General features: G+C 44.3%; 2 protein-coding genes across 7 annotated transcripts; one reads left to right on the forward strand and one right to left on the reverse strand.

Annotated features, from left to right (window-relative positions):
- Window positions 1-11883: 11883 nt before the first annotated feature.
- AIG1 (androgen induced 1) lies at window positions 11884-16662 on the reverse strand. 4 transcript variants are annotated; one of them, XM_044271734.1, is made up of 4 exons: window positions 16439-16662; window positions 15041-15146; window positions 14275-14426; window positions 11884-14164 (listed from the first exon to the last, which is right to left on the reverse strand). In XM_044271734.1, exon 4 carries the CDS (start codon window positions 13594-13596, stop codon window positions 12880-12882), a length of 717 nt encoding a protein of 238 aa, XP_044127669.1. In that variant the 5' UTR covers window positions 13597-14164; window positions 14275-14426; window positions 15041-15146; window positions 16439-16662; the 3' UTR covers window positions 11884-12879. The 4 variants fall into 4 exon arrangements, with proteins under 4 accessions (XP_044127669.1, XP_044127670.1, XP_044127667.1 ...); XM_044271735.1 differs by lacking the exon at window positions 14275-14426; XM_044271732.1 differs by having other exon boundaries at window positions 14275-15146.
- A 14821-nt stretch (window positions 16663-31483) lies between these two features.
- CCDC9B (coiled-coil domain containing 9B) lies at window positions 31484-85489 on the forward strand. 3 transcript variants are annotated; one of them, XM_044272321.1, is made up of 14 exons: window positions 31484-31567; window positions 34601-34643; window positions 37730-37843; window positions 41738-41842; window positions 45120-45233; window positions 46693-46827; window positions 53193-53267; window positions 54457-54638; window positions 59664-59722; window positions 63713-63763; window positions 65619-65715; window positions 79025-79073; window positions 83446-83477; window positions 85404-85489. In XM_044272321.1, the coding sequence occupies exons 2-13, from the start codon at window positions 34602-34604 to the stop codon at window positions 83452-83454; spliced, it is 1032 nt and encodes a 343-aa protein (XP_044128256.1). In that variant the 5' UTR covers window positions 31484-31567; window position 34601; the 3' UTR covers window positions 83455-83477; window positions 85404-85489. The 3 variants fall into 3 exon arrangements, with proteins under 3 accessions (XP_044128256.1, XP_044128254.1, XP_044128255.1); XM_044272319.1 differs by lacking the exons at window positions 83446-83477; window positions 85404-85489 and adding an exon at window positions 80472-81358; XM_044272320.1 differs by lacking the exons at window positions 34601-34643; window positions 83446-83477; window positions 85404-85489 and adding an exon at window positions 80472-81359 and having other exon boundaries at window positions 31498-31567.
- The last annotated feature ends 58690 nt before the right edge of the window (window positions 85490-144179 follow it).

The following is a 144179-nucleotide window of genomic DNA, read 5'->3' on the forward strand; positions in this document are numbered from 1 at the left end:
TTATTCAGATAATGCAGCATGTACCCCCCAAGGTGATCCTGCCTATGACTGTCTGTCAGATGGCCTGTCATCGATCACTTTGGGGCCAAATTTGTACAGGCCTATGTACCTGGAAGGGAGGTCGCGGTTGATGAGTCTCTCGTTGCGTTCAAGGGGAGACTCATTTTCCGCCAGTATGTGCCCTCCAAGCGGGCGAGGTATGGCGTGAAGCTATACAAAATTTGTGAGAGTACCTCAGGGTACACTTACAAATTTTGTATATACGAGGGGCGAGATTCCCGGATTCAACCCCCAGAATGTCCCCCCACTCTGGGTGTTACCGGGAAACTTGTGTGGGACCTTATGTACCCACTGCTAGATAAGGGTTATCACCTTTACTTTTATACTAGTATCCCCTTGTTCCAGTCCCTCGCTGCCAGATCCACGTCCGCTTGTGGGACAGTGCGGAAAAATCAACGCTGCCTCCCTACCCTCCCCCTCCAGGTACCTATCCCCAGGGGTGCGACCCGTGCCCTTACCACTGGAAACCTGTTGCTGGTCAGGTATAAGGACAAGAGGGATGTCCTTATGCTGTCCACAATCTACGGTAACAGCACCACCCCAGTCTCTGTGCGAGGTACCGCGGCAACGGTCCTCAAGCCCGATTGTATAGTCGACTAAAATCGTTATATGGGAGGAGTTGATCTCTCTGATCAAGTCCTCACGCCATATAACGCCATGCGCAAAACCCGGGCATGGTACAAAAAAGTTGCGGTCTACTTGGTGTAGGTTGCCATGTACAACTCTTTTGTGCTGTTCCGGAGCGCTGGCAGCACAGGGACATTCCTCCAATTCTATGAGGCAGTCCTCAAAGGCCCTGATCTTTTCGGACCAGGAAAGAACAGGCCGGAGTACCTCGGGAACTGGAGGCGCCCGGATCGTCCCTGGCCAACACTGGCCCCCATACTGGAAAGAAGGGACGAACCCAAAAAAGGTGCAGAGTGTGTCACAGGAGGGGGATACGGAAGGACATCACTACTCTATGTGACACGTGCCCCGATCATCCGGGCCACTGCATTATTGGTTGCTTCAGGGAGCACCACACTTCCATGGAGTACTAAATTTATATCCCAATTTAGCACTGACATCGGATTAAAAAAAACTGGTTCTCAGACTTGAGACACCCCAATTTTTTTAAAAAACGTAAATAATTTATTAAAAGTATACAAATTAGGTATCGCCACGTCCGTAAGAATCTCCTCTATAAAAATACCCCATGACCCAACCCCCCAGATTAACACGGTCCCAAAAAAAAAACGGTGCAAAAAAAGATTTTTTTTTGTCACCTTACATAACAAAAAGTTTAATAGCAAGTCATATAGCCCCCAAAATAGTGCCAATAAAATCGTCCTCTCATCCCGCAAAAAATTAGCCCCCACATAAGATAATCGTCAAAAAAAATAAAAAATAAATCACTCTTAGACTTTAGAGATACAAAAAAAATTGGGGGTATCAAAAAGGATAATATAGTCTAAAACCTAAATAAGACTTATTAGGTATCGCCGCATCCATAAGAATCTCCTCTATACCCCATGACCTAACCCCCCAGATCAACACGGTCAAAAAAATAAATAACAACGGTACCAAAATAAATAAAAACTGTCAAAAAAATAAAAACGGTACCAAAACCGCTATTTTTGACACTTTTCCATTTCAATCCGTTTTTTCCAGTAACAAAGCAAGGGTTAACAACCAAACAAAAGTTAATATTTATTACCCTGATACTGAGTTTACAGAAACGCCACATTTGCTGTATCAGTAAAAGGGAGGCCGCAAAAGGAAAGGACCGACATGGTTTCTGGAAGGCCGATTTTGATGGCCTTTTTTATTGACATCATATCCCTTTTGAAGCCCCCCTGATGCACCCCTAGAGTAAAAACTCCATAAAAGGGACCCCATCTAAGAAACTACACCCCTCAAGGTATTCAAAACTGATTTTACAAACTTTTTTAACCCTTTAGGTGTTCCTAACAGTTAATGGCAAATGGAGATGAAATTTCAGAATTTAAATTTTTGGTAACCTTGCCTCACAAAAATGTAATATAGAGCAACCAAAAATCATATGTACCCTAAAAATAGTCCCCCAAAAAAGCCACCGTATCCCGTAGTTTCCAAAATGAGGTCACTTTTAGGGAGTTTCTACTCCAGGGATGCATCAGGGGGGTTGAAACAGGACACCTGTAAATAAACCGGTCCATAAAAATCAGCCCTCCAAAAACCACACGGCGCTCTGTTCCCTCTACGCTCCGCCGTGTGGCCGTACAGTAGTACACTCCTTCAACTCCTACTTCTCCTCTCAACTGACTAAGGCCTCATACACACGATTTTTCGGGTCCGCATCCGAGCTGCAGTTTTTGCGGCTCGGGTCCAGACCCATTCACTTCAACGGAGCCACAAAAGATGCGGACAGCACTCCTTGTGCTGTCCGCATCCTTTGCTCTGTTCCATGGCCCCGCAAAAAAAATATAGCATGTCCTATTCTTGTCCGTTTTGCAGACAAGAATAGGCATTTCTACAATGGGCCGCCCGTTCCGTTCCGCAAATTGCAGAAGGCACACGGGCGGCTTCCGTTTTTTGCGGATCTGCGGACCGCAAAAAACGGAACCGTCGTGTGCATGAGGCCTAACTAGGCCTGAACTGCACTATATATACTGTGGTGCTACCCCCATCTAGTGGTGAGATGTATGTGATGCACCCAACAGCCTGGTAAAATGGGATTTCACCCGATAGTACAATGCAGCATGATATTACAGAAGACAACAAAAAGCTTTTGCAGTTCCCACATAAGCTAGAGGGACGCTGCAGATATAGTGTGGGCATGGCAGCATCGGTAGGCCACAGAGTGGCAAGGTGACATAGTGTGGAGGTGGGTGGCAATACTAGTACTCGCTGAAGATGGTGGGTGAAAGAAGAAGCACTTGGCATCAGATGTTTGGCATCAGGCGGGTAACAGGATCAGAATAGTAGCTAATCCAGGTAGCCAGAAGAAAACGGTCTTGTTTGTCAAATTGTTGGTGTGGCACCATGGATTATCTAGTCTGATGCTTCAGGCATTGGTGTGTGGAAATCCCGGCTGATCCACGCCTGATTCATCTTGATGCAGTGTCCCACTATGTGCTATATGTGGGCACTTTAAACTCTTGCTAAATGTCATATCAAATGTATTGTGGTATCATGCTGTAATTCCCTTTAAAAAGGCTGGCAGTATCATTTACCTTTTTTTCGCTCCTAGGTGGTGTGGGAACCACTTAGATATATAGCTGGGGGGGGGGGTGTAAAGTTAGTGTGCCCAATGTTAATGAAGAGATGAGGAAGTTAATGGAGGAGGTGGAAATTTTTTATTTCCACCGAAATAATTCACAAAAGATTTTACCGCATATCAGTGCAGCGCTTAACACAGAATACAAGATTTTTTTCGGAAGTGAACGGGACATAGCGGAGGAAGTAGGTCCGGGCTGGAAGAGCGAGACGCAGACTTCGTGCGGTATCTGTGCTGCAAAAAAATCCCCGTAGTGTCCAGTGAGCAATACCGTAGATAGATGAGGGCTGGCGTGAATTATTTTGCATTTTTGTGCAGGGTTAGTGCATAGTGTATTCCCCTGTATTGGTGCGTCGCTCTTATGGACGTCGTCACATAAGTGCGCAGTGTGTGAGACGTAAATACAAAATTTCAACACAACGTAATTCAGTCCATGTCTAAAAGATTTTACGCATTTGGATTCCGTGAGGGGTATGGTGAGTTCATGTGAGATTTTATTTTTTGACACAAGTTACTGGAATATGAGACTTTGTAAGAAAAAACAAAACCCAAAAAAAATATATATAAATTTCCGCTAACTTGTGCCCAAAAAATTTCTAAATGGAGCCTTACAGGGGGGTGATCAATGACAGGGAAGTGATCAGGGAGTGTATATGGGGTGATCACCCCCCTGTCATTGATCACCCCCCTGTAAGGCTCCATTCAGACGTCCGTATGCGTTTTGCGGATCCGATCCATGTATCCGTGGATCCGTAAAACACATACAGACATCTGAATGGAGCCTTACAGGGGGGGTGATCAATGACAGGGGGGTGATCAGGGAGACTATATGGGGTGATCAGGGGTTAATAAGGGGTTAATAAGTGACAGGGGGGGGTGTAGTGTGGTGCTTGGTGCTACTTTACAGAGCTACCTGTGTCCTCTGGTGGTCGATCCAAGCAAAAGGGACCACCAGAGGACCAGGTAGCAGGTATATTAGACGCTGTTATCAAAACAGCATCTAATATACCTGTTAGGGATTAAAAAATAAATAAATCGTATCTCCAGCCTGCCAGCGAACGATCGCCGCTGGCAAGCTGTAGATCCACTCGCTTACCTTCCGATCCTGTGAACGCGCGCGCCTGTGTGCACGCGTTCACAGGAAGTCTCGCGAGATGACGCATAGATGCGTGACTCTGCCTGGGACAGCTGCCTCCGGCCCGCGATCCTGCGTTAGGCGGTCCGGAGGCGGTTAATGTTCGCCCTGTAGGTAAAATTTCCTAGAAATGGCCCTGTCCTTAGGCTACAGATACAGTTGAAAGTTGTGGCCTGGGCCAATTCTGGTTTTCTGCTGTCTGAGGTAAATACTGAAATGGTCCCCCCACAACCCCTGGCCAAATTCTCAATTCAACCCCTCCCCACCAGCCCTACTGCTAAAAGCACTTTGAATTGGACATTGCATACAGCACCACATCCCTCCTACATCCAGTGAGGTCTCCTCTTCTGTAGAAGTTCTCTTTCCTCAACTCCTCCATTCAGGGCAGACCGCCATGATGACTTCTTTCAGCCACATCTCTCCTCTGCTTAGTTTGTAGAGTCTGAGATGCCAGTGTCCTGCTGCAGGAGGTAATAATGCATTAATTAAGCTGGGAGCAGCAGATACCTATGTACCCGGCCCGCAACCATGAGGAAGGCTGGGGCGGCCGCTGGGCATTGGCCCACCAGGAATCATCCCAGTAGGTTCTATGGCCATTCCACCCCCATATGACAGTCTAGTTCTAAAAAAGCTAGAACCAGACTGTACCTCACATGGAACCAGAAATCTCCCCAGTCATTGCTCTGCTAGATTTATTACAAACTGGCAGCTCAGAGGCGTGTCCTTTTGGGGGCATGTTCTTTCTGCTAGAGCTTTCTCCCTATCACAGCTCAGGGGTGTGTCCTTTCTATTGCAGCTCTCTCCCTATCACAGCTTAAGGGTGTGTACTTTCTGCTGCAGATCCCTCCCTATTACAGCTCAGTGGGCGTGTCCTCACCCTTTCTGTAACTCTCAAAGCTTCTGACAGCAAATATGGCTAGTGGCAGTTCAAGGATGGACCACCTTTGTGATGTTATGGAGGAGGATAGAGAAATAAGGATAAGAAAATGACTAAAGTATTCGGATCCAGGTTTCAAAGATATAGAATATTTTTGGTGGGACAACCCCTTTAACAGGGGGTACATAAAGGGATCACTCAGTGAGGACAAGCACGTTCTAGTCTTCGTCCGGTACAACTACATTCAAAGTGTTTGTCATGAAATTGACATTTTCTTCTTGTGTCTGTTATAGTGGATGGCGGTCTGATCACTGTAGGGGGTGTAATAGCATGCTGTGTGCACACCCTGTCCCCCACCTTACCTGAGCCTCTGCCGCCTCGTCACTCGCCAGAGCCTCTCCCGCCTCGTCACTCGCCAGAGCCTCTGCCGCCTCGTCACTTGCCAGAGCCTCTGCCGCCTCGTCACTTGCCAGAGCCTCTGCCGCCTCGTCACTTGCCAGAGCCTCTGCCGCCTCGTCACTCGCCAGAGCCTCTGCCGCCTCGTCACTCGCCAGAGCCACTGCAGGCTCCTCACTCACCTGAGCCTCTGCCGCCTCGTCACTTGCCTGAGGCTCTGCCGCCTCGTCACTTACCCGACCCACTGCAGGCTCGTCACTCACCCGAACCTCTGCAGCCTCGTCACTCACCCGAGCCACTGCAGGCTCGTCACTCACCCGAGCCACTGCAGGCTCGTCACTCACCCGAGCCACTGCAGGCTCGTCACTCACCAGAGCCACTGCAGGCTCGTCACTCACCAGAGCCACTGCAGCCTCGTCACTCACCCGAACCTCTGCAGCCTCGTCACTCACCCGAGCCACTGCAGGCTCGTCACTCACCCGAGCCTCTGCAGCCTCGTCACTCACCCGAGCCTCTGCCGCCTCGTCACTCACCCGAGCCTCTGCCGCCTCGTCACTCACCCGAGCCTCTGCCGCCTCGTCACTCACCCGAGCCTCTGCCGCCTCGTCATTCACCAGAGCCTCTGCCGCCTCGTCACTCACCAGAGCCTCTGCAGCCTCGTCACTTACCTGAGCTACTGCAGGCTCGTCACTCACCAGAGCCTCTGCCGCCTCGTCACTTACCTGAGCCACTGTGCCTCGTCACTCACCTGAGCCTCTGTGCCTCGTCACTCACCTGAGCCTCTGTGCCTCGTCACTTACCTGAGCCACTGTGCCTCGTCACTTACCTGAGCCACTGTGCCTCGTCACTTACCTGAGCCACTGTGCCTCGTCACTCACCTGAGCCTCTGTGCCTCGTCACTCACCTGAGCCTCTGTGCCTCGTCACTTACCTGAGCCACTGTGCCTCGTCACTTACCTGAGCCACTGTGCCTCGTCACTTACCTGACCCACTGCAGGCTTGTCACTTAACAAAACAGTCTCAGCAAACTGCACTCTGCTGAAACCACTGCAGCTTTCTGGATTTCATTTATCTCACCCAGCTGAGGTATCTGGATGAAATATACACCCCTTCCAGAACTTTACCGTACACCTTACCACAATAGGCATCGAACAGCATCTCAACTAGCCTATATTCATATAAAAAAACGGGTAAATTATTTAACAACCCACTCTATTTATTGTTATAGTGGCATCAGGTGGCTGAATTGACTTGTTGGCACACGGACAGTATCATCTTACATCGTGGACTTGCCTTCTCGAAGTAACTGCAGGGGCCCCATGATCAATCATCTTGGAACGTCTTGCTGATAATATCGGCGGGTAGCTGCACGTGGTCCAGCAGAACGTATTTTACCGGTGGGCCCATGGCACCCCAATCTGACACTGTTTAACATAGCTAACCATGCCCACTTTCCAACCTATTTTCTCAAAACTGGAATAATTGCTGTAAAAATTTTGCAAATGTTTTTGTGTAAATAAGGCCAAAAAGTCGCACAGCTCAAATCTGCCACTTTTTGAAGCCAGAATTCTGGAGCGTAGAGCTTAATAACTTCCCCCATGGACACCATCAGAACAAATAACAAGAACGGAGAGAAATAATTCAGAAATGTGCAGCTTTATATCACAGGATACGTCCATCTGGGCCATATTCACCACTATCTTTAGGAGAATGTTCTAGGTCAGACCATCGTGCACAGCAGATGACCACAAAGTATTGAACATTTTTTCTCTCTCTTTATTATGACACAGGGCAATAAAATTTACAATAATATGCAAATTTCTAGATAACTTTTATATAACAAATAATTTAACATTTAACGATTACAGTGTTTAGTATATGTTAGAAAAGAGAAGTGGCGCACTGGGCTGGTACTGACACAGGAGGTGCTCTCAGTAAAAAGGATATCACCCTTCCTTTAAATAGAAAATCAATAATAAAAAGATACTGGGCACTCTTTAACTAATGGAACCTAATAGTTTAATAAAATACATCATATACACTTTAATACATTAAGCATAAAAATACGTATAATAACGAAAAAAAATATATATAATAATAAAATAGGTTCCTTCACCTATTGGTACCAATAAGAATGTGTGTTGGTAAAATAGAATGAATGGCCTCTAGGTATTTGGGGTGTAGATCACTCCTTGAGGTATGTGTCCTTAGGACGAATGGCTTTATATAAAACCGCAAGAACAAGTGGTCGCAATCAGAATTGATGCAGTGATTATATTGAGCGGCGTCCCGCTGTTACTCACTGTTAAATTCCTGCGTTAAGCTCCCCTGTTGTAAAAAGTCCTTTGAATCAGGGATTTCGCCGACAGTCCGCGGTTCCCCTGCTGTTTCTCTAGCGTCGCTCCGTAGATGAAAGAGCCGGCGCTTAGATGTTGTCACAGCCTCCTTTTCTCGCGCTGCACTCGTTGTGCTGGTGAGCGTGTTTAGATGTTAAAATCCGTTCCCAGAGAGTGCGCGTCAAGACTGTGGTTGCAGCAGCAGAGGTTCCAATAATGGCGGTATAATAGTCCTCGATGTCCAAATGTAACGGGGGTCCTGGCACCAAACGCGTTTCGGGGTCTATTGTTACCCCTTCCTCAGTGGTAATGCCTCCCCCTTCTGAATCTCCTTATAAAGTCTTTACTGATTAGATGACACTCATCAGCTGGGTGGGTTGGTTTCTTTTTTCAAAACCTGGTATGGCCCCAAAAACCATCTATTTGTCAAGATAATATATATCTTCGCCTTCAGTCCTTTATTCGCATGTATATTCTTATGTTTGAACTTTGTGACACACTTACTGTGCTACTTGCTGGCTAAAAGATATTTAATTAGCATCAAACAGACTCCCAAGTCTGCGCAAGTTTATTTCATCCTGTACGCTTCTATATGGTATTTTCCTTTTACCGCAATCTCATCTGCGATATTCATGCGGTTTTTGGAAAGGATATACCAAATAAGTTCCATTCACATATACATCAAAATTATTATAAAATATTTATATGAGAATAAAAATAAAAAACTATTTTTAATATATATCTAAAAGTTCATAAGAGAATAAAACAGACAAGAAAAAACAGTGTCTTTCTAGATACAGTATTTTTGTTAACCTTCATTACATCCTTAAGATGTCATTTTTTGTTTATTTTTATTTTTATTAAAAGATTTTTTCTCAAATCTTCTCCAATTCACTTTTTCTTTACATCTATTAATTTGGTGTATTCATAGTTGTTTGTGGAGGTAGGGGCAATCTATTTCTCATATTACTCATATATGTGTTATTATTAACGTAATCAAATTTAAAGGATGGTATTGTGGATCCACAGAGCGCACACGTGATGTGTCGGATAGTGAGACCGAATGACCGGTGGAGGTCCGCCGCGGGGGACCTCCACCGGTCATTCGGTCTCACTATCCGACACATCACGTGTGCGCTCTGTGGATCCACAATACCATCCTTTAAATTTGATTACGTTAATAATAACACATATATGAGTAATATGAGAAATAGATTGCCCCTACCTCCACAAACAACTATGAATACACCAAATTAATAGATGTAAAGAAAAAGTGAATTGGAGAAGATTTGAGAAAAAATCTTTTAATAAAAATAAAAATAAACAAAAAATGACATCTTAAGGATGTAATGAAGGTTAACAAAAATACTGTATCTAGAAAGACACTGTTTTTTCTTGTCTGTTTTATTCTCTTATGAACTTTTAGATATATATTAAAAATAGTTTTTTATTTTTATTCTCATATAAATATTTTATAATAATTTTGATGTATATGTGAATGGAACTTATTTGGTATATCCTTTCCAAAAACCGCATGAATATCGCAGATGAGATTGCGGTAAAAGGAAAATACCATATAGAAGCGTACAGGATGAAATAAACTTGCGCAGACTTGGGAGTCTGTTTGATGCTAATTAAATATCTTTTAGCCAGCAAGTAGCACAGTAAGTGTGTCACAAAGTTCAAACATAAGAATATACATGCGAATAAAGGACTGAAGGCGAAGATATATATTATCTTGACAAATAGATGGTTTTTGGGGCCATACCAGGTTTTGAAAAAAGAAACCAACCCACCCAGCTGATGAGTGTCATCTAATCAGTAAAGACTTTATAAGGAGATTCAGAAGGGGGAGGCATTACCACTGAGGAAGGGGTAACAATAGACCCCGAAACGCGTTTGGTGCCAGGACCCCCGTTACATTTGGACATCGAGGACTATTATACCGCCATTATTGGAACCTCTGCTGCTGCAACCACAGTCTTGACGCGCACTCTCTGGGAACGGATTTTAACATCTAAACACGCTCATCAGCACAACGAGTGCAGCGCGAGAAAAGGAGGCTGTGACAACATCTAAGCGCCGGCTCTTTCATCTACGGAGCGACGCTAGAGAAACAGCAGGGGAACCGCGGACTGTCGGCGAAATCCCTGATTCAAAGGACTTTTTACAACAGGGGAGCTTAACGCAGGAATTTAACAGTGAGTAACAGCGGGACGCCGCTCAATATAATCACTGCATCAATTCTGATTGCGACCACTTGTTCTTGCGGTTTTATATAAAGCCATTCGTCCTAAGGACACATACCTCAAGGAGTGATCTACACCCCAAATACCTAGAGGCCATTCATTCTATTTTACCAACACACATTCTTATTGGTACCAATAGGTGAAGGAACCTATTTTATTATTATATATATTTTTTTTCGTTATTATACGTATTTTTATGCTTAATGTATTAAAGTGTATATGATGTATTTTATTAAACTATTAGGTTCCATTAGTTAAAGAGTGCCCAGTATCTTTTTATTAGTGTTTAGTATATGTATTCGGCATATCCAGTAGCGATAAAGTAGTTAAAGGGGTTGACCTATCTTCACCAATATCTGAGCAGCGGGGGTTCGAAGAGTAGGTGGCTCTCCGTGCGGGTGCTGCTTCCTCTTCATTTCATTGTGCATCGTCTCCTGTAGAGGGGCATAGTGTCATTACAAGTACTCCCTCCATTCACTTGTAATTACACAGACGACGTGAAGAGGAAGCAGCACTCGCATGGAGCGCCACCTACTCAAACAGCTGGCACCTCCGCCAATCAGAGACTTGATATTGGCAGGACAATCCATTTAACATTAAAAACTGAAATTCTCCTTTCTAAGGTCTCTTCTTTCTAAGGGGGAAACTAATGAGACAATGGCTCACTTTCCCAGGTGAGTCCTCTTCATTCAGGCCACCAGAGGTGTAGATGAGGACCTCGCTGCTGATGGCCTCCAGCTGATAGGGTCCAGATTGATCATTCAATACACACATTTCCGAAGAACACTCCCCAGTTATCTTTATTTTACACCCGTCGATAAACATCTGATGCAAATAACACAATTCAATGTTATATCAACTACCAGAACATAAAAGAGTTCAAGATCACATCTGCTCTGGCCCTTAAATCTCCTTCTTTTAAAGGGGTTGTTGGGGTTCAGAGCTGAACCCAGACATACCCATAATTTCACCCAGGCAGCCCCCCCTGACTTGAGCATCGGAGCAGTTCATGCTCCGATGCTCTCCCTTGCCCTGCGCAGGATAGCGCAGGGCAAGGGCTCTTTTATTTACTATAACACACTGCCAGGCGGAGCTTCTGTCCAGTAGTGTGTTCGGTGACGTCACCGACTCCGATGGGCGGGCTTTAGCGCTGCCCTAGCTGTTTTACTGGCTAGGGCAGCGCTAAATCCCGCCCATCAGAGAGCCCCGATACGTCACCGGAACTCCACAAAATGCCTTTGCCCTTTGTGATTCAGCGCAGGGCAAAGGAGAGCATCGGAGCATGAAATGTTCCGATGCTCTTGTCAGGGGGCTGCCGGGGTGAAATTCTGGGTATGTCAGAGTTCAGCGCTAAACCCGGACAACCCCTTTAACCTTCCATCCTAGGGCCTTCACACTCCTACACTGGCCTTGACATAATTACAGCTTGAGTAATGAAAAGGACATATGTACATGACTGATATTTTGCACATTCACAACTTAACCCTCTCCTTACTTTCACAGAAGTAATGAGTTTCTCCATCAGCAAATCGCTTACAGTAGAAAGGGCATAGCAACAAGATAAAAAAAAACAGGAGAGGATGGGAACCGAGGTAAGTACAAATCCACTGGTGGTGCTTTAAGTAGTTTATTTAAAGTTGTTTTAGGTAACGCATTTCGGGACCGCACCGGCCCCTTCGTCAGACCAATACTACATTGTCACAGCCAGGTAAGTACTTGGCATTTAAACTGCAGGGAGGGGATATGCAAATAAAAGGGAAACACCCCAAATAATAAATACAAAGCAAATAAGTGAGTGAATAAATAAATACATAAAATGTACAATTGCCAAATGGTAAAAATAATAATAACAATGTTACTTTGATGCAGTGTTAGGACCAAAAAAATATTAATGGATGCTTGCTTATAAAAACTCAGGAAAATGTAGTACAAAAATGACATGTCTAAAATATCTAGCGAACTGATCACATAAAAGCACATGGGGTATAAGAACGGTATATTTGCATAAACCTAAAAAGGAAACTAATTATGGTATTTATTCTATAATATACTGACAATATGGCCTGTCATACAAAAGAATGGCCACTAGAGGTCAGGGAAGTCCAGTAGGGAAGAAGGGATTAATGATAAACGAAATGCCTTTGATAAGGGCTGCAGACAGTCCTCCCTAATAACAAGGATATAAAAGCACAAGATAAACTTTCTATTTATCATGTTTGTACTACTAGGGCTAGCTATGGATGGATATTTGGCCTGGATATATTCCCTTCCCAAATCTCAAGGCTTATTGGAATGTTGGCTCTTGAATAGAGGGCGACTTCCAGTAGGAGGCGCTGGCGAGAAGTCTCTTTTTCTTTGCACACTACTAGGTCAAAAGAGACGGCACAATTCTGGACACTCGGTAGCATATCGTAATGGTACAATGAATTACGGAACACCACAGTATGTTCTAATTCTCCATTCTGGAACACCATGTCACCCGCTTTGTGTCACTCCATGGATCTCATCCGCACTGTGATTGTGGCAGAGACCTGACTGTGCCGTAGGGTGGATGAAATATGTGAATGAGGAGAATGTTCTAGAGTTGTATCAGTCAGCCTTGATCCTTTTCTCCGTGGCTTCCATTGATTTATCCAGGTCCCAAATGTAACTGTTCAGCTTTTCGCCCAGAACATAGTAGATGTTAATGATAACAGTGACTAGAAAGAAGAAACCGATTTTGGCTAGAGGGACGATGTTTTCCAGAAGAGGGTACACCCATACCCCTGTCACATGATGAACCCAGCACACCCACAAAATATAACAAATGGAGAAGCCGCAAACTGTGGCCATGCCGGTATTTCGGCTTGGATACTGGTGATTTGTGGTCCTCATTTCGAGTAATAAGAAAGGCAGGACGGTGGTGTGCATTCCATGATTTAGCCAGGGGGGGATGAAATTATCTAGTAGCTTTGGATACACCAGTTCCCTGTCATATACGTAGAGGACCCAGAACATCGTCACCACAAAAACTCCTACGGGGAACGCCAAGACGGCCATCATCCAGTCACGGAGGGAGATGAGCTTCTTCAGCTGCCGCTCTTGCTCCTGATTGTCACTGCCTTTCGTTAGAAGACAGGACAGGTCAGACAGGACACAAATGCCAAAGAAGACAGCCTGGATTACCAAGTCAATGAAGGTGAGAAATTTCCAGCTGCCCCCATAGGTCTGGTGAGCGGGCATCTCTATGGCCTTGTAGTGGCACAGCACGGACAGGTATGAAAGCAGGATAGCCACCCGCAGCACCTGGCATGGTATTAGCGCCATGACAGGCAACAGTACCCCGGGACTAGTGGAGGTCACCAGCGGCCACACAGTCCTCCCGTTCAGTGAATGTCACTTCTTACCACCTCCTTCATTTAGTATCTTAGGAATGGAACAAATGGAAGGGGACACTAAGCAACATCACAGGCGGAGGAAGAACGGGGGGGGGGGAGCTGAGGATATGGTGACTGTACAAGTACTGGAAGATTTCTGATCTTCTGGATGGTGAATTTCTAGAACATGGATCTGGTGTCAGTGGACATATCACTGAGATTTCTCCATCCACCAGACACAAGAAGAGGCTTCTAGTGATGACATTTAACAGCCGGAGACATCTTCTCTCCACATTCACAATCTACAGATTTTATTCTAACGCTATGTGGACGCCTCACCCACATCTCATCTTCTTACAGTTTGGCTGATAGTTTACTACCAGACACTTCCTGCATCCATTTGGCCTCGTCTGGAATAAGAAATAACCAGTCCCTGAAGATACTTGACCACCTGTCCTATAACCGTCTGTCTGGTCCTCACTTTAGTGAATTGCTGGAAGCTCTGTCTAGTCCGGCCCCTGCAGGATAGAAGAAGTATGGTTAGTATTAGAGAAGTGTACAGGACGGAGACACGTGGGGCACAAATTATAAGTAGATTTTATGCTCTGCAAAATAAACTGGTCTGCACCTTGATAAGTGATGTCTCTACTAATGTCTGACTTCTTGTCTCTCATATCACAGGTCCTCAGGACGATGATACAGTTGAATACTGCGGAGGGGCACAAGAACCAATGGCTCCCAGTCGCACATTTCACTTTCACAGGACACTGGGCCTGAAGCCTATGAGATAGTAGAATGGCGGAGGTGACCACAAAGCCATGGCCTCATGCAGGGGGCATCATGACCTTATTAGAACCAGGCATCTCCGGTTAAAGATGGCAGCATGGAATGAGACTCAGCAGAGTATTAGTTTCCTTTTTTTTTTTACTTGGCAACTTCAGGGGCATACATGGAACTAGAGTGGGCATTATTATTACTGGGTGCAAAGTAGGAGGGCATTATTATTGCTGGGGCACTATAAGTAGCATTTTTAATACTAAGGCCACTACAGGGGCATTACTATTAGTGGGGGCATTTTAGAGCAGAATTATTATTAATGGAGGCATTATTTCTCGGGCACAAAAGCAATCAGTATAGGGGCATTATTAATACTGAGGGTATTATATTGATATTAACATTACTGGTAGCATTATTTTTACTAGGGACACTATACAGAGCATTATTACTGGAGGCTTTTTTTCTGCAGCATAGTATTGGAGGCATTGGGGAACACAGCGGGCACAATATTGGGGGTAAATACATTGGATAGCACTGTCTCTTTGTAGGTGGTGCACATCCCTAATAACCTCTTCTGCCAAAAGGTCTGAGATATCGGTGCTGTAAAGGGACGGCACCTTTTTGTTTTCTTGCAGTAATCTGTGAGTATTTTATATTGAATCCACCACCAGTCTGCACACACAAAGCGACATTTCAGGCTTAAATTGGTTGCCCTTCTTCAAGCTGTGGGATACATAGTGAGAAATTACATTTTAATCAGATTCCAGAAAATTATAAACAGAAAAGTATAAATTAACAGAGATACGGTATATAACAGAGTATAAATGTACCATATTTTTCACTCTATAAGACACTTTTTTTTTTCTCCCCAAATTGGGGAGAAAATGTCAGTGCATCTTTTGGAGCAAATACTAATGAGCGCCTCCATTATGACAGCACTCATTAGTGCAGTAGGATTGGGGAGCGGTGAATACAGTGCCCCCTGTGCGGACTTTGTGCTCCCCACTTCCTGGTCTCTGGCTGCTGCACACTGCGCTGTGACTTGGGCACAGCCTGAAAACGCCGGCGCTCTGTGAACTCACGTTGTGCGATGTCGGGTCACAGCACAGCGCGACAGGAAGAACGCTGGATCTCGGGAGTAGGAGAGGTGAGTTCATTTTTTGGGGGGTCTATTCTGAGGTCTGATTAACATGGGAGGTGTGATCTGAGGTTTGATCAGGGGTCTTATTAATATGGAGGTCTGACTTGGGCTCTTATTAACATTGGGGGCTCTTATTAACATGGGGGTCTGAGCTAAGGTCATATTAACATTGGGGGTCTATTCTGAGGTCTGATTAACATGGGAGGTGTGATCTGAGGTTTGATCAGGGGTTTAATTAACATGGAGGTCTGACTTGGGGTCTTATTAACATTGGGGGCTCTTATTAACATGGGGGTCTGAGCTGAGGTCTGAATGGGGGTCTTATTTACATTAGGGGACTGATCTGAGGTCTGATTAATATTGAGAGTCTAATGAAAATTATTATTATTTTCCTAGGTGCATCTTATGAGGCAAAAAAAATGCAGTAATCAGTTCATAGAAATATACACCATATAATATCCGTATTAGAAATAATAATTAAGAAAGCAATTCCCGGCACAGTTCTACCACATCACAGGACCTCTGTGTATTATGTTTACCACATGACTGTCTAATATTACCTCCATAGCTGTAGAGCAGGTCCCCAAATGATGAACACCACATATTACATAGACACCATGGTGCCTCCAAGTAGATTAGGTGTATCACATCCTATTATTGTCACATTATGCGGCTGCTTGACATAATTCTGACACACGGTGTCACCATATGCACAAGACACCACTCTATTAGCGATATCATTTATCACAACATCAGTCTGGATAATGAGCAGTGAATGCGGATGCACAGCGTCGTCACGGGGCTCCGAACACTAGGAAATCAATGAACAGACACTGAGAACCTTGTAGTCTATGGCAGAGAGTAAATCCCTTACCTGGGGTCTGGCCGGTCAGTGTCTATCTGCCAGGAGCTCAATACTGCCTTGTGCTTTCAGGCAGGAATCAGTGGTGGAGGGGGTCTGTGCGGAGTGAGGTGGTGCCCAGAAACAGGAAGTGACAATGCCACCATCTTTATTGTGGTCATGTATGAAGGTATCAAAAGGAGCATGTGCAGCAGCCATCTTGTAAAGCACATGCAGTGAACATCACATAGAGGGGCAATAAGAAAGAATACAAAAATATTTATGTGAAAGAAAATTATATGTAAAGTTATGTAATATATGGTTTAGTAATCAATATATCAGTGTGTAAGATGGGTGCGATAACCATGATTTATTTTCAGTCGGTGAGGAATGCGTGCCTTAATAAATGCCAAGATGCTTATTCTGGATATATATAGATAGGAAGAAAAACAGAATTCATGCACTATATATATATCGTATATATCCTACGTGAGTATTTACGTGAGCACTGTGCCCCCTTCACAGATTAAGCCTAGATATGTCCCCCCTCACAGAAATATGCCCAGATATGTGCCCCCTCACAGTAATATGGAGAAGTGAAGATAAATACAGAGGACGGCATTTAGAAAAAGTGGGACAACTAAAGTATATTACAAAAAATGGTCATTATCACCGCCCTTACACATTACAAAAATAAAAAAAGAATGACAGTTACACTTTAAACTTTGCTGGCCGCACTTACAGTTTTTTGCCACCAGGTGTCCCCCTTGCTCTTCAGTTGTATTGTGTGGATTTATGACAGTGTATATCATTTTATTGGATCCCTAATAAAGTTATATACTTTTACATGATTTCTTCCCAGCATGATTGCTAAGTTAAATGTTTTATCGTAGTTAGTACAGCTTAAAAAATACATTTTGGTCATTGCTTAGTATCATGACTATGACATAGACTATGATTTAATTTACACCATGTATGGGGTAGACTGGGAACTTGAAGTGGCCTTGGAAAAGGCCACATACAAAATTGCGGGTAATGGTCACAAGAGAGATGTGGGGACGCAGCAAAAATAGAAAAGCTGGGAAATTATACAGATAGAGAAGCAACGATGCTTAATGGTAAAGGCTACCAGAAATAACCTGAAATAAATGGAAAGAAAAACAGAAATGGTTGTTCTGTTTGATATGCAGAAAGGGTATGGATTTATTAAAGATTTTGAAACGGAGGAGATATTTGCACACCAATATTCTGTGAGATCGGATCAGAGAATCCTTGTGGTTGCTGGGCTGCGGCCATAAAACAGATTGGTAAAACCATGAAAATGACCAGTAGGAACCTGAGAACTGAGAAGAACGAGAGACGACATCCCCACAAGATGGGAAGTCCGGTGAGACAATTTGAAAGGACGTTCTGACCCACGTTGGTTTGGCTCGGGAAGATGTTGGGATTGGGAGATGTAATTTGTTTTGTTTATATTGTTTAATAACTAATTGCTGCTATATATATATATATATATATATATATATATATATATAATATTGAAATATATATATATATAAATTATTGAAATGCTATATATATATATATATATGTACAGCAGGCTGGTTTTCCAGCCTGCATTTGTGGGAGGGGCATAGGGTACTTAACCTTCCCTCGCTGCTCCGTCAGACGTCGGCATCGCGTGGTGCGCATTCTCGTGTTCGGTGACGTCATCCGGGTGCGACTTCCGGTTCCGGCCTTCCCTGTGCAGACGAGCAGCGGCGGCGTCCTTCATCTCCTCTGGTAAGCTACTTGGGCCCAGTTTCGTACTGCCGCCCGTCGGTACGTCCGGCCGGCCGGCCCCAGTCTCATGACCCCCTCCCCCTCCGGTTCACCTCGCTCACCGGAGGGCCCGCTTTTTCAAACATTTTGTTCCTCATCTCTGCGCGGTGTACCCATCCTGCAGCCCCCTGCTGTTTTCCGCCCGGTCCCTCCCACGTCAGGCTCGAGTGCGCCATCCTCGGTTCAAATGGCCACCGCAGCCGGGCGTCGGGGGGGCCGCGGGCAGCAGCGGGGGTTTTGTCGCCGTCCCCGCAGCAGGGCCTGCCCTAGCAACCAGCAGAAACTGGGGTCATGTTGCCTTTTCCCATCATGGATGGTTTGTTGCACATGACGCAATCTGACCTGGCGGCAGCGTGCTGCAGGGACGCGCACCGGCAACACCAGCTCCTCCTCCTGGCCCGGGGCGGCCTACAGGGGGCGCTGTGCGGTCCAATACTGCACAGGGACTGTGGAAACGGGCGCCTATTGCTTCCACCCTGCACGCTTTTCAATTTGCACATCTTTTTGCCAGGAACAACTCCCCTGACGGGCCAGGCAGTCTCCGGCAGGGTCAGTGACCACCGGAGCACGCCATCACTCCTCAGAGGTGCACCCCGGTTTCCGGTGTCGGAGCTGTGGTAGGGGGAGCTTGCCCAGGACGGATCAGCAGGGCAAGTCAGGCCCCCCTTCCTGGCTCCTGGCACGCTGCACGGCACAGGCCTGTTTTTCCACCCTCACCAGCGCTCCCCCCCACCCGTCCATTGCTCCTGGCAAAAATAAAATAAAAAATAAAATAAATTAATAAATAAATTCTTCGTTTTCTGTCACCCTGTTCCGTCAAGGTCCTCTTCGTGTCCTGTCACCTGATCCGTTCAGGTTCTCTTCACGTCCTGTCACCTGATCCGTTCAGGTTCTCTTCACGTCCTGTCACCTGATTCGTTCAGGTTCTCTTCGTGTCCTGTCACCTGATTCGTTCAGGTTCTCTTCGTGTCCTGTCACCTGATTCGTTCAGGTTCTCTTCGTGCCCTGTCACCTGATTCGTTCAGGTTCTCTTCGTGTCCCGTCACCTGATCCGTTCAGGTTCTCTTCGTGTCCTGTCACCTGATCCGGTCGGGTTCTCTTCATGTCCTGTCGCCTGAGCCATTCAGGTTCACCCCGTTGTCCCGCCTCCAGATACGTTCTTGTTCTCTCTCGTGTCCTGTCTCCATGTTTCTCAGGTTCTGTTCGGGTCCTGTCACCTGATACGTTCAGGTTCGTTTCATGTCCTGCCACCTGATGCGTTCAGGTTTGTTTTTCGTGTCCTGCCACCTGACACGTTCAGGTTCGTTTCGTGTCCTGCCACCTGACACGTTCAGGTTCGTTTCGTGTCCTACCACCTGACACGTTCAGGTTCGTTTCGTGTCCTGCCACCTGACACGTTCAGGTTCGTTTCATGTCCTGCCGCCTGTTACGTTCAGGGCCGTTCGTGCCTTCTCACCTGACACTTCAGGTTCATTTCATGTCCTGTCACCTTTTGAGGTTCAGTTTTTCTCGTGTCCTGTCACCTGTTTTTCCAGCTTCCTCTTCATGTTCTGTTACCCTTCATGTCCGGGCACCCGATACGGTCAGATTTCGTCATGTCCCCTTGCTTGTTAGGCTCAGTTTTTGTCTCCTTCACGATCCGCACGGATGTTCAGGGCCGGTCACCTGACTCTCCCACTGTCACTCAATGTTGTTCAGTCGTCCCGTCAGGTCCTTCACCTGTCCTTGTCCATCCACGTCAACTCCCTCCCCACTGTCCTGTCACGCTTTTCGGCTTCAACCTGCCATCACGGTCAGTTCAGGCTCTTCACCTCTCTCATTCGGGTCCCGTTGGCTCTCCGTCGCCGTCATGCGCGGGTCATGTCGCCTCGCTGGCGGCCACCTGGTAAAATTCCACGTTGACACCCAGCCGAGGCCTCGTCACCAGGGGCATCTCGGCTTTCGGTCTCGTTTTCGGGACCCAGCAACCAGCTCCCGGGATACCCCGGGGTCTTCAGTCCGATTTTTCGGCACAATCCATCACTCTCGTTAACTCCTGGCCCGCTCAGGTTGTCATTTTTCTTCCCTCATGCAGGTCTCGTTCTTCCTGATCATCATCTGCGTAAGTTCCGTTTTCAGAAATGTTGTTCGGCGTACCTCTTCACGCAGGTACCTGTTAAATTCTGCCTCACTTACACGTCCCAGGTTGCGGTTGCGAGGTCTCACCCTCTTCGTGAATTTTCCCGGGCTTTTGATTGCTCCCAGGTCCCCCTTTTTTCCACCCCAATTCCTCTTGACTCCAGGTAAGAAAAAATAAAAAATAAAAATAATAATAATTTTCCGTGGGGTTATTTGCATGGGTTTTGTCATTTCAATTGAGATCCTCCCAACAGGGTCCAGCTCTAACGAGGGCCATCCTTCCCGATACCATGTCCCACGTGTCTGACATTGAAGACTCGATGTCTATCCCGGAGTCGGCAATCTCCGAGGCAGTCAGCCGTGCTTCATACAGGCACTGGACCATCCCCAAGTTGATCACCGAACTCAAAAAGAAGGGGATCCGTTACTCCGCATCAGCTCGAAAGGCAGAGCTATACCGTCTGCTCTTTCCTGAAACGCCCAGGGCCATTGAACCACCCAGAGCTTCCGAAGACCTGGTCTCCATGTCGACCATCCAGCTATCATTGACCCAGCTCCACGCAACCATAAACAATCTGGCATCCTCGATTTCGGACATCGACGCACGACTCCAGGTCATCGAGAACAAGGATTCCGCATCTCCTCCCCCGGCGGAGCCCGAAGCCATTCCTTCCACTTCCCGGACCAACCCACCAGGTACAAGTCTTGGCACTCCCGACATCGCCCCCGCTTTCTTTGTACCAGAGAATATCAGGCGGGACATCCTAGCAGGAAAGGACATCAACTTGGCCGCTATCCTGATCTCGACCCACGACACAGTCGAAAATCGGACAATTGCCTGCGGAGACGTATCGGTGGTGCTGAGATCTAAAGACGTCCGACTTAACAGGAAACTCACCATTCCCGAGTTCATGCTGACCTTCAGTCTGTACCGTGACATCGTGTGCTCCGTTCATCCCCATCGCAGGGAAGAATTAGATACCTACCTATACCGGATCACCGAGCTAGGTTACAAGTACGGCGGGTCTGCTTTCTACGAGTATCACCGGTCGTTTTCCGCAAAAGCTGCAGCAGCGTTCCTCCAGTACCAGCATGTCACCAACTGGGCCGTCCTGGATATGGAACTCTTTTGCAGGCATTTTGCCGGCCAGAAAGCCCCGGCTTGTGCCAGCTGCCAGTCTGTCCTCCATGCTTCCGACTGGTGCCCCCACATCTCCAATCCAACTTCTGCCAGACCAACGACCAGCTCCAGTGCGCCAAGGTTCAACCCCCTTACGGACAAACTCGGGCGACCTATCACCTTTTTAGGGAAGAACCAAGTTTGCAACAATTTTAATCTGGGGTTCTGCAGTTATGACAAATGTAAAGCATTACACATCTGCTCTATTTGCTTTAGGGCCCATCCGCAGTCCTCCTGTTCCCAGCGCACAGCCAAGCGCTCATGACTAGGCGGGGTCAACATTGACCTATTACTCTCCCTCCTCCAACGGCACCACGATCCCAGTTTCGTCCTGTTCCTCAAGCAGGGTTTCTCCGAAGGTTTCCACACAGGGTTAGTCACCCTCCCACAGGTCACCCATGAATGCCCCAACCTTCTGTCTTCTCTCACGGACCCCGTGGCAGTGGACGAGTTGTTGGAGGCCGAATTGCAGAAGGGCTTCATGATCGGGCCGTTCGCTCAGTCTCCCTTCCTGGTGTATCGGGTCAGCCCCATAGGTCTGGTCACCAAAAAAACCTCAAATAAAAAGAGATTAATATACGACCTGTCTGCTCCTCATGCATCCAGCACCCCCAGCCTAAATTCCCTGGTCCCTTCAGACGAATTTTCAATGCAATACTCCTCCTTGGATGAGGCCATAGAGCTCATCTTACAGGTCGGGGCAGGAGCCTGGTTGTCAAAGGCTGACATTTCTGATGCCTTCAAGCTGCTGCCAATCCTGCCTCACCTGTGGAGGTTCTATGGCATCAAATGGAGGGGTAAGTATTATTTCGCCACCCGCTTGACGTTCGGGTCAAAGAGCAGCCCCTGGCTCTTTGACCAGTTCGCCCAAGCTCTCCACTGGATCCTGGTGAATCACGTCCACTGTCCAAGGGTGATCCATTACTTGGATGATTTCTTGCTCATCGAGCAGGCGGTGCACGCCCCGGACAGGCTGGACAGCCTACTCAATCTGTTCAGCCGCCTGAACGTCCCCGTGGCTTCGGCAAAGGTCGAGGGACCGTCCAGGGTGATCACCTTCCTAGGAATCACCCTGGACACCGTCAAGATGGAGGCCAGCCTTCCCCTGGACAAATTAGTCAGACTCAGGGACTCTGTGGCCAGGCTCGTGGGTACCCGCACGGTGTCAAAATTGGAGCTCCAATCTTTGTTGGGGTCCTTCAATTTTGCCGCCAGGATCATGCCCCAGGGCAGATCCTTCACCTCTGGCCTGCTCAGACTCCTCCCAACAGCCTCGGATCAGCATGCCCTCGTCCACCTCGGACGCGATGCATTGGCGGACCTGGCCATGTGGTCAGTCTTTTTGTCCAGCTGGAATGGCATCTCCCTCTTTGTTCCTCAGTGGAACGATGCCTCCCCCTTGGTGTTTTCTGACGCTGCTGCTTCCCTCGGTTTCGGAGCCATCTGCGGGGACCAATGGTTTGCGGGTCCTTGGCCCACGCGGGTCTCTTCTGACCAGGAGGCTGCCAAGTCCTCCCCCTTACTCGAGGTATACCCCATCGTAGCGGCTGCTCACGTCTGGGGGCAGTCATGGAGGGACAAGCCGGTGTGCTGCATGACAGACAACCAAGCAGTGGTCGACATCCTCGCCAGGGGCAGATCCAGCTCCCCCAAGGTCATGCGTCTAGTTCGCAAGCTCACCTGGCTGTCCTTACAACACAACTTCCGTATCATCTGCAGGCACATCGAAGGCAAGAAAAACACCGCAGCCGATGCCCTGTCCCGCCTAAACTTTAGTTTGTTTTTTCAGATCATGCCGGGAGCACGGAAAGTCGGGATCACCCCCCCGGGGTTCGAAGACTTGATAATGGACTAGATAAGTACGTCTCCGCAGCCCATGGTCTCATCCGCAAGTCACTCTCAGCCAACACTGCCCGGAACTATTTAACGGGGTGGAACACCTTCAGACGGTTCTCACTTCTTCACCCCAGGGGGGACAGGGACAAAGTCTCCTTCGTCCTGGCCTTCCTGGCTTACTGCCACAAGGAGCTACGACTATCCCACAATACCATCAGACTCTACCTGGCAGGGATCCAGCATCACCACATGGTCAGTCACCCCAGTCACGCCTCCTTTTTTTCCTCGCAGGCGGTCAAGGCGGTCCTGAGGGGCATCCAGAAGCTCTCTCCTCCATCCGCTCCCACCAGGCAACCGGTCACAGGGGACATTTTCCCAAAAATTTCGGCCGCCCTAGATGGTAGTCCCTTTGGCCCTTTCAAAAGCCTGGTCCTCAAAGCTGCCCTCTATCTCAGCTTCTACGGGTTCCTCAGGCCTGGGGAGTTCTGCTGCACCTCGGCACGGAACTTAGGGCCAGCCATCGGTCAGCTCCACCGCAGTCTCGACCATTTCATTTTCTTCCTTCCTTCCTCCAAGACCTCCCAAGTCGGTCCGCCAGTGCAGATCGAGTATTTTAATTCATTCAACCCTTGGTGTCCCGTGACCGTTTTCAACCAGCTGCTCTCCGCTCTACGTGACAGAACTCCTGACAGCCCCTTACTGCCTTTTCCCGTGCTCTCACTGACTTCTGCGCAGTTCATAAACACATCCGTTCCTTAGCCTCGGGGCTAGGTTTTCACGCGGCCTCAATATCCGGGCACTCTTTCCGAATCGGAGCCGCATCCGCTGCTTCCAAACACGGCGTGCCCGCTCACGTCATACGGAAGATGGGACGGTGGCAGTCTTCGTGCTTTTCCCGTTACGTCCCCCATCCACGGGCCGAGATCGCCAGGGCCTTCTCCAGTCTGGTTCTGTAAATTCTCCTCCAATAAACTGCCTAAATTCCTGTTTTGCCCCCTTTTTCTGGCTCACCCGCGTTACATGGCTAAAGGCACACCACTAGCCAAGTTAGGTTCCATCTCCAGTTCTCCACCTTCGGCCAGCGCTCCCCCGGAGCCTTGACCACAAGTACAGCAGGCTGGTTTTCCAGCCTGCATTTGTGGGAGGGGCATAGGGTACTTAACCTTCCCTCGCTGCTCCGTCAGACGTCGGCATCGCGTGGTGCCCCACCCTACCCTCCCTCATCTCCAGTCTTGCTCCAAGCTCAGACTCCCTGGGTTAGCCCCCTTTTTCTGGCTCACCCGCGTTACATGGCTAAAGGCACACCACTAGCCAAGTTAGGTTCCATCTCCAGTTCTCCACCTTCGGCCAGCGCTCCCCCGGAGCCTTGACCACAAATATATATATATTATTGAAATTGTATCTTCAAAATGCGTTCAGTGTTACTATGGCAGCCAGGACGCTATTAATGGCAGCCATGGTAAAGTGTAGTGGGGAGCGGGGGAGCAGTATACTTACCGTCCGTGCTGCTCCCGGGGCGCTCCAGAATGACGTCAGAGCGCCCCATGCGCATGGATGACGTGATCCATGCGATCACGTCATCCATGGGCGTGGGGCGCCCTGACGTCACTCTGAAGCGCCCCGGGAGCCGCACGGACGGTAAGTATGCTGCTCCCCCGCTCCCCACTACACTTTACCATGGCTGCCAGGACTTTAGCGTCCTGGCAGCCATGGTAACCATTCAGAAATAGCTAAACGTCGGATCCGGTAATGCGCCAAAACGACGTTTAGCTTAAGGCCGGATCCGGATTAATGCCTTTTAATGGGCATTAATTCCGGATCCAGCCTTGCGGCAAGTGTTCAGGATTTTTGGCCGGAGCAAAAAGCGCAGCATGCTGCAGTATTTTCTCCGGCCAAAAAAGGTTCCGGTCCGGAACTGAAGACATCCTGATGCATCCTGAACGGATTTCTCTCCATTCAGAATGCATGGGGATAATCCTGATCAGGATTCTTCCGGCATAGAGCCCCGACGACGGAACTCTATGCCGGAAGACAAGAACGCAAGTGTGAAAGAGCCCTTACCAATCTGCAATGAATATGTAACAGGCTCACACCTCTATACCACTTCTGAGATGGGAGCCTGTATATCTTCAGTTATACAGAACATGTATTGCTGTTGCTAGGTCTGTTCTTGACTGCCAATTTCATTTAATGTACTTTGGCTCTTCATGGTTCTTGCTTTATCATGGTATTTAAACTTTGCTGCCCTTACAGTTTTCTTTCCCTTGCTTTTCATTTGTATTATGTGGATTTTATCTTCAGTATGACAGTGTATATGTTTTTTTTTATTATTATTATTATTTATTTTACATTATTTCTGCCATTGTAGTTTTCTTGTTCATTTGGAGGTCTGACGAGAAGAATATTATTTGTTTTTGACGGTTTTTATTTGGGTGCTTGACATAGAAACAGGTGGCCTGTTTTTTTTTTCTCAATAAAGTTTTCATTATAACAGATGTAATTCAAGCTCTGTGTTACATACATATCAAGTATCAGGAGGGCATACCTGACGCATTAAGCATAAAACATAGTGGTCCACACAACCTTGTGGAACCAAACATTAAATACAATAAGAACAAAAGAAAAAGTTAGAAGAAAAGAGAAAAAAAAAAAGAGAAAAAGGAACATGGAAAGAGAAAAGACATTGGACAATAGGAGGAGGGGAGGAAAGGATTGAGGGAGGGGAAGAGTATGGGAGGACTTGCAGCTGAGGAGTGTGGAGTTTGCAATTGTGTGTTTCGGAAGGTTTCCGAGGAACGAAACGTGTCCCAAGGGCCCCAGGTCTTTAGGTATCGGGAGAAGTCCAAGGGTGTCACGCTTATAAAGTCCTCCATTCTCTGGTATTGAGCAATCTCCTCAGCCCATTCCTCCAGAGTGAGAGGAGAGGTGGATTTCCAATGTTGTGGAATTACCGCCTTTGCCGCCTGAGTCATTTACTTCAGAAGGGAGTTCTTGTAGGCAGGGATATTGAGGCCAAGCACAAAATATAAAAGAGCTTCAGGGGCATTCTGGATGGGAAAGGCCGTTACCTCCCCGATTATCCTATGTACAAGGTTCCAGAAGGGGCGCAATATGTCGCAATGCCACCAAATATGAATCATCGTGCCCTCCTCCGTCTGACACCTCCAGCATCGATCCGACACTGTGGGGAACCATTTATGGAGCAATGTAGGTACTCTGTACCACCTGGATAAGACTTTATAGCTCGTTTCTTGAGCCTTAGTGGAGATCAGTGCTTTGTGTGATAGAAGGAAACATCTATTCCATTGGGAAGAGGTGAGTTGGATACCCAAGTCCTGTTCCCAGGCCCGGCAGAATGGAGGAGGGCTCGAAGAGCGTCGGCTCACCAGTAGTTTGTTTATGGTGGATATGTTCCTGAAGACTGCTGAGGGGGAGATGCACATTTGTTCGAATGCAGCTAGGGTTCGGGATAGTGTGTGGGTTTTACACAAGAAGGAATGGAAATGCTTGAGTTGTATATACTCAAAGGAGTTGTCAGTTGAGACAGGGGTTTCACTGAGGAGCCCGATAAGTCATGGTAAAATCTTAGCGGGCGGGTCCGCGTGCCCTGGCGAAAGGTCTAAGTTGAGCGGCCCAGAGGGAAACAGGGATGATCGGTTATAGGGGTCAGGGGACCTCTGGGGTTGATTAGGGAGGCTTGGCGACTGATAGACACTAATATCGCAAGAGTATGGTGAGTTGTGAAGGATAAACTAGAAGGAGTGGGACGTGGGGTGCCTATCAGCCATGGTACAACTGCTATAGAGTAGAGCAGGGGGTGAGATCACCCGCAATGTGAACCCATGGCTTCGATTTTTCGGTACGAATCAGGTTTAGGAGCCAGGCATAGGCAGTGGCAAGGTAATAAAGGCGGCAGTCCAGGAGGCCCCCGCCCCCCCCCCCCCCCGGTATCCGTGGAACGGGTCAGTATTTCCCATTTAATTCGTGGCTCACCCGGTGCCCACACAAATTGCGTGAAACATCGGCGGATATGGGCCCAGAATGTGGACAGGATACGGAGGGGGATGGTCTGCAGGAGATAAAGTAATTTAGGGAGCATGGTCATTTTTAAGATGCTAATCCTGTCAAACCAGGAAAAGTCCCTGCAGCACCATGTCTCTAGGTCTTTCTGAAACTGTTGGAGAAGGGGGGTAAAATTTAGTCTAAAGAGCTGCGTCAGATCAGTGGTAATTTTTATGCCTAGGTATGTTATTCCGTTTGGGGGCCATGCAAAGGGGAAGGAGGTTTTAAGGGAGGAAACCATGGTGTTGGGCAGAGAGACATTTAAAGCCTCAGACTTGGACATGTTGATTTTAAAATTGGTCCAAGCACCAAAATGGGATATCTCGTATAGCAAAAAAGGCAGGGAGATGCAGGGATTGGAAAACAGAGCAGGAGATCATCTGCAAACGCCGCGTATTTATGTTCGCATTCCCCAATCCTGATATCCGAGATGTCCGGATTGGCTCGTATAGAGGCCATAAGGTGTTCCATGACCAGAATGTAGAGCAAAGGTGACAGCTGGCAACCCTGACACATCCCGTTACGGATAGAAAAGGAGGAGGAAAGAGTGGCATTCATTTTTACTCATGCCAAGGGTTGCTGGTATAGACAGAGAACCTTGGACAGAAAACCCTGGCCTATGCCCAGCTGAGAAAGGGCTGTATGAATGGAGTGCCAGGAGATGCGGTCGAAGGCCTTCTCCGCATCTAGGGATAGGATCATAAGGGGAATTTTGCTTATTTTTGCATTATGGATGATGTCCAATGTTTTAAGAGTGTTGTCCCGGGCCTCCCGTCCCAGCACAAACCCCACCTGGTCAGGGTAGATAATCGAGGGCAGAAATGTGTTTAGTCTGTTGGCCAGTAACTTGGCAAAAAATTTTAGATCAACATTCAGGAGGGAGATAGGCCGGTAGCTGGCGCAGAGGTGCTAGTCTTTACCCGATTTTGGGATGACCGTGATATGAGCCTCAGTGGTCTGCGCCGGGAAGGGGGGACCCGGGGACACCGCGTTAAACACCTGGAGCAGGAAGGGGGAGAGAGAGGTTGCAAGAGACTTGTAAAATCTGTCTGTGAGTCCATCAGGACCCGGACTCTTCCCCCCTGGTAAGGATTTGAGGACCGCCTGAGGTTCTACCTCAGTAATAGGTGTTTCCAAACTAGCCGATTCTAGTGTGGATAATTTGGGAAGCTGGGGAGGGGGTTCAGGCCTTTGATCCGACCGTGTTGGAGAAGCTCGGGCAGATTGTAGAGTTCTGAGTAGTAGGAATGAAAGGAGGACGCAATGTCCGTGGTTGTGTAGACCATATGATTCTTGGGGTTTTTAACAGCGGGGATATTCGAGGCAGCCAGTTTTCCCCTAAGAGCTCTTGCCAGCATACGCCCATTCTTATTTCCAATTCCACTCATAGAATTTGCTGCGACATAGTTGGATCATACATTTATAAGACGCTTCTAACAAACGTTTAGCGTCTAGCTGTGCGTTTTGAAGGTCACGCAGGGTTAGCAAAGAGAGTTCTCGTTTGTGGGCAAGTTCCAAAGAGGCAACCCTCTGCAGGGCCAGTTTAAAGGAGTGCGCTTTCTCCTTCTTGAGACGGGAGCCATGTTTAATGAAAATTCCGCACAGGACGCATTTCAGGTCCTCCCACTTTATTGGGAGAGGAGTGGTGTCCTCACTATGGTCCGACAAAAAGTCTGAAACAGTGGTTGTAAGATCAGCAGCACACACCGGGTCAAGAAGGAGGGATTCATTTAACCGCCATATCCACTCAGTTTTAGTGAGAAAGGGTAGGTTCAGGGAACAAAATATTGGGGCATGGTCCAACCACAGAATATTACAGATTTGCGTGCATTCCAGCCACGTTGGGGCCGACTGTTGGATGAGAATGTAGTCTATGCTGGTGTAGGAGGAGTGAGGGGCAGAATAAAAAGAGTAGTCTCTATCAGCCGGATGTTGGAGGCGCCAGGGATCGCATAGTTGCAATTGAAGTAATGGCCTTTTGACTTTTTTAATTGTGGAATAGGGGAGAGATGCACGTCCAGACGAGTTATCGAGCGTGCGATCTAGGGTAAGGTAGGTGGCCTGTTTTATGGCACTGTTCAGGTTGCCCTCAGAACCCACTGAGCTCACATCCATTTGCAGTTACTCAGTCAGTGGTATGCGCGTCATAGCTGGTAACTTGATCTTAACCCCTTTCTGGATGGTTTTCAGTTATCTGTTGTACACTGTAATAATACCAGAGCCATGTTTTCCCTTTAATTGTTCTGTCACACAATTAGATTCTTCGTAATCCACAACCACGTAATCCCGCACTCCTGATAATACTATGCGCGCCCCCCCGCGCGTCTATGCGCATTCATGCAAATGGTTTTAGGGCTGAGCGCCGAGCTGATCACTCGGCTCTCGGCTGTGTAGTCTGTGTGGAGTCATGTGATGCTGGCCACGTCACATGACCACCCTGGCCCCCTATTTAAACAGGTAATCTGCTGGCCTTGGATTCCTGGTGTATTTACCTCCTGTTTGTCCGACGTCTCCCTGTCTGTTCCTGCTGTGCTGTATTGCTTTCCTGGTTCCTGATCCCGGCCTGCTCCAGACGATCCCTGGTTACTCCTTTGGTACTTCTAGCTGCTCCTGGTAAACGACCTTGGCTTTCTCCGGACCATTCTCTGCTTGTTACTTTGTACTGCGCTGCCTTCCTGGTTTTGACTCGGTCCGTATTTGTTCTGTTTGTTGTCTGTTTGTCCTCCATGCACTTACACCAAGTTAGGGACTGCCGTCCAGTTGTCCCTAGTCATCAGGACTTGCTAGTCAAGTAGGCAGGGTCAGGGGCGAGGGTGGAGCGCAGTGGTCACTCCCTCCCCCCTGTCTGTGTGTGTGTGTTCATGACCGTTACACATAGTGTGAACAATATTTATTAGGATATTACATATAAACTTTAAACTTTTAACACTAGGCCTCATGCACATGACCATATGTATTTAGAAGCATGCAAATTGCAGACCCACAAAATACGGGTACCGTCCATGTAGCATCTGTATTTATTTTTTACTTCAATTTTGCGGGCAAGTATAGTACATGTTTTTACGGAACGGGCATACGGATGTGGAAAGCACACGGATGATCCATGAGCTTTCTGCATCTGTATGTCAGTTACGCAAAAAGAATATATCCACAAAGTGAGGAAAACGGACCTATTGAAGTCAACAAATGTGGGCAGGACACGGACTGCATCTGTATTTTGCAGGACTGCAAAACGGATATGATCATGTGTATGAGGCCTTCGAGCAATTAATGCAAAGTCTACTGGTATACGTATTTCTAAAATGGAAAGAATTCTATACTGTATAATACCACTACAGATAATAACTACTCCTATATTCACGGGATTACAGTCACGTGAACTGATGATGATCTGTAAACAATGCCTAAGGCCAATTTCACACAAGTGAGTTTTCCGCACGGGTGCAATTTGTGAACGCATAGTACCCGCATTGAATCCTGACCCATTCATTTCAATAGGTCTGTGTACATGAGCGGTTTTTTTTTCACGCATCACTTCTGCGTTGCGTGAAAAAGGCAGCATGTTCTATATTCTGCGTTTTTCATGCAGCTGTGGCCCCATAGAAGTGAATGGGGCTTCAGTGAAAAACGCATTACATCCGGAAACAAGTGCGGATGCGATGTGTTTTTCACTGATGGTTGCTAGGATATGTTGTTTGTAAAACTTCAGTTTTTTATCATGCGCGTAAATAACGCATCACAACACATTGCACCCGTGCGGAAAAAACTGAACGCAATCGCAGACAAAACTGACTGAACTTGCTTGCAAAATGGTGCGAGTTTCACGGAACGCATTCAGAGCCAATCCGTGAAAGAGGCTAAATACTGTGTAAAGCTGTCATATAAAGCAGAAAGATAAGCACCTAAATCAGCTGTAAAAAAAATAAAAAATTAAATAGTGACTGAATGGGTGGCATGATGAGTCTATGGTCAGCATTTAGGCTGCCTGTGCATTTGGCGGACAGCCCAGAAAAAGCCTTTGTAATCACAACATGATCTTGTATGCTATGCGACCAGTGCAGAAAAGCCATCTGACGCCTCCACTGCCTCAGCTCTGCTCTGGAATATACCCAGCTTCACCTCTGATGTCCAATATGCAGAAAAGTGTGAGTGTTGCCTTTGTGTGGTCTTTTTTATTCTGATAGAGTAGTCAGTGCTGATATCTTCTATGTCAAATCAGGAGTGGGTCATAAAAGGAGAGAACGTATAACAGACGGATGTGACTTTTTTTTTTTTATTCACTCCTGGTCTTAGCTTCCAAAACCTCATCAGAAAACCTAAGAGTCCCCTATATGAGCTGTAGTCCTAGTTTCTTTTCATATTGTTTATTAGTCTATTGCATTTCTGGCATAGTTTTATACTTTAATCTCTTAAATTGCCCTTTAACTCTAAGCCCTAAGTATGAAGTTATGCTCTGCAGCACCACATATGGTGTTACTATTCCTGAAGAGAACATTACAGCATAGGTGACATGCATCTGAGGGCGAAGAGGCAATATCAGTATGTAACTGGAGACCACTTACAGTACCTTACATTACATAACGCTCCTTCTTCAGACTTTACTTGAACAATGATTAAGCATAACTGAGGTTCAGTTTATGTTCAGCATCTAATTTTCTACATTTGAATCTTCTGAAAGGGAATAAAAGGGGCACATATGTATGTTTAAAGGCTATGGACACCTTTCAGGGAACTTTTTATGATTGCATTTTACTCATTTTGGGCTAAAAATCATATTTTCAGTTGGTCTCTATTAAAATATTTTAACAGTTTTTCCTCTACAGTTTTCACTTTCAATGCATTTGCAGACTATTACTTCCCGCTTCTCAGTGACTTCTACAGAGAATAGTTCTGTAGCCCTTATCTATGAATTCCTGACAGTTTATAAACCTCTATTTAAGCTAAATTCTTATCAAATTGATGGATTTTCTACGGTTTTTACTTTCAATGCATTTGCAGGCTATTACTTCCCGGTTCTCAGTGACTTTAACAGAGAATAGTTCTGTAGTCCTTATCTCTGAATTCCTGACAGTTTATAAACCTCTATTTAAGCTAAATTCTTATCAAATTGATGGATTTGCTACGGGTTTCACTTTTAATGCATTGGCAGAGTATGGGTTCTCCCTACTCAGTGACTTCATGTGAGAGCAGTTCTGACGGCTGGATCTGTAGCCCTTATCTCTGTATTCCCGGCAGCTAATAAACATTCACTTAAAGATGACCTTTTTACTACTCCTGACATGCCTATTTTAATAACTACATGCATTCCCCGCGTACTAACAATTCTGGAGCATCTATTCTTATGTCTGTATGTTGTGCCATTCCTGTATTATTTCTACTAGTAGTTATGAATGACTTGCTAGCAGTCTGCAGTAAGGGTACAGAGGGGTGGTAACCAGTTGGGGGGGGGGTTTCCCTGCACAGACTGACTCTATCCAATCAGTGCTGCCATTGTCTGTGCAGTTACACCCCCCCAACGTGTTACCTCCCCTCTGTACCCTTACTGCAGACTGCTAGCAATTCATTCATAACTTCTAGTAGAAATAACACATGAATGGTACAACATACAGACATAAGAATAGATGTTCCAGAATTGTTATTACATGGGGAATGCCTGTAGCTATTAAAATAGGCAGGTCAGGAGTGGTGAATGGTCCTCTTTAAGGCTACTTTCACACTAGCATTAATATTTTCCAGTATCGAGATCCATCATAGGGGTCTCAATACTGGAAAAAACGCTTCAGTTTCGTCCCTATTAATTGTCAATGGGGACAAAACGTAACTGAACAAAACAGAGTGCCCCAAAATGCATTCCGTTCAGTTCTCATACCGGAGAGCATCCTGCGATGCAGAGCAAGACGGATCCGTCATGACTTTCAATGGAGTTCATGACGGATCCGTCATTGTTATGTTAAAGATAATTCAACCGGATCTGTTCATAACAGATGCAGATGGTTGTATTATCAGTAACGGAAGCATTTTTGCTGAACCCTGCCGATCCAGCAAAAACGCTAGTGTGAAAGTAGCCTAAGCTAAATTGTTATCAAATTGATGAATTCCCCAGGAAGGGGGAAGCAAATCTGCAAATGCGTTTCATAAAGGCCAATTGATAAAATGATTTTTAGCCCAAAAATGTCCATAGCCTTTAATTTATGTCAAATTGTTTCATGAAATATAATGATATGATTATACTTCAGTAAACTCTCTTTACTAGACCAGACTAGGCTTTTCAGATTAGGCCCAAAGTTCAGATCTCATGAAAATCAGGTGCTGTAGATAATTTTTGGTGCCACAAATTCATTAAAATAAGCTTTTGTATGTACATAACGAACACACTGTTATGTCAGTACACAGTGCATCCATATAGTGACCTATAGTCTATGGCAATAATCCTACTTTCCCCCCAAAATACACATTTGTGTATATGGAGGACAGAAAAACCATAGTCAGATGCTATATTCCTACAGTAAGTTGGTAGTATGGAAACTAAAATAATTTTAGTCTTTTTGCTGGCGAAGACTAAGGTCACATCACCCCGATGGCCTCCGTTCAATGCATACGCCATGAATGGATGCCATACAGTGGCATCCGTCACCTATAAGGTTACATTGTGAAAAACGTTTAAACTTTTACTATACATTTTTTCCTTCATGTCTCTGTATAAGATAGCATAGCCTACTGCAATATTTCATACTGATTCTGTATGCAGTATAGTGATATATACCAGCTAGGTGGAAGCTTAAAAGGATAGTCTTTTGGCCTACGTCTGGTTAATGTAACCCTATGGGCCTGTTTAGTGTGTGCATCGGGTGCTTCGACAGCACACATGATCAAGGTGTTCAAGTGTTAGTCTCATTCCAGAATACCCCCATTACATGTTTTATGCCATTAAAATGGACCTCACATGGATGACGTCTGTGTTCTATTTTAATAAGGACCCAGTGATTTAAAGGGTCTAGCGAGGGAGTTGGACCATAGCAGCGCATGCTACGACTTTATCTGAACAGACTGATGCTACATGCAGGAAAATTGGTTTTGGGTAAATTTACACACAACTGATACAAACAGCGTCAGACCACATCAAACATCATAGAGATGTACCAGCTATATGAAAGTTTTCTGTGTTAATATTTTTATAGTATGAAATCTGAATGTCCTTCAATGGAGGGTGGACAGCAAAAGGTAAGTAAAAGATATTCACTAACGTTTTAATACATCTCCTTCATTTTAGAATATCACTCCACCTTAGAGCTATATATTTCCTGATTACATAACTCTGATATTTTCGGTATCTGCTATCTGATATACCAAGCCCGTAGCTGCAGGGATTAAGAATTTCCATGACTGCTTGTCCATTCCAATTACTGTAGTCACAGCCCCATGCAACCTCCTGAAAAACCACTGCAGCAAGGGAGAAGCTGCAGGAATTCTGAATTTTTAGGCCTCTTTCACACGGGCGTCGGATAGGATGCGGGTGCGTCGCAGGAAAATGCGCAATTTTTTCGCACGAGAGCAAAGCGTTTATGCGTTTTGCACGCACGTGAGAAAAATTGGCATGTTTGGTATCCAGGCCCGAACCCGGACTTCTTCACAGAATTTAGGGTTTGTTTTAGGTGTGAAGATTTTATTATTTTCCCTTATAACCTGGTTATAAGGGAAAATAATAGTGTTCCTAATAAAGAATGCATAGTAAAATAGGGATGGATGGGTTAAATTTTATATATTTTTTTTAAATTAAACTCACCTCATCCACTTGGTGCCCTATACCTCCACTCTTCATGTTAGCTAAATGGAGCAAGACTTGGCGCTCAGTATACTGGGTTTGGTTAGAAAACACAACAGGAAACTGATAGAAACAGGAAGTTCAGCTTGTAAACATCTGATTTTTAACTCAGCCACACCATATAAAGTTACAGAACGAGGTCATCAAGCGCAGAGGTGCAGAAAAGTAGCCAACACAGAGTTCCGTACACAGTCATCGTCATGGCATGGATTTCCTTGACTAATCAGTTGCATGCAAGCTTTACACTACAAAGCACAATGCAAAGTGTCTAAAACATGCCGCCATTGGACTCTTGAGCAGTGGAATCGTGTTCTCTGGAGTGATGAACCCCATTTCTGTGTCTGGCAATCTGATCGATGAGTATGGTTTTGGCAAATGCAAGCAGAACATTACCTGCCTGACTGCTATGTGCTTGCTGTAAAGTTTGGTGGAGGAGGGATAATGCTACAGGGTTGTTTTTTTTAAAGAGCTGACCTAAGTCTCATATTTCCAGGGATGGAAAAGCTATTCGCTTCCGCCTACTAAGGCCTTTTTGGACAACTGTATGCCTCTAGTTTTATGAGAACAGTTTGGGGAAAACCCTTTTCTGTTCCAACATGACTGTGCCCCAGGGTACAAAACAATCTCCATAAAATAATGGTTGGGTGAGTTTGATGTGACTGATGCACACAGAGCCCTGAACTCAACCCCATCAGATACCTTTAGGCTAAACTACAATGGATATTCGAGCCAGGAACTCTTTACCAAAATCAGTGCCTGACCGCACAAATGCTCTTCTAGATGATTGGGCAAAAATTCCCACAGACACACTCCAAAATGTGTAGAAAGCCCATGCAAACAGAGGGCCGAATTTCATAAACTACAATTTGAAGAGCTGCATGCATGCCTGGCTTCTTCCATTCTGGTGTGTGAACAGGGGAGAAGGGGACCCAATCTACCGATAGGTGGGAGTCCTGGAATCGGAACCTACACCTATGAGACATTAATATATGAGGCATATGCTTTCAATAGTAATACCACTTTAAAGCTTCATTGACATACCAGGCTATGGTAAGCCAAGACTTCCAGCCAGCAATGAGCCCGGTGACGTCACAGATAGGTGTTCTCTAACACAGGCTATTTTGGAGGCAAATACTATGCAAAGTAGTCTCCGGCAGCGCCAGAAACCACCCATCTGTGCTGGTGACGTCTCCAGACTCATTGCTGGACGAACGTCTCGGCTTCCCATATAGTGAGGAGAAGCCCGGTAGGTCACCAGCACAATGAAAACACATCCTCGCGCAAGGAAATGCTAATATGCTCCACTCATATGTAGGCAAGAAATAAAAAGCAGCCTATAAGCAAAATCGGGAACAAACCCTTAAAGAAATATGTTGCTGAACTCCATCATGTAGTAGCTGTGATTTGGGTTTATCATGCACAGAGGACTCTGAAACAGCTGTCTGCAGATGGATTTATGGCTTGGCTATTTTCCAAGGCTTGTCTCACGAGAGATGGGTGAGATAGAGTCTGGTTGCTATGGCCAACTAAGCCAGTTTTCCGTTACATCAGATTAGTTAAATATCCCTGGTAGCAGTGTAAGGGTCCATTCACACGTCCTGTTTTTTTTCATCCTGAAAAACGGTCCGTTTTTTGCGGATCCGTTGTTCCTGAAAATGTTTCCGTATGTCATCCATATGTCATCCGTTTTTTGCGGATCCGCAAAAAAACGGGAACATGTATACATTTCAATAATCAAATAAAGTTGTTTGGATTTCTTTGAAAAAAAATTGAAAAAAAAAATAAAATAAAAAATTTGTTATGTGTTTCCAGGAACGGAATCCGCAAAAAACGGATGACATACGGAATGACATCCGAATGTCATCCGTTTTTTGCGGATCCATTGACTTTGTATTGTACCAGGATCCGATTTTTCAGGACAAGAATAGGACATGTTTTATATTTAAACGGACATGCGGAACAGAACAACGGAAACGGACAGCACACATTGTGCTGTCCGATTTTTTCCAGGACCCATTGAAAATGAATGGGTCCAGATCTGGTCCTGATCTGTTCCTGAAAAAACTGAACAGATCAGGAAAGAAAAAACGGACGTGTGAATGGACCCTTAATATCAGAAATAAATATGAGGTGAGGTCTGTATCTCAAAAATAAACATGTTATAAAATTTAGGTTAACAACTTCCCACAAATTGGACCATACAATAACGTCCATCCCGGGGTTACATCCTGTCATATTCTCCCCTAGGGTGCCATGTGCAGGACACCCGCCTTGCTTCACCAACTGTAACTGTCAATTCAAAAAACATGAATATCTGCCGTCCCATTTTCCTGGTCTCGTTGCTCTTTTTAGCTGCACCGATTCCTTACTGAAGGCATCATTTATAGGTACAGTGGAGGTACCATTGAGTTTCTATGTGTAATCTCTCTACAGTGCAGTATTTTTTGGGCTTTATGTACATCCATGTTTATACTGGTTTTAACAGTTTTCACTACATGAGGAGGAGGACATCATGGAGAAAGAGCAGAAAGATGCTGAGTTGGACAAAAAGATTAAGGCCTTAAAAAAAAAGAATGAAGCTCTTATGCAAAGACATCGGGTAAGCAAGAATAAAGTGTAGTACTGTATAATGACTCAATTCTGTAAGGCTCCTTGGGCACAAAACTTGGTTTATTAAAGAGGTACTGTCACATGCCTATGGGACTCCAGCTGCATTATCATTGCTGCTAGCTTAGACCTCATTCACACGACCGTATGGACACTGTGCCCGTGCTGCAGACCGCAAATGCACTGGCCGTATGTATCCTGCATTGTGGTGTGGACCCGTTCACTTATAGTCAATGGGTCCACGATCTACAAAATATGGCAAAAGATAGAACACGTCCTATATTTTGCGGTGCAGAAGGACTAGACCCAAAAGTCCACGGAAGCACTTCTGAGTGTTTTTGTGGGCTTCAGATCCACGCCTCCACCCCACAAAAGATAGGACATGTCCTATATATTGCCATATTTTACAGATTGCAGCCCCATTTAAGTCCATGGGTTTGTATCCACAGCACGGAGTGCACACAACCGGTGCCCGTGTATTGTGGGCCTGCTGTTTGCAGTCCACAATATGGGCACTGAGGCCTTACGTTTGAGTGAATGGGGCCTTATTAGCCTGATAGCAGTGAATTGTCAGGTGGGGGGGTCCCCAGTGTTAACGGAACATCACTCAGCCCTTAAAAAGGATGATGTTTATTGCGGATCGGTTTTTTTGAGGATCCATTATAAAAATGCTTAGTCGTGTCCGCTAACTAGAAAAAAATAGGACATGCACTATTTTTTTTGCGGAGCAACGGAACGGACATACTGATGCAGACAGCACACGGTGTGCTGCCCACGTTTTTTGCGGACCTGTTGAAATGAATGGGTCCGCATCCTATCCGCAAAAAAAACAGATCGACACGGAAACAAAATACGGTCGTGTGCATGAGGCCTAAAACTGAGGGACAACCCACCTGACAATATCACTGCTATTGGGTGCCAAAACTAGCTAATAGTGGATGAATTTGAGAGGCTATGCAGTACCCCAGAATGACTACTGCAAACGGTTAATTTCCATTAACAGCATTAATACAATGTTTCTTGAGTTAGTGTTGTGATTTGCTATGTATATGCATTTAATAGCACTGTGTGTTCAACATACGATTAACAACTTGTCAAACTGTGTTAGGTTGTCAGGGTGATGGACCAGCTCTGCCCCCTGGCTAGTCAGTGTTGGAAACAGAATCACATTGGGATATTCTATGGATCTGTGCATTTTGCTGCTGTTTATATTACAACCCTTTTCAGCTCAATATAGAGAGATTATGGCTTTGATTTATTAACCTGGCTTTGTGTTTATTGCTGGGTAAATTGCAGCTTTCCTGTCATTTTGCTCCAAGGACAAATTTATCAATAGTCTACGACAAGCCAAAGTTTTGGTTTTTGCTCCTGTCAGCTTCAGAAATCCATCTGTTTGTGGGCGTTACCGTGGAGTAAGTTGGTTTTTGGCCTTATTTATAATAGAGGACAAGTCTCCAAAAATTGTCTCGACATGTGCTCCACTCTTGACCTGCCTTATCTGTGACAGGTGAAAATAAGTGAGAATGCGATAGCTTCCCTGTTCTAAATTGAAAAAGTGCTGTGCTCCACTTTCATCTATTTGGCTCACAGACCGTTACCCTTACACAAATAGGCAAATTTGAAGACAAACTTTAAATTGTCCCCGTTGATAAATCAGGGCCTCAGACTAACAGACCTGATCATAGTCTCCATCATTCACGGGCCCTGCCTTAGACCCAGAAAATGATCCAACATCAAGGGCACCCCAAACAACACCAAGCAAGAGCCCCAATGCCAGGATGTGCCCAGAGGGAAGAAAGGGTGTGCCCTCCAGTCACTGCACGGCCTTACGGAGCGCAAGAGTGGAGATCACCAAAGTGAACCATGTGTAGTACTGCCTTCCTTAGAGACATAACCACTACTCCCATCCTCCACTCACTTCTCATGGGCCGCTGCCGCTATGAGAAAAAGAAATACATCTTTGGAGTTACAGAATATGTGGCTGCAATGTTATCTGCTGGCGTTCTGCAGGTCCATCTCAGACATTGGTGACATATCCACCTCTGGGACCTGCACCTATCTCTAAAACTGAGCCCACAAAGTGAAGGAGAGTGGACCGTGCATATGTTACCACCCACCAATCCTTTCTATTCGAGTACAGAAAATATCCCAGTAGAAGTTAAGTGTCACGTTTGATTGTGTTTGTTATATTCCCTGTTGTATCTGGGACTCAGACAGAGACTTACATTCGTCCATCTGGGGAGGATTGGGTTGTCTCTGGTCCTATACTTATTCCAGGGCCTTATAGGGAAATCGGGGCCTAGGTATCCGGCTTATAAATATTCCTACCTTCAAGGTCTATTCATATTGATAGGTGGTTAGGGCCTGGATTAGGGTTGGTTAGGAGGTGACCTGTTTCTTCCCTAGTTTCCAGGCCCAGTTACTGTTCCCCTTCCCTACTGTGTTTAGTGTGGAGTCCCCCCCCCCCCCTCACTGATTGTGACATAAATCTAATGATTTATCTTAAAGTGGACATCTAACATATTATTAGGTCCAATAGTCTGTGCTTACTGATTTCTTTATAGTTGTCAGAGTTCAGTTCCCTGATAGAGAACTTCAGATTCACTCCATAACTATAGCTTTACATGATATGATTGTAGCTGTCGCTGGTGCTAGAGAGAGCCTAGGAACTTACTGTATACTTCTTGCATCACAAAAACAGAAGTCCAACTGGTAAAAAAGCTAGCTTTCAATTAGAAATTTTCTGTAGCTTCTAATGTTTTGTTTCTACAGCTCTTATGCTAACATTTGCATATCCATGGTAACAGACAACAAATAAACCCTGTGTAGTCTGATCCTGCAGTCGTACAATCTTCCATCTTCCCCGTGGCCACCACTGCTCTGCTCACCTGCCATCATAGTAGTTCTGTCCCTCCACACAGGCTGCGACTTTCTTCTTGTCAGCTAAGCCTCTCTTGCTCCACCTGTAGGATACAAATACTCCCTCTGGCTCTTATAGGGCCAGTGAGCACCCTAATCTTTCCCAGCCTATTTCTGGCCACCTTGAGGTAGATAAGGCACCTTCCGCAGTGGAAAGTGCCTGAGCAATAGTTTCCAGTTGCAGTTTCAGTAGTTCCTGCAATGGTGTTCTGTTTAAATTTGTTTGCCTGGTTTGTGGATTTTGACCCTTCGCTGTCTGTCTCGACTTCTCTCCGATCTTCATACTGACCCTTTTAGCCTCTTAATACCATATGCCACTACAATACAGAAACAAAGCCACTAAAGACTGCTATAAAAACATGCATGAGCAGTCAACAAGCAGTTGATTAAAGTTGCAACCTTGCTTCATCATGCATGTATAATGTGACCAAACTCAGAGTCTCAGACCATGGCATTGCTAGATTTTAGGGCAGGAGATTATTTATATTTTTTTTTACATATGTCTGTATACTTACTGTATACTGATATTATACATTTGGTATCCTAGCATTACAGCAGAAATATATGACCCAACTATGTACCGATAAATTTCCGCTTTTAAAAGGCTTTTTTTTTTCTTGGCTTGAATTTTGTAGTTCGGAGTAATGAGCTTATTTATGAATGTTTAATCTTCCTATAGGTTATAGTAAATGTAGCACTGTTAGGGTATGGCCATGTTTTCACGTTTATTTAAGCAGTTTTGAAATCCAACCACAGGAGTGAATAAAAAAATAAAAATAGAGAAATCATATCTGTCCTTTATACTTTCTCTCCTTTTAGGAGCCACCTCTGATTTTGGCTTCCAAAACTGCATCAAGAAACCTGACCGTGTAGTTATAGTCTTATTGGAGTATTATATAGGGGTGTTATATGAATACTTAATGCATCAATTTACAGTAATTGTCTGAAAAAGGTTATCTTTCTGCAGGAAATAGAAGAGGACCGGTTACGTGCAGAGAAAGAAGGCATGGCTGTCAAATCTCACAGACCTAAGCAAGACAGCCTCACCATTACAATCACAAAAACTCAAAATGTAAGGCACATTTATGTATTTTTTCCTGAATCAATTATATATATTGGAGAGCTATCATTCCATTATGTGGCTGCCTCATTGGCCTACCAACAGCTTGTGGCCCAATACATTCCTGTTGAGCAGAATTTACCGATAGATTGTCAAGCTGCTCGGAAAAGTAGGAAGCAATTCACTCCATAGTCATTGGAGATGTACTTGGTTAAGAGGTTTAGAACCACCTAGAGAACAGAGAACTGATCTGTAAGATACCCTGATGGACCCTATTTCCCTAGTAATACAGCTGATATCTTTAGGTCAGAGAATCCAGATGAGTGGCGATCAAGTAATAAGCAACATAACGTATTTTTAAGAAATAGTAGTCCCTTTGTCAACCCCAAATTAAGTTTATGTACAGGACTATCCATTAAACCGTACCTAAATCATCAAATAACTTTTCAGAACATGAGTGATAGCACTATATCTGATGATCATGTGACTCATATCTGTAAATTTAGCAGTTTTCTCCTTTACATGCTGCTTCTCTACATTCTCACTTGTCTCTGAGCTGTTTGGTGTAGACTAGATGTAATGATGTTTGTGCAGACGACTGAAGAGTATAGATGTGGAAGAAGCACTTGGGGTGAGATATAGCATATACTAATAGCTGCTGAATCTGCCGAGTCATGTATTTGTTGTCTGTTTCTCTGTGCACTCCCTCTCTTCTCCTTGCCCCTTCCACTCTCTATGGAAAATCTAATCTGATGCTTCAGTGAGCAGGCAGCCCATCTTGTACCAAGACAGATTTCTCAGAAATGTCAGAGAGAATTTTTCTTTAAAAAGTGGAAGGAGGAAAATAGGTGATTTTTCTCTCATAAGATATATTACAAAGTATTTTATGCTCGCCTGTACTATTCATTTATGAAAAGTTGTGTGACTGCACTTTAAAGTATCCTTATTCTGTTGCTGAAATCATTGCCAGACATGGTTAGCTCAAGCACCTTGTTCTCCTAATCGCATAACCTACTCTACATATCTGCTATTTAACATAGGCCACAAAAATAGGTGTTCATTCTGGCATTAGTAGTGTATTCTACAGGGTGGCCCACAAAAAATTAGCCTGCCTCTAGCGATAGTATGACAAGATGAACGAACAAGTAGACCCACAACCCACAAGTCACAAAAGATGCTGAAAGTGGTCCCTGTTCACAGTCTCTGCATCTCTGGGAACGTTGGATTATGTTGCCTGATACTGCTTGTGATGCTGCGGATAGTATTTGTGATGTTTTCCTTGCGTTCATCCAGGGGATGTGGATTGTTAGCGGACATTTTCTATTTTAATTTTCCCCACAGATCAAAATCGGATGTGGACAAGTCTGAGGAACATGGTGGCCATAACCCCTTGCTCACAGTTTGCTCCTCCGTAAACAGTTCATGAACCCGTGCTAGTGAGTCCCGTGAGGTGCGAGATGTTGCCCCATCTTGTTGGAAAAAGCATAGACCCTGGCCATAGACATAGTAACATAGTATATAAGGCCGAACAAAGACATCTGTCCATCCAGTTCGGCCTGTTATCCTGCAAGTTGATCCAGAGGAAGGCAAAAAAAAAAATGGGAGGTTCAAGCCAATTTTCCCAACTTAAGCGGGGAAAAATTCCTTCCCGACTCCAATCAGGCAATCAGAATAACTCCCTGGATCAACGACCCCTCTCTAGTAGCTATAGCCTGTAATATTATTACACTCCAGAAATACATCCAGGCCCCTCTTGAATTCCTTTATTGTACTCACCATCACCACCTCCTCAGGCGGAGAATTCCATAGTCTCACTGCTCTTACCGTAAAGAATCCTCTTCTATGTCTGTGTACAAATCTTCTTTCCTCCAGACGCTGAGGATGTCCCCTCGTCACAGTCACAGTCCTGGGGATAAACAGATGATGGGATAGATCTCTGTACTGACCCCTGATATATGTATACATAGTAATTAGATCTCCCCTCAGTCGTCTTTTTTAAAAAGTGAATAACGCTAATGCTGATAATCTTTCAGGGTACTCTAGTCCCCCCCATTCCAGTTATTACTTTAGTTGCCCTCCTCTGAACCCTCTCCAGCTCTGCTATGTCTGCCTTGTTCACAGGAGCCCAGAACTGTACACAGTACTCCATGTGTGGTCTGACTAGTGATTTGTAAAGTGGTAGGACTATGTTCTCATCACGGGCATCTATGCCCCTTTTGATGCAACCCATTATCTTACTGGCCTTGGCAGCAGCTGCCTGACACTGGTTTTTGCAGCTCAGTTTGCTGTTCACTAAAATTCCTAGGTCCTTTTCCATGTGGGCCAATGCCCAGGGGGCTGCCTGGGCCCTACTACCGATCTGCCAGTGGAAATTTTTGGGTATGTATTTTGTGCTGCTGGCAGTATTTTGTGATGGACTGTGGTATTTGGCTCTGTTGAGGTGATATAATGTGCCACAATATGGTATTGCTGGCCCTACCTACTATCAATTTGGACCCAACCAGAAAAACAGGGACACTTTTAGGCCCCTTTCACATGGGCAAGAATTCTGGGTGGGTGCAATGTGTGAGGTGAACGCATTGCACTTGCACTGAATCCGGACCCATTCACTTCAATGCCGCTGTGCAGATGAGCAGTGATTTTCACGCATCACTTGTGCGTTGAGTGAAAATCGCAGCCTGTTCTATATTCTATGTTTTTCACGCAACGCAGGACCCATAGAATCGAATGGGGATGCGTGAAAATCGCATAGCATCCGCAAGCAAGTGCGGATGCAATGCGATTTTCACGCATGGGTACTAGGAGATGATGTTAGTAAATTGCTAAAAGTCAATTTACTGTATTATTTTATAACATGGTTATAAGGGAAAATAATAGCATCCTTAATACAGAATGCTTACTAAAATGTGGATTGAGGGGGTTAAAAATATTTTTTTTAACTCACCTCATCCACTTGTTCGCGCAGCCGGCATCGTCTTCTTGCTTCTTCTTTCAGGACCTGCAAAAGGATCTTTGATGACGTAATTGCGCTCAACACGTGGTGACGTTAGCGCAGGTCCTGCTGAATGAAGATAGAAGGATTTTAGTATTTTTTCCAGGGCCACTTTAAGTTCCCAGTCCACCCCTGCTTGTGGGTAATAAAAAAAAAAACAATCCACTTGCTCGTTCATCTTGTCTTACTATCGCTGGAGACGGACTCATTTTTCGTGGGCCACCCTGTACAATAGAGGGTAAATTACAATCGGAGTAATTATTCTTAATCTGTATTTATGGCTAATTTGTGCTACAGGAGAAAAGAATAGTAACAAAAGGCCGGAGAAGCTCCGACAGCACCGAGCAGAGGTTAACTTTACGTATGGGGAATGAGATGCAGCTGTGTGTCTCTGTGGACAGTAAAGTAGAGGTCGGTTTCCATTTAATAAGATTTTGTGCTTTCTTTTCTAGAATTTTTAAAATATTAAACTACATTAATCAGTCAATTTTTTCTTTCTGTCCGCATCCGTATGCCCGTTCCGTGGCACCTGCATAAATATAGAACATGTCCTATTCTTGTCCACAATTTGGACAAGGATAGGACTGTTCTATTATGGGCCAGACGTTCCATCTCGCAAAATGCGAAACACACAAGGCCGGTATGCGTGTTTTGCTGATTCGCAATGTCCGGACCACAAAACAGGCTACGGTTGTGTCTATAAGCCCTAAGCCTGTGGGCATCGGTTTGCATTAGCAGCCATCAGCATCTCACAATTGCATTGTGGGAAGCCAATGGGGTAAGTGAGGAAGCTCCCTCCCTCTGTAAATCCCTTTGATGTGGCAGTCAGCAGTTCAGAGATGCAGGTGGATACAGCAGGATAACAGCCGTGCCTCTGCCGCTGATCTAGTAAGAGCAGGTTCTGCCCTACTTGAAGAGTGCACAGTACATGAATGACACTGTACATTTACGGCAGATGTGTGGAACTCTTTGTCCACCGTGCCGTACATGTATGCCAAAGGTCCAAAAGGGGTTAAAGATTTTAGCATTTAGTAGTTTTGGTAGGGTAGCCATTTTGCTAAATGGACCAGAGGAAGTGCAATTATGTTGGATGTCATTATTTGAAAAAAAAAAAAATTGCATCTCCCACTTTTTGCCAGTCCTCACAACGTTTCTGAAAGGTGGCATGGTAAGGTTGGGGACGGGGTGTGGTCAACCACCCTGACAAATGTATCGTCATTTATGATAGTTTTCTGGCGTAAATGAAGCCAGAAACTATCGCAGTTCTTAGCTGTCGTAGATTTCTAGTAAGGCATACGGACTACAGGAGGATGCGCCTAATTTATGATGAGGTGTGCAGGAATATCAAGACTGGCGCAGGTCTATATAAATCTCCTTCAACGTGTCCGCCTGTTGGGAGTCCCAGCAATCAGCTGTAGTCTAGGGAAAACCTGGCAGTAACTGTTTAAATTTCTCTGCAGCACCTCCACAGGAGAAACTAAGAGTATTGTTCAATCACAACAATGGTCTGCAGGACAGGACAGGTCCTCCAGAACAAGAGATGCTGTTTGTGACCACTCTCCATTCTGGTCAGGAGAGAAGAATCCTAAAATAAAGGAAAACCCCCATACTAACCCAAGATCTCCATAATGAAATGTTTGAAAGTGTATTTTTTTTAAAACCGGACCACCCCATTTAATATAACTTTGTTCACTCTTGGTCATTGGATTGAGACCTTCTAGTCACAGTTACCAAGGAAAGCCATGAAATGTGAAGTTATAACATTTAAAACCTGTTCATTTAAGACATAGTCATTTTTAAATTGTTAAATGAGTGAAATTGTAATCACTTTACCCATAGTACTGTATGACATATGCCATATTATCTCTAGGGCATGAGGACAATCGGTAAGAAGATTGACCAAGATGTCGTATATCTGACAAGTAAAACTAAACTATCCATGGAAGACGTTAATAACGCCTTCGGTACAGGTCCTCATATGCAGATTGCTATTTCCAGACAGAAGGTGAGTACTACCTGATTATATAGACATATTGAATAAAAAAAACACCTCTTCTTTGCTCCAGCGCGGTTAAGAAGTGACAAGTGACAAGTAGCTGCTCGTAGGTTTGATCTCCCAGGGTCTGAAAACGTAGTAAGTACCTAATTTATTATTATTTTAAAGAAAGACTTGAAGAGTATGTGTCTACAGATGTCTAGTGTTGGTTTATATCAGTTTTTTATATTTGGTTTTTGGTGTTTTGTCTGACTAAAGGCTTTATTTCTGAAGAGACCTGATGACTAAATGCACTTCCACCTTCATCCAGAAGATGGTGATGTACATAAAGACATTTGTAAGAGATTCTTTAACTGCAGTTAGGTTGGCATAGTGGTTTCTTGAGGGCGCAGGGCAGGGAAGAATCTGATTGTAGGATTTAGTTGGTTTGATGTGGATAGCTTAGACTGCTGCTGCTGGAAGGAAAATGCTGGCCTTCAGAATGAATTTCTGGATATATTAATCATTACTTGCCTTGCAGCAATGTTGACATACAAAGCCTATCTAGAAAATCTGTGTCATCTATCTACCTATCATCTATCTATATATTTTATCCATCTATCTCAGTCTGTATATTTGTTTATTTCATATCTGTCTCCCAGTCACTCTGGAAGGTATGTATTAGTCTTGGATAACCCCTTTAATTAGAGCCAGCCGCAGCCCCTTCACCCGCAGGGTACTCAAATGCCGCACAGTTGCTTCACAACCGAGACAGAATGGAGCCAATCCTCTTTTGATGACCTCTTGGGCAGGGGCGTTGCTAGGCCCCTGATGTTTTGTCCCAGGCCCCGAATGTACTGCCTGCCAGCTAGATACAACTGTATTGCCATCCTCAGGACGGCAATACAATTGAATCCAATGCCTTGCATGAGCTGAAGGACCTGTGGTGACATCACAGTCAATGTGATCAGTTCTGAATGCAGTAGCTGAAAAGGACCTGCCATGATGTCACCATCATGTGACCAGTGCAGGAGAGGACGGCTCAGCAGTAAATAGAAGTCCTCCTGGGAAGAATCTGTGGTGAGGTAAGTGAAGGGGTAGATTACTCAGTGTGAGAAGCAGAGCAATGTTGGGAGTTGTAGTTATTCAACTGGGACTGTATGTTAGGGCTGAAGGGAGGGAAGTTATTTACATAGGACAGTGAGGTGGAGTGATGTTATTTACATGGGACTAAAAGTTGAGGGAGTGATGCTATTTACATGGGAATGCATGTTGGAGGTGGCTGGGGAGGGGTTGATTTTATTTACATGGGACTGTATGTAGACAGTGTCTAGGGGAGGGAGTGATGTTATTTACATGGGACTGATTATTAAGGGGGTGATGTTCTTTACATGGGACTGTATGTTGAAGGCGGCTGGGAAGTGGGTGATGTTATTTACGCGGGACTGCATATTGGAAGGGGGCAGGAGAGATGGTGTGATGTTATTTACACGGGACTGTATTTTGGAGGGGCTGGGGAATTTTAATTTTTGAGGACAGTAAACAGAGGAATATAACTGCAGGGGGCATTATAAATACTGGCGGCACTTCAGGGTGAGCATTATAACATTGGAGGCATTATAAATACTGGGGGCCTTTTAAATCCAGGGGACATTAGGCGTTCTTATTATTACTAAGGGCTCTATAGGAGGGACTTATAGATCCGCATTATTTCTACTAAGAGGCCTTATTACTACTGAGGGGTCTGTAGAGAGCTTTATTACCACTGGGGGAACAATAGGGGGCCTTATTTCTACTGGGGGCTCTGTAAGGGCATTATTAATACTGGAGGGCTATTCTACTAATGGAGGCACTCTTGGGGAGCGTTGTCACTGTTGGGTCCAGTAGGGGGCAGTATTACTAATGAGAGTATTCTAGAAGGGAATTACTATTGGTGGGACTATGAGGAGTACTGTTACTATGGGGGGCACTTATTTTTCTTCAGCATAGTATTTGGGGGTACAGAAAAGTGAGGAAGCTAAGATGTCTGTGCGTCACACTCTGCAGAGACGAGGAGCGGCTGAGAGAGGTTCTCCGAACCGATTGGAGAAGATGATGACAGAGAAGATCTACATCAGAGGAGACGTCACCTGGGAGGCCCTGGATGTGAGAGGCATGTGCTGCTGTATAGCAAGTACAGTAAAATGTCTTCAGTGCTAGTGTTTGGGGCGGTCGGTCGACTTAGAGAATTGGGCCATATGCATTGGGGCTTGGGCCGGACTCTAGCAACGCCCTTGCTCTTGGGGACATGTGTGCCAGTACTAAATGAAAATAAGTACAAAAATATAATAGAATACTAATAAAAGAAAAAAGAAAACCACCCACACCAACCAAAACTATCACCATAGTTGCCCCATTCACATTAAATTACACATATTGTATATCAAAATGACTAAAACATAATAGGTAATTCATTTATTAACGTATATATACTTTGGGGGGGGAAAACTTTTTCCAAAATTACAAAAAAACGAATAATACAAATTCCTAGGTATCACATAAAAACACAGCAAAAATGTAGTGGTCCAACAAATAAAAAAGTTAGGACCGTGAAACCACCACATGTGCCAAGTCACAAAAAAGTGTCCTCGTGATTAAAGGGTTAAGACGAGGTTCCTATATCATTTTACGTGCCATGCGTGCCAGCCAAAACCATCCAATATAACAAGCAGAGATTTTGCATACTTTATATAGTTTTTATGTCATTTTGCAGTCCTCTACGTCCTAGTGTCTGATAGAAGGACTAGGCCTTGCTCATAACACTATTTATTTGCTCGGTTTATCTCCTCGGTATGAGTGTCAGCGTTAGTCGGAGCTGTACTGTTCCCTTTTATGGCTTGAAACGTTGGACAAAAAGAATGCAATGTCAGTTGGCAGGCGCTCCAGACAATAACTCTGAAGCGGAGGCTGTACAGGAGCCAGCACTGAACTGCAAGCCTGGCAGAAATCATGCCCGCTGCTGTGTCTGGGTATTCGAAATACAAACTGGGGAAAACATGATAAACCATGAATGCTGTCTATACGTTCTTGTCAAGGTAGACACTGTGCTGGTGATGAGGAAATACTCACTGGTGATGAGGAATTTTCTAGATACCGAATTCTCCTTCAGTATATGCTACAAGATCTCAAAAAACGCTTCATCATTTAGTTTTAAAGGGGAATGTTGTTCTGGTATCACTAAGGCAACATTCAAATCACCTTTGAGTTTTCCCCTCTTCTGATCGATCTAGAACAGAAACATTTTAAAAATGCATCCCCTATTTTCAGCATCCGTTGTGCTTATTTTGATTCCGTTTTTGTCAATTCCCTCAGAGTCCTGGGTATTTTACACAAGTGAAAAAGTCCTGCTTCAAGGACCTTTTCTCCCCTGAAAAATAAAGGATCTCAGAGGGAACTGCCCCCCCCCCAAAAAAAAACTGATGCAAAATGAGCGCAATAGATGCTCAAAAAAAGGATATGTTTTTCCTGTTCTTCTGATTGATCAGTGGACTAATAATTAGCGAGAGGTGCAGTATTGTTGACAGTTTTGACCACAGGACGTTTGATCTTTAATTACCTACCTATAGTGTAGGGACTTCCAGGGTTAAGTAGGGCTTAAAGGTCTTTTCTGGGAATACTAGGGTTTTTCATGTAGTCATTGACCTCATGTACATCTTCCCATGCTCTTCATCATGTAAACCAATCACTCTGGTTTGTGTACATTCTGTAAGTAGCACTTCCTGCTTCTGTATCCGACCAAACCCATGATGCACTTGTCCTTTCTCTGCCACCGCTCCAGCACCGCCCCTAACAACGCCTAGATAGTTTATAGCTCCTCCCATCCAGCTAGACCTACGATTAAGAATTGTTTACTTGCATGAAGCTGGAAAGGGTTATAACAGTATCTCCAAAAGCCTTGCTGTTCATCAGTCCACGGTAAGACAAATTGTCTATAAATGGAGAAAGTTCAGCACTGCTGCTACTCTCCCTAGGAGTGGTCGTCCTATAAAGATGACTGCAAGAGCACAGCGCAGACTGCTCAATGAGGTGAGGAAGAATCCTAGAGTGTCAGCTAAAGACTTACAAAAGTCTCTGGCATATGCTAACATCCATGTTAGTGAATCTACGATACATAAAACACTAAACAAGAATGGATTTCATGGGAGGATACCACAGAGGAAGCCACTGCTGTCCGAAAAAAACATTGCTGCACGTTTACAGTTTCCACAAGAGCACCTGGATGTTCCACAGCAGTACTGGCAAAATATTCTGTGGACAGATGAAACCAAAGTTGATTCGAACAAACACACAACACTATGTATGGAGAAAAAGAGGCACAGCACACCAACATCAAAACCTCATCCCAACTGTGAAGTATGGTGGTGGGGGCATCATGGTTTGGGGCTGCTTTGTTGCGTCAGAGCCTGGACAGATTGCTATCATCGAAGGAAAAATGAATTCCCAGGTTTATCAAGAATTTTGCAGGAGAACTTAGGGCCATCTGTCCACCAGCTAAAGCTCAACAGAAAATGGGTGTTGCAACAGGACAACGACCTAAAGCATAGAAGTAAAATCAACAACAGAATGGCTTAAATGGAAGAAAATACGCCTTCTGGAGTGGCCCAGTCAGAGTCCTGACCTCAACCCGATTGAGATGCTGTGGCATGACCTCAAGAAAGCGATTCACACCAGACATCCCAAGAATATTGCTGAACTGAAACAGTTCTGTAAAGAGGAGTGGTCAAGAATTACTCCTGACCGTTGTGCACGTCTGATCTGCAACTACAGGAAACGTTTGGTTGAAGTTATTGCTGCCAAAGGAGGTTCAACCAGTTATTAAATCCAAGGGTTCACATACTTTTTCCCCCTGCACTGTGAATGTTTACATGGTGTGCTCAATAAAAACACGAGCGACCTCACACATAGGACCAGTGAGGCACCATTATCTTGTGTATACAGGCTACGGCTGGAGTGATAGTGGATACACTACTAACCCCACGGACAGTTTGGGGCCGCCCTGGCTGTATCCGGAGACGCAAGTAGTATCTGGTTACTTGTTTGTTATTACACATGTCATCATACATATGTGGTTGTCTCTAGAGGTCGTTACTCCGATTATCCACGTTGGGACTATATATTTGCATGAGCTTGTATATCCTTTTGGGAGTCTGTACCCCATATGGTGATACCTTCATGCACTGTACCAAAAGTGGCTAGTGATTTACGCACTATGTGCCTCTCTAAGGTCCTTTAATATGGTCTTTATATCTGACCCTTTAAAGCTATTGAATGATTGAACTTAGCAGACTAGTAAAATATCTAGTCAAACTATGTCATCATAACTGAGGGCCCTGCTGACTGCTTCACCACTTCTTAATAATTACTGATGCCAAAAATAGCATTGTACTAAAATATGTCCCCTGAGGAACCCGGCAATCAATTAGGGTGAAACACGTTGGGACTTAGGCACTTGACTGTATGCCACCAACCTAGGAGGCAGTGCTCTGGTGCCTAGCGTGTATATATATCCTGACTATACATCCGCATGTACAAATGTGTACGGCAATTCTTGGTGTATGAACATCACATACTAATAATCTTGGTGTGTGAATGTTACACATTAACATCGTTTACCTGATGATATATATATTCATAGATAATTACACATGTGGTTGTCTTTGTAACATCCATGACGTAACATTTCAAGCATTTGTCCACCCACAGACGCAGCATCCATGAGTGTGGGTGGTCCATTGCTCTTCGTACTGCAATTTATAATTTTCTTTTTTGTTCTGTGTACCTAGAGTAGGCCCCGATTTAGGGACTCGCCAACATCATAGGGTCAATTTAGGACCCACTAGGAGGTTCCAGAACACGGGATCGTCCTTATCAGGGCGGCTATTCCGTTCATAGGCAGGGGTGTCGAGTCTAGGGCTAGGTACAGGGACAGGTCAGAATCCATGACTGTCCACCCCGTCTATCATTGACTTATGCCATTGAGCGTTACAGCATTATCCCTTATGTCGTCATGGTTATATCCTTTTTTGTTCTTTTTCTATGTTTGTCTGTGGGAGTTTGTTATTTTATGTGTAAATTAGATTAAAGGCTACGTTTTATAACAGGTTGTACCCTGTGATTACAATAAAAACATGGTAACATTTAATTATTTGTGTGTTATTAGTTTAAGCAGACTGTGATTGTCTATTGTTGTGACTTGATCACATTTTATGACCAATTTGTGCAGAAATCCATATCATTCCAAAGGGTTCACATACTTTTTCTTGCAACTGTATCTGCAGAACATTGCTGTACTAAATGCTAAATTATATACTTTTCTATCTGAGGCCTGCTGTTACTAAAATTAATTCTTCTTCTAGACATCTGCCATACCAAAAATAGAAAGGAGGATACAAAAAAACAAGACAAAGCGCAAAACAGAACAAAACAAAGAGGTGAGCAATATGTACAAAGCCATCATGTGCCGGCTTCTCACAGCCTACCACAACACATCTGAACCAGGCAAAGACAGCAATGTTCAGCACACTTAGCACATGTCCATCAGATAATAAGTGTCCCTAAAACAAGAAATCCATCTAACGGTGGGACACTTGAGTAAAGCCTTATTGACCTCACATTGGTGGCCCCGTAAAGTACAACATTGCCTTTGTTAGGGTAGGGTCACATGGTCAGGTTTCCTGATGCAGTTTTGGAAGCCAAAACAAGGAGTGAATTCAGTAAAGAGAAGTCGTATCTGTCCTTTATACCTTCTCTCCTTGTATGATCCACTCCTGATTTTGGCTTCCAAAACTGCATCAGAAAAATGGGACATGTAGCTGTACCCTTAGGACATGTCCACACAATGGAGTCTTTTTAAGGAGCTTTTTTTGTACTTTTTTTAAGCCTTTTCTGCATGGACCCTTGGATCGTCAATGAGAGATTCAATGCTGATTCCACCACAAGATAGGGCCTACTGTCCCTCTTTTTTTTTCAAATTTTTTAACATGTGGAAATAAATGGGAAACGGTTTGGAGGAGGTTTTTTAGTGGATTCCGTGTGGGAGACACGCCAAAAACTGTGTGAACAGGCCCTGAGGGTATGTTCACACGATGGATGTTGAACTTGTCAAAATTCGCTGAGGTTTCTGCCATGGTTTTTCATTTTCAGTGGTGTTCCAAGGTGTCGATGAACATGAACATTCTTGGCACGGTCTGGAAAAGCGCATAAACTGCGGAGCAGCCTCCCATTGAAAATAAACAATGGGAGCCAGTTTCCGTGCAGGTTCTGCACGGTTTGACACTGAATCCACACTGGAACCCATCCCAAAAATCCATCATTTGAACATACCCTTACTCTTAACATGATCCTCAGGGCTCTAATACATGACAACAACCCCCACCATACACCCCCACTCACTTGGGTATTATTAGTAGGATTTTGGTGTTGAAATACACTGAAATCTGCAGCAAAAAGTCCACCGTGTGTAGCCAGACCCTAAAGCCACCAGGTAAGCATTACTGCTTCTAAGAACAGGACACTTGCAAATTCTGCAGGCAAAAATTTCTTCACTCTCATCGTTTGTGATTTTATAACATCCTTAAAATTTTGCATTTTTTCAGCTTTTTATTGTTTTGCTTTTTGAAGCCTGGTGCAAAAGGTGAGGTAAGCCGTTCTGACTACTCTCTGACAACGTCAGCAATGGAGCATAACCAGTACTTACAGTGGAAGAAACAGCGTGAACAAGTTGACCATGAACGGCTAGCCAGGCAAAAGGACTCAAAAGGAGAGTGGCGGCGTGCATGGGATAAAGGGAAGGCGGATGAGATGTAAGTTCAAGCAGTTTTCTTTATAATATCAGATGTTGAAACAGGCTGAAGCCTCCTCCTAAACCAGTGATGGCACATACATCGGTCACTACTTATATGCAGCTCAGTCCCATTTCAGTCAACATGTCTGAGCTGCAATACTAAGCACAGCCACTATACAATGTACGGCGCTGTGCTTGGTATTATGTGAAGAGGATGCAGCACACGTCTCAGCCCTTTCAAATAGCAACCGCAGTGGTGAGAAGTGGTGGGACGTATTCACTTCTATGGGACAGCGCCTTCCGTTCAAGTGTAGAGGAAAGATCCGTGCCATAGAAGTGAATGGGACGTAGGATGACTGAGATGTAATTACACTGCTCACCGCTGTGGTTGCGAAGGTGAGCAGGTAAACAATGAAGAGAAGGCAGTGCTCATACGATGATCAGCAGGGCTCCCGGGAGTCCAACCCCCGTCGATCTGATATTGATGACCCATCCTGAGAATAGGTCATCAATATAAATACAACAGACAACACCTTTAAGATGAAGTTGTGTTCTGAGTCACACATTTCAGGTGCACTTGAGACACTGGGGGCACATCCTGCAAAATGAACCAATGGATCAGCTAAGAGACTGAGCCACTAAGACTTCAAAGGTTCGTTAAAGAGGTGGATAGTGAATGTGAAATTCATCTGAGTTATTCCCCCTCTACAAAGTTTAAGTTGAGTAATGTTATATAGTAACTGTGCCTCTCAACCTGAGAAGAAAAAAAGTTCAATTATTTAGCATACCGCCTAGTGTCTGAGTTGAATTTGCCGACTGCCATTCTCCTAAACAGTGTTCACAATGGTCACTTCACTCTATCTCACGATCTCTCTCTCTCATATCTATCTCTCAATCTATCTCATTTCTATCTATCTCTCGATCTCTCTCATATCTCTCAATCTTTCTCATATCTCTCGATCTTTCTCATATCTCTCAATCTTTCTCATATCTCTCGATCTTTCTCATATCTCTCGATCTTTCTCATAACTCTCTATCTCATATCTCACGATCTATCTCTCTCATATCTATCTATCTCACAATCTATCTATCTCTCTCGATCTATCTCTCTCATATCTATTAGCTATTAGCGTTGGGCGAGCATTAGCGTTCGTCCGAAAACCGTGATGTGCAACAAACGTGCGGGGAAGTAGTGCCACTCACTGTAATGCCGTAGCCAATATCAGCGACATTACCTGCCCTACATCTCCTGTATAATGTTTCAGCATCCTAAATATCAGTGACATTCAGTTTAGTTTATTTGTGCATACACTTACAAAACCTGCGCTACTGTACGTCTGACATACTTGCAAGCATATATACCATTTAATATGCTCAAGGCGAGCAGTAAGGGACGGCGAAGTGGCCGTGCAGCTGATGGTGCATGCAGAGGCCCTGGGCGCGGGGAAACTGTGCCTGCTGCCAGAGCACAAGAAACACAATCATCCATAAAACCGAGCTTCATGTCCCAGTTTGAAGGGCGGTGCAGGACACCACTCTCGAAGTCACTTGGAAGTCACTCTCGAAGTCGGTTCTTGTTATGTCAACTAGTCAGGAGGATGACCAGAGTGAGGAAGTGGAAGAGGAGGTGGTGGACGATGAAATCACTGACCCAACCTGGGAAGGTGACAAGCCGAGCGAGGATAGCAGTACAGAGGGGGAGGGATCTGCAGCACTGCAACAGGCTGGAAGAGGCAGTGGTTGGCAAAAGGGAGAAAGCGGGCCACACCAAACAGGCCCACAACTGTTCCCCGAAGCGTGCCCTTGCGGCAATCTCCCTTGCCAAGAGGTAGGTGTTCCGCAGTCTGGTGCTTTTTTGAGGAAAGTGCGGACGATAAAAGAATAGTCATTTGCAACCTGTGCCGTACCAAAATGAGCAGGGGCGTGAACAGTAGCAACCTCACCACCACCAGCATGATCCGCCACATGGCATCAAAGCACCGTAATAGGTGGGCCGAACGCCTGGGTCTACAACCAGTGTCTGCGGGTCACACCACTGCCTCCTCTTCCCCTGTGTTACGTGCTGGTCAATCCCCTGTCCGAGACGCAGGCCTCCCGCCCTGCACCTGGACCTTTGCAAGCACCATCAGCTAGCACATCCACTTCACAGATGTCCATACCCCAGGCCTTTGAACGAAAGCGCAAATACCCATCCACCCACCCACAGGCCATAGCACTAAATGCTCACCTTTCCAAATTGACGGCGCTGGAAATGTTGCCATTTAGGCTTGTGGACACTGAGGCTATTCCGCAGCCTGATTTGCGGCGGCGGCGGTCCCTCATTACTCAGTCCCCTGATAAGCGCATCCGCCTGTCAACTGAAAATGCTGACAGGTTGACTCTTATCAAAATGAACAAGGCTTGGATTGCCCCTGACTTCTCTACTCCACCAGAGGAAAGCAGCTGAACATAAAGGCACTTTACATGTGGCTTTTATGGTGTATTGAATACACTGTATTCCCATGCACCCCTTCCACCACAAAAAAGGGTATATGGTTCAATTTTCCTTTTCTCGTCCTCCTCCTCCTCCATCATATCAACATGCTTATTAGGCTGCCCTCGCTCCTAATGTTTTAGAGGGTCAGCTCAGTAGCAGACCCTCACCCCTAATGTTTTAGAGGGTCACCAGCAGGGCCTCGCCCTTCAGAGCAGGGGGTGCCTGGTTTAATGCTCGGGTTCTTCCATTGACTTCCATTGTGCTCGGGCGCTCTGTAGAGCACCTGAGCATCCCAAAGTGTTCTACTCGAGCACCCGAGCACTTTTATGCTCGATCAACACTCATATCTATCTCTCGATCTCTCTCATATCTCTCTCTCATATCTATTTATCTATCCATCTGTCTTATACATACAGAGGAAACTCAAAAAATTAGAATATCGTGCAAAAGTTCATTAATTTCAGTAATGAAACTTAAAATTTGAATATTGTGAGAAGGTTCAATATTCTAGGCTCAAAGTGTCACACTCTAGTCAGCCAATTAATCCATACCCCCTGAGCAAAGGGGACCTGAGATTGTGACTTTAGGGTTTTCATAAGCTGGAAGCCATAATCATCCAAATTATAACAAATAAAGGCTTGAAATATCTCGCTTTGCATGTAATGAGTCTATCTCATATACTAGTTTCACCTTTTAAGTTGCATTACTGAAATAAATGGACTTTGCACGATATTCAATTTTTTGAGTTTCACCTGTATATCCATCTAACTGATTTCAGAGAAGCTTTATTAGCAGGGCCAAATACTCATTAGCATTGTCAAAGCAAGTGGGAAATACCGTAATTAGGTTGGGGATAGGGACACATCAAGGTTTGGGGCTAGAGAAGTCCATGGCATGCACTGATATATTGTGCTGCATCGGAGACAGTGTTTTAGTCTATCTACTGTACCTATCATTATTTACATGTACAGGGAGTGCAGAATTATTAGGCAAGTTGTATTTTTGAGGATTAATTTTATTATTTAACAACAACCATGTTCTAAATGAACCCAAAAAACTCATTAATATCAAAGCTGAATATTTTTGGAAGTAGTTTTTAGTTTGTTTTTAGTTTTAGCTATTTTAGGGGGATATCTGTGTGTGCAGGTGACTATTACTGTACATAATTATTAGGCAACTTAACAAAAAACAAATATATACCTATTTCAATTATTTATTTTTACCAGTGAAACCAATATAACATCTCAACATTCACAAATATACATTTCTGACATTCAAAAACAAAACAAAAACAAATCAGTGACCAATATAGCCACCTTTCTTTGCAAGGACACTCAAAAGCCTGCCATCCATGGATTCTGTCAGTGTTTTGATCTGTTCGCCATCAACATTGCGTGCAGCAGCAACCACAGCCTCCCAGACACTGTTCAGAGAGGTGTACTGTTTTCCCTCCTTGTAAATCTCACATTTGATGATGGACCACAGGTTCTCAATGGGGTTCAGATCAGGTGAACAAGGAGGCCATGTCATTAGATTTTCTTCTTTTATACCCTTTCTTGCCAGCCACGTTGTGGAGTACTTGGACGCGTGTGATGGAGCATTGTCCTGCATGAAAATCATGTTTTTCTTACCTTGCAGACTTCTTCCTGTACCACTGCTTGAAGAAGGTGTCTTCCAGAAACTGGCAGTAGGACTGGGAGTTGAGCTTGACTCCATCCTCAACCCAAAAAGGCCCCACAAGCTCATCTTTGATGATACCAGCCCAAACCAGTACTCCACCTCCACCTTGCTGGCGTCTGAGTCGGACTGGAGCTCTCTGCCCTTTACCAATCCAGCCATCTGGCCCATCAAGACTCACTCTCATTTCATCAGTCCATAAAACCTTAGAAAAATCAGTCTTGAGATATTTCTTGGCCCAGTATTGACTTTTTAGCTTGTGTGTCTTGTTCAGTGGTGGTCGTCTTTCAGCCTTTCTTACCTTGGCCATGTCTCTGAGTATTGCACACCTTGTGCTTTTGGGCACTCCAGTGATGTTGCAGCTCTGAAATATGGCCAAACTGGTGGCAAGTGGCATCTTGGCAGCTGCACGCTTGACTTTTCTCAGTTCATGGGCAGTTATTTTGCGCCACACGCTTCTTGCGACCCTGTTGACTATTTTGAATGAAACGCTTGATTGTTCGATGATCACGCTTCAGAAGCTTTGCAATTTTAAGAGTGCTGCATCCCTCTGCAAGATATCTCACTATTTTTTACTTTTCTGAGCCTGTCAAGTCCTATTTTTGTCCCATTTTGCCAAAGGAAAGGAAGTTGCCTAATAATTATGCACACCTGATATAGGGTGTTGATGTCATTAGACCACACCCCTTCTCATTACAGAGATGCACATCACCTAATATGCTTAATTGGTAGTAGGCTTTCGAGCCTATACAGCTTGGAGTAAGACAACATGCATAAAGAGGATGATGTGGTCAAAATACTCATTTGCCTAATAATTCTGCACGTAGTGTATTGTTACTTTAGATGTTTTATTGACCTGGCTGCATAAATTTGTTTCCATTTCTTTTCTAGTTTTGAAGGTGATATGTGCGATGTTGAGACAGCTCCAAGTGCATTTGGTGGCAGGAGAGGTGAGCATCGTAAGAGATAAAAGAGATCATCTAGAAATGTGACAGAATGTCATTCAGTCGGAAAACATCACATTATAAAAACGTTCAGTATACTGCATATATCTTTACATAAAGCAGCTACTGTATTTATTTCTTAATTAACTCATGTTGTCACGTTGCCTTTTTATAGTATCATGTATTCCACTGTTTATTACTTGTCATAATGACCTTGTTTTTTTTATTAGTTTGGTGTATATGCCAAACATACCTATAGGGGCAAACACACTTTGTGTCCTTTTGGCTGGTATGTGTTAGCATACCTTTATTTTTACTGTATAGGAGAGTCCACTTTCCACTGCACTTTGCTATACAGAGAGACAAAGTAAATAGCACAGTATGCAGTCTTTTTTACAATGGGAGTCAAGTCTACATGGAATTGGACATATATATTAGGGAATAATCCTGGAAGGAAAAGATGAGGAGGTCTGGACAGGTCGTAAGGTAGCTATTGGTTGACAGCTGTTTTCTCTGACTCATCTATAAACCTGCATGGCTGACCTTGGCTTATATGACTTCTGTGGAGAGATTAAGAATAGGCAGATATGTCTAGTACCACTTGTGTTTTAGGGAACTAAGAATTGGGTGGTTTAACCTTCTAACAGTTCTGCCCAAATGCTCCAGCAGCAAGGGGCAGCAGCTTTACCTGCTCATATCTCTGGATGGGTAGCAGTTAGAATGGCGTTGTATTGTTTGAAAGCTGGCATTTCAAGCTTTCAAACAATACCAGAATCACTGCATATGGCTGTTAAAATTCGGAATGGCAGTAAATGCAGTTGAAATTAAAAGTAAATGCAGATTCTATCACGTTTATTCCCAACTGATTTTTAACTGTAACATCTACTGATATTGTGCTAATGCTGTGACTTTGCTGTGGACTGCCAGCTTTCAAACAAGACCAGGCCCATATCTCTAGCTGCTATCAATCAGGAGATATGAGCAGCAAAAGCAGCAACCCCCCCCCCCCCTTCTCTCTAGGCAATGTTTACATTTCTGTTGGATGCACCACTGGGAGCTCCATTCACAATTCTGTCTAACTTGTAAGTCGGTTTGGTCTGTGGAGCCCCAACGGTGTCTGTCATATCATCAAAGTAGCACCATCGCTTCTAAGCACCAGGAATGGTGTGAACTCACAATATTGAGGCACAGCTTTATATCACACTTATCAGAAGAGCTAAATCTCCCAAGGTAGTCAACTGAAAGCCAGTCCTACTGCAACGACCGGACACCCTAGGGGTGATGTGCGCGAACATACTAGTGATAAGATGCCGAGGATAGTAGTACTCATGGTTAAGTTGTCCCTTGGGGCCAGCGTGCAGTGGATGGGAAGACAGCACGAAATCCTACGGGGCACTCTCAGTTGCAGGAAACACCAGCCAGATGGAAGTTGAGGTGCCCTTGATGGTATTTGGTGTTAGGTGCTTTTGCGGCTGGGCCCCTGGTTTGTGACGACAGCACCGTTAGATGCTAATGTGGAGATGAAGTGAAATGATTAGAGATGCAGTAGTTGAACCAAACAGGAACTTTACTCGTCGGTTGTGGTCTTGCAGTGAATAGCATTTGGTAGCAGCACTTTGTATTGCATGAAATTGGCAAAGATGATAAAGCTGCAAATTCCCATTAGCAGGCTCTGTGGGGAGGTGCAGTTTGTAGGTTCCATCTTAACTTACTTATGCAGGAGTGGTGAAGATACTCTACTTGGTTCCTGGTCTTGCTCAGGCTTTCTATCCTTGCAATAATATGAATATTGAACACAGCTTTGTACTTAGTTGTCAGGTGGTGTCCAAGCTCTGGAAGCTTCTCCTAGTCACTTGGTGCTGTTGAGTCCTTAAGCTGGGAATGCTCTAACCTCCACAAGTTCAAGTAGATTAACTCCTGGGGCAAAGCCCAGGAGGACAGAGACAGAGTCTGTCTCCTAGACTCCTCTCCTCCCTCCTTCTCTTTCCCCACACTCTCTACTCACTCTAACTCCCTGTGGCTGGCCTATTTAAATGATGTAATAGGGACCTCTAGTGTTGGCAAAGTGTAGTGTGTCTGAACAGCCTGAAATAGGAATTTAGCAGCATATGATATAGGCAAATACAGTAATGAGTGTAAAATTACATTAAATGGAAATAGCATTTTGGAGTGGCCCTGTCACCACCAGACATCTGAGAAGCTCTGTCAGACGTCCTTCAGAACCTCCTGCTTGAGGTTCCTTTTGTTTTGCTTTCGTTTTCTCATCTCGTTAGCCTCTCTCAGCTGTCATGTAGTTGCACTGATTGCATCCCTTTAAATCCCTTCCCATACTGCATCACTTTGCGGTTTATACAACTTCCTGGAGTGTGTGCATGCTGGATGCTACTACTGAGTCTTCTACAGATAAGTTTTGTTCATTCATTTGTGTTTTCCTGTTTGCTGGATCCCAGGTGACCCTGACTCCCTCCGTATCAAGTGTAGGGAGCCGGTGGTCGTATCTTCTCACTTTTATAGGGTGAGAGATATAAGCGGGTGGCGGATAAGAGACGTGTGCCTGGTCCGGAACTGAATGTTGGTGATCTGGTGTGGTTGTCTACTAAGAATATCAAATTGAAGGATCCCTCCTGGAAGTTGGGTCCTAAGTTTATTGGGCCTTACAAAATCTTGTCAGTCATCAATCCTGTTGCCTACCGTCTTGATCTTCCTCAGACTTGGAAGATCCATAATGTTTTTCATAAGTCCTTATTAAAACCTTATGTCCAACCCATTGTACCCTCGTCTTTGACTCCTCTTCCGATTGTGGTTGATGGTAATCTTGAATTTCAGGTCTCTAGGATTGTGGATTCTCGTGTTGTCCGCGGTTCTCTCCAGTACCTCGTTCATTGGGAGGGTTATGGTCCTGAGGAGAGGATGTGGGTCCCAGTGATGGACATTAAGGCCACTCGTCTCATCAGGGCTTTCCATAGGTCCCATCCTGAGAAGGTGGGCTCTGAGTGTCCGGAGTCCACTCGTAGAAGGAGGGGTACTGTCACCAAAAGACATCTGAGAAGCTCTGTCAGACGTCCTTCGGAACCTCCTGCTTGAGGTTCCTTTTGTTTTGCTTTCGTTTTCTCATCTCGTTAGCCTCTCTCAGCTGTCATGTAGTTGCACTGATTGCATCCCTTTAAATCCCTTCCCATACTGCATCACTTTGCGGTTTATACAACTTTCTGGAGTGTGTGCATGCTGGATGCTACTACTGAGTCTTCTACAGATAAGTTTTGTTCATTCATTTGTGTTTTCCTGTTTGCTGGATCCCATGTGACCCTGACTCCCTCCGTATCAAGTGTAGGGAGCCGGTGGTCGTGTCCCCTCACTATTATAGGGTATTCAGGTGTTATACAGTCGAGGAACGAGGATATGCGATCATCTACCAATGAGATTTTTGCATAGGCTGAGCAGTCAGGGAGAGAGCCAGGTCTGTTGCAGGGCTTTCCCTTTGGTTCCTTAGTTTTGGATCCAGTCAGTCGGATCTTCATTTTGTGTCTTCTAGTTTTCTGTACACCTTCCGTGACAGGCCCATAGACACATAAGTGGGACACTACACTACAATGTCTGAAACAGCATCAGGAACCTCAGGGGAAGTCCTCAAAGGGATGACAGGACTCAATCTATGAAAATGTTAATCCTACTTGAAAGAATAAAAAAAATCCACAAACAACAGGCCATGTTGAGAAAGTAAATCAGAAAATTCCTCTAGATCTCTTCATCGCAGGACCCCAGAGAACTAGGACAGGTTCGACATGGGTTGCAGTGCAGATGAAAATAACATGGGCCAAGATGGTGATGGTGTGGTGTGCCCAAAGCTAGAAGGTGGACAGTTTGAAGATAAACAGTTTGTGCTCTTTTGGTATAAAATTTTGGCATAATGTTTCAGTGGCATTTTATTTTAAGTATATAATTTGATGAAAAGATTGCGTATTTTGGAGTTTTTCTAATATTATTTCTGCCTTTTAGGACACTGGAGAAGAAAGATGCACAGTAGAGAAAATGTGATTGAAAATAAAGGTGATCTTCTAGACAGAAGTAGTGTAAAAATTAGCGTTGATCACAAATATTTGAATCGTGAATATCGGCACTTCGGGCCAATGAGAAGGCTGTAATGTCTTTGTCTGAACTTACAACATCCCTAGAAACCAATAGGAAAGTTGCCTGCCCCTCACTATATAAGAACCTCTCCAGCAGCCATTTTCTACAGTTTTATGGAGTTCTGAGAGAGACGGCAGTGTTATTGCTGTGCTCTGTGCTTTCCACACTACATTAGACAGATAGTTAGATAGCTTTTATATAGAATACAGATAGTCAGTTTAGGTTATATCCGGATATAGTGTAGCTGTTGCAGTACAGGGTGTTAGGTAGTGGGATAGGTTCTGCTGTCCATACATATATGCAGACCTGCTAAAATGTGAAGTTTTACATATTGCGCCAAAATATTTGCATCGTTAGTGCCGATTTGCGCAATCGCTAATATATTGGAGCACTCTATCTGCATATAAAGCCATTTGTAATGTTCTGCCGTGCCAACCATTTTCTTCAGTCTCAGGAAACTTCTAGCAGCTTAGAAAATGTGGCAAAAGTGACCCACGCCTGTATTTCGCGCGCATTCCGCGAATATTACATTGCTGATTTTTCGCGATCAAGAAAATAATCTCGAATTCGCGAATATATGACGAATATTTGCCCAAATATTCGTGAAATATCGCTAATCGAATGTAGCCCCTGACGCTCCTCACTAGCAAAAATCGGAATATCCCAAATCTCTATTACAAAATCACGTTTAAAGGGGCTGCACACAAATTATAAATGAACCGCGCTTATATGATGCTCCTTCTGCAAGTATCTTTTTGAACATGATGGCACTGGAAGTAGACTGGATAGATTGGGGGAATCCAGTGCAGGGGAAAGTGGATCAGTTGTCCATGTTAATCAGAATGTAGCTTTTAACTTTTTAATGAAAGCTGCAACCTCATTGGCTGCTGTGGGCAATTGCTCCACTTTCTACCCATTGTTGTTGAGGATAAGACATGGAGCTGCAGCCACATCTATGCTAGCTGCTTGAAATTTGGAGCTTTCATTACTCTACTGATTAAAACCATTTGATGTTTGCATAAAACCTTGATTATTATTTGTGAACTGGTATCACATTTCCTATACTTAAAGGGGTTGTACTATTATTAAATGTTATTTAATATAATGCAGCATAAAAAACTAGTCACTTTTATAATTACTTTGTTTAAAAAATGCTCCAGTTGTGAGATATTGTCTTTACTTCTACGCCCCCTGAGCTGTGATAGGGAGAGGGCTGCAATAGAAAGGACACACCCCTGAGCTGTGATAGAGAGAGGGCTGCAATAGAAAGGACACACCCCTGAGCTGTGATAGGAAAGGGCTGCAATAGAAAGGACGCACCCCTGAGCTGTGATAGGGAGAGGGCTGCAATAGAAAGGACACACCCCTGAGCTGTTATAGGGAGAGGGCTGCAATAGAAAGGACACACCCCTGAGCTGTTATAGGGAGAGGGCTGCAATAGAAAGGACACACCCCTGAGCTGTGATAGGGAGAGGGCTGCAATAGAAATGACACACCCCTGAGCTCACAGGGAGAGAGCTTCAGCAGAAAGGACATGCCTCCTGAGCTTAAAAAAAATCTAGCAGAGCAATGAATGAGGAGATCTCTGGATCCATGTGAGGTACACGGCTGGTTCTAGCTTTGTTAGAAAGGGATTGTCGTGTACTATATGTCTGGTTTTCATTTTTCATATCAATTATGGCATAACTCTGTTAGAAATGAAGCATGTAATAAAACATTATTATATAAAATCTATATCAATGGCTTATAAGCAAAGTTATACCATTTCTCCTAGGTAAAGAACAACAGCCCTGTAATGAAAAGACCTTCAAAATGATGACTACAAGCAGCAGAGCAAAAGGAAAAGACCGTCTTACCAATAGAGCCCAAAGGTAGGGTCAATTTTATACACATATTCATATAGGGATCCCACCACTGATAATAAAGGACAGTTCAACATCACCTCCCCCTCCCTTTACAATGACGTTTAAGAGTTAAAATGCGAAAAGCCTTCTCAGACTTATAGCTGCTTGAATTTGGTGGTTTTTAAACTTAAAACATACTGCCCAAGATACATTCCTGATAGGACCACCTTCTTGACTTCAAAACCCAGAATAGGCTGAAATTTATATGAATAAAATAAGGTAATAAATATCAGATCATGAGGGGTCCAGCCACTGGGATCCTTGAAAAGGAGTTGTACTTGGTGGAATAAGTAGAGTCCAGACTTGGTAAAGTTCAGCGGTTTCTACTTGAGTAAACTTGCAATAAACTTGTGTCATCCAAACAATACTTGATCTTTCTCTTGGCTCCAGCAGGCTAAGGGTAAACTGGCAGATGAAATTGAATACTTTACATTATTTCTCTGCTACAGTGCTAATATCTGGCTTCAGTCTGGTTCCTATTAGCTTCAGTTACTGTTTCTTATGAGAGTGAGTTATCCTGTTGTCACGGCGCGGTTCACCGTGACGTGGTACTGTCACGTGCCGGGGGTCCCAAGGGGGACCTCCGGGTAGTCATACGAGCTGATACCGTAGCCAGCACGCAGCCAAAAGCAACCAGCCTACACGGAATCACCCGCAGGTTTGCCATGCAGGCTGGCTGCACGCCTTTTGTGTACTGGCTGCGGGTGATTCCTTGTAGGCTGGTAGCTTTTGGCTGCGCGCTGGCTGCAGTATCTAGTGAAGACCTCATGTTGCTTAGTTACGCCCCTCCAGAGTATTGCTAGTCAGTGGCGCAGTGGGTTCTCACCCACTGATCTGGTACAATACATTGAGGTCTTCTATTATTGTCATTGTCACGTGTCTTGGTTCCTTTGTTTGGTTATGTGTTCCATGGTCCTTGGCCTGTTTTGCCTTGCCCAGCTTGTATGGCGTCCCGGAGGTCCCCCTGTGACACCTGTGATTTGTTTTGGAGAGTAGGGTGTCTTTAGCACCATTTTCCCTCTCAGAGGTACTAAGTCATTTTATATATCAGGAGTGGGCTGCTCTCTGAGCTACTTTCCCAAAGCTCCTGCAGCAATGAGGGTAAAATGCTCCCTCACTGCACCATGCTGCTTCACTCTCTCACTCCAACTCTCAATACTACTCCAGCTTCCTTTAAAACCCCTCCCTTGGTAGGAAAGTTGGAGTGGTAGTATCCCTCTTGGATACTACACTAGTGAGATGGTTCTCTTCTCTTTTTTGGGAGATACTTATATGGGGTTGTCACAGACAGCACTCCATCAGTCCCATAAAAGGTAATGTAGCTGTGGGCCAACATGCACACTATTGCTTCATTCTTAGAGCGGACTCAGGGACCCTTTGTTCGCAGGATTTTTGGAAGGCCAAATAGTCTGACCATCCATGATCCCAAATGTATCATTAGCCTGTGGATCATCTGGTAATAGTTACCCTTATAGTTTAGGGGTACACAGAGACATTGCATTCGTGTAATTTTTTTGGCAATGGTCGTCTATAACATAGTAACATAGTACATAAGGCCGAAAAAAGACATTTGTCCATCCAGTTCGACCTGTCATCATGCAAGTTGATCCAGAGGAAGGAAAAAAAAAAACCCTGTGAGGTACAAGCCAATTTTCCTCACTTTAGGGGAATAAAAAATTCCTTCCCGACTCCAATCAGGCAATCAGAATAACCCGCTGGATCAACGACCCCTCTCTAGTAGCTATAGCCTGTAATCTTATTACGCTCCAGAAATACATCCAGGCCCCTCTTGAATTCCTTTATTGTACTCACCATCACCACCTCCTCAGGCAGAGAGTTCCATAGTCTCACTGCTCTTACCGTAAAGAATCCTCTTTACTTACCCACATACAGACGTTTTCTCCGAGTCCGAGCATTCTCATTTTATATACTCACCTTTTATGTGGTACAGTGTCAAATGCTTTGGAGAAGTCCAGATATACGACATCCATTGATTCGCCGCTGTCAAGTCTAGAACTTCTAACTTCATAGAAACTGATTAAATTAGCTTGGCATTACCGATCCCTCATAAAGCCATGCTGATATGGCGTTATTTGCTTATTTCTGTTGAGATGCTCTAAGATAGCATCTCTCAGAAAACCTTCAAACAGTTTACCCACAACAGATGTTAAACTTACTGGCCTATAGTTCCCGGGCTCTGTTTTTGGACCCTTTTTGAATATTGGCACCACATTTGCTATGCACCAATCCTGTGGGACATTCCCTGTCAGTATAGAGTCCGCAAATATCAGAAATAAGGGTCTGGCTATGACATTACTTAATTCCTTTTAGGATACGGGGGTGTATGCCATCCGGTCCTGGCGATTTGTCTATTTTAATCTTTTTAAGTCGCTGTTGTACTTCTTCATGGGTCAGAGAGGACACTTTTTTTTTTGTCAAATCTTTATTTAAATTTTTTGACGAACATTCTCATCAAATTGGTATGACACTTGCAGGTATTCATAACAATAAACATTAAAGAACAATAAAGATGTACTCCATAGTCCTTAATTGTCACATATTATGGCCAAATACATTAGCTGTAAAGTGCAGCTATACTGGTTGCATGATGAAAGGAAAGACACATTACATGGCTTGTTCGTGTGAGCTGAAGCAGACTTATAATGTAAACTCACTGTCTTAAGAAGCGCTCTCTTAGCCTTCAACCTAGACCTCCAAATAGTTCTTGATATAGAACATTATGATAAATGTGGGAAGTGGATATAAGGGATTTCACCCCGGCACTGTACTAAGGACACAATCAATGTTACCCTATACAATCGTCTCAATTAACATAACTCCCATACCATTCAGACAATTTTTCCCAGACTAGGAGAAATCTGTCAGCTAGTCTCCCAGCTAGTTAGTTCTTCCAACTGATAAATCTCCTGTACTTTAAAAACCCATTCCCTCAGACTGGGGATCTGCTTAGATAACCAATATTTCGGGATAAGGAGCTTTGCCGCAGCTATCAGTTGTGCAGGTAATGAATTATTGGTCAGTTTGTAATGACTATCTGGTAAATTGAGAAGTGCTACCAGTGGTGTAAGGGGGGATTTAATCTAAACTGAGTCCCAATATCTTGTAATTTGTGGACATGACCACCATATGTGTTGCAGGGTACCTTCAGCCTCCCCACACCTCCAGCATTCGGCAGATACCGCAGGCGTAATAGAGTGTAACTTATCCGGCGTTTTGTACCATCTCGTGACTATCTTAAAAGCATTTTCCTGGGTCTTAATACACCTGGAATAGCCATGAGAGTGTGCAAGTATTCTTTCTATAGTGCTGTCATCTAGTGATTGCCCAATCTCCTTTCCCCACTGTATAACAAACGATGGTTTGGAGTCGGATCCTATCTCTAGTATTCTAGTATATAGACGCGAGATAGTGCCCTTCATATGTGTTGGTTGATTCCATATTGCGTTGTACCAAGTAGGGACATAACTACCCGCAGTGTTAATTAAATACTGAGTGCATACCTTATTAAACTGCGAGTAATGGGTTGATGCGTTTAAACCTGGCTTTCAGAGCATGGATAGAGGGGACCTTCCTGTTCTCTAATACATCGCCAACCGCCGCCTCTCCCAAAGCCACCCATATTCCCATATCATCTTGAAAATCAGCTTGGAATAGATAGGGGAGGTATCCGACAGGAGTGAAGGGTGATAGATTCTTTGAGGGATGTAGATGTCTCGACAATTTAAACCAGCTGTCAAACATGCCTCGCAAGGAGCTAGGGATGTTATCTCTACCAGAGGGCTTTTTACATGAGTCCCATAACATGGCTAAATTTCTCGGCCCTAATATCTTCCTAGCAATTTGGCAGCCTAGTTTAGTAATTCGGGGGTTTGCTATCTCTGAATGAAGTCTTATTTGAATTGCACCATAATATCCACTAATATCTGGCAATCCAAACCCTCCTTTATGTTTGGGTAAAGTCAGTCTCTTATAGGCTTATCTGGGTTTAGCCTGATTCCACACAAAATTGGAAAAAATCCTCCTTACCTGAGTCAGATAGTGCTGAGGTAAAATTACAGGCACCGTCTGCATCAAATACAAGAGTTTAGGAAGGATATACGTTTTCAACACATTCTTTCTCCCCAACCATGTCAAAAAGGGGATTTTCAGCTCCTTCAATTGAGTTTTGATATCTGTTAATAGCTTGGGATAGTTTTGTAAAAATAACTGGTCAGGGTTTCTAGTTATGTGAACACCTAAGTAGCTTATATTATCTACTTGCCATTGAAAAGGGTAATTTTCCTTGAGATGATCTATGGTGGTTCGAGGAGTGTTAACCCCTAACGCTACATATTTTGATAGATTAATTTTGAAATTGGACAGATCTCCGAATTCATCCAATTGTTTCAATAGTGCCGGAAACGCTTCTAGTGGGTTGGATAACAATAGAAGCATATCGTCCGCGAATGCCGCTACCTTATGGGTCTGCGAGCCTATTTTAAGTCCTTGGATCTCTCCATCTTGTCTTATGGCCTGAAGAAAGGTCTCTAGACACAGAATAAATAAGGTTGGTGACAATGGACAGCCTTGACGGGTCCCATTTCTAATATCGAAGTGAGGTGTGAGATTACCATTAACACGTACCCTCGCGGGTGGGTGAGGAGTACAGAGACAGCACAGCAGCCACAAACTGAGAGGGAAAGCCAAACCTGTACAAAGTGGCTTCCATGAACTGCCAATCTACCCTATCAAAAGCCTTCTCGGCATCAGTACTCAGGAATGTGAGCCCCTTCCCATGTGACAAGGCATACTGCTGAGCTTGTATTACCCGAAATGTACTGTCTCTGCACTCTCTGCCTCCCACAAAACCTGACTGTTCCGGCGAGATTAGGCCTTTGAGCAAGGGCGCGGCCCTATGAGCCAAGTTCTTAGCCCACAGTTTGATATCTGCATTAAGCAGTGATATTGGTCTATAGCTAGCCGGTAGGGCCGGGTCCTTGCCCCGTTTGGGCAACACTGTAATATGTGCTTCAAGAGATTGTTTGGGCAGAGGTACTCCTTGCAATAGGGCGTTAAAAAGGGAAACTTTTTTTTTAGGACTTTCTCTATTTCCCCCAATGTTATAGGAGCTGTCAGTTGTTCAGTATCCACTCCCGACAACACTGGCAAATTGAGTTTTTCTAAGTAGGTCTTCATCTTATCGCTCCTATTCTGACAATCTTCTCTAGATTCGTCTTTTCTTATGTTATATAAATCATGGTAATATGTTGTAAACACCCTGGAGATCTCATTTGCATCCGTAGTTAACGCACCGTCGGATTTTCTCATTTGTTTGATAAACGCCTGTTCTGTTCTCTTTTTAATCATTGCCGAGAGTATTTTACTTCCTCTATTCCCATGTATATAATGCTTTTGTTTTACTCTTATATACGCTTTAGCGGATTTAATATTGAGTAGAGATTTAAGATCTTGTCTAAGAGTGACTAATGATTCAAAGTCCTTCTCTGCCAATGATTGTTTGTGCAATCTTTCTGAGGCCTCATGCACACGACCGTTGTGTGCATCCGTGGCCGTTGTGCCGTTTTCCGTTTTTTTTCGCGGACCCATTGACTTTCAATGGGTCCGTGGAAAAATCGGAAAATGCACCGTTTTGCAGCCGAGGCCGTGATCCGTGTATCCTGTCCGTCAAAAAAATATGACCTGTCCTATTTTTTTGACGGACAACGGTTCACGGACCCATTCAAGTCAATGGGTCCGTGAAAGAACACGGATGCACACAAGATTGGCATCCGTGTCCGTGATCCGTGGCCGTAGGTTGCTTTCATACAGACGGATCCGAAGATCCGTCTGCATAAAAGCTTTTTCAGAGGTGAGTTTTCACTTCGCGAAAACTCAGATCCGACAGTATATTCTAACACAGAGGCGTTCCCATGGTGATGGGGACGCTTCAGGTTAGAATATACTGAAAAACTGTGTACATGACTGCCCCCTGCTGCCTGGCAGGTGCTGCCAGGCAGCAGGGGGCAGACCCCCCCCCCCTGTTTTTAACTCATTTGTGGCCAGTGCGGCCGCCCCCCCCCCTCCCTCCCCTGTAGTTAACTTCTCGGTAGCCAGCCCCTCCTCCCTCCCCTGTAGTTAACTAATTGGTGTCCAGTGGGCCCCCCCTCCGTCCGCTATAGATAACTCATTGGTGTCCAGTGGGCCCCCCCTCCGTCCGCTATAGATAACTCATTGGTGTCCAGTGGGCCCCCCCTCCGTCCGCTATAGATAACTCATTGGTGGCCAGTGGGCCCTCTCCCCTCCCACCCCCTCCTAATTAAAATCGCCCCCCTATCATTGGTGGCAGTGGTGAGTACCGATCGGAGTCCCAGTGTAATCGCTGGGGCTCCGATCGGTAACCATGGCAACCGGGACGCTACTGCAGTCCCGGTTGCCATGGTAGCTTAGCAATTTGTAGAAGCTTTATACTTACCTGAAGAGCAGCGATGTCTGTGACCGGCCGGGAGCTCCTCCTACTGGTAAGTGACAGGTCTGCGCTATAAGCAATGCGCCGCACAGACCTTTCACTTACCAGTAGGAGGAGCTCCCGGCCGGTCACAGACATCGCAGCTCTTCAGGTAAGTATGAAGCTTCTACAAATTGCTAAGCTACCATGGCAACCGGGACTGCAGTAGCGTCCCGGTTGCCATGGTTACCAATCGGAGCCCCAGCGATTACACTGGGACTCCGATCGGTACTCACCACTGCCACCAATGATAGGGGGGCGATTTTAATTAGGAGGGGGAGGGAGGGGAGAGGGCCCACTGGCCACCAACGAGTTATCTACAGCGGAGGGAGGGGGGGCCCACTGGACACCAATGAGTTATCTATAGCGGACGGAGGGGGGGCCCACTGGACACCAATGAGTTATCTATAGCGGACGGAGGGGGGGCCCACTGGCCACCAACGAGTTAACTACAGGGGAGGGAGGGGGGGCCCACTGGACACCAACGAGTTTACTACAGGGGAGGGAGGGGGGGGGCGGCCGCACTGGCCACCAATGAGTTAACTACAGGGGAGGGAGGGGGGGGCGGCCGCACTGGCCACCAATGAGTTAAAAACAGGGGGGGGGATCTGCCCCCTGCTGCCTGGCAGCACCTGCCAGGCAGCAGGGGGCAGTCATGTACACAGTTTTTCAGTATATTCTAACCTGAAGCGTCCCCATCACCATGGGAACGCCTCTGTGTTAGAATATACTGTCGGATCTGATGTAGCTCATATCCGACAGTATATTCTAACATAGAGGCGTTCCCATGGTGATGGGGACGCTTCAAGTTAAAATATACCATCGGATTGGAGAAAACTCCAATCCGATGGTATAAAAGAACTCCAGACTTTACATTGAAAGTCAATGGGGACGGATCCGTTTGAAATGGCACCATATTGTGTCAACTTCAAACGGATCCGTCCCTATTGACTTGCATTGTAATTCAGGACGGATCCGTTTGGCTCCGCACGGCCAGGCGGACGCCAAAACGACTTTTTTTTCATGTCCGTGGATCCTCCAAAAATCAAGGAAGACCCACGGACGAAAAAACGGTCACGGATCACGGACCCACGGACCCAGTTTTTGCGGGCCGTGAAAAAAAACTGTCGTGTGCATGAGGCCTAATTGAGAAATTTTTTATAGTAAATCCGTCAACCGTTTCATACGTTCTCTCTTGAGGTGCGATCCCAGAGCTATGAACTCACCCCGTATCACCGCTTTATGCGCCTCCCAGACTATAGTGGGTGTTGTGGCCGAGTACTCGTTTATGTCGAAATAATCTCTCAGTTTTTTCGAGATACCATCTACGTGTGTTTGTGTATCCAGCAACGTATGATTCAATCTCCACGACCATTCCTTCCCTGATGCCTCAGGAATCGTAATGGCACAATACATCATGGCGTGGTCGGATGTTGTTATGTTATCTATATTAGCCGATTTGACTAAAGTTGAATGTTGTTCAGGAATAAGAAGGTAATCAAGCCTTTGGTAAGACTTGTGCGGGTTTGAATAGAAGGTGTAATCCCGTTTATCCCCATGTATTGACCGCCACACATCAACAACATGCAGATCCCTCAAACGCGTTTTCAGGGATTTAAGTGCTTTGAAAGAGATAGCCGATCTCTGGGAGGAAGAGTCTAATAATGGATTTAAAGCTAAGTTAAAATCACCTCCTATGAACACCCAGCCAAAAGAGAATGCGGCTATCTTGTCCAAAGTCTCCATGAGCCAGCTCACCGGTTTAACATTCGGAGCATACAAGTTACACAATGTGATTTTCGTGTGACCTATTTCCCAGTTCACCAGTATATACCTGCCTTCTGGGTCTATCAACTGGGAATGGAAAGTGAAAGGTATTCCTTTCTTCAGCCCAATACTAACCCCTTTAGAAGCTAATTTATCTAAACAAGCATGATACCAGTAATGAAACGAGGAACTACCTAAATTGGGTATACTGCAAGATATAAAGTGAGTCTCTTGCATCATTATTATATCTATAGCTGCCTTCTTAATTATGCAGAATATACGACTCCGTTTAACGGGGCCTTTGCAACCATGTACATTAAAGGTTGCTATATTAAGTACTAGTGGCGCCATTCATGTGCCCTATAAGAACAACGTGTGTGACATGTGACCTATGTGACCAGATATGGAGAATAAACAAAAGGTACAAAAGGAAATTAAACAACAGTCAACCAAATAGGAACTACATGACATAATAGGTAACTTCATTGTCAATTTGTGATTCCTTTCGGCAGTGGGGGGGGGGGGTGATCAGTTATCAACAGTACACCCTGATCGGCCTAGATCCCTCTCAGCCCAATTGGATAACTACCAATGGCAACTGACCACCCGACCGCCATTTGGGATCCCAATAAGCGGAAGTGGATTAGATTCAAGTATACACGATATTAATAACTTGTTACTCTAGAACCCTAGTGCCTAACCTTCAAGAGCTTGTAAGCCTAGCATATGATAATTTTACATAAAAGTAAAGAATTATAAGTGAGCAGAAAGGACAGTATAACATCAAACGTTGTGCAAACTCGAGGTAGAACGGCATGAAGGCCTACCAGGCATAGCCCAACAACCCGTCCATCAAGGATTTAAGTGTCCATTTCTCTGTTTGCTGCTCTCTTGCTCCGTCCCACCCGTTGTTGCTTCGGTTTTATCCAGGGTGAAACTTTAGGTAAAGGTGGTAACTCTTCCTCTGATGCCACTGGTAACCATGAGGGAACTTCTACAGTAGCTATGTCCGTCATGTCCCAGAACGGTGTCAGATCAGCAGGGGTACGTATAGTGAACTGGCGATTCCCTGCAGAGATCAGAAGGCCAAAGGGAAATAGCCACCGGTATGGAATCTTTGAAGAGCGCAAGACATCAGTCAGCGGTTTCAGCAACCTTCTCTTTTGAAGTGTGGAGGCCGCCAAGTCCTGAAAAATTTGCACGCTCCTGCCCTGTAGTCATATTTCTCCTTTCTCCCTCGCTATCTGTAAAATTTCTTCAGGGTCTCTATAGCTTAGCAAACCACATATTATGTCCCTGGGGTTTTCAGAGGATCCTGGTTTGGGTCTAAGCGCCCTGTGCACTCTTTCAATTGTAATGCCCTTGGCTCTATCAGGGCCCAGCAGGGAAATGAATAGTGAGTCCATCACTGTAAACAAGTTCTCACTGGCCTCAGTTTCAGGGAACCCTCTAATTCTTATGTTGCGCCTCCGATTCCTGTTTTCCTGGTACTCCATCTGAAGCAACAAGCTGTTCATGGCTCTAGTATGCGAGCCTAGCGAGCTTTTGACCGATGAGTTAAAGGTAATCATGGCATCTTGTGTTTGCTCCAGCGCCTCCACTTTGTCCCCAACATGGCGGACCTCAGCTTTTATAGTGGTTAGGTCGGCAGCTATCGGAGCTAAAGCCCTTTGCTGAGCGCATTCTAAGAAATCTCGGGTGAGAGCTGTCGAGTCGTCCCTCACATGAGGTCTGCTCACCTCAGTAAAGTCCTCCCATGCCGCTGCAGAGCTAGCGTCTCCAGCCCCTTCTTCCTCCCCCCGTTTCGGCGCCATCTTACTGTCACGGCTGAGGATGGGGAAAACCCTCAGCCGTGCGGTGCCATGTGATAGTAAGGTTGCTACTTGGCCAGAACCACAGAATTAGGGAGCAAGTCACCTCCTAGCGTTTCCCTAATCTGACCCTGACTCCTAGCTGCATGAGCCGCCCTTAAAGGTAGGAGGGCCCATGCTCAGGAACCTCGGATCCCTACTGACCCTCCGTCGTTCCCTGAACTAGGAGCTGGGTAGACAGCCCGTTCCTCCTGCACACGGAGAAACAGGAGTCTAAAGTGGCCAAGCTACAAGGGGAACAGAAACAACTTATGGCAGTGACAGGCAAATGCAATCCAACACAACACTCACCTGCCACAGACAACAAAACCTGGAACCCATGTGCAAGTGCTGCTGTTCAGAACACAAACGAACATAGCACACACCAGACATCACACAGGAACCCAGGACCATAAGCTGCAATAATAAGGAAACCCCACACACACCTTCATGACATTTATGACCACCAGGGTGGCCCTCACTGGCAGATGGTAAGTAACCAGGAGGATGTCTCCAGCAAGCATGGCTGAAGAACCCCATCTGACTACTGCTATTCACTGAGGCTTTATAGGGCCAAGTATCCACACCCACAGTGAGACACACCCAGTGCACACACACACTAGGAAGGAAGTTAACCCTTCCAACACCAGGGAAGGGAAGACATCAACTTAAAGGGGAAGTGCACACAACACATATAACACCCCGTGCACACCGATAAAAGGCACACCTATAAAGAGAGGTTGTCAGGTGCAACCGCATGCCTATTGCAGCAAGCTGCCTAGCACCGCTCAGGCTGCTCTGCTGCCACATACACAATGTTGCCAGCGGCAACCACAGGTGAGGCAACATACTATAGCCCTCATCTGTGATTGACAACAACACCAAGACCGCAGGCAACTGCATGCGGTTACAGGAGTCACGACCATGACCAAGGGTCGTGACACTTACTTGAGCGCGAGGGTGTCTGAGGTGCCGGCTTCTGTAGGTATTTCTCCATGTCGGAGTGCTGTGGAAGATCTCACCTTTGCTCTGCGGTGGTTCTGGCCGAGTCTTTGTGTTGAATCTTCATCCCGCAAGTCGGGTGGTGCTTAGACAAGTGCTGAGACGGGATCTAGTGGCAGTTTTAATGGGGAATTTATTTGTACATTCAGCATTTCATCTGACAGTTTATTTTCCTCAGTGAATACATTGGATAAAAAAATATTTAGCAGCTTTGCTTTCTCCTCGTCGCTCTCTGCGACTCCCCCCTCATTACTCATTAAAGGGCCGACACCTTCAGATTTATACTTTTTAACATTTATATAATTGAAGAACATTTTAGGGTTAGTTTTACTCTCTTTGGCAATTAATCTCTCTGTCTCTAGTTTGGCCGCTTTTATTTGTTTTTTACATGTTCAATTTTTTTCCTTATAGTTTTTCAGTGCTTCCGTGCTACCCTCCTGTTTTAGTGTTTTAAATGCTTTCTTTTTGTCATTTGTTGCTTTCTTTACAGTTCTGTTTATCCACATTGGTTTATTTTTGTTCCTTAACCTTTTATTGTGTACCTCTCACAATGAGATTTTAGGATGCTTTTAAAGATATATCCCATTTTGTGGCTGTATTTTTATTTTTGAGGTCTATAACTTTTTGTTCACATGGAAACAGTGAGCTTTTCCTGGGACTCACGCATGACTACATAACGCCATTTCAGCCGGCACATTCATTTCAGTTTAGAACTGTACAATTCAATTACATGTTTGGATAAAGTACAGCGCTCTTTCTTCCCAGATAATTAGCAATGTGCTTCATACTGCACACAGCCTTGTGGAGCTAACAATAGATGTTCTTGGGTCTCGGTGGGACATTTGTGCATTCCTCAGGGTGTAAATGCTCTGAACATAACAAACAAGTGCCATTCTGCTGACCTCTATTCAAGGAGCAATTTCTAAAAACTGCCACACTTATTATCACAAATCATTCTTCTCCAGAGCTCAACAAACGCACAAAATTTCTGTGTCCTGTAGACAGTGCTTTAAAGTGGGGGGGATAATCTTGTTTCACATGGGTTAAAAATAAAACCTATTTTTTCTTTTTAGCCAGACATGCTGGAGCTTGTGGAACGCTCAGGTCTGGGAATATACATTTTATAAAGACAGTTTACAAAAATTTCGATTTTACATATGGACCTGCTGTCGCGGACATTTAACGCTTTAGATGCTGTGGTCAATCCTGACCAGGGCATCTGAGCGTTCTAAATACCGGATGGGTGCGCTATTAGTGTGGTGGTTTGATAGCCTTAATATGTTTTATTTGTTGGGCTACCAATAGTCTTCTGGACTTTTTTTATTTTGTTTGATTTGAGGTAAACTGTAGAATAATAAAATAAAAACGTTTTTATTTTTTAAATTTGCAAATCAAAATAAATGATGAAAATTGATTTTTGTTGGCTGTTTTGATACATTATTTAAAGTCTTGCATGAATGAGGCAGCTATGGCGGTGGTTTTCTTTGGCATGGCCAGTTATTTTTTAGCTAATTTATTCCTTTTATTTGTATTTTATTTTATAACATGTGTGTTTATGCTTTTGATACATATTATGTTCCCCAAAAAGTAGCAAAAGACCCCAGGGGGACATTTACACTTTTCTACACATTTCGGGCATCCATTGAAGCCCAAGTTCCAGGGGAACCAGGCACTAGATAGCATTTTACACTGAACTAGCTGATGTGGATTTGCTAAGACCCAGCAGCTCTGGTGTCCAGAGAACACACAGTGTTCATGTGAGCCTCAGGCCTCAAACGAGACAGCAGCGTAGCCATTAAGCGGAGCCAGAAGTGGTAATAAAGTGCTTTTGCTTTCTCCTCTGGAGAGATTACGAGAAACATTTGTTTCTGCAGCGACACTGAAAGACATCACTGTAGGACCTGCACAGGCTGAACCGTAGGAAGATGCGGAAAGAGTCTGGGGCTGAGAACATTCATCTATTTTTGGCCAAATATGGAGTGCACTGTCTATCATTTGTGGCTTTTCTGTGCCACATACTGGCACATATTGATTGATAAATTGGGGTAAACTCTTGGATGATCTTTTATGTAACTAGTACTGACAAGATCTATATTCAAGAATACTGCAGGAACTACATGACTGACGTAGTTATTTTATTATTTACATGCAGATGGTATGGTATAGAAGATGGAGATCTGCCGGACGACGGCCCCATAAAGGTAAGTCTAATTATATGACAATTACAATGGCATTCTTTCTAGTAGTCTCATTATAACTAGCAAATAGACGGGCTAGAATGGGTAAGGGGGCTTCCAGATTTCAATGTGATTTATGTCTTGGAGAATGAATAGAGGAGACATATTGTAAAGATTCACTCGTGTGGTCAGTTAGAGTGTCATCACCTCCGGGATTACCAACCTAAATTTTTTTTTTTTCTGGACAGTTTCTCCAAAAATCAAGGGCTGCCAACATTTTTTACAGACAAACTGGATTATTATTATGAATTCTAGGTCAGATACTAATACCGAACACTTTACCAGCATTTAGGGCCCATTCACTTGACCGTATACTTTGTGGAACGGATGCAGACTCATTACTTTCAATGAGGCCAAAAGGATGCAGACAGCCCACTGTGTGCTGTCAGCATCCGTATGTCCATTCCGCTGCCCCACAAAAAAGATAGAACATATCCTATTCTTGTCCGCAATTGCAGGCGAGAATAGGCATTTCTATCATAAGGCTGGCCATTCCATTCCTCCAAATGCAGGAGGTATACGGCCAGTATCCATGTTTTGCGGATCCCCAATTTGCGGACTGCAAAACACATACAGTCGTCGGAATGAGCCCTTAGTGCGATATAAAAAATTCTGAAAATTAGAATCAGTGTTATCTGCTCAACTCGTACCCAATATTTCAAGGGGTTTTCCATGTTCAGAACATACTCAAGATAGGTCATCAATATCCAATTAGATGGGGTCTGACTCCCAGCACCCCCGCCAATCAGTGGTTTTTAAGAGGGCCCCAAGTGCCCGTGACGTCACATAAATCAGTCACATGACCTAGGTGCAACTTAGTCCTATTCAAGTGAATGTTCAGGTGGTATACATATGCATACAGTTTTTCACAATACTGAAAGATCAACTGCAGTTTTCAATATAAAGGGGTCTTCCAAAAACAGCTAGTTCGAAAAAGGAGTAGCAGTGTAGAGGGCAGGAGTGGTGATGCCCAGACTGCAGGGTGCAGATCCTAGATCCGGATGGCCAGACCACCTATTGAACTCTCGCCTGCTTGAGGTTTCAGTTTCAGGCATTAGAACCATGATGGTGCCTGGACCTGTCAATCAGTTGGAAAGAGGGAGTGACTAAGGCTGAATGAAGCAGTGCTCCGAGGGACTAGGCCTTCCCCTAGGTGCTCTGAGCACCTCATTTGCATAAAAACAAAAGTTGTGTTTTAAAAAAAAAAAAAAAGCATATTCAGTTAGTACAAGACAGAAGTTGTTACACTCAGCCGTACCAGAGAGTATGTCTGGTTCACTAGGGTTGATCATGCTGACAGATGCTCTTTAAATCATGTCTCTTTTTGGCCTTTGCTCTTAGATTTCTTATTGTTTTTCACAGAAAAGTCTTGATGATAAAGTGATCGTAAAACATTTAGAAGGGAATTTCAAAGAAGATGAATTTTTGAGCACAGAAAAACTAAAAGTTCCCGTCCAAAATTATTCATTGGGAAATAAAGAAAAAATAGTTTTTGCAAATGAGAAACTATTGCTGGAAAGTAAACAGGATGTTCCATTTCATGGGAAGAAAATGGAAGAAACGAGCAGTGACGTTCCCTCCGAGGGTCGAGAAATTATAGAATATCTGTCCATGCTGAGCAGCGACAGCGAATCCGGGGAAAACTCTGCAAATCTACACTGTAAACAGAGACGTTCATCATCTTATTGACAAGAATGTTAATCTATATATGACATGAACATCCTGTAGGCTCCATGTCACTGTCCCCCTTCAATCCCTTAGGCATTTTACAGTGACTGCAAACAGCGCTTGTGAAAAGTCAAACCACTGCTAATGAACGTTCACTGCCGGATAAGGATCTGGCCATGGATAATCCCAAAATAAGCTTATTTACTGCTTTTCTCACATTAATGGCTTAAAGAATAAAGAGGAATCCATGAAGAGCAAATTTCACGGCTTTTTTATATTAGAAGCACTATATTCTAATAGGAGGATGTTGGAGTTTTTTTGTCTTGTGAGGAAGTTTCTACTACAGGCAGATACATCACATGTGTCTTATCTTTAAAGAGGACCTGTCCCGTCTCCTGACATGTCTGTTTTTGTAACTACTTGCATTCCCCATGTAATAACAATTCCAGAGCATCTATTCTTGACTGTATGTTGTGCCATTCCTGTATTATTCCTACAAGAATTGATAGCAGTTTTCAATGAAGCTCCAGCTGGGTGTTACCAATTGGGGGTGTGCAGTGTTGGACTGGGGTACCTAGGGCCCATCAGTAAAATTATTTTGGGGGCCCACTGTACGGATTCATTCAAATATAATAAATATTTTAACAAGTTTTTTATATGAACATAGGCTGGTTGAGGTGCTGTACATTGAATATATGTATGTAGTGCAGTAAGTCTACTGTATTATGTGCCACTTGTCCAGGGGGTGGGAGACTAGGGGCCCACCTTGCTCAGGGGCCCACCGGGGGATTCCCCTGTACCCCTGTGGGCCAGTCCGAGCCTGGGGGTGTGGATTCCTGCACCACCATCTCCAGATGGATACTATTGATAAGGCCACTTATACCTTCCTTACTAATGAAAATCCGGTCACTCCAGTTTTTTACACACTACCGAAAATACATAGGAACTCAACTAACCCACCAGGCAGACCCATTATGGCCTCCATGGACTCTATACTCTCCCCACTTTCAATCCTCTTACAAAAAATCTTAACGCCACTGGTCAAACAGACACGCTCTTTTCTATTGGATACGTCACAATTCTTATCCATTATTCTAAATCTTAACAATATCTCTTCTGAAGACCTACTAGTAACACTTGATGTTAATAGTCTCTGCACATCAATCTCCCATGACAAAGGTATCCAGGCCGTTTCAACACCTCTGACTACTTCTAATTATTCCCCAAACGCACAAATCTTCTGTGTAGAGCTTTTGAGATTTGTACTCAAAAACAACTACTTTATGTTTGGAGACGACATCTATATCCAGAAACTGGGAACGGCCATGGGGCAAACGTAGCACCACCCTACGCTAACGCATTTATGGCAAAATTTTTACCCACACCACCTGTTTCAGACACATGCTAAAACCTGGTATCGCTATATAGACGATGTCTTCTGCATCTGGAACGGCAACTCCAATTCATTTTCCAAATTCACTGACTACATCAACAGACAAGACCCAGATCTCACATTCACCTCCCATACTGATCAACAATCTATCAGCTTTTTGGATACGGTAGTCATTAAAACACAGGTAGGCACCCTCACCACTGATTTACACAGAAAGCCCACAGACGCAATACACTATTACATTACTCTAGCTGCCACCCCAAAACCACTGAACAATCCCTACCTCGTTCACAATTTAAATGAGTAACTAGAGTTGTAGACAACCCAATTCTTAGAGAACAACGTCTGTCAGAGATGGCCCAAAAATTCCAAGACAGGGGTTACCCCACTACATTACTCAAAAGAGAACTCTCGCTGGCTAAATCCGCAACACCTACTATACAAAAATCCACATCTTCACCACGTGTTCCTCTGGTGATGACCTATCACCCCATTGCACCCAAAATTAAATCGATAGTCAAAAAACATTGGCCCCTCCTCCAACAATCTTATCCAGACGTCACTGAATTTCAACAGCCCATCCGTATGTGCTACAAAAGATCAACTAATTTAAAAGATAAACTTGTACACGCAGATATCGGCTCCCTTAAACCTAAAGCACTACAAACCACCTTAGCTCCCAAAAAAACAGGTACGTACCCTTGCCGACATTGTGCCCAATGCACCAATGTGATTAAAGGGAATAGAATTACACATCCCCGCTCTGGAAAAATATACTATTCCAAGGATTTCTGTACATGTAATTCCTCTTTTGTGGTTTACCCGATTAAATGTCCATGTGGCTTAGCATATGTGGGCGAGACCACTCAGAACGTACGCGATCGGATCTCAAAACACAAATCGGACATTCGATGCCATAAAACAGAACAACCAATTCCACACCACTTTATTTCGGCCAAACATCAGGTCAATCAACTCAGATTTCAAATCTTGGAACACATACCCGCAGCAAGACGAGGAGGCAACCGGATTGCGCGTCTTAAACAACGCGAATCCTTTTGGATTTTTGAAATTGAATACCCTGTCACCATACGGTATGAACAGGGACTTTGACTTCTGCACCTCATGATGATAAAACTATATCTAATTGCATATAGGGATGGACATTATATCTATGTGATCTTTATTTGTACCAACACATTAATGTTTACGCTATAATGGTTTCTTAGGATATGACTACTAATATTTTGTCTCTCTTTCCTCTACCCCTAACAGACAAAATGACTCATAAAGTCCATCCCAACCAGGTAGTATGAGTGATTCGATATAACACTCTGTATTACATAGTTATATAGTTATATGCCCTATGTAGATACATGCCTTATACTTATTCTACTTGCTATTTCGCTATTTTACCTATACATCCATATACATAGCCAATATCATATCTAAGGTCTGTATTTCTCATTACAACTTTGCCAGTGCCCAGACTCCGTATTATACGGCTGCCTGCCCTTCGCGCATGCGCGGCGGTGCCGCTAGCGTGGTGACGTCACGCCCATCTGCGCAATTACGTCACGCGCGCGGCGGCTTGGCGGGCACTGACGCGATGACGCGGGATGCAAAGCGTCACAAGCAGTGCACGCCGGCACCCACAACATTTAAACTGGGGCTAAGTGACCGCCCAGAACGCCATCCAGCAGACAACATGCATCTGATACTAAGGTACACTCACTATCTGTGACATTTACTCTATATAATGGGTCTATATATATATATATATATATGTATACTTAGTGTAACGAATCTCCTAGCACCCCGACCGGGTACCTCCGTCGATAGATGCTCCTAGTCCTTCCTGAGGACTCCAAGCACTCCACTTGACACCGTAGGCACTGCAGACCTCACAAACCGCCGAAGCTTGGTTGAGGTCTTACCGTCTCCTACCCACCCTGGACCTACGACAAGGCTCCAGTGGGTGAACCTCTCCTACATCCAGAGAGCAGGAACAGCTCTTACAAGAGCTAGTAGTTATGCCAGGGGAGTATAGAAAATCTTCAGCGTATAGCAATCCCCCAGTGTCGATCAGTTACCCAAACACCAGCCTCAACTTGGTAAAGGGTAAAACAGGAACTCTTTAATGGGTTATTTTTCAGTCTTTTATGCAGGTCTCCTAGCAAGGGACACTCCCCCTGGGGCCCTTATAAAAGACTGTGACAGTTTATATTTTAGCCAATCACATGCATTTACAGTATTGAAACCTTCCCAGCAATTGTACACAAAATCCCCTTCCCTCTGTCTGTAATGCAATCAACAAAATACAATGAGCATTGTCTGTGACACAATTAACTAACACACTGGTATTGTCTGAGATGCAATTAACTAACACACTGGCATTGTCTGAGACGCAATCAACAAAATACAATTACCAAACGTAATGGGCTAACTTAATCACTCACAGACAGAAAACACACATTTTTCCCCAAAACCCCACATATCCCCATAATGTATACATCCATGGATAGCTCTGATCTGGGTGAACAACATATCCAAAAATCATCTAGATCCGAGCAGGGGTTCCCGAATTCCATGGAAGTCACATTTGGCCGGCCGCAAGCATGGCTTTCCTGCCCAAAACAGTTCCACAGATTTAGGCTGTGTGGCCGGTCTGTCTTCTCCTTTAAAGATAGTATGGGCCATAATCCTGGGGCAAGAGGCTAGTAGCCAGGCCCCTCCAAAACCCAGTGGTGAGGTTGGTTTCGCCACACTTAGGTTCTTAGGTCCACGTCTATTTATTTACCTTACTGAGCGGATGTCCCAGACTTCAGCTATCACAGGCACCTATGCATTCTATATGCTCTTTGATTACCACAAGCATATACAGATATTCCCTATCCGCCACTAAATGTGTTTCCATACTGAAAACAGTACTTCTTGTGCCCTACAGGCTACATCAAAAATCACTCTTGGGATCCTTAATAGCCTGCGATGCTCCGCAATCCTTTGCTGTCTATGTAATTGCATCTATCTACAGCGGGTACCGCATTAACAGCAGCTGCTCCTCTGTATATTACACTGTAATGTGATTTGCATTTATATATTTTGTATGAATTTTCTGACAATTTTGATACATGTCACTAATTGAACTAATTGAAAACTATGGAATATTCTAGGAATATTCAATGGATTATGCACAAATACTTATGTGTACTATATTTTCTACTTTACCCCAGGCCGTGAGCAAGGTCCTGTGATAGGACCGAAACATTGGCCAGTTTATGCTACTTACTCCTGGATGGATTTATGATTAAAAAGCATAATTGATTCAACCTTATCTAACGAGTGCCGTGGTTTATATCTACTATATGGATCCCTGCACAGTCTGACACTGGCAGCACTGATTGGATAGAGTCAGGAACATATCCCTCAAAACTCAGCTGGACCTTGCAGACTGCTAGTAATTCATTCATAACTAATAAAGGAACGGCACAACATAGAGTCATAGGAATAGATGCTCCAGAATTGTTATTACATGGGGAATGCGAAAAACAGCACCTCTTTAAATGAGTTTAAAAGCTTCTAAATTATGCAGGGATCGAGTCCTGCGTGGACGTGTGGGAACGGCATTCCTGCACTTTTTTCATAGCAGGAACGCCGTTCCCTTTCAGGGCCGCCCGTCTTTAACGCCGGGCAAAAGGACCGGGAAGCGGTGAAGGCTTTGTACTCACCGCTTCCTGGCCCTCGGTTGACAGCTGTGCAGGGCTGCGTACAGGCATGAGGGCTGAGGCGCTCTGTGATGTCACGCTGTGCGCAGCCTTCACAGCACAGCCGACAGCAGGATCATCGCGTAGGAGAAGAGGAGCGGCGGCGTCCAGGTGCAGGAGAGGGTAAGTGTTTTTTTTATTTTATGAGGCTGATGGAGAGGCACTGACTGGGAGGCCTGGGCGCTGATGGAGAGGCACTGACTGGGGACCTGGGGGCTGATGGAGAGGCACTGGGGGGCCGCTGGTGAGAGGCACTGGGGGCTGATGGAGATGCACTGGGGGCTGATGGAGAGGCTACTGGGGGCTGCTATCAGGCTACTGGGGGCTGCTATAAGGCTACTGGAGGCTGCTATGAGGCATGGGGCTCTTATCTGAGGTCTGATTGGGGGTCATTCATATTTGGGTCTGAGCTGAGGTGTGATCTTAGGTCTTATTGGGGTCTTATTAACATTGGGGATCTTATTGGGGCTGTTAGCTGGGGGTCTGACTGGTGTTCTGACCTGAGGTGTAATGAAAAAAAAAAAATTTTTCTAGAGCAGTTGGAGAAAAAAAGGCCTCACAGTCTCCCACACTCCTGCCTGGCCAAGCCTGCCACTACACCTGAGGCCAAGCCTGCCAGCACCCCTTAAGCTAAGTCTGCCAGCACCCCTGAGGCTAAGCCTGGGGGGAGAACGCCCCCTCACTGTGCCATGTTGTCTGTTCTCCTTTCTACAGCTTCCCGCAACCCCTACCTTGTTGGGAAACAGGATTAACTCACTTCTGCCCAAAATTGAATGGAATGGTAAGTTAGATACACTGCCACCTCCTGGACAACCATGCACATTACATGAACATAACAGTTTTTGCATATAACAAAATTACACTTTGGTGATGGTGGTGAAAACCCATACAATGGTGGGCAATGTTAATGTAGGAGTTGTAGTGTCCTTCTGGGCCACTACATGTGGTCCACATTTTGCAGCCAAGAATAGGAAATTTAGTCTTTTGCGTAACGGACTTAATTATGTGGAAAGCACACAGACCATCTGTGTGCTTTCCACATCCATATGTCAGTTCTGTAAAATGATAGACCTTGTCCTATACTTGGCTGAAACGGCAGATGGCCTATGGGCCCAAAGTCACAGCAACATTGGAATCTATAATGCTGCCAGTTTGGATCAGTTAAAACCGCGGTTGGGCTAGTTCACATATCCGAAATACAGATGCATAATGTGTTTTTTGTAATAAACTCGTGTGGACTTGGCCTTCAACTAGGCCAAAGGCAGGCAAATTGCCAATCCCGATGGAGTAATGGCTTACATATCATTTTTTATAAAACACAAATACAGCTTTACAGTCTGACATACAGTTTAATTTTCCACTACCTTGAAAGATAATTAAGAGCCAGAATAACGATTAAAGCCTACTTAAGATTACTCATCTTTTCAATACTTAATGCAGAGAAGTGTTTTTGTTGGCTCAGATACACTTAAAGGGAACCACAGTCATTGTCCTCGACCTAGACCATCCTTAGGTTTCAGCTATTTTATCCACTGGAGTAGATGAGGTAGTAGTTTCCCAGCTGCACTTATGCAATCTTCTATGGAAAAATACATATGTGGCCTTGTGCTTTGGAAATAGCAGACAGCAGGGCTACGATTCCCTTGACAGATGAAGGCCGTCTGCAGAGAACTCGGACTCATCCTCCTCAGATATGGCCAGAAGTATTTGAGATTGTTTCTAGCAACAGGACTCCGAGTACTGCTATGGGGGGTGTTACATGTGCGTAATTCAGCCCTTTAAAATGCTCTTTAAACCTACCTGCAACGCTGGATACCACTGTGATATTTTCTAAGCCAGGTTATGCCTCCAGTCCAAATAACTAGTTAGGAAGCCTCCTCTGTTCATGGCACAAAAGAACAGGTCTGCCAATTGCATGTGTAGGAGGGTAGAGTCATTTAAAGCGACACACGGCTCATTTAATCTTTTCATGTTTTACTGGAGGTCGGAAAGGCTTTGTATTGCCGAATAGGAAAAGATTCAAGCTAGATACAGTGAAGCTATGTAATGTTAAGGCTGGATTACACTGGACGATTTTTGGCCGATAATCATTAACAAGCATTTGCATGAACGCTCATTAGTGATCATCTTGCAGATTGCCCGATGAACAAATTCAGATTTTTAAGCATGTTTAAAAATCATCACTTGCCGGCAAACCACTAGATATCATGGGGACGAGCGTTGGCATAGCGAAGGAGATCGCTGCATGTAATAGTCAGTCTCCTCCGCTAGCTAGCCAGCAATTGCCGGGAGGGAACCCTGTGTAATACAGGCTTAGGGGGTCCTCAGAGAACAATTGTATCCAAACTTGTTTAACGGGACTTTTCACACGTTCTGATACACAGTGAATGAGGATGAATGATCGTCATTACGTTTGTTCATACCCATTTCACTTTGGATATTGTCAACTGCACATCTCCTCTGTACACAGGAGCAAACATAGGGGGAGATTTATCAAGATTGGTGCTTTTTGTGCCATTGCACAGGCCTAGTCATAAATTAGGTGCATCCTCCGGCAGTCCATGCGCCTAAGCAGATATCTACTGGAGCTCTGACCTGCCGTAGATTTCTGGCTTTATTTGCATCTGAAAACTGGTGTAAATGAAGATAAATCTCAGCCAACTTTGTTCGGAGTTTGGTTTAGAATCTTCCCAATTTTATCAATATCTCCAGTTAAAACATGCTTTGAACTCACAATTGAAGGAATCCTCTGTCAGACTTGTTTCTCACCCAATACTTACCAAACTGGTGGAGCCGGGCTCTAGTTAGGGGGGTTATTTCTGTTACGTTCAAGAAGCTACTACGTGAATTTTTGAAAAAATTCCCACTTACAGTTAAGGCGAAATGGGAAGCGGGAATGTCGGCCCTATCACCGATTCCCTGTAGGAGGACGTGCTTGCACTGACTCCAATAGTGTCCCTTAGTGAAGCTGCTAGATTATCTCAACTATTTATGATTCATAGGGTCTATAAAACCCCAATCTTTTTGTGGAAGGTGGGTTTTAGATCAGATTCCTCTTGTCCGAGATGCGGGGAAGAAGCGGCTGGTGTGTTCCATATAATGTGGAGTTGTACGGCCTTACAGGGGTATTGGACGGGTGTCATCAATTTGATAAACAAAGTTTATAGTGCTACTTACGCACTGGATCCAAGATTGTGCCTACTTGGGATATTTGATTCTGATGATCTGCAACCGTATATTACGATTGGTATTAATAGACTTTTGTATCAAGCGCGTAAAACTCTGGCTGCTAAGTGGCTACAGAGCTTCCCCTGAGCATCTCTGAATTTATTGCTAGGATGAACGTGGTTATACGGCTGGAAAGGGGGATATATATGAAGCATAACTGCCTCTCTAAGTTTGACAACATCTGGGGCCCTTGGATAGACAAAGCCCATGGTTGACCGTTCATGGTGGACTCTGCTGAGCGTCCGTAGTGTGCTACTTAACGGGTGTTTTAGGATATCTATCATGATCTTACTTGCTATCCTCTTCAGTGACTGGAGTTTTAGTCTGCCGCTGCTTATGATCCTCCTTACTTTGGGTCTTCTCTCTATTAGTGGGGATTTTGTCGCTAGGCGTATGTTACACGCTTATTTTATCTAACAAGTGTCTCTAGTTTTGGGGGTGGGGGGTACCTTGTTGGGGCTTGTTTATAACTAAATATTTGTCTGTCAATCGCTATGTTTTGTAAACAATGATATGGTACTGTACAGACCGAAGCAATTGACGTGATGACTTGTAATACATGCTTGTTTAGTTTTCAAAAATCAATAAAATATTATCTGATAAAAAATTTAAAAAATGAAGATAAATCTGTTGCAGTGGCAGGCCATGCCTCCTTTCAGAAAAGTGACGAGGGGGTTTAAAAAAAATATCACTTGTAACACATTTGTCCAAAGTTGCATTTAAACAAACCGTTTGCAACTTATTTACTCCACTTTGAAGGCGCAGGGAGGTGATAAATCAGATTTTTGGGGCTGAAGGAAAAGGAAAGATGCAATTATCCATCAAATCAGTTATTTTTCTAGTTCCTCGGGCAATTGGTGACACATTTACATGGGCCAATTATTGGTAAAGAGTGTTCAGTCCTGATAGCTGTCCCTCAGGGGTGGACTTTTCATTGACCCTACAGGGAGATTTCCAGGGGGCAGCCTGAGCCCTCTTCATAGCCACCAGCAGTTAATTGCATAGGAGCATCAAGTACTAATGTACTCAACTGTATTGCTGTCCTCAGGACGATGATACAGTTTCACACTGTGACACAGAGCCACTTTTAGTTTTTTCCATGGCCATTTCAAGCTCCCAGTCCGCCCCTGTTGGTCCCGAATGTGAAAGGGGCCCTTAGTCTTCTATCAGGGGTAACAGGTGCTCTGCGACGTTAGCGTATCCATTGGGGTTCTCAGCTTTCCACAATCCTGAATAAATAAAAAATCTGCCCGGCATATAATTCTACTCCACACTCCCTCCTCGGCCGCCTGCACACTGCGCTTATTATACGTGCATTTTCAGCATGGGTTTTTGGGTGGAAAATCTGCAGCGTAGTACAGTACCAATAAATGAGATAGCAGAACATTGTAGTGTAATATAGTATTGGTGTGGAAGTTTTTTAGTGGGTAAACTCCCTTGCAGAATGGATTTTTAAATCTGAAGCAGAAAATCCCCATTGACTTCAATTAGAAAGTTATTTTCTGCATGGAACCTGCAGGAATAGTGGCTGATGCAAATTTTGATGTGGATTGGTCTCAGATTCACTTCAACATTAGCAAGTCCTCAATTAAAAAAAAAAAAACTTTTCTTAAATAAATAAATAAAAAAATGCCTTTTTTGTCTGTCTGAAAGCTGGCACATATGCCGGTAAGCAGCTGGATTGCTGGCGGATCCTATTAGATGTGAACCCAGTCTTAGATGATCATAGAAAAGTCTGTAAAGCTTATTTGCACATAAAGAGTGGCGTGTGGGTGAATTTGCATGTGTTTGTGCCAGTGAAAGTGCAAGTCTTCCCTGTAATTAACAGAAGGATGCTCTGTAGGGGCTGCCCACATAGGAGGGTTTAAAGGGGCTATCCCCTGATTAGAAATCATATAGTACATGACAATCTCTTTCTAACAAAGCTAAAACCAGCCCTGTACCTCACATGGATCCAAAGATCTCCACATTCATTGCTCCAATTGCTTTGCTAGATTTATATCAAGCTGGCAGCTCAAGGGGCATGTCCTTTCTGATGCAGCTCAGGAGGCATGTCCTTTCTCTCAGGGAGCACATTCTGTCTGCTGTAGCTCCCTATCACAGCTCAGGAGGCAGTTAAAGGGTGGAACTGAACATGTGCATCCATCTCTGTAAGCTTTGTACCGGGGTGGGCTCCCCGGGATACAGTGAAGTTACGAACGAGGAAAGCAACCCTAAACACCAGCCTTTGGCCAAAACTGAATTTTACTTAAATGTGACAATAAACACAACCACACATGTAGAGAGCATACATCCAGCTCGAAGGCGGAGACCCTAGTGCTGCACAGCACGGCGCCCTCCGATGGATGGGGAAAGTGCAGTTATTTACCTACTGGCGGGCACAACCAAACTGCCACACCTTACCTATTACTATTATTTTTTTATGAAATCTTTTTTATTGATTTTAACAAAAATGTCATATACAAGTGCACGATTGTGTAAACATTTCCCCAAATAGAATGTGACATACATATTTGAGCAAGAAAGACATATTGAGCGTATGCCATAAAGGGGTAAGGGCACTACATCCCGTAATTTTAGTAATGTCTTTCAGTTTAACCTATAGCTTAAGGATTAAGTGTATACAGGGGATATATTCCGGTGGTCGAACCACTGAGCTGAGCTCCAGTATATACCCAGGGGTTCGTCCCCCTGCCAAGTAGGACATCAGAGCGCTGACCGATCTAGAGCCATTTATTATACCCCACATTTTGCAATGTTGAGCCTGCGCCGCCAAAAAGTATAACCATGGATTGGGAACCGCCAATCCACCATCATCTTTATCCCTCTGCAGGGTTTCTAAGCAAATTCTCAGGGATTTTTTATTCCATATTAAAGAGCGGAACAGCCCCTGGATTTTGTAGAAGTATCACAATGGTATCCACACTGGGCTATTGTGCAAGACATAGAGGAGTTGCGGCATCAGTACCATCTTAACTAAATTGGCCCTTCCAATAACTGATAGCGGGAGCCTGCAGCAGCTAGACACCTTTTGAGCACTCTTGTCTAGAAGCAGACATATATTAAGCCTAATATAGTCTTTCGTATTAAGGGACACCTGTATTCCCAGGTATGTAAAAACGGATACAGATTGCAGAGGGGCAATCTTTTCTTGGAACAATGCGGGCACCGGGTCCAGGGGCAACAGAACTGATTTATCCCAATTGATGACCAGACCTCAATATGTCCCAAAATCTTCAATAAGGTGCATCACATAAGGCACAGAGCGGTCCATATTGTCGAGAAAGAGCAGCATGTCGTCTGCGTATAATACAATTTTCTCTTCAACGTTACCATATCGTAAACCCATTACCCCAGGATCCTCACGAATTAGCTGCGCCAAAGGTTCCACCGCAAGAGCAAAAAGCATCGGCGACAAAGGCAGCCCAGGCGTGTACTTCTCTCTAACGCAAAAGCTTCAGATACCAAGCCATTAATCCTCACCCTAGCTCTCGCTCTACCGTATAGTAATTGCACCCAGGCCATAAATTTGGGCCCAAAACCCATGGATTTCATAACCTGCCACAGAAACGTCCACTCGACGCTGTCGAATGCTTTTGTAGCGTCGAGTGACAGCACTGCCCGACTACCCGATCGCCCGCTAGACAATTGCAGGTTAAGAGACACACCTTACCTATTATTACCCTAAAAACAAGAACCACTGTATGGGTGTGTGTTATGGGCTATCATGCGGTGCAGCACAGCAGCTTACAATCTTACCAAGTTCGCCAGCCTGGCTTGAGTTTGTGAGAATTTTATCAGCTCTCCAATGTGAAATGTCACTTTAAGTTATGGAGTCCTTGAAATGAACAGTATCAATACTTGTGGCCTGACACAAACAGAAACCCTAACTAACTAACTACAGGACTGGTCTCTAGGCGCCAACACTGTGATGAGGTGCGTGCACGATCTTACCAACATGGGTCTGCTTTGCATTTGCTGGTGACTCTGAACAGAACAAATGTCTCTCTAACAAGCATGCGGTACTGCAGTGTATGTTGCTTTGTTCCTTTGCTCTCATCAGCGTTCCTGGCAACAAACCTCCTTCCTCTGGACAGAATCAGGGTCTTGGACACCATCAGCTTCACTTAGCTGCAGCTCTCGTTACTGAGGGATGCTCTCACACCTGGATGCCGTCAGATTCTCTGCTCACACAGTTCCTTAGTTTCACCTCCCTCTAAGATGGCTGCTCTCTCCTTCTCTTCTTCTCCAGGCTCTCTGTGTAAAACCCCACCTCTCTCATGAATATGGAGATATATGTGTAGTCTGTAGCTGTGTTTAGGAAACAGCGGCATCTTGTGGCCAAACAGCAGAATGTTAGTCCAGAACATTGAATTTACTCTACACAAACAGTGTTCAGACAAGGAGAGCTGTTCCCCATCTCACACCTCAGTGAGATGGACAGAGAAATAATAATAAAAAAAACTGCAGGTGGCAATATACAGATACATTTTATTGAATAACTTAGCGGCAGGGGCATACATAGAAATCATTGGGCCCCATAGCAAGAATCTGAATTGGGCCCCCTAACTCGCCCATTACTCATCCCTTGCCCATCCCACCACCTGCCCTGGCTCCTCCCCTGCCACCCCCCCCCCCCCCCATTTATGGCTCAAGGAAGATGGGGAAGAAAAATGAAAACGAAAAAAACCTCTGGTATCCTAATTAAAGCAGGAATGTCCAACCAGCGGCCCTTCATCTATTGCAACTACAAGACAGGGCATTCAAGTGTTTTGCAAGTTAGTTTAGCACCAGCTGGAGGGCAGAAGTTTGTACGTCCCTGACTCAAAAAAGTTCAAGTATACCCAAACTTTTTTTTAAAGTTTTGGGGGAAAGGGGAGGTGTTGGGGCAGCCAATAGCAGGCCGTGATGGGAACGGGCCTTCCTAGCGTCACACGCGATGCTAGGGAGGCTCATTCTTATTTCGGCCTGCTATAGGCTGTCCCCCACGTTGCCGGATAGGTTGCTTGACACACTGTCCTCTATATGAGCAATTCAACAGCAAGCAGAATTAATGGGGGGGAGGGGGACTGGAGCAAACTGTCCTAAGTCCACTATGAGCCATATACACAACAGTGTCCCCCCACCCCGCAGGAACTCTGTTTGCTGCTGCCCACTGTCTTCTCCCCACCAAGAATCCCCCTATGAACATTGGGGGAAGCTGGGGGCCTGGGCTGTGTTCAGTATGTTCTCCAGTACGGTGGGTGCTTGACTTAGCAGGCAGCACGTGACCACGGTATACAACTGCCACGCTCGCCTGCACAACTGCTGAGCCTGCTGTGCCGCTCCTGCTATGAGCGATACACTGGCCAATCAGCAGCAGGAGCTTTGCACTGCTAAATGCTGATTGGCCAGTGTGCAGCAAAGCCCAGCAGACAGAAGAGAGAGCGGCAGCAGCAGGGAGGGAGAGACATCAGAGCGTGCTGTGCACACAATGGGGGAGGGGGGCCCTGAGTACAGGGGAAGGGCCCAGGACGGAAGACAAGTAAGCTTCATATTTACTTGTAGCCCGTTATTAGCTATTAGTGTAGCGTACTAACGATCATAAGAGCAGTGGCCAGGACTGGGTTGTTAATGTTCTGTATTTGTCGTAACGCCAATTGCAGTGTGCGCAGGGTACTACCCCAGGGCCCTTCCAAGGTGTTATAACGCACGTCCCAGATTAGGAATGCCAGAGTAGTGTAATGGCTTATAATGTCTCTGTAGGGTAGTGATAATTGTGTCACGGTGTCTCCTACCTGAGTACAGCTGGACTCCTGGCTCCCGGCTCACTTGCAATAAATTTGAGTGTAGTGATAGTAGGAGTAATAGAGGAATTTTGCAGCAGAAATGATGTCCCGACCTTTAGATGAAGTTCAAAGTTTTTTTACTTGACATAACTTGCATCCAAGCATTATACAGCTGTGGTCTCTTGGTCCCAGCGGGTTTTGGCAAGGATTGGCAGGAATGAGTGCTTCTGCTTTGAATGTGACCTCTGCTGTGTGGGAGACAGACTAGCTGAGGAAGGAATAGCTTCTCCTAGGTCCCTGGACTTATCTCTCAGATGGATTCTCAGGGGATGCTTTCTTGTTGGAACTCTGGAGATTGTCTGTAGTTTTCTGCTTCTTCATCCAGCTGAGGCTGAAGATGCTCAGACTGGGAATATGTCCCTGCCGAGACAAGGTCCTTGCTGTCTTCCCTATGCAGGAGTAAAAAACTATATCTGTCTCTAACTGGTTGTTCCCTCCCTTGCTGCAGGAAGATGGAATTGCCCACCTATCTTCAGAAGGGAGGCAGAATAGAACAGGATTGTTCAACTCTGAACTGCCATAACATTAAGACTATGTCCCTACCAATATGTTGCTGTCACCTGCTGGTGACAGCAACATATTGAACCTAGAAAATTACAAGAACAATTACATTAAACATAGTTTTTCTAATGCTGGGGCCGAACAATCACAGAAATCCAGCACATCTGGATTTTTTGGTCCCAAGTCGCATGCAACGACCACAATGAAAGTTGCCTGTGACTTTTCTATGACTTTGCTGTGTTTTTACAATCATATTACAGTCCTAAAATAGTCGCATCAAGTGGCGCAACGTTTGAGACTTAGCCCCGGCCTTAGTTTACATGCACACAACGTATTTAATGAGGATTTTCTGCATAGGGATTTGCATGCAGATTTTCCACAAAAACATTAAAGTTTTAATTTGAGCCATGGTTTTTACAGATATGACATTATATGTCCGCATCGAGGAAACCAGCACAAGGTTAATGTTTTGCGTCATTAAGATACTCAAGAACTGACAGTCAAAGAAAAAAAATAATAAAGGTAGAAAATTGAATATTTTGCTGAGTAGTTCTGACTTCATTGCTCCTGGGGAGGTTTGGTATATGGTCGTTGCTATAGCATCCTTTTGCTACCTCATCCTAGCATCAATAGGTTGCCCTTTTAAGAAGTGCGGGTCCACCCCTCCCTGTCTGCTTCTCTCTTGTGTGTGTTGCTGAAGTAAGCAGCATCATTTGGTTTGGAAGTGAAGGGACCTGCTTGCAGAGACCCATGATGGGTTATATCATTCTCAAGGAAACAAGCAATAATCCATGCGCTATGGAGCCAGGCTCAGGCCATATCATTTGACAGAGATTCATTAAAAGGACAAAGAACAATTCATTACGTCAAGGTACCTTCTGTCATCTGGTGGAGCCTGTGTTTTCTACGATGAGATGCCGTGACACCAAAGCACGTTGAGGCTATGTCCTGGAAGAAAGGTTCAAAGAATAATTAATATCTGTCTTGCCTGCCCGTTCTTCAAGATTTTCTGCACTGTGGAGATCTTCTTGCAAAAGACGGCACGGTGGAGCACAGAGCTAAAAATCGGGCAGCCATGAAGGACAAAGACTTCATTGCCAATGTTGAGAGAGGAAAGCCTGCTACGTACACTGGAGACAAGAAGGCAAAAATGGCTGCCAAAACAAACAAAAAATGGGTGAGACTGGCAACAGTTTTTGCCTATGTGTTATCCGTCTCTCTGGCTGCTATCATTCTAGCCATCTATTACAGTTTGATATGGAAGCCTGTGAGAACAAGTGGTGACGTTGGTCACAACCCTGAAGAACCTGGTTCCAGTAATGTGACTAGTATCTTTGATGTAGCACATGTCAACAGTAGTGATGGTGTACAAGCCAAGCTGGATCAGGCAAGACAGTTAGCATTTTACGAAGACACAGACAAGCAGGAGGTGGTGACAGAAAATTATGGTTATGCAGGTATCTCAACACCTTCAACCCATGCAACACCAATCTCTACAGGCAACATAACTGAAGCACCAGCAGCTATAGACCACATGCAAAGGAACAAAGAAACTGTGACTTTATCAGCAAATGCAGGAACAAAGGCCTTAAAACAAGACATTGAAGACATGACTTCAGGGATACCGACTACTGAGCACACACTAAGTCAGGTCCCACTAGTGACAGATCCCTCACAGTATGTAGGAAAAACACATACTCCGATGACCAAAGACATTACAGGGATTTCAGAAGGTCTTCAAGTGTTCGAATCAGCACAATACAGCACTGACACTAATGCAAAAAAAGAAACCAGTGGGGGCATGGCATTATTACAGCACGAGACCACTGAAGCTGAAAGAAGCCATGGGCCTCCACATCCATCTGCTCCGGGAAGCCTATAGGAATTAGGGATAAAGACTCTTCAGGGAGCAGAAAAGCCTTTCCTTAAGTAATGAAGGATGATCTGTACATGTCAAGTCCGATTCTTTGGCTAGTGTGCTGTTACAGCCAAATATTCTGCCCTAGTGATGAGGAATAGTTCCTTAGACTGTACGTTTTAGATCAGTGAATCCATGTTCTGACTGACTCTGGGAATGAACCTTAGCATTTTGAGTATTGTGAACTTTCTATTGACTCCATAAAAAAGTAATATAGATTTATTTTTGATGACTTGTCTGGGAGCTTGCTTCTATAGCTGTAGATGAGACCTATTTATGTAATGATACAACTCACACGAGTGGAGCTCAGGTATGTTCAGAGACTGCTTGTAGAAACCCCCGTACATACATCTGTCATGTTAAGATGCACACCTCACAGAGAACCTATTATTTAAGGGCTATTGCTATGAATGGCACATTTACGGTATAACTAGCAATTAAATAGTCAATAAGTTGCTTTTCAGGCATTTTTTTTATTGTTTCCCCATATTTTTTTTTTATAGAACTTGACCTGCAAAGGCCATATGTATCAAGTATGTTTGTCAATCACTCTGTATCTTAGTAGATTTTGACGGGACAACCCCTTATTATATGCCTTATGCCTCCTTCTATATTAGCTAGTGATAGTTCAGGTTCAGGTTCTTGACTCTGGATGTCAGCCGGCATTCACTAAAATGTAATTCTCCCCCCCCCCACAACAATAAATGAACACTCATGTTGCGGTACAGGAACTGACCGTAGAGTGAACCAACAATGGGGAACCCAGAATCACTTTCTCTTCAGTGGCCTTGCAATCGGATAGAAAATATGAAAAATTCCCAGATATGATAGGTAAGTGCATGTGTTAGTGCATGCATGCATGATTGAATGTTATGCTGCTCTTAATGGTTAATCATGTAAAGGGTTAACTACTATTGGTGCTACCATTGGTGATCTAGGAGGTGGAGCTATTGCCGATATAATAAATGAAGGGAGATGTGTACCCAGTAAACAGACATATTCAAGGCTCCATTGACAAGTTTCCTTGATCAGCCTCAAATCAGAAGCTCAGAGCTTCATCCGTTTGCTGAGGGATCATGCCTCCTCATGGTATTGGTGTATTTTCAGCTTCCAGATTTCCACCAGTATCACATATAAGTGACAGATCGGAAAATATTATAAATGGATAATAAATTTAAAGAGAACCTGTCGCCTCTCCTGACATGTGTCTTAGCAAATTCTTGTATTCCACATGTTATAAAAATTCTGGAGCATGACCACGTCATAGAGTCAAAAAATAGATGCTCCAGAATTGTTATTACATGGGGATTTGTCAGGAGAGGGGACAGATCTGTCACCAGGATCAACCCTATTAAACCAGACATACTGCCTGGAAGGGCTCATCATGCTGATGAACTATACCTTTTTTTTTGTCTGTATGATAAATTGTTGCAGAGAAATCTGTGTTTTTAGTCCTATGCAAATGAGAAGTTCGAGCACCAAGAGGTATGACTTAATCCTTTCAGCAGTGCTTTGTAACCCCCCCTGTGTTCTGTACACTCCCCACCTCCCTTGATTGACAGGGCCAGTATGCTGAGGGCAGAGCTGTGCCCTAGCATCTACATATCATATACACTATGTACTATAGCTTCACCACACCAAGATCTGCTCAGAAAGCGAATCTACATATTACGGCTTTATTCAAAAGCATAAAATATGATTATAAAGACACCAGTAATATGTGTTAGCTTCTAAGAATAGAAAAGACATACATCTCTGTGTGGTTATGCTATAGTTTAGTGCTAAGTGGTCTGCCATGCATGTAGAAAGTTCAAGTAGAAGTTCAAGTCCCAGGAGAGACTTACATAAACTTTATTCCTGTTATCTTTTTTTCTCTCTCATTTAACCCATAATAATAAATAATATATCATCATATAATAACAAAAAAAAAAGGCCTTACTATATTGAGAATAGTGTTTTTTGTTTTGTTTTGCTTACAAACCTGAAACCTATTACTGGTTTAATCACAGGCACAGTATATGATTTTAAAGAAACCAGCAACATTTTATTAGCTTTTTAAGCCTAAAAATATGATTCTCAATATGATATATACTTTTACTATGGGTTAACTGTGGAAGAAAAAAAAATATCTGAAGAAAAAAAAATATCTGAAGAAAAAAAACTTCAGACCTGGGATCTCTACATGCAAAACCACACACTTACTACCAAGTGATATCATTTCCATATAGAAAGATATGTCTTTTCTACGCTTATAAGCTAACACATATTACTGGTGTCATTATAATCATATATTGTGCTTGTGAATAAAGCAGTAATATGTAAATAGGGGGTGTTATAAAGCAGTGCTCAAAGGATTCAGCCCCGCCTCCTGGTGCTTGAACTTCTCATTTGCATATGAATAAAAACACCGATTTCTCTGCAGCTGTTTAGCATACAAACAAAAGAAAGGTATAGTTATTATCAGTATGATGAGCCCCAACATGCAGTTTAATAGGGTTGATCCTGGTAACAAAGCTACTTTACGTAAATAGGGTAAATAAATGGTATATTCCATTTTATTTAAATAGTTCAATGGACATTTCTAAGACAATTAATATATACATTTCACAGGGATGATCAGGCCCAGTGTAAACAAGGCAGGGCAAATGCTAGTTTATCTGCTGATCAGATCTTTTATGCAAGCTGAGAAATGATTGCTTTTCAGCAGCACATCTCCCTGTATAAGGCCTCGTCCACATTTCCGGTTTTCACTGATGTGTGGTGTCCGCATTTTCCACGGCCAGCACACGTACCCAATGATTTAAATGTGTCTGTTCACGTTTCAGTATTTTTTTTACTGACAGTAAAAGAAGTCAGTAAAGAAATAACGCAGACATGCACTACTTTAATCCGCGATGTAGACAAAGCATACCCATTGAAGTCTATCAGTCCGTGAAAATCACTGACACAACGCATCTGTGGTGCGTCCATTTTTCTCTGAAGACTAATAGGAGATTCTTTGGAAATTCATTTTCAGCTGAGCAACGTCCGTGAATTACGGAGGACACGTGGATGGTAACAACCTACCAACCACGGGTCCTTTACGGATATCTTCACGGATGAAACACGGACGTGCTGCTGAGATTATGTAACAACATAGGAGATGAACGATCTTAGTAATGATTGTTCTCCCCCTATGCTGTTTACACGAGAGGCAATGTACCGGCTTGGTCATCGATCGACACCATGAGGCTATGTGGAATGAGACATACAATACATGAAAGCAAAATAAACATACATAAAAATAGGCTAAAAACTATATTGATGAACTGATATATTAGACATGAGTGTGCCATAGTAATGGCTGCTGAGCTCTCCACGACTAATCTAGAATGTAAAGCCGTCAAATCAGCTCTCCTGTTACCGCTCTCTGCTTTCCACTGACAAGGGCCTCAGGGAAATAACATGTCTCCTCCGTTATAGCACAAGAGCCTGAAACACTGCTGTAAAGCAAGATCTTTCTGTTGCAATATCAAGCCTGATCTGTGCACATATAAAGATGGGAAAATATATGTATTATATGTTAAACTCTATTATATAGTTAATAAAACACAATAAAGTGATAGTGTCATCTTCATTTTCACCACAGAGATATATGCTGGGACCAGCACCAATGACTGAAACAGTGGGAGACACAGCACTATTATTATTATTTTTTATTATCTTTATTACAGTCAGGAAACATGACAAGGTATTCTTCATTCATTACATCAACGTAATAAAATTGTCAAAAGTAATAATGTGTATTACAGATACAGCCTGACCTTTTTATCAATTTTTAATGTTTCCCCCCCCCCTACCCTTTCCAACCATTCTCCCCCCCCATGCTTTAAACTCCACCCAACTCAAACCTATCCCCTACGTTCCATGTTGAAGGGTCTTTTTTTTTTTCCTAGTGCCTTATTTTCTTAGAAGAGTTCCTGTCCTCTTAAGCTGTCCAATTTCCTAGTTTTCCTCCAATTTGGGCTTCTAGATACCATCTGGTTTGTTTAAAGGGAGACATTAATTCTCAAATCTCTACCTGAGTGCTGGGTTTTTGTGTCTGTTAAATGTGAACTTCCATCTGAAGAGTTATTTTCTTAAACTCAAGATTTATAGAAAACATTTTTTTTTAAATTTTTTGGCAGTTTTTGTTCTATTTGGCAGTGCTACGCCATTGAAAATTTTAAATAGATTATTGTCCTTCTGTAGCAGTCAGCACAGAGATAAAACTCCTATATACTATAGATAGGTAATCCTTTATTTAGTTTACTGCTGCCATGAGAGAAATATGTTATCTGTTAGTAAAGTAGTAGATTAGTACATTCGGGATAACAGTAGGACAGCCATAGATAAAGATGGCCACTGATCAGATTATCAGTGTAATAGGTGGTGCTCTAAGTGAGTCACTTGTCCACCTTTCCCCCTCTGGCCAGAATGACTGGTCTGACCAAGAAAGTCAAGCGGGGCTGTTAGCTGTGCTACAAGTCCAAACCAAGAGTCAGGAAAAGAAGAAGAATCCATGCAGGGACTTCAAAAAATTATATCCGGAAAGCCATCATTTTGTATAAAAAATGTATAGAAATAATAACGCTGTTCAAATGTGAATTTTTTTATGGTAGTGCCCCTTTAAATCATACATGCCAACTCTCCTGGAACATATGGGAGGCTTCCAGAAAAGGGAGCGTCCTCCCAGAAAGCAGCCCTCCATGCACTTTGACTGTAAGTGGCACAGGGAAACTTCATCATAAAATATAGCCTCAGCGCCGAAACTGCAGTGAGGGGGAGGAATGCCACGTGAAAGGGGTGGGGCACTGCATTACATGGGGAGTGGCTGTGACTGGAAAGGGCATGACATAAAAAAATGGGTGTGTTCGTGGCAAGCTCCCAGAGCCCTAAGCGTACAGCAAGAATGCTCTTAAAGGGGTTGAGGATAGGTTATCAATATAAAAAAAAGTGGACAACCCCTTTAATTTACATATATGCTGTTAAGAGAATTCTCACATGTTGCAGCATAATATTAAAGTTTTCCCAAAAACTTTTGATAGGTCATAGAGACATATTGGTGGAGCAAGGCGACAAAATCACTTGCATATTGCACTCTCTCTCTCGTCACTGTAGGAGACGCACTCACTAAAAGTCTATGATCTTGCCTCAATTCCATAGAGAGGAAAGAGCGTGTGCTCTTCAGTTCTTCAGTTGTCTTCTGCAAGGGATGGACGGGGGTCTCAGCACTCAGACCCCCACTGATCAAAACTTTGACATATCAAAGGTTTTTTGAAAACTGACCCTTTAAATTACAGTAATCCCTGAGCTACAAAAGGCTGCTTGGAAGAGAATGAAAGCAGTTTGCTTAAGGGAAAAATTATATTTAAAAAAGTGGCAGAAAATGTTAAAAATAAAAAAGGAAGCCCTATTCCCCTCCACCAATCCCCTGTCTCTGCTGTTTTGATGCTGCTCTCCACTACCTGTGCCAGCTCAACATACTAGAAATACCAGGAATGGCCTTTTTGGCCAATCGCCGGCCTTGGCCATGTCCTGGGTCTGTCAGTGATTGGCTGTACCAGCATTTCCTGCATTACCAGTGTAGAGAGCAGAAGGGCTGAAGGAGAATTGGAACAGCAGAGGTCGGGGATCAGTGAGGGGTGAGTAATGCTTCTTTCTATTGTTACCATTTCTTGGCTTGTTATTTTTTAGTAATTCACCCAGGTAAGCTCCTGTAAGGTGGGTTTGTTTACGGTATGTCAGAAGATATGTTCTAGAAAGCTACACATTCCCTTTAAAATCAATTTTCACCCCACCATTTTTTTTATTCAAATAGGTCTAAAATGTGTTAATTACTTGCTTAGTACATTGTTATAGCAGTCACAACACAATGTCCTGATAAAGCCCCAAATTCCCTGCATATACATGGATGTACAGTATGAAATTATGGTTGGAGGAGTATAGATTCTTACTGCATAATCTTTATACATTGACCTCAATAATAAATCTGTATAATCTGTTAAAGCATCACTAACTTTTCAGAAAACTTTTGATATATCATAGGACATATTGATCGGTGGAGGGAGTGCTGAGACCACCAGCGATCTTCTAGATTGAGGGGAGAGAAGTGCGCACACATTGCTCTCTCTGTCCCCACGAGACGAGCTTCATAAGAGTCTATGGACCCGTCTCGATTCCGCCCTCAGCATTGAGGAGAGAGAGTGCCATATTAGCATACTTCTCCTCCCTCACTCTAGAGATCGGTGGGGGTCTCAGCACTCACTCAGACCTCCACCGATCACAACTTTTGATATGTCTCTAGACCTTTTAAGCACCACCTAGTGGTGGCTGCAAGCAGCCATAAATGTAGCATTTGACTGTGTGCGGAGGATTTAGAGATCTAAATGTATAGTAACAGTGATGTACAGGCATAATGCACAAAGTGATGTCACTGTACAGTCATTATGCACAGCGAATTTACAGAACATGAATAATACAGTAATAATGGAGTAATGTCATTGTATAGGCATAATGCACACAGTAATCTCACAATAGTGGGATAATGTGCATAGTGACGTTACAGTAAAGTGATAATGTACACCATAATATCATAGCACAGTTATAATGTACAGCGTGACAACATTTTTCTTTTAGACAGTTTCATAAAACTCCTCATATAATATCACAGCACAATCATTGTACAAGAAGTAATGCCGCAGGAATATCTTTAGGGCTCCATAGAAAACCTTAGAATGGAGCTGCATTCAATTTTCCATCACTCATGGAGATGGCCCACCCTTGTTGTTGGGCCCCATGGCAGCTGCTATGTCTACTACCAGGTAATTCCACCAATGCTTATGAGGTCTGATAGGTGGAGGTCCATCAGAGGAACCAGTGCCTCCAAGATGGTCAGTGGCGATTGTGTATAGGAAAACTAATGGAGTGTTAGCATGGCTTTGTTATTAAAGTCTATGTGAGTTAAAAAAAACATCTAAGCAAGCTCCAAACGTATTTAAAGGGGTCTCCAGGACTTTTAAGATTAATTGGCTTATCTTTAGCTTAGACTATCAATGTGGAGTCTTGACGATGAGCACAATAAAGGGTCCCTCTTATTGTTTATACAGGTAGAGTGGCCTAACTCAATAGGAAGAGCTGCAGTATCCGGCAGGCCCCTCATAAGTCACCCTGCCAGGGTTACAGCCCCATAATTGTGCTGATTGATGGAGGACAGGTCATCAGTGTTTACAGTGCCCCCTTTAACTGATTGACCCAGAGTCATAGCTTAGGCTCCTTCAATGGGGCAAGAAGATTGTCTTCATTGCCTGGGCCCTATGCTTAAAGGGGTTTTCCAGGAGTACAATAGTGATGACCTAGCAGCTGTTTGAAGAGGCTGTGGTGCTCCTACGGCCAGAGACATCACGTTCATTGGTCACATGGACTATGAGAAGCTCGGTTCAAGTGAACAGGCCTGGTCTGTAATAGGAAGCAGAGCCACTACCTAACGAACGGCACTGTGCTTGGTGCGATGAGGCCTTGGCGCTCGGCGGGGCTTTTCACAATGCCAATGCTGGGAGTCTGAACCCCACCAATCACATTTTGATGACCTATCCTGAGGATAGGCTAAACCAAAGCAGGGTTACTTATTGCTTCCTTGGGAGTGTAGCTGCTGGTTTTCTAATTAAAGAAATATATATGTCCATGAGACAAACGTGGACCAAGTGATGTGACAATTATAGTAAATCTGAACTAAATATATCCCCGACTGTGTCATCAAAGCAAGCAACGAAGAAAAGGTGAGTAATGCTAGGAGTGAAGAGTGACTAAATGTGGGAAATAATTCCATTCTGTATGTATTTAAGCCACACAGTGAAGTACGGTACTTAGGGGATCGCCCAAAACTTCATCTGTTCACATAACAGTAAATAACATTTAATTTTCACTGTGAATGCAGGAAAAAAATGTAATCCATAATATCTTAGATTTCCCTCATGTACGAGGAGACTGAGCAGATCCTGAGCGCCGGGGAGCTCCACAGAGTAATGGAGTCCACTCCTCCGGAGACGACTAATTAAAAATCTGCTGCTCCCTGCAGTCACCAGCTTTAAATTGAATCTCCTCAGGAAGTGAATAAATGTAGAAACAAAATTAGTTCTCCGCCTTCGCCCCTCTTAGGGTTGTCATCTTTTGAGTATATTTCTTCATCTCACACATTAAAGCGTCTCTCCGCATTTTATAAAAAGCACAAAAATAACCTGCCTCCAATGCATACTGTGAAAACCGCAAATTGATTGATTTATCCCTTCCTTGGGTAAATTCACAATACATTCTGTATTCAGAAGGCAGCAATGTTATCATTTTATGACCTGGAAGATTCCCTTCTACTAAGGCTATATGCACACGACCGTGCCGTTTTTTGCGGTCCGCAAATCGCGGATCCGTAAAAAACAGAAGCCGCCCGCGTGCCTTCCGCAATTTTCGGCCCATTGTAGAAATGCCTGTTCTTGTCCGCAAAACGGACAAGAATAGGACATGTTATATTTTTTTTGCTGGGCCACGGAACGGAGCAACGGATGCGGACAGCACACGGAGTGATGTCCAAATCTTTTGCGGCCACATTGAAGTGAATGGGTCCGCATCCGAGCCGCAAAAATTGTGGCTCGGATGCGAACCAGAACTATGGTTGTGTGCATGAGGCCTAAAGCAGAAACTCACCCATTTCTTTCATTTTGAAAGGGTATTCCAGTTAGGCTACTTTCATAAGCGGTCCAAAACGGATCAGTTTTGCCCTAATGCATTCTGAATTGTAAACAATCCGCTCAGAATGCATCAGTTTGCCTCCGTTCAGTCACCATTCCGCTCTGGAGGCGGACACCAAAACACTGCCTGCAGCGTTTTGGTGTCCGTCTGATGAAACTGAGCCAAACGGATCCGTCCTGACACACAATGTAAGTCAACAGGGACGGATTTGTTTTCTATGAGACAATCTGGCAAAATAGAAAACGGATCCGTCCTCCATAGACTTTCAATGGTGTTCCTCAGGGGGGTCAGTGTGGGAGGAAAGATAAATATCAAATAAAGTAAACAATATACTTGTAGAGGATGGCTACGCAAATAGATGTTGGGGCAAACATGATGAGGATACACCACATGTAGTCCAAGAAGTAATGATGCCCCATCTTGCACCAGTAGAGGAGTTAGCGAGACGCAGGGGGATCGTCCATGTGTAGCTCGGTCATCATTACTTCTTGGACTACATGTGGTGTATCCTCATCATGTTTTCCCCAACATCTATTTGCGTAGCCATCCTCTAGAAGTACCGTATATTGTTGACTTTATTTGATATCTATCTTCTTTTTTCACCCTTTTTGTTAGTCTTATTGACTTTAGCAGTTTTTTTATTTCCGCCCACACTGACCTCCTGAGGAACCCAAACTGGGACTGGAAACTGGGACTCATAAGAGTTTACAAGGGTGCTTTAGGGTAGGCACGAGGACGGAGAGTCTCCACCTTTAGGAGACCTCTCCGGGCTGAGGGTTGCGTAGGGTCTTTATAGGGAAAGACAATTTGTGAATATATCCTGACCTATATGTGTATTGTTTTATATGTATTTATGTGCCCTACCTGGTTCCAGCAGTCAGACCATAACAACGGGTGCGTATACCCCACGGGGCCCCTAAAATGAATGGAGTGGTAGGTCAGGCATGCGCACTCCCACTCCAATAATCTCTATGGGACTGCCGGAGATTGCTCTGTTCAATGCGATTTCCGGAAGGTCCCATGTGCATGCCTGATCTACCACTCCTTTCATTTTGGGGTCCCTGAGGGGTATGGGCCCCTGTTTTAGTGATCAGTAGTAGGACTCCCACCAGTCTAACAGTTATAACTCAGGGGCATAGCTATAGGGCAGGGCTGCCTAACCTGCGGCTCTCCAGCTGTTGTAAAACTACAACTCCCACCATGTCCTGCTGTAGGCAGGCTGGGCATGCTGGGAGTTGTAGTTTTTGCAACAGCTGGCGAGCTGCAGGTTGGCCAGCCCTGCTATAGGGGAAGCAGGGAAAGGGTCTTAGCTCAGAAGGGGCCTGGGAGCATTAGCCAGATTGTGTATTTCCTGTCAGATGCAGATGCCGGTTAAACCAGTTGCTAATCCAGACCACGCCCTTTTTGCGCATGCGCATTATAGGAATTTTATTTAGCGATTTTCGCATAAAATAAAAACTGTGAACGAAGATAAAGAATTTGCGAATTAGCGAATATATGACGAATATTCGCCCATATATTTGAGAAATATCGCGGAATCGAATATTGCCCCTGCCGCTCATCACTAAAAGTGAGGCCACCAAAGGTTGGTTCGTGCAGTGGTCTACTATGTCCATACAATCTACACTATATTATGTACAGTAATGTCACCATCATGATTTACAAACCTGTCATCTAAGCGCTGTAGCTTTTCTCAGTCACTTCCCCTCTTGCTTGTGCGCTCCTGAAGGCAACAATAGGAGGGATAATTAGCACCAGCCATCTCTGATAGAAGAGCATTAACCCCTTAGTGACCAGCTATTTTTTTTTTACATTTTTGCCTCTCCATATTTGAGCAGTAACTTTTTTATTTGATTGACATGGCTGTATCAGGTCTTGTTTTATGCAAGAGAATTTTTTTTCTTTTTGGTGCTGTTTGAGAGTACATATAAATTATAAAGTGCGATTTTTGCTTTTTTTTACTTTATTTTTTTTACTTTATTGCTGCTATGCTGTACATAGTTTACACTGATAACTTGTGGATACCCAATAAGTGCATATTTTTTTCCTGATTTTACATAAAGTGTAAAAGGGGATATTAATTCTTAATATTTTGGGTTAATATCAGTACTTAATATTCATAGATAGGCGTGAATCGTCTATTGATGACTCCGCCTATTTATACTATAAATACAATCTACCTGTTGCTCTAACTTTTCCTGAACTACGTGAGATGGATTATTACGGCGGCGACCAAAAGTACTATAAACTGTGTTTTGAACAATAAAGGAATTTATTAAAACAATACAAGTCTACAGTCTATTAATACTACTATATCTATATATATTTATATCCAAGGTTATCTATATACATATAGACACACCGCAATACATTAACAACACTACAAAACCTAACTACCCTAACACAATACAATCCCAATTGCACCCCACAATCTATCTAGACATACACTTACATACACACAGTAGCAGCAACCACCCACCTGGCTATAAACTATCCCTACGGGATAACAAGAGGTTAAACACAGTCAGAGGTTAAACACAATCAGGGGTTACAGGAGTGGTCCTGAAAGGGTTAATGCAGGGTTGGTGGCTAGGTAGGGGACATGGTTAACCCAGGGTTGGTGAAAGGGTTAACACAAGGTAAGATGGCAGCGATTGTTGGCAATGCATTGGTGGTATGGAGTAATACAGGGGTATGGCTAGGGGGGCAGAATGCAGGGATATGGGAATATTGCAGGGGATAATGTATATGGTTGGTGTTATAGGGTAAAGCAGGGGTTAATGCTGGGGTAGCTGTGGGCTATGGCAGGGGTGAAAGGGTTAATGTAGGGGTAATTGGTGGCAGTGGGATAATCAGAGGTTAATAGGGAAAGGGTTCGTTGGTGGTATAGGGTAGGGAAGGTAATTCAGGGTTTAATGCTTGGTGATATAGGGTAGGGTTACTCAGCCATCCAGGGGTTAATTGCTCATTCCCAAGGGAAGTTCCTCGCTGATGCTCGTCCTGCTGGGGTTGATTCTCTCTGGCGGCTGCTCGGCTCAACTGATGAGCTCAGCGCTGCCGGACTATTTAAATCCGGCGCCGCTCGCTCCCAAGCGGCCCGCGCTGCAGGCAAGTCCAAGTGGGCTGGCGCGGTGATATGACAAAACGCACCAGCCGTGCATCCTCGCGCATGCTTCCAGGTGGGGGATGCTTTGATCCTCCCGCCTGTGAAGTGCCCGCGCATCTCTAGCGCCGTAATATCAGCGCCGGAGGTCCGCGACATACAAGGGCAGGGGAGCCCTTTGTTCCCTCTGTCTTTTGAAATGACCGCAACTAGACATAATTGTCCAGTCATCTAGGTGGCATATCCCTCTCCCTCTTGCAGGGGGATTAAGTAGCTGGGGGGGGGCACCCACGCTTGGGGAGGAAATCTTGGCCACCAGAGTATAAGTATATATCTATATAGATACTTGGGTCATATCTATATATATATATATATAATACACACGCAGATCACATAATATATATAGACATGCATATAATTACAGGGGCATGTATGCATATCTATATATCTACATATATCCTACACACAGGTCCCACACAAATATAAATATATACAGGGGATATATATATATATATATATATATATATACACTCACCTAAAGAATTATTAGGAACACCTGTTCTATTTCTCATTAGTGCGATTATCTAGTCAACCAATCACATGGCAGTTGCTTCAGTGCATGTAGGGTTGTGGTCCTGGTCAAGACAATCTCCTGAACTCCAAACTGAATGTCAGAATGGGAAAGAAAGGTGATTTAAGCAATTTTGAGCGTGGCATGGTTGTTGGTGCCAGACGGGCCGGTCTGAGTATTTCACAATCTGCTCAGTGACTCGGATTTTCACGCACAACCATTTCTAGGGTTTACAAAGAATGGTGTGAAAAGGGAAAAACATCCAGTATGCGGCAGTCCTGTGGGCAAAAATGCCTTGTTGTTGCTAAAGGTCAGAGGAGAATGGGCCGACTGATTCAAGCTGATAGAAGAGCAACGTTGACTGAAATAACCACTCGTTACAACCGAGGTATGCAGCAAAGCATTTGTGAAGCCACAACACGCAAAACCTTGAGGCGGATGGGCTACAACAGCAGAAGACCCCACCGGGTACCACTCATCTCCACTACAAATAGGAAAAAGAGGCTACAATTTGCACGAGCTCACCAAAATTGGACTGTTGAAGACTGGAAAAATGTTGCCTGGTCTGATGAGTCTTGATTTCTGTTGAGACATTCAAATGGTAGAGTCAGAATTTGGCGTAAACAGAATGAGAACATGTATCCATCATGCCTCGTTACCACTGTGCAGGCTGGTGGTGGTGTAATGGTCTGGGGGATGTTTTCTGGACACACTTTAGGCCCCTTAGTGCCAATTGGCCATCGTTTAAATGCCACGGGGTACCTGAGCATTGTTTCTGACCATGTCCATCCCTTCATGACCACCATGTACCCATCCTCTGATGGCTACTTCCAGCAGGATAATGCACCATGTCACAAAGCTCGAATCATTGCGAATTGGTTTCTTGAACATGACAATGAGTTCACTGTACTAAAATGGCCCCCACAGTCACCAGATCTCAACCCAATAGAGCATCTTTGGGATGTGGTGGAACGGGAGCTTCGTGCCCTGGATGTGCATCCCTCAAATCTCCATCAACTGGAAGATGCTATCCTATCAATATGGGCCAACATTTCTAAAGAATGCTATCAGCACCTTGTGGAATCAATGCCACGTAGGATTAAGGCAGTTCTGAAGGCAAAAGGGGGTCCAACACCGTATTAGTATGGTGTTCCTAATAATTCTTTGGGTGAGTGTATATTAATGGAGACATATATACATACTGTATATATATTTAAATCTCCCCCTTCCCTCTGCATAAAGTATGCACAATAAAATGTATTTTATGTAGAATAATCACTTATTTATAATATTTTGTAAAATTTAGTAGTTTTTTTATTTAATTATTTATTATATTTTTTTTAATCCTATTCCTAAAGGAATTACTGTCTTAGGCCTCATGCACACGGCTTTTGCTCAGATGTGCCCAACACAGCAGGTCCGCAATATAGAGGCACTGACACGTTCTATTTCTTTTTGCAGTGGTCTGGATCCGTCTGCGGCAGCCTCACAGGTGTTGCCTGCATTGGGGACCACAAATTGCAGTCCCCAATGCATGGAACAGTCTTACAAAATTATTTTATACTTAGAAAGTATTAGCATAGTCCTTTATATTAGTATACTGTATTATGCTCTTTGGCACAGGATGCAGTTAGGGAAACACTGAACTTACAGTCCTGGAGCTGACTGCAGAGATCTTACCCAGCCTCAGATCGGATCACTGGGAACCAATCAGAGGAGGAAATACCCTTTGATCACGCCAAGGTCACAGACTGTGGCAATCAAAGTGTTAGCAGTTGGAATCTGAGCTACCTCCGATCCTGGCGGCTGTCGGAACCAGAGCTGTCAGGCTAGGGCTACACGATGACATGTGTCGTGCGACAGATAAGGCACAACTACACTGCAAAAGTGTGGCGCGACATTGATGTTGCACCAAGGTTGCGCGACAATTTTTATAATGATAGTCTATGGTGTCGCACTGCGACATGCTGCGACTGCGACAGTCGCAGAAAATCCATCTTGGATAGACTATCATTATAAAAATTGTTGCGCAACATTGGTCCGACAAAATGTCGTTGTGTAGCCCTAGCCTTACAGTTCATTCATGGGGCAGGAGTGATCACAGAAGCGCTCTGCTCCCTCTAAGGCCCCTTTCACACGAGCGAGTATTCAGCGCGGGTGCAATGCGTGATGCGAACGCATTGCGCCCGCACTGAATCCGAACCCATTCATTTCAATGGGTCTCTGTACATGAGCGTTGGTTTTCACACATCACTTGTGCGTTGCGTGAAAATCGCAGCATGTTCTATATTCTGCGTTTTTCACGCAACGCCCCTTAGAAGTGAATGGGGCTGCGTGATAATCGCATTGCATCCGCAAGCAAGTGCGGATGCGATGTGTTTTTCATGGATGGTTGCTAGAAGATGTTGTTTGTATACCTTCAGTTTTTTATCACGCGCGTGCAAAACGCATCAAATCGCATTGCACCCGCGCGATAAAAACTGAACAACTGAATGAACTTGCTTGCGAAATCGCGCATTTTTCACTGAACGCATCCGGACCTATTCCGCTCACGCTCGTCTGAAAGGGGCCTAAAACTGACATACGTCAGTGGATGGTCATTAACTGACCCCATATAATGAATATTACACAGTAAGATGCCTTTATTGTCACTGTACAATACAATGTAATACAATGTACAATACAATGAAATGTTGTTTGGAGCAATCCTAGATGCTTCTATAGTGGAAGGTGCGGTATCACATCCCGCTGCTCTCCTGTCAGCTCAGGAGAGAAGGGGTTAAATGTACTGAAAGAGAACGAGTGCTCATCTGCTGCTGAAATATAATTTACAGAGTGGACCCTGGGGAGGAAGACAGTTTTCAAGTCACTGCATCCATCCCTTAATTATGGGAAGAGCAGAGGCAGTCGTTGTTTGTGCACAGCGCGGTATTCTTACAATGACGCAGCCACTTGTATACAGTAAATGTATTTTCTTCATGCTGTCCATATGGGAAACATTTCCTGCTCTCATAAGATATAATCAGGGCAAGTTCACATGACAGGAAAAAATAAATAAAACGGATCCAGTATTTTTAGGCTCCATCCACACGTCCGTAAGTGTTTTGCGGATCCGCAAAACGCGGACACCTGCAATGTGCGATCCGCAATTTGTGGACCGCACATCACAGACACTATAATAGAAAATGCCCTTTCTGGTCCGCAATTGCGGATCCCGAAAATGCAGATTTGCATCCGTTCCAGCCCCATTGGAAGTGAATGGGTCCGCAAATTGCGGAACAAACGCGGACCCAAATTACGGACGTGTGAATGGACCCTTAACAGGAGAAAAAGTCCTGCATGCAGAACTTTTATCTCCTGTCAACTATAACTGACCTCTGATGGTACTGACACAAACTGATCATAACTGATGCTCAAAGAAAGTCGGATCAGTTATTTTAAGTGCAAGCTGAGCGTCTAGCGCTTTTATATCCGGCAGGCTCTCTACAGCTACAGCGTTGCCGTCCGGCCCCATTAATTATAATAGGGGCAAACAGTGATCCGGCCGCAACCCTGTAAATATGCCGAGAATTGGCCAGACGAAAACCACTGCCGAATCTGGCACATACCTGACAGGAACTGAGCCTAACAGATCCCTTTGACTATAATTGGATCCGTCAGGTTTCCGTGGCAATTTTATTTTTTGGGTGGAGAAAAAAGTCCTGCATACAGAACTTGTGTCTCCACAATTTTTTATGAACACTGTGACGAAGCCCTGAATAGAGCCTCCAACACAGATGTGAATGTAGCCTTAGGGCTCATGCACATGTCACACGACCAAGTTGCGGATCCGCTAAACACGAATACCGGCTGTGTGAGTTCAGCATTTTGTGGAATGGAGCAGATGGCCCATAATAGAGCAGTCCTTTCCTTGTCTGTAATGCGGACAATAATAGGACATAAATGTGGGGGGTTCAGGCCGCACAACCCCTATGCAGGTGCTCATTGTTATGGCAAAATACAAATAAAAACCTAAAAACACAAATGCAATCGCACTCTGCAACCAGCACTTTGCCCTGCCTTTATGATGCATGTTGAATGAGGCATTGGTGTACATTTTGGCCAAAGCGTAATAAGCCACTCACCACGTTAAGGTCGCCTCCATGAGTGGTCCCTAACACTAGTTCCTACCTGTTATGGACCATGACAGCCACACAAAGTCCAGGGAGTGTAGGTACAGCATGCACGCCAAGCACAATCTGCTTTTAACCCCGTCCGGTGCCATTATAGCTTTCATCGGATCCAGGGATGCAAGTACCAACATGCATGCTGAGCCCACTATATACTTCTCCTGGAGCCAAATGGCTACTGGTAGCCATGCACACCTGACCAGTTAGTCTGCCCTGGAGGCTGGTTTTAAAGTCAGTATAAAACTGAGTCTGCTTATATAGCACCTACCAGTGGCCATTTGGCTCCAGGAGAAGTATATAGTGGCTCAGCATGCATGTTGGTACTTGCATCCCTGGATCCGATGAAAGCTATAATGGCACCGGACGGGGTTAAAAGCAGAGTGTGCTTGGCGTGCATGCTGTACCTGCGCTCCCTGGACTTTGTGTGGCTGTCATGGCCCATAAAAGGTAGGAACTAGTGTTAGGGACGACTCATGGAGGCAACCTTGACGTGGTGAGTGGCTTATTACGCTTTGGCCAAAATGTACACCAATGCCTCATTCAACATCCAGCATAAAGGCAGGGCAGAGTGCTGGTTGCAGAGTGCGATTGCATTTGTGTTTTTCCGTTAATAATAGGACAGGTTTTATTTTTTTTACAGAACGGACATACGGACACAGAACGCACACTGAGTCAGTTCTGTTTCTTTGCAGCCCCATTGAAGTGAATGGTTCTACATACAGGCCACAAAAACACCTGGACATGGACAAAAAAAATAGTTCATGTACATGAGCCTAATATTAGTGGTCCTATAACGGATCATAAAGTGTCACCCCAGGACCCTCATAAGGACTCTGTTGGAGTCAGTTACCACAATTTGACCTCATACACTGCTTACATGGCGCTGTAGCATAAATGTACAAGAGTCAAATGTTACCTTTGTTCTTTTGTTCTGACATTAACCAGCAGCAAAAACGCTGTTTTATTCATATGCAAATTAGTGCTCGCAAGTGCCCAGGGCGGCTGTAAGTGCCCAGACAGTGCTGTAAGTGTTCATCTTCCATAACCCCTCACCAGCCTGTTGCTTGGCCCACCCCGTAATCCCCTCGTGTCAACCAGTGTATGGCCGAGATCCCGCCGGCGCATGTGCATGCCGCTGCCCACAATGGTCATCACAGTGCATCCATATGGGAAACCCGGGCCTGGCGGTGAACTGCGCACTCACGGGATCTCGGCCAGCACACTGGATGACACACGGGCCAAGCAAGAGGCTGGGGAGGAGTTATGTGAGAAGAAGGCAGAGCGGCCACATAAGTGTGCATTCACACAAATGTGTGACAGCCATGCTCGTGTTCAAACCGTGGATCCGCAAAACACGGGCACCGGTGTGTGTACCCCGCATCATGGTGTGGACCCACTGACTTCAATGGGACTGCAATCCGCATGATGTGGCGAAAGATAGGACATCTTTTGCAGCGCAGAGGCACAGACCCGGAAACACGCATGTCCTATCTTTCACCACCACTTGCGTATCGCAGACCTATTGAGGTCAGTAATTCCGCACCGCGATGCGGGTGCGCAAGGCCGGTTCCCATGTTTTGTGGATTTGCGGTTTGCGATCCACAATACGGGCACGGCCATCACACGTTTGCATAGGCGTGCGCAGCCTAAAGCACAATCACACGCCGCGCGTGTACACATGCATATATATATATATTATATATACACACACAGTTATATTACCCCTGTACATTATACAGGGGTAATATAACTGAGGAGGGCTATCAGGGGACATTATACAGGGGGTAACATAACTAAGGGGGATCGGGGTACATTATACAGGGTTAATATAAGTTATATTACCCCTGTATAATAATGTAACCTGATACCCCTTAGTTATATTACCCCCTGTATAATTTACCCTGATACCCCTCAGTTATATTATATAACTAAGGGGTATCAGGGTACATTATACAGGGGACAACTGAGGAGGGGTAGCACTGTGGGACAGGGTACATACTTCTTTTTTATAATGTGTCCTGGCTCGGAGCAGCTGGGCACCAAGTTCCCTTCCAACACTATCATGCCGCGCCACCGCCGTCCTGACCTCACTAGCAGGCGCGCGGGGCACGCAGCGTGACGTCAACTCTGCCGCCCAGACTGGACCACTCCCAGCCTGCACCTGCACATCACACACGGCTCTGCCTCCGCCAGGTCCACACCCCCTATGTGAATTACTGACCGCCACCAGCCCCCTGCGGATCGCTCACCCCTCACTTGAATGGGGTCCGCAATCTGTCCGTTCTGCAAAAAGATAGAACAAGTTCTATTTTTTTGCGCAAGGGAAGCATGGAACGGAACACCACGGAAGCACTCTGTAGTACTTCCGTGGGGTTCCTTTCTGTGCTTCTGTTCCGCACCGCCTCTCCGGATTTGGGGACCCATTCAAGTAAATGGGTCTGCATCCGTGATGCGGAATGCACACGGCTGGAGACCCATGTATTGCGGAACCACCGTATGCGGTCCGCAGCACAGGCCTGGAGCCCTTACGTTAGTTGGCAAGAGGCCTTGTGGATAGATGCTCCTGTTCTGTGTTTTTGACCTGTACCTGGTTTTGGCTAGCAATCACTGACCAAATAACTGAAGTGTGAAATAGGCCTAAGGGCTCATGCACATGACCGCAAAACACGTGTGCCTTCCGCAATTTGTGGAACGGAAGATCTCTAGCAGTAAAAAACAACTTGATGGCACCTAACTGCATACTACAGGTCAGCGTGGGAAGGTTTTCCGATGACTTGGTTCCCACATTCAGTTTTTTTTATTCAGTTTTTGAAGCCAGAAGTAGCTTTCAAGAGAGGAGGAAATCTGGTATTTCCTTGACACGTCCTCCATTTATGATACGTTCCTGGCTTTGGCTTCAAAAACTGCATCAAAAGCCTGATTATGGCGACCCAGCCTAATGAAAACTGGCTTTTTTTTCTAATGCATTTACATTTCAGCTTTTACTCTGTGTAATCATTAGCTTCCTGTTCTGTAGAGAACCAGTTATGGGGGAGGTGAAAAAACCCTCGTGAACTTATCAGCAGGAAGCAATTCTGTTTCTATACTGTATTTCAGATTGCAGATACTGTAGTTTGAACCCATGAATAGAGATCAGTCTGTAAACATGAGACGGCCAAATAAAGTCCTCTGGTAATGCCTTCCATCGGCATAACAAGAAATTAAGGGACGTGGACCCCCACCACTTGGTTAACAATACATTTAAAAAAGTATTTTTATTTTAGTAGCAACACAGAGAATGATAGTAGCATTATCTAGCAGACTTTCTGCACATAGAAGCAGTAGAAAGCCTCCATCTGGTCATTACCCACAAAATGTGTCCATCAGCATCTACAGTAGGTCCCATAGCTACTTATATACAGTACCTGTAGTAAAGGTGTCCATACACATTAGACTGAAGTTGGTTGAGGATTGAACAGCAGTTGCACAATCATCTGGTGAACATTCATTTCACAGACTTGGAGGCACAGACCCAGAAGCTTCCATCTTGTCATTACCCACAAAATGTCCCCTAGGCATCTAGGTCCCAAAGCTACTTATATACCTGTAGTAAGGTTGGACATACATTGCACTATCATCTAATGAACGTTGGTTTCACAGACACAACCATACGCATTTCAGCCGTTATAGCTGTTAAAATTGGCCATACAGGTTCAATGAAACTGGGCGATGGACAAAAGATCTTTCTGGGAACGTTCTTTCTAAGGCCTCCTGCACACGACCGTTGTGTGCATCCGTGGCCGTTGTGCCGTTTCCCGTTTTTTTTCGCGGACCCATTGACTTTCAATGGGTCCTTGGAAAAATCGGAAAATGCACCGTTTTGCAGCCGAGGCCGTGATCCGTGTATCCTGTCCGTCAAAATATGACCCATTCAAGTCAATGGGTCCGTGAAAGAACACGGATGCACACAAGATTGGCATCCGTGTCCGTGATCCGTGGCCGTAGGTTGCTTTCATACAGACGGATCCGAAGATCCGTCTGCATAAAAGCTTTTTCTGATCTAAGTTTTCACTTCGTGAAAACTCATTTCCGACAGTATATTCTAACACAGAAGCGTTCCCATGGTGATGGGGACGCTTCTAGTTAGAATACACTGCAAACTTTGTACAAGACTGCCCCCTGCTGCCTGGCAGCACCCGATCTCTTACAGGGGGATATGATAGCACAATTAACCCCTTCAGGTGCGGCACCTAAAGGGGTTAATTGTACTATAATATTCCCCTGTAAAAGATCAGGGCTGCCAGGCAGCAGGGGGCAGACCCCCCCCCCCTCCCCAGTTTGAATATCATTGGTGGCACAGTGTGTGCCCACCATCGCCCCCCCTCCCTCTATTGTAATAAATCGTTGGTGGCACAGTGTGCCCCCACCATCGCCCCCCCCTCCCTCCCTCTATTGTAATAAATCGTTGGTGGCACAGTGTGCCAACCACCATCGGCCCCCCCTCCCTCTATAGCAGTAACAACATTGGTGGCAGTGTGCGGCCTCCCATTCCCCCCCCCCCCATCATTGGTGGCAGCGGAGTTCCGATCGGAGTCCCAGTTTAATCGCTGGGGCTCCGATCGGTAACCATGGCAACCAGGAAGCTACTGCAGCCCTGGTTGCCATGGTTACTTAGCAATAGTACAACAGTATAAGATTCATACTTACCTGCTTGCTGCTGCGATGTCTGTGAACGGCCGGGAGCTCCTCCTACTGGTAAGTGACAGTTCTTTAGCGATGCGCCGCACAGACCTTTCACTTACCAGTAGGAGGAGCTCCCGGCCGTTCACAGACATCGCAGCAGCAAGCAGGTAAGTATGAATCTTCTACTGTTGTACTATTGCCAAGTAACCATGGCAACCAGGACTGCAGTAGCGTCCTGGTTGCCATGGTTACCGATCGGAGCCCCAGCGATTAAACTGGGACTCCGATCGGAACTCCGCTGCCACAAATGATGGGGGGGGGGAATGGGAGACCGCACACTGCCACCAATGTTGTTACTGCTATAGAGGGAGGGGGGGGGCGATGGTGGTTGGCACACTGTGCCACCAACGATTTAATACAATAGAGGGAGGGAGGGGGGGCGATGGTGGGCGCACACTGTGCCACCAACGATTTCTAACATTAGAGGGAGGAAGGGGGGCCCGATGGGGGGCGCACACTGTGCCACCAACGATATTCAAACTGGGGAGGGGGGGGGTCTGCCCCCTGCTGCCTGGCAGCCCTGATCTCTTACAGGGGAATATGATAGTACAATTAACCCCTTTAGGTGCCGCACCTGAAGGGGTTAATTGTGCTATCATATCCCCCTGTAAGAGATCGGGTGCTGCCAGGCAGCAGGGGGCAGTCTTGTACAAAGTTTGTAGTGTATTCTAACCTGAAGCGTCCCCATCACCATGGGACCGCCTCGGTGTTAGAATATACTGTCGGATCTGAGGTTCACGAAGTAGCTCATATCCGACAGTATATTCTAACATAGAGGTGTTCCCATGGTGATGGGGACGCTTCAAGTTAAAATATACCATCGGATTGGAGAAAACTCCAATCCGATGGTATAAAAGAGACTCCTGACTTTACATTGAAAGTCAATGGGGACGGATCCGTTTGAAATGGCAATGTCAACATCAAACGGATCTGTCCCCATTGACTTGCATTGTAATTCAGGACGGATCCGTTTGGCTCCGCACGGCCAGGCGGACACCAAAACGACTTTTTTTTCATGTCCGTGGATCCTCCAAAAATCAAGGAAGACCCACGGACGAAAAAACGGTCACGGATCACGGACCCACGGACCCCGTTTTTGCGGACCGTGAAAAAAAACTGTCGTGTGCATGAGGCCTTAGAAAGATCTTTCATCTATGAACAATGTTTCTTTGAACGAAAGATCTTTGGTCCAATTATCAGCCAAAAATTTCACACACAGCTGACTTCTTTTTACAAAATAACAGTCAATGATTGGTCGGCTAAAACAATTCTTACATTTCCCCCAACGGATGATCATTTTGTTTGGAATCGTCCATTTTGATCTACTTTAGACTAATGTGTATCGGTACCTTCATCTATAGGATGTGAGGTTATTTATTAATCAACTCTCAAGATCATGTATAGACCCACTTTCACATATCGTATGATGATAAATTGGAGTTCCCATGACAGGATACTCTGATCTTCTGTTACCTGTGTTGATTAGACACATAAATACACGAGTGGGAAAGTGACACTCCCACTGTTGTCTAGAACGAAGGGCAATTATTTTGGGCAAACAAAGCCTATTCATCAACGCTTTTTAGTTTCCAAAACTAGAGGTTACCATACACATTAGTCTAAGGGCTCATGCACACGGCCAATTTGCGGCCCCCAATGCACTGGTAAAGTCCGTGAGGTGGCCAGGACGGATCCAGACCCATTCAACTTGAATGGGTTCGTGATCCCTCTGCACCGCAAAAAATTAGAACATGTGGCCACAATATGGCCACGGGCACACAACGGCCATGTGCATGAGCCCTAAAGTTGATCAAAGCGGATGATTTCAACTCAAACAAATATTCAGTGGGTGAAATGTAACAACGAATGATTGTTTTAGCCAACTGATAATCGTCTGAAAGGAAGTCTGCCGTACTGTACCTGAAGTTTTCACCCTGTAGTTGGACGAATCCAGGGGTGAACGGGGAACCTAAAGTGACAGCATTAAAGTTAAATTGTATCTGAAAACATCTGGGGCACCATCGGTCAATAGTGGACGGAGATGACACAGATACAATTGAACATGGTACCAAGAGTCCCGAAGTAACAGGGCATACAACTCAGGGCAAGTGCAGCAAGCCCAGGAGGAATGAGTGGAGGATGGGAGTGGTAGTAGCTCTGGCAACAATAATTGCACACACAGATGACAATGATAATCCTCATACCAATACTCTCTAAGGCTGTGCAGTGACAGGAGTGTGCACCCTTTTTTCCCTCAGGGCTCTTGCCTGGTGGTAGTTGGGGTGCCCCTGGTATTAATAGGCAGGTGCAGTGGGTAGAGTCCGCAGCCAGTACAGTTGTAGAGAACAAATACGTTTCTCTTTACTAAACTGCAGAATAGGAGTAGTAATACACCAGTAACAAGGCAAAGCTCGAAAAACAGTTCACAGTGCAATTCCTCTCAATAGCAATGTATGGACAGCAGCAATGATGAATGTAGTAGTACTCCTTCCCTCTGTCTCTCTCTAAAGTCTCTCTTTGCTGAAAAGTAGGCATGCAATTGAGGTTCTTGTGATGGCTTCTTTAATTCCCAGGCTGAGGGGTACAGAATAATGACACGGTTGACCAAACCTTCTCCTGACAGGTCCATCTACTGGCAACCTAAATGGATAAGCTAAGGTTGTTAACCCTTGCTTGTCCATACAATGCCATTAGTCATACAAATACAGATGTAGTAGAGTTAACACACATGCTTTATGAGACGTGTTACCTAAACTAAATGCGTTAAGCACACACCTTCAATGGCTTTTGTTTTAAGATAACACATTGAGTTCAGAAATTTGAGTTAAGAGTTTGTGTGTTAACCCTGCTACATCTGTACAGTAAATCAGAACATCTCACCCAACAACATAACAATACATCAATTTACATTTTGCAGCGACCCTGTTCTGGAGTACTGCACCAGTGCCCGTGGTGCCAAGATCGAGCTATGCTTCCTCGTATCTCCAGTTTCTGATTTTGGAAGTAGCTGAGTGCTCAAATTGTCCTGTTTCTGCTTATTATCTTGTCCCCTACCGTTTGGCTACTCATATAGGCTTGTGTCTCTTGTTGTCGTCTAACCATCCACTCCATCATACTAGGTGTACCCTATGCAGGCTCATCCCTGAAGCCATTCATCTGGATGAACCTGCAATTTACTCCCGTCTACCACCAGCATTTTGTAGTCGATCCCAGCAGCAAAAGGCTTTGAGGTTGGTTTCATTCTAGAAACCAACCTATCTGACATGACCCAGATGAACACCAGACAGTCCAATGCCCTTAGAAGAGAAGGGAAAATGCAGCATGGCAGCAGTATGCCAGTTTCCCTTTTCAGCCTCATATTATCTATCTTGCTATAAATGTTCACAAGGCAAGAACCATACGTGCAATGAAAAGGACAAGACTCTTTGTTATGGAAGAAGATATATTTTTCAGTCTTGGAAAAGAGAGATTAAAATATATACAGGTTTTGTACATTAGTAAAAGGGTGGAGAGATCGAGGAGAACCATATTAGTCAAATTTACATCTATACAGTAATATTAACAACCTAACAGATAAGACCTCGAAGACAGGTAGGCCTTTGGACCACAAAATGGTTAGCTGTATCATGCAATCTCATCAAAACTGATAAACATGGCAAAGTAACCTGAATAATATGAGATAGGTAGGAAAGAAGGTATTGCATTTAAATCAACATGGCAAAACATCAGGGCATGGTAAATATGATTAAATCTATGTAAAGCCTCTTTCACACCAACAAGTAGACCTTCCAGATGCGATGTGTGTTGTGAGTGCATAGGATCTGGACAGAATCCCGACCCATTCATTTCAATGGGTATTTACACAAGAGCAGAAAGAAATGAAACACTGAACACAATCGCAGACAAAAGTGATTAAACTTGAGGGCAAAACCCATTTTTCCCTGAACAGAATAATTCCTTATAGCTTGTGTGAAATAAGCCTAAATCTAGAAACATGCACATATATAGGTCTAGAAAGATACTGAGATTAATCACTAGTACTTATATATATATATGCGTCTAATGCCGTGATTCCCAGCCTGTTAACCATGGAGAACCTTTCTACCTCTACCACATGTGGAGGCAGGCAAAAGTTTCCATAGTTTATATGCTATGTACTCGTGGAGAATTATTGATATGCCCAGCCCCATATCAAACATCTTTGAAAAAATCGTAAATCAGTTGTAAAAGTGATAGATGCTCCCATTTCTTGAGGAACCCAAGTTCAAAGTTCCAATGAACACCAGGGTTCTGTGGAAACCTAATCGGGAAACTATTCAATAAAGGGGTTTTATAGGACTTAACTAGTAGATAGCTCATCAGTATCAAATTATGGAGGTTTCACTCCTGGCACCGCCATTGACCAGCTGCTTTCATGACCTCCAGAGTAGCTCTGTACACTGAGTAGTGGCAATACCTAAATCATCTCATTCAAGCGCACGGTTCCAGATCTGCAGCATGTGATAGATCATCAATAGTTACATCCTAGAAAACCCCTTCAAATGGTTTGTCCCAACTAGGGTCTCCTTCCTGGTGATCAGCTGATATAGCTGGGGCAAGCTGCATCTGGCTATTTATTTCCCTTGCATTCAAATGGTTCACCAGAATTGGGTCAATTCTCATTTGATTACTTGTTCCTGCAGTAAATATAATAAGGAAGAAGAAGATGAAAGACATAGGAAGAAGGAGATGAGGAATGGCCCTCTGCAGACATAAACTAGACGTTCTACATGCTATGGAGACCAACCAGAGTTAGGATCTGACCGATCAGGTGCCCTGGGCAGATTATACACAATGTTCATATCGCTTGAGCACTGGTTTTATTTTTTAGTGACATTCCATGACTAGATAAGTTTGACATTTTAGTAGGTTCATTTATGAATACAGTTTTTTTTTACAGTTCCCTTACTTCCTTAACAGTATTATATGAAGTCTACTAAACATTTTATCTTACGTTAAAGCTAAAACTAAGACAGTACAGTATGTTCTGCCTAGGAGAGAATCTGTGTGGTGTTGCATCACTCAGGGATTGAAAGAAGATACAATGGTGAAGGTCATTGACCACCTGCTCAGGCCCTGCACGGTGCAAGAAATCTACTGTATGTACACTGTTCCTTGAAACTACATCATCATTTATATATGTTTTAGGAAAGTAGCTACATTTATATAGTAGTGTAATACAGTGATACATTGGGGCATATTTGAAAAGAATGGGTTGTTCAGCTTCATCCGAGATGGCTTTGAGGGAGAATAAAGATGTTGAAGGGCTGCTATGTTCCACTTAAAGAGGTTGTCCACTCCTTTTATACACCATCAATATCTGGTCGCCAGGGGTCTGACACACCGTTCTGGAGTAGCTCCGGCACTGGAACTAGAGCCATTGTGTGTAGTGGATGGAGCTGGCTACACTGAAGTGAAGGGGAGCAACGCTGCAGTAACCAGATTCATCCACTACAGAAGTGGATGGAGCTAAGTCCAGCGCTGACTTCTGCAGAACAGGTGGGGGTGCGGGATGTTGATCAGGGTTGCCAACCAGAGTTTTTCTTTTTTTCTGGATGACTAATCAGAACAACCAACATTGTTTACGGACAAATTGGAAAACCATAATGAATTATAAGGATTATAAGTAATACATGTCTATAGCTCAATATACTGATAAGAACTCATTACCAGCATTTACTGTGAGCTGTAAAATGATGAAAATTCCCACCGAAATAATCTAGTCAAGGACCACCAGCCTCAAAAAAAATCATGGACACATCTATTTTTTTCACGGACACAGGAAAAAAGTCGCCTATTTTTATGGACTATGCCGAAATTTCTGGACGGTTGGCAACCTTAGTGTTGATCCCTGCTGATCACAAATCAATATAAAAGGACCAGAAAACTCTTTAAAGGTGATGACTAATTTTGCTGGATGTCTTCAAAGAAAGTATAACCCTATGGCTGATCTTCAGAAGATATTAGAGAACATCGGTTTCCCTGGGACTGTGGCATCAGACTACAGGCTGTAACTTACAGCAGTCTATACTCTGTGAATGGGCTTCATATGATATAAGTATTTCTTTCTCTTTTGGATGTTCTCCTGGATTTGGATGAAAAACATACTTTAAAAACTGATGTAACATCTCATCTCCTTTTACCTTCATTATCTCAAAATGTCATCATCTCCAAGTCAACATAGACAAAATGCCTCTGCATTTCACTAATTTATTTGTTAGATACATCAGCGTCCTGCAGAATATACACATTTTACACGTTATATACAAGTGTGTACAAGTTAACTGTTTACATACCTGAGCTCTACCCTCTGTAGAAAATCAATTATAAAAGTAATTCAGCATTTTTGTCTATATTGGCTATCGTTCTAGATCTGCACAAAATAAAAATCTCTTCAAGTTTACGTCACGCCTCCCTTGTCGTCAGATGGCAAAGCAAGGCTGGGCCGTCTGGCAATAACAAGCAATCGAAGCGAGGCTAGCTCTGATACGTGCGCAGCTATGAAGGAGGGAGGCCAGCCTCTCCAGCACTCACAGGGTTAAAGTAAAGCCTTGCTTAGATTGAATGGAACACAGTGGCATCTACTTAACAGGGCTACGCATATAGCTTACATAACAAAGAGTGCTATAAGGGATCATTGAATTGTTCTAGAATTACGGTATCAAGTAGACTATAGATCTATATGGCGACATTGTCTAACGTAGCCGTGGAACCACGCAAAGTAATTCATGTATAATTGTTTTTTCCTTTATCCTTTTCCTCTTTTCGGGAATCTACTTCTAAACAGAGAGAAACATGTCTATATCGAGATGTATGGACATGGCCTTGTTCACACAGTGCAATTCTTCATGATTTTTGTCTTCTCCACAGAACTGAGTTGGGGTCAAGAACTAGGAGAAATGCAAGCATTCCCTTATTTACATGTAGTCTAAGATTTGGTTATAAAAAAAAAGGCATTCAAAATTGTAGTAAAGGGGTTTTCCAGACTATGACTATCTGATAGACTTGGTAAAAGCTGAAGAACCCCTTTTAGACAGCTGTGTGGGAACAAGGCTTAAAGGGGCCCACACCCCTTCAATACCTGTCAGCTGAACGTGTATCCGAGCTATCTCAAACACAAGCACCCTTGAGTTGCTGTAAATGTGCAGTAAAAATATCCCCATTGATGCCATTTCCTCCAAAAAGATGTAATATCCAAATACAAAATTTGTAAACAGGTCACTGGATTTCATCCAGTCAAGATTTAAAGGGGTTGACTCTTCTGCAGCCATCAGTCGTTGCAGTGGTGACCTACTACCCATTCATCAGGTCAATTGGTCACTTGACTCAAGGGGGGTAGGTCAGCCCTTGTCACCAGTGATTGGTGTCAAAGCGGATGTTGACAGTAGGGGGCCCGAGCGAGGCAGCTGAGGACGAGGAGTGAAGTAGCCAGGACCCAGCAGTGCGGTTCAAGATCTGGCCAGGATAGGGGTTTGTCAAAAAACCCCAAAAGGTGGCCAACCCCTTAAAGAATTGTTTAAAAATAAAATCTTTTTGTATAACAGCATATAACACATTGGAGGGTTCCCCATAGGATTTAGTACATAAAAAAGATAAGACTCTACCTAGTTTTCAAAAATTCTTATCTACCCCCCAAAAGATGATGGAAAGATGTGTAATCATTTACAACCAAACTAAGCTATATCACAGTAATAAAATAGGCATATTCTATATTTTCATCTTTACCAGAAAGAAATTGAATGTTAAAAAGGTAAGTATCTGCTCCCAAGACAATGCATGGCCACCTCCTTTCATTGTCATCCAGTGAGGCAAGAGGTAATGCAGAGAAGAAGGCGGCTTTACATGCAAGGAAAACAAAGGGCGATTCATTCCCGTCATTACCTAATATTGGTCAAAAAAGATTATTCATCCTTTGTTGCAAAGCTTTGAAGTTCTTCATGGCACAGCACGGCTGATAATGAAATATCCATATCCCCATGCAGACATGGATATAATAGGCCCTGCAGGTAATAACATTAGAAATCTTTGGTTATCTCCTGTGGTGGTCTCCATCCCTGTTTTTCTCAGAAGATTGTGTGTTGAAGTCTCCATCTTCTAAGACCAGTGTGTCCATGCTCATCTCCTGAGTCCCATCTCTGGGGATGGAATGTGTTATTTGCTGCTTAGAAAGTCCAGATGTCTTCTCCTCATTCCTTGATAGCTGATTTTCTTCATCTGCTTTGATGTTGAAGCTTGTTTCACGAGACCTCCTTACATTTCCCAGTCCTTTCACGGTCTCTGGGGCTTGACTTGTGTTGTCAAACGCAGAGGCCTGAGGCCTGGTTTCGTTGAGAGGAGGAATAGGGGCCACTTGGCTGAGGTTGCTATTGCTGCTGTTACCACTACTGGATCTCACAGGCATCCATATTAAGCTGTAGTAAATAGCCAGGATTATGGCTGCCATCGATACTGAGAGTACGTAGGCAAATACAGTTGCAAGTCTCACCCATTTTTGGTTGGTCTTGGCAGCCATTTTTGCTTTCTTATCTCCGGTGTATGTAGCAGGTTTACCCCTCTCTGTGTTGGGCATGAAGTCTTTGTCCTTCATAGCTCCCCTGGCTTTCACTCTGTGTTCCACTGCGCGCTCCGTCTTGAAACGTTTCGGAAACCCTGAAAACGTTCAATGTGTTCCAGTAACGTATAGCAGTCAGCAGCCCGGCCTGGCAATATGCTCAATGTCCATTACTTTGCTCCCCAGTAGAATAATTTCCCTGCAGACTGCCCGCATTGCATCACCGTCTTTTGCTCCTCTCTCTGTCTCTTCCATGACCGGCCTCAGCTTCTGCTTAGGACTGAGATGTTTCAAGATAATTCTCTCCGTTCTCACTGCTCATAAAAATTATCTTGAGGCGATTAACATGGTTTCATGATCCGTCGGCTTCTCCTTTGGTGATGAAGCTGCTTCTTCCAGTGATGAGCTGCAAGGAGCCCTGGAGAAATCTAATGACAGCTTAGAAAGGGAGGAGAGAAGCTGAGTGTTCTTAAAAGGGAAACGCACATCCAGGCGTGCTGCTCGGATGGGAGGTCGAAAAGCGTTGTCATGGTAACACTGACAACTTGCCAAACCAAGGAGAGATGTCCTCAGCTTCCCGACAGCTGTACACACTGGCCAGCTGATGCCAAGCTCCAAATGTCGTAAACTCCAAGAGAAGATAAAATACAACATTTAATATACATAGAAAGGACATGCCCACATCTCCCAACCTTTTGGAGGGTCAGAGACAACACTTATGGTTCATAATGTGAAAGATACATTTTTTTATTCATATGTACATAAACAGTTTTTAATGTAAAAAAATTGCAATAAGTCCTAGAACATTTTAAGGTCCAAAACGCACCAAATTATGAACTAAAAAGTCAGTTTTATATATAGATAGGAGAAACATATTTTATCACGCGCGTGAAAAACGCATCAAAACGCATTGCACCCGCGCAGAAAAAACGGAACAACTAAACGCAATCGCAGACAAAACTGACTGAACTTGCTTGCAAAATAGTGCGAGTTTCACTGAACGCACTCTGAACGCATCCGGCCCCAATCCGCAACGCCCGTGTGAAACCAACTTTAGGCCTCATGCACACGACAGTATTTTTTCACGGTCCGCAAAACAGGGTTCTGTGATCCCTGTCCGTTTTTTCTTCCGTGTGTCTTCCTTGATTTTTGGAGGATCATCAGACCAGAAAACTGAAAAAAAAAATCTAAGTCAAGTTTGCCTTGAAAATGATAGGAAAAAAACGGACACGGATCACGGATGCAGATGACAATCTTGTGTGTCTCCGTGTTTTTTCACGGACCCATTGACTTGAATGGGTCTGCGAACTGTTGTCCGTCAAAAAAATAGGACAGGTCCTATTTTTTTGACGGACAGGAAACACGGATCACGGACGCGGATGACAAACGATGCACCTTCCGAGTTTTCAACGGACCCATTGAAAGTCAAAGGGTCCGCAGAAAATCACGGAAAACGGAACAACGGACACGGATGCACACAACGGTCGTGTGCATGAGGCCTAACACTGACAAATGTAAATTTATGCACATGGGAAGGAATAATGCAAGTCACCCGTACATACTAAATGGTAAAATACTGGGTAACGCTGACATGGAAAAGGATCCTAGGAATTTTAGTGAACAGCAAACTAAGGCTACTTTCACACCTGCGTTTAGGTGCGGATCCGTCTGCTATCTGCACAGACGGATCCGCACCTATAAGGCTACTTTCACACTAGCGTTCGGGGCTCCGCTTGTGAGTTCTGTTTGAAGGCTCTCACAAGCGGCCCCGAACGGATCCGTACGGCCCCAATGCATTCTGAGTGGATGCGGATCCGCTCAGAATGCATCAGTCTGGCACCGTTTGGCCTCCGTTCCACTCAGCAGGCGGACACCCGAACGCTGCTTGCAGCGTTCGGGTGTCCGCCTGGCCGTGCGGAGCCAAACGGATCCGTCCAGACTTACAATGTAAGTCAATGGGGGCGGATCCGTTTGAAGTTAACACAATATGGTGCAATTTCAAACGGATCCGTCCCCTATTGACTTTCAATGCAACTTTTACACTTAGATTTTTTTTTTTAAATATAATGCAGACGGATCCGTTCTAAACGGATACCGTCGTTTGCATTATAGGAGCGGATCCGTCTGTGTAGACACCAGACGGATCCGCTCCGAACGCAAGTGTGAAAGTAGCCTAATGCAAATGCTTGTATCCGTTCAGAACGGATCCGTTTGCATTACCATGAACAAAAAAAATATAAAAAATTTGTTTTGACTTACATTGAAAGTCAATGGGAGGCAGATCCGTTTTTAATTGCAGCATATTGTGTCAGTAAAAACGGATCCGTCCCCCTTGACTTACATTGTAAGTCAGGACGGATCCGTTTGGCTCAGTTTCGTCAGACAGACATCAAAACGCTGCAAGCCTCCAGAGCGGAATGGAGGCGGAACGGAGGCAAACTGAGGCAGTCTGAGCGGATCCTTATCCATTCAGAATGCATTGGAGCTGAACTGATCCGCCTTGAAACGGATCTCACAGGCAGACCCAGAAACGGCAGTGTGAAAGTAGCCTAAGCTGTAGAAACCAGTGTCAGGCAGCTGCTGCCAAGGCCAATAAGATAATGGGTTGCATCAAAAGGGGCATAGATGTCTGTGATGAGAACATAGTCCTGCCACTTTACAAATCACTTGTCAGACCACACATGGAGTACTGTGTACAGTTCTGGGCTCCTGTGAACAAGGCAGACATAGCAGAGCTGGAGAGGGTCCAGAGGAGGGCAACTAAAGTAATAACTGGAATGGGGCAACTACAGTACTCTGAAAGATTATCAAAATTAGGGTTATTCACTTTAGAAAAAAGACGACTGAGGGGAGATCTAATTACTATGTATAAATATATCAGGGGTCAGTACAGAGATCTCTCCCATCATCTATTTATCCCCAGGACTGTGGCTGTGACGAGGGGACATCCTCTGCGTCTGGAGGAAAGAAGGTTTGTACACAAACATAGAAGAGGATTCTTTACGGTAAGAGCAGTGAGACTATGGAACTCTCTGCCTGAGGAGGTGGTGATGGTGAGTACAATAAAGGAATTCAAGAGGGGCCTGGATGTATTTCTGGAGCGTAATAATAATACAGGCTATAGCTACTAGAGAGGAGTCGTTGGTCCAGGGAGTTATTCTGATTGCCTGATTGGAGTCGGGAAGGAATTTCTTTCCCCTAAGGCCTCATGCACACGACCGTGTCCGTTGTTCCGGTTTTCGTGATTTTTCCGTTGAAAACTCGGCTAATGCACCGTTTGTCATCCGCGTCCGTGATCCGTGGTTCCAGTCCGTCAAAAAAATATAACCTGTCCTATTTTTTTCACGGAAAACGGTTCGCGGACCCATTCAAGTGAATCACCGCGTCCATCACCTCGTCCATAACGACCGGCTCTATAACTATATCACATGATCCACTCTGTCCGATAAACACCATACAAATAAATAAAAAACTGTCAAAAAATGCAATTTTTGTCACTTTACATCACAAAAAGTGCAACACCAAGCTATCAAAAAGGCGTATGTCCCACAAAATGGTACCAATAAAACCATCACCTCATCCTGCAAAAAATGAGCCCCATCATAAGAAATCTCTAAAAAAAACAACTATAGCTTTCATAACATGGAGACACTAAAACATCATTTTCTTTGTTTCAAATATGCTATTATTGTGTTAAAGTGAAATAAATAAAAAAGTATACATATTAGGTATCTCCGCATCCGTAACAAACAGCTGTATAAAAATATCTCATGACCTAACCCCTCAGCTGAACACCGTAAAAAAATAAAAATAGAAACAGTGCCAAAAAAGCATTTTTTTGTCACCTTAAATCACAAAAATTGCAACACCAAGCGATCAAAAAGGCGTATGCCCCCCAAAATAGTACCAATTAAACCGTCACCTCATCCCGCAAAAAAATTAGACTCTACCTAAGGCAATCGGTCAAAAAATTTAAAAACTATGGCTCTCTCCAAAAGACTATGGAGACATTAAAACATTTTTTTTTTTTCAAAACTGGTATTATTGTGTTAAAGGGAAATAAATAAGAAAAAGTAGACATATTAGGTATTGCCACGTCCATAACGATCTGCTCTATAAAAATGTCACATGACCTAACCCCTCAGGTGAACGCTGTAAAAATAAATCAATAAAAACTGTGCCAAAACAACCAATTTTTTGGTCACCTTGCCCCATAAAGTGTAATAATGAATGATCCCAAAAAATCATATGTACCCAAAAATGGTACCAATAAAAATGTAAACTCTTCCTGCAAAAAACGAGCCCCCGCACAAGACGATCGGCAGACAAATAAAAAAATAAGGCGTTCAGAAAATGGAGACACAAAAACATAATAATAATAATACAAAAAAAAAAATGCTTTAGGGCTCTTTCACACTTGCGTTCTTGTCTTCCGGCATAGAGTTCCGTCGTCGGGGCTCTATGCCGGAAGAATCCTGATCAGTTTTATCCTAATGCATTCTGAATGGAGTGAAATCCGTTCAGGATGCATCAGGATGTCTTCAGTTCCGGACCGGAACGTTTTTTGGCCGGAGAAAATACCGCAGCATGCTGCGCTTTTTGCTCCGGCCAAAAATCCTGAACACTTGCCGCAAGGCCGGATCCAGAATTAATGCCCATTGAAAGGCATTAATCCGGATCCGGCCTTAAGCTAAACGTCGTTTCGGCGCATTGCCGGATCCGACGTTTAGCTTTTTCTGAATGGTTACCATGGCTGCCGGGACACTAAAGTCCTGTTTGCCATGGTAAAGTGTAGTGGGGAGCGGGGAAGCAGTATACTTACCGTCCGCGCGGCTCCCGGGGGCGCTTCAGAGTGACGTCAGGGCGCCCCACGCGCATGGATCACGTGATCACATGGCACGTCATCCATGCGCATGGGGCGCTCTGACGTCATTCTGGAGCGCCACGGGAGCCGCACGGACTGTAAGTATGCCGCTCTCCCGCTCCCCGCTCCTACTATGGCAATCAGGACTTTAATAGCGTCCTGGCTGCCATAGTAACACTGAACGCATTTTGAAGACGGATCCGTCTTCAAATGCTTTCAGTTCACTTGCGTTTTTCCGGATCCGGCGTGTAATTCCGGCAAGTGGAGTACACGCCGGATCCAGACAACGCAAGTGTGAAAGAGGCCTTATTATGTAAAACTGAAACAAACATCTTTGTATCTTAGACATATTTGATATCATTACGTTCTTAACAACCTGCTCTATAAAAATAGCACATAATCTACCCTGTCAGATGAATGTTGTAAAAATAAAAACTGTGCCAAAACAGCCATTTTTTGGTTACCTTGCCTCACAAAAAACGTAATATAGAGCAATTAAAAATCATATGTACCTCAAAATAGTACCAATAAAACTGGCACCTTATCCCCTAGTGTCCCAAATGGGGTCACTTTTTGGAAGTTTCTACTGTAAGGGTGCATCAGGGGGCATTCAAATGGGACATGGCATCTAAAAACCAGTTCAGCAAAATCTGCCTTCCAAAAACCGTATGGCGCTCCCTTTATTCTGCGCCCTGCCGTGTGCCCTTACATCAGTTTACGACCACATGTGGGGTGTTTCTGTAAACCACAGAATCAGGGTAATAAATATTGAGTTTTGTTTGGCTGTTAACCCTTGATGTGTTAAAGAAAAAAAAATGGATTAAAATAAAAAATCTGCCAAAAAAGTGAAATTTTGAAATTTCATCTCCATTTTCCTTTAATTCTTGTGGAACACCTAAAGGGTTAACAAAGTTTGTAAAATCAGTTTTGAGTAACATGAGGGGTGTAATTTCTACAATGGGATCATTTATGGGGGGTTTCCACTATGTAAGCCCCAAAAAGTGACTTCAGACCTGAAAAAGTGGATTTTGGAAATTTTCCTAAAAACTTTAAGAATTGCTTCTAAAATTCTAGCCTTCTAACGTCCTAAAAAAATTAAATTACATTGACAAAATGATGCAAACATAAAGTAGACATATGGTAATGTTAAGCAATAAATATTTTATGAGGTATCACTTTCTGTTTTAAAAGCAGAAAAATAGAAATGTAGAAAATTGCAAATTTTCCATTTTTTTTGTAAATTTTGGATTTTTTCATAAATTAAAGGTTAAATATATTGACTCAAATTTATGACTAGTGATGAGCGGCATAGGAAATATACAAATTTGCGATATTTGGTGAATTTTTGGCTCCATATTCGCCATAAGTTTGCAAATTCGAGAATTCGTGATTGTGAAAATCAATAATGTAATATGCGCATATTGCGCGCGTGAAATTTCATTACCTATAACATATAATAAACAGACAAATACACAAAGGCTGTATGCCAAAAGGCAGGTATGTGCTAACCAATGACCTATCCATAAGACAGGTTCAGTCAGCATACCTTACAATGGCAGCCTTGTGCACTATGAGACATTCAAATCCAGCTTTCATCTGAGAGAGCCAGTAAGCTTCAAAGTTGCTTGATTTAATTTGGATGCCTTGGGGGAACCTGTGCACCTAGATAATTATCATTAGGGTGACAAAAATTTTAATTTTTTGGGGGGATGCCAGCTAACTCTTCTCTCACTGCTTAGGAGGGCTGCATAAACATTTTCAGTTTTCTAATTGTTCTAATATTATATTCAATAACCTTTCTATACTGTTTTGTCATGTAAACCCATTTGCATGAACTTGAATATGTCTTTCCCATATTCAAGTTTATGCAAATGAGTTTAAATGTCTATGCAGCCCTCCTAAGCAGTGAGAGAAGAGTTAGCTGGCATCCCCAAAAAATACAATTTACAATTTTTTTCACCCTTACGATAATGATCTAGGTGCGCAGGTCCCCCCAAGCCATCCAACTTAAAGGGTTTCTACCACTTAGGTGTCACATATTTGGCTGTCAGACACTAGCGATCCGCTAGTGTCTGCTCTGGCCAACCATCCTAATATAATTGCTTTTGGGGCGGTGGTTTGGCTAAAAAAACAACTTTTATTAATATGCTAATGAGCCTCTAGGTGCTATGGGGGCGTCATTAGCACCTAGAGGCTCCGTCTAACTTTAGAAACTGCCGCCCCCAGCGCGTCCCTCCAGCCCGCCCATCTCCTCCTGAATGCGATCCTCGTATGTATTCTGCGCATGCGCAGTAAATGTCTGACAGCTTCCCTGCTCAGACATCTCCACTGCGCCTGTTCCTCGGAGCACTATGGCGTCATCGCGCAGGCGCAGTGGAGATGTCTGAGCAAGGAAGCGGTCAGACATTCACTGCGCATGCGCAGAATACATACGAGGATCGCATTCAGGAGGAGATGGGCGGGCTGGAGGGACGCGCTCGGCGGCGGCAGTTTCTGAAGGTAGACGGAGCCTCTAGGTGCTAATGACGCCCCCATAGCACCTAGAGGCTCATTAGCATATTAATAAAAGTTGTTTTTTTAGCCAAACCACCGCCCCAAAAGCAATTATATTAGGATGGTTGGCCAGAGCAGACACTAGCGGATCGCTAGTGTCTGACAGCCAAATATGTGACACCGAAGTGGTAGAAACCCTTTAAGTCAAGCAACTTTGAGGCTTACTGGCTCTTAGTCAAATGAGTGCTGGTTCTGGCAATACCATAGCCCATGAGTTTTATCCAAGGTGTGATTATTGCTAGTTGTCTCATAGTGCACAAGGCTGCCATTGTAAGGTATGCTGACTGTACCTGTCACATGGATAGGTTGTTGGCTTGCACATACCCATCTTTTGGCATACAATTTGTGTGACTGTCTGTTGTATGTGGTGTATTGTATATTATATGTAATGATTTAATTAATAATATAACATCTATAAAAATAAACTATTAATGATAGGTTAAAAAACACTTCTAATAATAATTTATTAATGATAGGTTAAAAAAAAACATTTCTAATAAAAATGTTTTAATGATCGGTAAAAAAAAAATACTTCTAATAAAAAATTTATTAATAATAGGTATAAAAAATATGGAAGATAGATAGCATAATAAAGATAAAAAAATCTAGAATATTCGCAATTACGAAGATATAGCATTATATTCTAGATCTTTGTGAATTATCTAAGTGCCAATATTCACGATAAAAATTTGTAATTAGAATATTCACGCTCAACACTATTTATGACCATCATGAAGTACAATGTGTAACGAGAAAACAATCTCAGAATGGCCTGGGTAAGTGAAAGCGTTCCAAAGTTATTACCACATAAAGTGACACATGTCAGATTTGCAAAAAATGGCCTGGGCAGGAGGGCGAAAACTGGCCCGGGGTAAAAGGAATTATTACTGGGTGTGCCATAGGGATATTATTAATACTGGAACACTAAGGCTGGGTTCACACCTGAGCGTTTTACAGCGCGTTCCTGGTTATAAGGGAAAATAATAGCATTCTGAATGCAGAATGCATAGTACAATAGCGCTGGAGGGGTTAAAATGTTAAAAAAAAATTTTTAACTCACCTTAATCCACTTGCTCGCGCAGCCCGGCTTCTCTTCTGTGTACAGGAAAAGGACTTGTGGTGATGTCACTCCGGTCATCACATGGTCCGTCACATGATCCATCACCATGGTAAAAAAAGATCATGTGATGGACCATGTGATGACCGGAGTGACTGCACCACAGGTCCTTTTCCTGTACACAGCACAGAAGAGAAGCCGGGCTGCGCGAGCAAGTGGATTAAGGTGAGTTAAAAAAATATATTTTTTTTTAACCCCTACAGTGCTATTGTACTATGTCTTCTGTATTCAGAATGCAATTATTTTCCCTTATAACCATGTTATAAGGGAAAATAATAAAGATCGGGTCCCCATCCTGATCGTCTCCTAGCAACCGTGAGTGAAAATCGCACCGCATCCGCACTTGCTTGCGGATGCTTGCAATTTTCACGCAGCCCCATCACTTCTATGAAAAACGCACAAAATAGAGCATGCTGCGATTTTCACGCAACGCACAAGTGATGCGTGAAAATCACCGCTCATGTGAACAGCCCCATAGAAATGAATGGGTCCGGATTCAGTGCGGGTGAAATGTGTTCAACTCGCGCATCGCATCCGCGTGGAATACTCGCCCATGTGAAAGGGGCCTAAAAGAGTCATTACTATTACCGGGTGCACTAAATGGGGCATTCTTATCACTGGATGCACTAAAAGTGGCATCATAGGGGGCATTGTTACTATTATTATTGGCGGTACAATCTGGGCATTATTAATACTGGGGAACTATGGGGGTACTATAGGGGCATTATTATTCCTGGGTGCACTGAAGGGGCATTATTATTATATTATTACTGGGTGCACTATGGGAGGCATCATAGGGGGACATTATTATTACTGGGGGTACTATAGAGGCATTATTATTCCTGGGTGCACTATAGGAGGCATCATGGGGCATTGTTATTATTATTACTGGGGATACAATAAGGGGCATTATTAATACTGGGACACTATGGGTCATTGCTATTACGGGGTTTACTCACCTCCTCAGGCTCCAGCTCTGTCTGCTGCTCCTTGGTCCACAACTAGGGGCTAAATCCAGGATCCTACCAGAAAGACAACCGGGAACATGTGGGAGGTCACGGACACTGAGAGGGACAGTCAGGGACAGTTTTAAACATGTAGCAAGTACATACATACACATTACACACACATATACAGTATAGAGCAGGGGTCCTCAAACTTTTTAAACAGGGGGCCAGTTCACTGTCCCTCAGACCGTTGTAGGGCCGGACTATAGTTTAAAGGGGTATTCCCATCTTGGACAATGGGGGCACATCGTTAGGTGCGGGTCCCACCGCTGGGACCCACACCTATATAGAGAACGGAGCCCCGAAAGTGAATGGGAGCGTACCGTGCATGCACTGCCCATGCTCACATTCATTTCTATGAGGCAGACGGAAATAGCCGAGCCAGCTCTCCGCTATTTTCGTCAGCCCCATAGAAATGAATAGAGGGGCTCCGTTCTCTATATAGGTGTGGGTTCTTTTTCTTGGCATCATTGTTTCCTAGGGATTCCAAATTGCTATTAGTAAAATACCAATATGTGTGTGTGTGTGTATATATATATATATATATATATATATACAGTATACACACACACACACACACAGTGTATGAACCCCCACTTGCAGGTCTCTGCCCCCGACGTGGACACTTACCTCTTGCAGGCTCTTCTATGCAGACCAGCTCAGTCCCTGACGGGGTTCTGTTATATTTCCCTATATAACGGGCCAGATTGATATCTAAATCTGAACACTGAAAAGGAAACCCCTTTAATCAGTAATGTTTATTTTTTTACCCTTGAGTTGACTTTCTGGATTGGAATGGCTATATAAGCAGGAAGATGCTATTTTAGTATCATGGTTGGCCCATGGAAAGAAAAATGGCAGTTGGCTGGGTTGGCATGCTCTCATTTCTTCCTCAAAGAGACTTGGATAATGAAATATCAGGGTGCCAGTCTGCATTTCAACAGGTCAGATACTGGTGGGAGATATGGTCTCAACCAGACCATAGCTGTGGTTAAGCTGTTCAAGGAAGCTGCTGATGACAGAAACGACAGTAGTCCTGCTCCTATAGCCATTCCAAAACAGGTCTGGAAGGAGGTGCGCCTGCGCGGCAAGATGAATAGAACCAGTGGCAGATCCAGAGCTCCCCAATACTATACTGCAGAAACAGATAATACCACTGATAATATTAGTGCCACACAGAGCCCCCCATATAAAATACCCCTTCTTTGTGGCCTCAGTAAATGTCCCCATAGTGCCCCCCAATTATGTGCCAGTAAGAGGTGTCCCCATAGATGCCCCCCAATCATGTGCTAGTAAAAAAGTGCCTCTCCCCGCCACTCATGTACCAGTAATAAGTGCCACTCTCCTCTTCCATCCACTCATGTGCCAGTCTCCTCTATGCTGCCACCCCCATGTGCCAGTAATAAGTGCCAATTCTCCCCCCCACCCATCATGTGCCAGTCTCCTCTCTGCTGCCACCCCCCATGTGTGAGTAATACGTGCCAATTTTCCCCCCCATCATGTGCCAGTCTCCTCTTTGCTGCCAAGCCAACCCCCCTATGTGCCAGTAATAAGTGTGGCAGAAAAATTGTCCGATTTAATAAAATAAAAAAAAACACTCATACTTACCTCCTGCGATGCGGTGCGATGCAGGCCTCTTCTGGCCTGTGTCCCGCTCTGTACTGCTCAGGCGGCGCGATGACGTCATCGCGCCGCCTGCACTGGCCTCTGGTAGGCTGCCGGCACAAGGCATCTCCCTCCCCTGCCACAGCACAGCAATCCGTATCTCTGTCCTGAGGACGGCGATACAGATCACTATGGAGATGAGCGCAATGGAAGCGCAGCGCTCATCTCCTGCTGTGCCCAGCAGCCGCCACCGCTGCCTACAGAACTGCCAAAACACCCGGCAGGCCGGATCAGTGTCCTTGGCAGGCCGCATTCGGGCCGCGGGCCGTAGTTTGAGGACCCCTGGTATAGAGCATAAAGACACACATAAAGCATATACACACACATATATGTATAGCATATACACAGTATATATATACATATATATATATATATATATATATATACACACAGTCAGGTCCATAAATATTGGGACATCGACACAATTTTAACATTTTTGGCTCTATACACAACCACAATGGATATGAAATGAAACGAACAATATGCGCTTTAACTGCAGACTGTCAGCTCTAATTTGAGGGTATTTAATTTGAGGGTGTAGGAATTACAACAGTTTGCATATGTGCCTCCCACTTGTTAGGGCAAAGGCATTTTCAAGAGTTCCGGTGACGTATCGGGCTCTCCATGGGGCACTGATGGGCAGGGCTTTAGCGCTGCCCTAGCCAGTAAAATGGCTAGGGCAGCGCTAAACCACGCCCATCAGAGCCGGTGACGTCACCGAACATACTGCTGGGTGGAAGCTTCCGCCCGGCAGTGTGTTATTGTAAATAAAAGAGCCTGTGCCCTGTGCGATCTAGCGCAGGGCAAGGGAGAGCATCGGAGCATGAGATGCTCCGATGCCGACATCAGGGGTGCTGCCTGGGTGATAATAAGGGTATGTAAGGGTTCAGCTCTGAACCCAGACAACCCATTTAATACATTTCAATGGAAATTAATGCCAGCATTCCGGCAAGTGTTCCAGAATTTTGGCCGGAGAAAATACCGCAGCACGCTGCGGTATTTTCTCCTGCCAAATAGTGTAAAAGGGACGGAACTGAAGACATCCTGATGCATACTGAACGGATTGCTTTCCATTCAGAATGCATTAGGATAAAACTGATGCATTTTTTTCTGATATCGAGCCCCTATGACGGAACTCAATACCGGAAAACTTTAACGCTAGTGTGAAAGTACCCTAAGCCCTTAACCAGAAGGACAAAAGCTGGCTCTCTAGTGTCACCTAGTGGATAGCAACCCTATAATTCAACGTTCAGTCAGACCTTGGTGCAATGACTTGGCAAATACTCCAAAATAGCGGAGGGAGCATTTTCTTTATTGGAAAGATTTTGGTACCACAAGGGTTAACAAAGTTTGTAACATCAGTTTTGAATACCGTGAGTGGTGTAGTTTCTAAATCGGGGTCATTTATGGGTGGTTTCCATTACGTAAGCCCCTCAAAATCACTTTATAACGAATCGGTGCCTAAAAAATGGTTTTGGAAATTTTGTTGAAAATGGCTTCTAAACTTCTAAACCTTCTAACGTCCTAAAAAAAATAAAAGGACATTTACAAAATGATGCCAACATAAAGCAGACATATGGGGAATGTTGATTGATAACCATTTCTATCTGTCTTAAAAGTAGAGAAATTCAAATTTAGAAAATTGTGAATTTTTCGTAATTTTTGGTACATTTTGGATTATTTTATAAATAAAAGTGAAATATATCGACTCAAATTTACCCCTGTCATAAAGTACAATGTGTCACGAGAAAACAGTCTCAGAATGGCCTGGATAAATAAAAGCGTTCCAAAGTTATTACCACATAAAGTGACACATGTCAGATTTGCAAAAATCGGCCCGGGATTTAAAGTGAAAAGTGGCTCGGTACTGAAGGGGTTAAACTGTTGCTTCGTTTATTATTATTATTTGTTTTGCCCATGACAAAGTTGGGGAAGGGGGGCGATGTAAGCAGTCATGTGACCACACAGCTCCTTGTCCTGATCTCTACAGCCTAGAGTTATGTGTTCGGTGCCCGACTCTTCACAATGTAAGGGCTCGTTCACACGACCGTTGGTGTCCCGTTCCTGTATTGCGGATCCCCAATACCTGGTCACCGCTCCGTTGTCATTCCGCATCACGGATGTGGACCCATTCATTCCAATGGGTCCGCAAATCCGGAGATGTGGAACGGAAGCACGGAACGGAGCACTACGGATTGCTTTCTGGGGTTCCGTTACGTGCCTCCGCACCGCTCTATCCTTTTGCGGAACGGAGGAATAGCGGACCCATTCAAGTAAATGGGTCTGCGATCCCTATGCGCCTGCCCCATGGAAGGTGCCCGTGCATTGCGGACCGCAATTTGCAGTCCACAGCACGGGCATGGGCTTCACACGTTCGTGTGAACGAGCCCTAAGGCAGGTGTGTGTATGCTGGGTATAGCTGGGTATAGTTGTTGTATACTATATGCAGGAATTACTCAACCCCTTTCCAGATCAGACGTACAAAGGGAAACATACTTACCTGCTGCCCAGTGCGGGATCTCAGCACCTTCACTCCCTACCCTCGCCGTCTTTCTCGGGTCCTCATCTATCAATATCCGTTTGGACACCGCTACAATCAATCGCTGGCCGCAGTGGTGACCTGGTCCCCTTACGGCACATGATCAATTGACCTGACACAAGGGGAACATTTTTCTTTTTTCCTTCTAAATGGATATTTATCACAATATATATCATTATGGCAATAAGTTTCTTAATATCGTTATTGTGGGGATATTTTTGATATTGCCCTACCATAGCTGCAGCCCCCCTTCCCCCAAACATCTAATTGGAGCCAGGAATCAGACCCCTGCTGATCTCCTATTGATGACCTATTCTGAGGATGGGTCATCAATATTAAACAACCCCACAAACCCTTTAAATCCAGGGGTTATCCTCAAGAGGCCATCAATATCCGATCAGGATGAGGCTCCTATCCTCCACTGCTTTTAAGTAGGTGATCTGCAGGTAGGCAGACCAGTGTAAACAATGAAGTGGCCATAGCTATTGGCACGAGGACCAAGGCCCCTTCGAAGAGCTGATCAATGGGGGTGCCAAGATATTGAGGATAGGACTTCAATATTCTGAACCAGGAGAATCCATGTAATAAAGTGATGCTCAGGCTGTCATTTCAGTGCATCGTGTGTATCTTGTAATGGCAGATATAGGCACATGGATGTCATAGAGAAGGGCCAGTAATGAGATCCACTGAAGAGAGCTTGCCTATTGAATTCATCCTAGAATTTTGCAGTTCATACTGCAGCATGGACAGTAGGGGGCAGTGTTACATGACAAATATCTACCACCACCTTTATCAGAACAGTAATTACAGTAAAGAAAACCTATAGGCAGACAAAAATCCTAATTGTCTACAATGATCATCTAGTAGTACATTTTCAAAGTAAGGTACAAATTAAACAGTTTAGGAATTATAGACACATACAATTTAAGGACAACAGTATTTAGACAAGCAGGTATGATTAGATATCGCCTGGTACATAAGGGGAGAAAAATGAGAATTTGGCCAAGCAATATAAACCAAACACCTCTTTTCCATTGGAAAAAATAAATAAAAAATTCAATTGAAAACATTCAAAAATAAAATTCCCTCCACATATTTGTTATCATCGTGTTCATACCACATGCACTACACAATTATCACGTAGTTTATCATTTGATCAAAAAGGGTTATCTACCCCAAAATGATTCCAATGAAAACTACAAGTTGTCCTGGAAAAATGAAGACCTCACAGAGCACTGTAGAACGAAAAGTAAAAATGTTATGGGTCTTGGGAGGCAGTAATGAAAATATTTTAAAAATTTTTTTGCACAAGGATTTTTATTGTGCAAATGTAGTAAAACGTAATAAATAAAAAAAAAAATCTGTATTTGGTATCACTGTAATCATACTGACCTAGAGAGTAAAGGTATAATTTTATTTATGCCGAAAAATGAAAGCAGCAAAATATATAAACCTAAAAACTCAGTGGCAGTATACTAGGCAACTGAGCCAGTTTTCCTTTACACCACTTTTCATATATCTACCCCCAATATGTGTCTCTGTTGTCACAGGCCTCTTATTGCTATTTATCCAGTAGGACTGCTGCAAAGGGTTAACTAAAGCTAACCTGGTTAATGTAATGTTATCAAGTTGAATGTTGTGATTTATTGTGTTCTATGTGTACTTAATAGCAATCTATAGACAACCAAACGGTTAACAAATTGGCAGACTGCTTAGGTTACCAGGGTGATGGACCGGGTCCACTCACTGGTTAGGTGGATAGAGTCTAGTCTGAGGACAACCACAGGAAGGATGTGTGTGAGAGAGTTCCCAAGTTCAGAGAGCCTCAGTCTCAGAGGCTGCAGCTGCCTAAGGCCAAGTTCTCACTTTAGTTATTTGGTCAGTTATTTCCATCAGTTATTGTGAGCCAAAACCAGCAGTGAAATAAGGTATAATGGAAAGATCTGCACCCGTTCTGTGCTTTTGAATCACACCAGGTTTTGTCTCACAATACCGATGGAAATAAATGAAGTATGACCTCGGCCTAAGGGCTCAGTCAGACGGCCGTATGCTGTCCGCAAAAATACTGAATGCTATTAGTTTTTTTGCCGATCCGCAAAAAAACGGATAGCATTCAGTATTTTTGCAGACCCATAAACTTCAATGAGGCCATGTCAGGATTTTCATGGACAAGTATAGGACATGTTTCATTTGTTTTGCAGAGCCGTGGAATAGAAAAGGGCCCCATAGAAGTGAATGGGTCAGCATCTGATCCGCAAAAAAACGAATCCGCATTTTTGCGGATAGCATACGGCCGTCTGAATGAGCCCTAATGTCCCCCTAAGAGAAGGAGATAAGAACGTCTAATATCTAACAGACTGTGCAATCCTCAGACAGTAAGGTATTCGCCCATTTATAGCATAATGGACTTTGCTGCAGTGGAAAGGATTATTGCCTCCAGCACCTACCACACTTTGAGAAGGACTGGCCATCTGTGTCTTAGATCTGCACTCCTCAGTCCGGGGACTGTAGAAAAGGTTTAACAAGAATCTAATTGGATGCCTGGAGGTCTGTTGAGAGACTGTAAAGTGTCTCCATACTCTTGGACCACCTTGTACTTTGGAACTGTGCCTTTTACTGTTGTGTGTGATTACACTTGATGAAACTGTTGCTGCTCTATTGTTGTGTCTGTGATTGCATGTGCTCACGTTTTACACCAGAACCACAGACCTCTGGACGGCCTGATTATGTTTTTGTAACCCCATCTGCCTTTCCTGGTACATTTTTCTTTGTCATTGCCCATAGCACCCGTTTTTGGAAAGGAAATGATGTCATCTGGTTTACTCTTTTCTTCTTGCATGAAGGGTTCCGTTCCGTGCTTGCGTTCCGCACCATTCCGCATCTCCGGATTTGTGGAGCCATTAAAGTAAATGGGTCCGCATTCGTGATTCGGAATGCAAACGGAACGGTGCCTGTGTATTGCGGATCCGCAAAAATGCGGTCTTCAATATGGCAACGGGACTCCCACGGTTGTGTGCAGGACGCCTAATGGAAAACGTAGTAAGAGCTTCTGCTTTCTCCCCGAGTCTTCATCCTGTCACTGACTGCCCACTGTCCTCCTAAGTGACTGA

This window comes from Bufo gargarizans, chromosome 11 (genome assembly GCF_014858855.1).
Source record: "Bufo gargarizans isolate SCDJY-AF-19 chromosome 11, ASM1485885v1, whole genome shotgun sequence".
Taxonomy (NCBI): domain Eukaryota; kingdom Metazoa; phylum Chordata; class Amphibia; order Anura; family Bufonidae; genus Bufo; species Bufo gargarizans.

Excerpts from the sequence above, each read along its gene's own strand:
- CCDC9B (XM_044272319.1), top strand. The coding sequence starts at position 34,602 with ATGAAATCTGAATGTCCTTCAATGGAGGGTGGACAGCAAAAG. Across the intron at positions 34,644-37,729 it reads TGGAGGGTGGACAGCAAAAG|TTTTCACTACATGAGGAGGA; the intron begins GTAAGTAAAAGA and ends TGGTTTTAACAG. Across the intron at positions 53,268-54,456 it reads AAACAGAACAAAACAAAGAG|CCTGGTGCAAAAGGTGAGGT; the intron begins GTGAGCAATATG and ends TGCTTTTTGAAG.
- AIG1 (XM_044271735.1), bottom strand. The coding sequence starts at position 13,596 with ATGGCGCTAATACCATGCCAGGTGCTGCGGGTGGCTATCCTGCTTTCA.